General features: G+C 34.9%; 1 protein-coding gene across 2 annotated transcripts; it reads right to left on the bottom strand.

Moving 5' to 3' along the window:
- Nucleotides 1-18,160: 18,160 nt before the first annotated feature.
- On the bottom strand, nt 18,161-63,002 carry LOC143222954 (uncharacterized). Of its 2 annotated transcripts, XM_076450191.1 has the most exons (11): nt 62,746-63,002; nt 28,823-29,002; nt 28,289-28,588; nt 25,835-25,886; nt 23,922-24,179; nt 23,135-23,195; nt 22,260-22,390; nt 21,825-21,994; nt 20,685-20,898; nt 19,528-20,485; nt 18,161-18,841 (listed from the first exon to the last, which is right to left on the bottom strand). In XM_076450191.1, exons 2-11 carry the CDS (start codon nt 28,886-28,888, stop codon nt 18,736-18,738), a joined length of 2,316 nt encoding a protein of 771 aa, XP_076306306.1. In that variant the 5' UTR covers nt 28,889-29,002; nt 62,746-63,002; the 3' UTR covers nt 18,161-18,735. The 2 variants fall into 2 exon arrangements, with proteins under 2 accessions (XP_076306306.1, XP_076306305.1); XM_076450190.1 differs by lacking the exon at nt 62,746-63,002 and having other exon boundaries at nt 28,823-29,353.
- Between the last annotated feature and the right edge of the window lie 81,177 nt (nt 63,003-144,179).

The following is a 144,179-nucleotide window of genomic DNA, read 5'->3' on the forward strand; positions in this document are numbered from 1 at the left end:
AGCGGTTACCCATTTCTGATACTGAATTACTTTTTACATAAAGCTTATAGCCAAAATTCTTTGTTAAAGAACGAATTTGTACATATTTTAATTTTAGTTTTAACATTTTTATTCTGAAACGATCACTCGGATCCCTGGTGGAACTATAACAAAACACACATACTATCACCAGATAGTTAATTTTACAAAACGAAATCTTATGCTTCTAAACTTACTAATATCTGGTAATGTAAAATTGCTACCTAAAATTCCCGTTTCTAGTTTTTTAAATCCGGTCTTTAATATAAAGCCGTTGTTTTTGTTTGTTAAAACTAAATCTGACACAGTACTTACGATACTAACTATTAAACTACTGCGCATTATTGCTAATTCAATCAGTAGTACGCGTAAGGCGTGCGACTCGTAATCCGAGGGTCGTATGCTCGCCCTCCCAGCCTTTATAATCCCACTTTTGTTGGTAAAGAGTAGCACACGTATATGCCTTCCCTCTAGTCTTACACTGAGATAGCTTTGTGCAAAATTTCAAAACAAACAAACAAACAAGTTCCACGTATTGGCCTTTATATTTGCACACGTATATGTGAGAATTTATTACATTTGGTTCTCATATATCATATTAGCAGCATGTAATATGGAAATTTTTAAGCCTATACCAAACGTTGAATAATATACTGATAAACCTAACCTGGCCATTTGAGTTAGACGGTATACTTTGTATCTCCGATCTGCATGGAACTAATTTACCATTGTGAGTGGTCGCGCCCTCTCACGACTTTATTATGTTACCTTTAAACCGAATAAGAATCATACGTGTGATTAAAAAAAAAAAAAAAACAGATGGGTAAAGCAATACAAATCTTAGGGAGTCTAACGTATAATTAAAAGCAGTTTATGTATCATAATGTGGAACAATACGAGTCATCACTTTGCGTGTTGGTATATTAAAATACAGCGTTTACGTTAAATGTAATTAATGATATATATATATACTGTTAACATATTCAATTATTTGTTGGTTTTTAATTTCGCGCAAAGCTACACGAGGGTTATCTGCCTTAACCGTGGCGAAATTAGTAGTGTTAAGATTAGACGGAAGGCGCTGGTCATCACTATCCACTCGCTAACTTTTGGGCTACTCTTTTACTAATGAATAGTGGGATTGACTATTTTATTATAGCGCCCTTACAGCTGAAAGGGCGAGCATATTTTGTGTGAGAGGAATTCGAACCTGTGACCCTCAGATTGCGAGTCAAGTGCTCTGACCACTTAGCCATGTCGGGCTGAAATCTTGAATTACTATCGTAAGCTTGATATTCGTTTGATCTCTTGTCATTTTTGAATTTTATCTCTAGATCTTACGCTTTATTTGTGTTTAGCCTGAATACATTACCGTTTTTTATACACTACTTGCTTCAATGACATTTTAAACAAGACTAGAACAAGCAAAGTTTAAACTTTATTTTGAAATGAATACCCGATTAAGAATTCAGCTTTCATATTCTATATTCAGATATTTGTGCACACAATGTTAGCTTGAGGGTATAATACCTTATTCTCGCATTTTTTTTCTACTCTAATATGATTGTTTATGAAATCACCTTAGTTAATATTTATAAAAATAATATAACAGATATTGGGCTTAGTTAATTATATTTTCAGTTAAATATTTAATACCTTGTAGAAATGTTGTGAGAATCTCAAGAATGTATTACATAACGTAAGATAACGATTAAAACACCTAAAACTGTGCATGTGATTTTTTTAGCAAAACTCCATCGGGCTATCTGCTGAGTTCACTGAGGTAGCCCGGCATGGCCAGGTGATTAAGGCACTCGACTCGTAATCCGAGGGCCCGGGTTTGAATCCCCGTCGCACCAAACATTCTCGTCCTTTCAGCCGTGGTGGCGTTTTAATGTTACGATCAATCCCACTATTTGTTAGTAAAAGAGTAGCCCAAGAGTTGGCGGTGATGGCTAGCTGCCTTCCCTCTAGTGTTACACCACTGCATTAGGAACGGCTAGCTCAGATAGCCCGCGTGTAGTTTTGCGCGGATTTCAGAAGACAAACTACTGCGGGAAATCAAACCCCTGACTTTAGTGTCGTAAATCCGTGGATTAACCGCTGTACCAGCGGAGGACAAACGTAAAAAACCCTACTTTATTGTTTTCCTAGTCATGGGCTTCGTTTGTTTGTTTTTGAATTTCGCACAAAGCTACTGGAGGGCTATCTGTGCTAGCCGCCCCTAATTTAGCAGTGTAAGACTAGAGGGAAGGCAGCTAGTCATCACCGCCAACTCTTGGGCTACTCTTTTACCAACGAATAGTGGGATTGACCGTCACATTATAACGCCCCCACGGCTGAAAGGGCGAGCATGTTTGGTGCGACGGGGATGCGAACCCGCGACCCTCAGATTACGAATCGCACGCCTTAACACGGTTGGCCATGCCGGGCCTAACGGCTTCGTAATCTGTTTTTGTTTGTTTGTTTTGTTATCATGAAATAATGGTCGCAAAATATTTTTCACTATACATACTCGTAATTTGACTTTAAAAATTAGGTAAATATAACCCCCACAAGAACATAGTTAAGCAAAATAAAGCAAATTATTTTAAAAAATAAATTACTTGTGAAAATTAGAAATAAAACTTCATTTGCACTATACAGAATGCAGTATCACCGTGTAAGAAAGGTATCTGAAAGTCGAATGACATTTTTTCTTTGTTTCGATTTTTACCGCAAAGTTACACAAGGGTTATCTGTGTTAACCGTCCCTAATTTAGCAGTGTAAGTCTAGAGGAAAGGCGACTAGTCATCACCACCCAACGTCTACTCTTGAGCTACCCTTTTCTCAACGAATAATGGAATTGACCGTCACTTTATAACGCCCCCACGGGTGAAATGGCGAGCTTGTTTGTTGTGACGGGGATTCGAACCCGCAGATTGCGAATCAAGCGCTCTTAACCGCCTGGCCATGTCTGGTGAAAATTATTTGTTCTATGTCATTATTTTTATAACATTACTTTTCTCACACATGTCGATCTCCGAGTTTGTTTTCGTTTTTATAAATTGTTCTAACTATATAAAGATATTGTAGGGAAGTAGATCACCTTTCACACCCCCTTAATTTGAACTTTTATGTGACTAATTTCGTGTATATCCTCGCTGTCGTTAGATTTTCCCACGAATAACCTGTTCCATAGGGAGCGTAGATGTGGCTAGCTTGTTCTTAAACTCTGAAAGTCAAGTTCATTAAATGATCCAGATCTTGTTTTCTTGGAACAAATTGTATATTAGTTTGCAAATATCACCCCTGGCCTTTGATATTATTAGTTTATTTGTATATTAACTTGCCAGTTATTGTCTTCTTGCTTGTTATATATCTGACATTAAGCTAGCTGTTGCTTTTATCTGAAATGTTCGCATGTCTGATACCAGGCCTACTACAAGGTTTTTTGTTTTTTTGTCTTACTTGCGTTTGATATTAGGCAAACAATTTTCTTACGCGTCCTTAACTTTGAAAATATCGTTTATTATAATTTCAGACTTACATATATATTTGATTCCATCCCAGTTGTCGTTTTTTCATATTTATTTAATGAGCAGATTCAGGATTTTAGTTGGGGGCGCGCGTGTGGGATGCATGTTCTTCCATCAATTTCTAGGTTGTATAGAAACTTAATTTAACTTCAGAGTTGGTGACTTCATTTAAGACAATCAGAAACACTAAACTGTTAACCCAATGAACCCAAAGTACGTAGGTAATCCATTCTATTAACCGCTCCTCTGGAGTCGCCCCTGTGTAATATGTATGGTGCTCAGTCTTTAATACTGGTACAACAGTGGCAGAAAATACGACTTTTTCAAGAATAGTACGTATTTTTTCAACTCAGGTATGGCACTGCCAAGAGATCTAATCTTCAGTTAATTTGCCGGATGTTTTGGATATAAATTACGTACGAACCAAACACGAAAAGTTGATAAAGTCTGAAGTAACATAAATCATCGCATTGTATGATTTAGTAGCAGCATATTGTTTGTCTGAGGAAAGCGGCTTTACTATTTATGATTACACGTACTGAGAAATATGCTTTAAAGAGGGTTTGTTTTGGAAGAATGATAGCACCTAAGTCATTTTTGTTGTTTTTGACTGAGCTATCTGTTCTAACCCAGCTGTCGCCTTTTCAGATTTATTTAATGGGCATATCCAGGACTTTAACTGAGGGGGGGGGCATGTTTTTCACCAGCTCTAAAAACCTTTTTTGGAAAAAAAAATCAAGAATTTTAAGAATGTCTACAACGTAGGAATAGAATTGCGAAGAAAACTAACTTCTAGTTGATTTGGATATAGATTACATACAGATGAAAATTGAAAAGTTCGATGGGGAGGATTAAAGTTATTTACAAAATGTACACGATATTGTTATGATATATCTACCGAAATCTAAACTTTCTGTTTCCCCTTATCTTTGTCCCCTCTGTTTCAAATGTCATATCCAAGTTGAGAGCTTTTAACGACAGAAAGGAAATTCAAATTTGTTTTCTTTTTTTCTTTTTGTGAAACTAAAACTTCAAAAAAGTTAATTTTCGCAGATTATGTAATTTTCTAATTTTGAGAATAAGAAGAAACTGAATATTTTCACCGAATTTTAAATATTTTAATTTTTGAAAACTACATGATGATTGAAGTGATAAACGACACATGTGCCGTTTCGATACATGTGTGTTATTTGGTCCACGTGGAAGTTTACAGATCTTCAAAGCCTAATGATTCGGGCTTTCAACTTTAAAGAATAGACCAAGAATTGGCGGTGGGTGGTTTTGAATACCTGTCTTTCCTCTAATCAAAGGCCCGGTATGGCCAGGTGAATAAGGCATTCGACTCGTAATTCGAGAGTCGCAGACTCGAATCTCCATCACACCAAACATGTTCGTCCTTTCAACCATGGGGGCGTTATAATGTGACGGTCAGTCCTACTATTCGTTGGTAAAAGAGTTGGCGGTGGATGGTGATGACTAGCTGCCTTCCCTCTAGTATTACACTGCTAAATTAGGGACGGCTAGCGCAGATAGCCCTCGTGTAGCTTTGGGCAAAATTCAAAATAAACCAAACCTCTTGTCAATCACTTCAAAAATAGAAACGGCTAGCTCAGACAGCCCTTGAGTGGCTTTACGCAAAAATTGTAGAAACAAATCATTGTTATAATTAATTAATAATTTCAACTCTTTCTTTTTTAAGTATTAAAAATCTAAGTGCGTGATTTATAACATATTTACAGTCTGAAAATTTGTAACACTATTCATCACATATTTAGGTCTAAATGTGTATTAAGCGTGCTATATTTCTAAACTCTGCTTTTACAGTCTTCAAACGGGCATCGGACCACAAGCAGTAGATTACCATAGCTCTTTACAAAGGAATCGAAGTTCAAATTCTATGATGACAGTAGAGAACATCCTAGTTAATAAACAAAACATATGCATTGAAGTTTCATAGTGAAATGTCTCCGGCTGGTACAGCGGTAAGTCTACGAAGTTACAGCGCTAAAATCAGGGTTTCGATTCCTCTCGGTGGACTCAGCAGATACTCCGATGTGGCTTTGCTATAAGAAAATACACACAGTGAAATAGTGCAAGTTTGGGGCTTCATCTCAGCCAGTTGTATCGATGATCTGCACAGAACTGATGGCGTCCTGACTGCTTACACGCACAGCCTAATCCGTAACACTATTTTCACAGTAACACGCCTCATCAGGTGGAGATTTTCTAGAAAGATAGTGTCCCCAAGCACAAAGCCAATCTGAAGAAACGATGTCTTGGTAGCTGTTGTTGTTGTTTTGTGAAAATTTGCGCAGAGTTACCGGAGGGCTATTTGAGCTTGTCGTTCCTAATGTGGAGGTGGTACACTAGAGGTAAAACAACTAATTAACACTACCCACTGCTAACTTATGGGCTACGGCTACTCTAATTGAATGATTAGATTTGACAGTCATTCTTGTAACGCACACACAACACCAAAGTGTATTTATTGTTTATTTTTGAAATTCGCGCAAAGATACACGAGGGCTATCTGGGCAGGCCGCCCCTAATTTTGCAGTGGTACACTAAAGGGAAGGCAGCTAGTCATCACCGCCCGCCACCAACTCTAGGGTTACTCTTTTACCTACGAATAGTGGGATTGACGACACATTATAGCGCCCTCACGGCTGAAAGGGCAAGCATGTTTGGTGCGACGGGGATTCGAACCCGTGACCCTCAGATTACGAGTCGAATGCCTTAACCCACCTGGCCATGTGAGGCTCTATTTTGTTTTTTAGTAGTGATTTTGGCAATAAAGAGGCTGATGGCACACTTACAATGAATATTCTCAAGACTATGTAGATTTATCTGGAAACTAAGAAGATAAAAAGACGACCAAATAAATTAGCTGGATTAAGGGGAGTAATACAAGACATTTGGAAAATTATTTCACAATCGTTCATTGACAAATTACTTGACATCAAAATGAGGTGTAATGCTTTGTACAAAGCAAAGGATTTTCAACCAAATATATTATCCAGTCTAGTGTATATTTGACTCTAAGTCGTTGTCAGCTCTCTCAGTTTTTTGCACACTTGAAATTTACAATGCATTTTGCAAGATTTTGCTGTTTTTAGTAGAATATCATCATAATATCATTATTACATAAATTAAACACAATTATGTTTCGTATCGATATTTTAGGCACTTTTAATTCTAATCGTTGTAGCTTGAATGCGCCTTTTTGTAGTATTATCTTTTTATATTCTTCAAGTAGCAATTAATCTAATTGTGTGTTTTTTTCTTCTACAATATGCAAGTTTTTAAAATTTGTTTTTCAAAATTGTACATAATTTGTGATATTATAGCCATTTAAGAGTTAAATTTCAAAAGTCATTTTTAACTACTGATTTACTTTCCATACAACAAAAAGAAGACATACCCCATTTGTAGTAAGTTTCGGAATAAACTGTTAATATTCAATATATATCTTATTGTCGTTACATGCCGATTATTCCGGAAGTTAAGTTATCTTTTTTTTTTTTTTGCATTTTGCGCAAAGCTATACAAGGGCTATTTGAGCTAGCCGTCCCTAATTTAGCAGTGTAAGACTAGAGGGAAGGCAGCTAGTCATCACCATCCACGCCAACTCTTGGGCTACTCTTTTACCAACAGATAGTGAGATTGACCGTCACATTATAACGCCTTCACGGCTGAAAGGGAGAGCATGTTTGGTGCGACGGGGATTCGAACCCGCGACCCTCAGATTACTAGTCGAACTCCTTAACCCACCAAGCAGTTACTGTAGAACTGAATTGATGTACGAAGGAATCTTATTTTTTCTGCTCTCTTTCGGCATGGTTTTGATCTTTGTTTAAATTAAACAAAGCATTATTCAACTGATTCGTTGCTTGAAGACAGAGTCTTATTAAAACGATGAGACAAGAGCAAAACACAAAATGATATCTAATAATCTTCAGAGGTATCAATACAAGCTAATTTCATCATGAGTGATCTATAATAATATACATAAATAGATTATACAGCATAAAGGTAAACAGTATTGCACATATTTGAAAAGTTAACAAAAGAATATATATATATATCAAAAACTTAAGAATTTTTTCCAGAAAATGTAAGGAGTACCCATTGTTAATTAAGATTGTTTATTGTTTAAAAATAATATCAGAATATATGTGGAGATAATTTGAACAAATGCTGGTTCATGAGGTTTCGAACAAGATTACATTTGATAGAGGTTGGTTTAATGATCATTTTTACCAATAAATAGCATTGCAATGGGTTCATCTTTAGGTGCAACCCTTGTATACGTTATTATGCCTCTTTTTTGAGCAACTATGGCTGGACGGATTTCCCGCTGAGTCTGAACCAGGTTTTTATAAAAGGTTAGTCGATTACACTTTTCAGTTTTCATTGGTGTCGAACATTTAGCACATTTTCTGAAGTGTTTCAACTCACAACACCAAACTCTAAACTTCATTTCTCAAAATTAAAAACAGTATTAGCATATCGTTCCTCTACGTTCAAGATAATAAATTCATGATATCTGCCTGCAATAATGAGGTCTGCACTGGTTTATATACCAGATTTAATAGCTTGAAACACGATTTTTTTTCTATAGGTGTAGGTTAAGCAGCTGTTCACTTATCTGTCGGTTAAAGTAAAGGTAGTTGTTAAAGGGAAAAAATATTAGTATTTATCTAAATAGTCTTTTCTAGAATAACATTGGTAAATGGTAATCGGATATCAAAACTATACATTAAAAATTCGTTAACATCTGGAATGTTGAATCTTTCACCGAAAATTTATTAACAGCAGCAGGATCTAAAATAAGAACATTTTTTTTTAATTTTTTAAGAATACGTCCCGATATTAAATAAAATAGGTCTGGGGGAAAAATTATTTTAGTGTACCTTAAATACCACAAACAATAGAGTATTTTCGTATTTAATTGGGTATATCATATCACACTAAAAGTAATACGATTAAAATGTTACCAAATACTCAATCTCAAGCTTAGGTTCTCCAAGTCATATTTGGTCACGGTTGGCTAGCTTTAAGAGAAGGCTGTTAAGGCACTCGACTCGTAATCCAAGGGTCGCGGGTTAAAATCCCCGTCACACCAAACATGGTCGCTCTTTAAGCTATGGGGGCGTTATAATGTAACAGTCAATCCCACTATTCGTTGGTAAAAGAGTAGCCCAAGAGTTGGCGTTGGGTAGTGATTACTAGCCGCCTTCCCTCTAGTCTTACACTGCTAAATTAGGGACGGCTAGCACAGATAGCCCTCGTGTAGCTTTGCGCGAAATTCAAACCAAACCACATGGCGAACTGAGCGAGAAAACTTATGTCCCACAAGGTAAACAAAAATAACGACAAGAGGTGAAGAGCTGCAAATGTGTTTAGTGTTAACATGTCAGCCGAAGTAATGAGGGCTAGTGGTTGTATAATATTCCTTGGTATACAATTGTTTCAATAGTTTATGTAACATTCTTATAAAAGACTGTTTTACTATTTTTAATGTCATAAAAATAAGACAAAATTTATAGTCGTCAGTATGATAATATAGTAAATCTATAAGTACATTCTAATCAATATTTGTTTTTTGAAGTGATGAATCTGTATCTAGATGTAGATTTAATATCAGATGATGGACTCCCGATACTCTATTCTGCAAAATCTTTGATTTGTGTGCATATGATTAAATATACATTAGAACTAGAATATTAAACATAGTTGGAAAGATATTGCGATCATCTGTATTGTACATGTGAATGGGAGAGAAGTATTTAGGATTATCATCATCATATGTGAGATATTTAACAATGGAAATTTATTTTAAAACATTTTGTAGAAACGTTAAGGAGTCCTTCTGGCAAAGTCCGAATGTTTTCGTAACTGTGTAAAAATTCTGAGTAAGTTTTGTTTTGTACACGGAAAGGTACAGTTAGTAATAAGTTTTGTGTGGTTTTTTGGTGTCTCTTTATAGTGCTATACTTATTCATGCTAGCCATGCATATTCTATTATTGTTCATATGTGTTAATGGGCTTCTCTTCGTATTAGTCAGACTTCGGATGTAGTTGACACAACGCCAGAGTTTAGATTTTACTGACAGAACGTGTTTTGACCATGTTATTTTGGAATAGTATATAAAACTTAAGAGTTTGGCCGATTTGGCTGAATGGAGAAGAGTTCCATCCAAATACGTTTTTGAGAGGATTAATTACTTATTTTTAAAGATTTCATAAGTAAGATTACTTTTGTTTTGGCGATATTAGTTCTTATATGCCATTTATTGCACCATTCTGATACTGTGTTTAATACAACTTGTAGGCTGGCTGGTTGCAACTATAGAGGGGGTATGGTAGCTCTTCCAATCAGTTAAGTCGTCTGCAAACTAAGAAATGAAGCTAAAATTTCTATTTTAATAGCGTGCATCATGAAAAAGATTAGAGTGACTACTTTTACCTGAAGGGCACTGCTTCTGAAATGAAATACCCAGGGTGAATTCCCTCAATATTAACTCGTACTTTTCTATTTTCCAGAAAGTTGGATAGCTAGCGAATAATATTATACGGTAGTTCCATTTCAGACATTCGGCTTTAGATCATTGTGCCAGATGCTGTGAAGCTTTCTCGATATGAAGGAGGCAAACAACAGTGATTTATTTATTATTAAGCTATGGTTTCAGTCAGTCGAAAATAGTTCTCTCTTTGTTGTATAGGATTTTAGGACTTTGTAGACCTGAAAACTCAAGTACTTTTGACCTCTTCCTTTCCTTTGGTGCATTATGGATGATTTCAGAATAATATTAATTTAAGTACTACAAGGATATTGGAGTTTAATCCGCGCATTTACTTTGATCCACTTCAAGGTCGTGTCCATGTAGGTAATTATAGTAATGTTATATGTTGAATACACTATCTCTTTAACTCGTTAGTGAAAACTTCTACACGTTACAATTGTTCTAGTTCTCTTGTTCACATTTTTACGATAATTTAAAATCTCTTTGAGAACATTTTACATAAATATCCTTTATCGTAGTAACTTAAAACTAATGGCAAGTTAGAAGTTTAGTATAAGGTAGCTTAACTTATGCTTATATCTAGTGTAAGTATTAACTGGAGAGAGTTGCTTAGGACTATCTTTATCAGGTCTGTAGTAGCGATAAAGTTCACAGAGTTATTCGTTCCTGCGCTAAATTTTCACGAAATAATTTATTGTGTTATGTAAGAGTCTATTGGTTAGCGTTTCTACGTTGACATAAATGTGAATGAATTTTAAAGATGTTGGCTTTGGTAATTTGTATGGTGATGTAATTAAGGTATTCTGTACTGTTTTTCTCTCTCTTTTTTCAATACTTTTAGGCGCCATGTTTTTCTCTGCGGGGCATGCGTATTTGATAATAAGATATATGTTTGTTTTATATATTCTGATTATATTATCAGCTATTGGTCCACTATTTCTGCCCGTTCTAGCATAACTTTGGTTTTAATTATATTTATGTGTTTGGTCCTCGTTAATTTTGAATCACAGATCAATACTAAGAGTTTTGCTGATGTAGTCTGGAGAAGTACTCCGTTCGTACATAGTTCCGATGGGTCTTTTATGTGCTTTGTTAATTATGTGAAAACAATTCATTTATGTTCAGGGATATTTATTGTAATGCGATATTTTTGGTAGTATTCGACTGTTCTATTTAATTGAAGTTGTAGACTTGTATTTGTTATTGATAAAGTTTGAAAATAGCCTATTCTGCTCTGTGTCGGATATTATAGAGTTTTTCGTTGGGATCTAGGTGAGTCAGGAGCTTTGATGAAACTCGGTACCGGCTTTATGTGTGTCTAGACCTAGGCGGGTGAGGTTCAACTAGACCAATTTCTCCCTCCTTGAGTGTCGTTATTGTAAATACTTGATGAGGTTCTTTTTTTTTTTTTTGTAATTTCTATTATCCTAGCATGAGTTCTTCAATATTACCCTTAAGTTTCCCGCCCACCCCTCTACACCTCTCCTGGTCTTTGTGAACCGGCTTCCTTGAGGCTTTTGTACGACTGTTTGCTGCGCTGCCGTAGGATACTATAACATGTCATTCAGATAATTAACACTTCTGACCTTGTTCCTGGCCCCGATAGTCCATCTTTTACTATATCAGTTCAAACGGACGTCCAGAATTTAGTACATCCCAATGTATTGGTAGTCGCCATTAATCACAAAATCAAGTTGATAAGACATCAATACCATAGGAAAGACCTGATGATTATTACAGATGAAGATACCATTAAAATCTTGCTGGGAATTATTAACTGGTCAAGCACCAGAAATTTCCTACTTTCATTCTATGATCTCTGTCACTTTACAGTTAATGCTCTTGTAAGGGAGAGTGAACAAAGGCCGAGTGGTTTTATTAATGTCAACAGGAAAACATTCGGTACCTTGTTTGATCATTTCTAAATGTCGTCGTGGCTCCGCCTTGCACAGCCAGCGTTCTCTAAAGCCTGACAAGGAGCACATGCGAAGAACTTTAATCCACTCAATTCCCGTCTCCTACCTGAGAAACATTACCAACAACAACCAGATTCTGGCAGGAAAAAGAGGCCACTTAACAGTTTATGGTGGTTTTCGACCAAGGACGAAATCTCTGCTAATAATGTCGTGCAGACAAAGCCGTTGATTTACAACTACTGAACGGTAAGAGCTCATTAGAGATAATTATCATTCCTTTACCTACTTAATTAAAAGAATCACGCGCTTCGGTTTAGCTTAATTATACAGATAACCCAGGAGGATATATCATTAATTATAACATTACTCCATTTTCGAAATTCTTTGACCTTAATAGCACTAACTCGAACACCTTCAGAAAACGCCGTAGGTTTACAGATCCCTCTCTTTATCAAAACATTAATGTTTTACTTTCACAATTTTTTGTATAGCCTTCCTGATGGAAAAAAATAGCAATATATTGTGTAGAATAAATTGTCATTTCAAAAAATGTCCTCCATTGTGAGTGCAATCGGTGCTTTGATAATTTTGTTTTTAGTAATTGAAGATTTGTTATTAGTGAAAATTCCTTTGGCCATTCTCCATCACAACTTGAAGAAATTCGCTTTGGAAGCAAAACAAAATAACTCGTTTAATTTTAGTTGAGTGATTTTAATAGCGACATTTAGAACTTATCGACTCGCAACTCTGCACATTATGATGTGTAAGAAAATAAAGTAAGTTTGCAAAACTCTTGGAAATGTCTTATTAATAAGAAATGCTTTCTTCTTTATTGCTCAAATGATATATTGCAATTTGAGAGATAAATATTAAACTGATAATGGTTGCTTTGTTTGTTGAATTTTCCCCAAAGCTACTAGAGGGCCATCTACTTTAGAATTGATAGAATAGAGATGATATAGTTACCTAACACTACACACTGTAATTTCTTGGGCTACTCTTTCCCAAAGAAAAGTGAAAATAACAGTCGCATTATAACGCCCGAAAGGCGAGCATATGTTCAGTGATGGGATTTAAACCCGTGATCTGCTGTTTGCAGGTCGATCGTTCTCATTTCCTACCCTTAGTTTTGGAAACCAGTTCGTATCATGTTGGTTTTTAATTAATTAATTGTGTTAATTTTCGCGTTATTAAAATATTTCGTTGATTTTCTTTCAGTGAGAATGACTCGGTGGAGTCACTCGTATGTCCTCATATCGTTATGTGTGCGAAATTCAAAAACAAGTGATTGGTGGAATATTTTTTGTGGTGTAAATTTTATTCAAACTCAGTTATTTACCATAGCAACGACAATAACGATATATAGGTTTTCCTATAAAATACTTTTATCTTTCAATATGTGGGAAATTTTAATACGAATTTGGTTTAGTTTTAGGCTACTAAATTAGTATACCAAGTCTGGTCTGGATTGATCAACTCGTTTAGGAACAAATGCGTCCGTACAGAGACAGCAAGTTTTCCTTGATAGTGAATACTTACCTCATCGGTACGGTTTAATTATGTATGGCAGTTCGTCAAGAACTCCTGTACCTCAGTTTTTATACTAAAGTCTGCCTCGCTTCGTTCACCAGAACTGGATCAAAATGATTTAGCACTAGGATATCAAAGACAACCGCTACGTAACAATCATTTATAATATATTTTAAGCGCAATACGATAATATGTGTTGTTGTAACTTGCATTTTGTTGCCTTTATTATCACACAGGGTTTTAGAATAGCAATGCACTTTTAATACTGTCAACAACTTGGCATTATTCTGCAGAATAGAAAGACCAATCAACAACTTGGCATTATTCTGCAGAATAGAAAGACCAATCAACAACTTGGCATTATTCTGCAGAATAGAAAGAGCAATCGCTTTTTCACTAAAAGAAAAGAGTGTACAGCTGAAGGCAGACAGAAATCATTATTTGCGCTCTTTGTGTTCAGTAAAAACGTTACTTAAGTAATATCGATAACAATTTATTAATCATATTTCACTTTGAGAATAAATCCTAAAAAAGCACGACTTACGTAAGTTCATTAGAACTGGTTTCAGTGGACAGGAAGAAAATTATTAAAACTAACTCGCGATGGAATTTTGGAAATAATAAACACTTCTGTGCATTTGTAACATCAAAGTTCGGTTTCTTATCGAGATTTGATCGTCAGTATTTCACTTCTAATTTAAAAAAAAACATATCGAGTTATTGTTGTATTTGTAAAAACGTACACGAAATAAAATGTAACCCATTCTTTTCTTTAGACGCACTGCACTTTCATATTGATTTTTAGAGCAGTCATAATGGACTATCCGCTATATCCAGCACGCGAAATTGAATCCCTTGTCCTAGCGTTATAAGTCTATGAATTTACTCCTGACCCATTGGGAGACTTCTCGCTAATACTGTACTAATATCAAGTCAGAACTGTAATTTGTAAAGATTTTCACTTGTATCTCCGATATAGAACTCCCATAAATCTATAAACAATTCGAATGTTTGTTAATTCAAAGCGTAATCTCCTCCTCGTATTCAAGTAGTAGAGTTTGGGGGAGGGGGACGAAGTGCAATGCTTTGATATAGTTAGATATTTATTGAGAACCAACTATAGGTCTCACATGTCTAATATTGTTTGTGGAAGACCAAAGGACAGGATAGAGTAACCTAACTACAAAAACTCTGAGCTGGAGAAATACGTAAGCATTATATGTGAACTGGTAGTGCCATGAACTTCTTGTATCTAATTTTGAGCTACTACTTCCCCTTGTGGCCACCGCTGGTGGTAGTGTTTTTATCCTAAAAAGAAAGTGTATTTCTTTTTCCTGTTGGTAAGTGCAAAACTACGTAATAGGCTATCTGCTCTACGACCTCCGTATGGATCGAACTCCGAATCTCAGTGTTACAAGGCTTCAAGCCTGTTGTTGAGCTACAGGAAAGACAGGAAAATACCTTATTATCTAAATATCAAACAAAATCCTTTCAATTCAGTTGTTAATTAAGTACCACTTGACTTTCTATACTAGTTTTAGCAAGATATAGAATAAATATTTATCAGTGTTATCCTGAACAAATTTGAGGAATGTCAGTTATAAGGAATGATGACACTGTCTGATTATAAATTTTCTAGGTTTGTCGATTGTTTACAAGAAACTTGGTAGTTTCGACTAAAATGTTTTTGCATTACAGACAATACAGCTGTGATTAAAAGAAAAATTGTGACCGAGTTTTGTATGTGTGCCCTTGGCTGTGATGTTTTCATAAGACTTATTGCTACTAATTTCTGAATGCGTAAATGTTTTTCACATAAAAGCCATGATTGACAATTTACTTGTTTTGGACAGCAAGAATAAATCATGAACATGGTGTCTAACGTGTTTGTGGAAAAAATTATTTACATACTTGACTGATACGTTATGTACATGAAATAATAAAAATACGACCAAATTTCAGGAAGCAAGTTTAAATTATTATTAATTAAACTCTTATGAGTGATTTGTTTTACATTTCCCAATTTACGCTGACGTTGCGTTTTGTTTTTTGTGGGTATGGGGTCATGTCCCCCCGAAAAGTTTTGAACATTTAATGCCATAAGTTTGGATGTTGAGCCGTTTTAACTACATCTAGTGCATACACACAACGTAATGTATTGAACTAAAACAAGCAAGTTTCAATAGACAAGGTGTAGCTATACACGCCATGGCAGACTGGTCAGGTTGATCAACTTTATATGGCCTGGCATGGCTAGGTTGTTTGGGCGCTCGACTCGCAATCTTAGGATCACAGGATCGAATTCCCCTCGCACCAAACACGTTCGCCCCTTGAGCTGCGGGGTCGTTATTATATAACGGTCAATTCCACTGTTCGTTGATAAAAGAATAGCCCAAAAGTGGGCAGTGGGTGGTAATGACTAGCCGCATACCCTTTAGTCTTACACTGCTAAATTAATGCAGATAGACCTTGCGTAGCTTTGAGTGAAATTAAAGAAACAAACAATTAACTTTACCACTTCTTACAGCCCTGCATCAGAGAGTTGTTACATTTATTGTATCAGATACTGTTTTCATGTTCATATAGCGTATCTAAAGCTAAACACACAGAAAGGAAAAACAAATTAAAACTCATAAAAAAGTTCTGCCTCTTAATGGGTTAAATCTATTTTCTGCTCTTAACTGTAAATTTTTAGAATAACTTTTTTGGAGTGATGGTCATTGGCACAGTAATGAGGAAGACCACTCGTTGTAAAAAAAATCTACTTTTGAATCTCTTAAAAACTTTGTTAGGATGTCACCTGTGTGGCATTGAGAGACAATACATGTGTGTGTGTGTGTGTGTGTACACATATATAGTATTCAGATAATTTGTTAAGAAATCTTGTGAATGATAATATTTTGTTGAGTTAAAAATATAGATTTTATGTGCGTGATTTCACCTCTCTTTCCCTTTTTCCTTTATTGTTCAAAGCTGTAGTTGTATTTAGCTCAGTAAGAATACTACTTTGTCACGAAATAATGTTAATTTCTACACTATTACGCATGCGTGATTGTTTTGGAATGTGACCTATAGATTAAAGGGTTTACTGCTTCTGACATGACCATTAACTCATAATGCACGACGAGAACAGTCTTGCTGCCCCCAACTGATCATAAACTTCGAATAAATCACACTCATTAAAGGAAAAGAAAAACATAATCTCATAACTTGGAGTGGTCGAGCTCTCTCACGCTTTTGAGGTGCCATCTTTTCATGCGCAATTTGAACGTTTGGAAGAAAAAAAAAATCCAACCCTATACGTGTAAGTCAAAATGTCAGAGGTTATCCACTTAAGGAAAAAAAAAAAAGACCAATTTTGTCAGGCATACTGTATGAAATTATACCTCGTGGTTTTACTTTCTTTCCTACCAAAGCCTTGAACGGTCATGCACCTCAAATATCACAGTGCCATGACCAAAATCACCGGAAGCTGCCTTTTACAGAATGGCAACAAGCGACCGGTTCCACATGCTCGCGCATGCGTATGGAACGTAAGCATGCTTACTCAGTAGTAGCATAAACAATGTTATTAATTACAGAAAACTGGGAGAAGCAATGCTAACTTTCCTTGCACAACTCGGCTCGTCAAGAACAACCACCTTCGTGTAGTTGAGTGTAATGTTCTGCCTGAGAAAGTATCGTGAGAAAATGCGAGTTAAAAGGAGAGGGAGAGGACTTACCCCTCGAAACGAAATTATAGTATTCCAGTTGCCCCTCTTAAAGTGGACCATCACCCCTGTAAAGTGGCTAAGACGAATTCTAGGCTGACATCGATATGGAATATATCGTTACTTACTTTGAATGAATTTTATATGCCTATCAATGTCACATTGATTATACTAGCCTAATGACGCATGGTTAAACCCAAGTACCTCGAGTTAATATCATACAGTATTATTGAGACTGAGAAATAAAATTAGAAGAGGAAAAAAATAGCAAGTTATCGTTCAAATCAATTGGTCCCCCGCTAGTACAGCGGTAAGTCTATGGAGTTACAAAGCTAAAATCAGGAGTTCGATTCTCCTCGGTGGACACAGCCCGATGTGGCTTTGCTATAAAACACACACACACTCGTTAGAAAACAATTGCAGGGAATGGTTGCCTTTCTTATTCAGTCACTGTAGAGACTACTGAACCCTTACGAGACGTAGTAATCTGATACAAGGTAAACACAAACGTGATTTTCTTTTTTTGAGAACAGAATATAAAAGACAGGAATACAACGAAAGAAAATTGACGAGGAGATGGAGGAGAGAACGAATAAACCTGGAGAGACGATGAAGTAATATGCTCTCAGTAAAAAATAAAATCTAGTTTCACATCTACAGTTTATTGATTATAACATATAGCAGTTATTTTTATATCCATAGGTGTCAATTCGTGATAGAAATAAGTACAACCAAAATAAATTGACGGACATATAACAAGGGAAAGCGTTGTGCATGCATTGCACACTGTTAGCAAAGGTGTTAAACAATCCACAACGCTCCCTATTTTCAGGTTTCTATTTCACGTGTTGATAACCAAAACGTACAAAACTGTGATCACATGAAGGTGCTGTTAACAGATCTGCAAATAATTTGCAGAATAATGACACAGAAATCTGGGTACAAAAATAAACGTTCATGACTTTTATTGGCCGTAGGGCATTAACACAGGTTTTTGTACAACATAACCTATAAATATACAAATTGGCAGCAAATGATCTTTAAATTAATCTAGATATCAATACAGAAACTATTAACAATTATTTACACTTTGTCTCACAATTATATTTCATTTTGAGTACATCATGACAAGAACATTATTTAGGAGAAACAAAAATTCCATTTTGCAAAAGGCAAACAAGGCAACGTGACTGAAAACATATACTATTTATTATTTTTTTACAGTCTCTGCCTAGATATTATTTATTTCTAAAAATCACAACATTGAACTAGACCACAGTACGTCTCCACTGTGTCATTATAAGAGCGAAAAAAATTATACGAAATATAAATAAAACATAAAAAGTTTGACTTTGAAGTTCTTATATAAACACTTCTGTGACTATGTACAAGCTACGTAACACACAAGGCACTTTCTCTGACACTGTACAGAATGACATATATATATAAATAAATAAAGTTGACTGAACCAGTCTATCTTTGGATTGTAGGGTGGTACGATTTGGTAGGGTGAAGCTATACTTCAGTTGCCAACGTTCCCTTATGACCTTGAGAAACATAATGGTCTTCTATAACATATATACTACTGTGAGGACATGTGCCCGTATGTGGCGACACTTCACTGTGGGGAAAAAACAAAACACAGTTAGTAGAATATGATATTCTATTTTACAAATGTGTGTGTGTGTGTGTGTGTGTGTTTATAAATTAATAAATACTCGTTAATCTTGGTAATGTGGTTACAAAACCCATTGAGAATTTCAAACAAATGTGTTTAATTTCTATAACAATTAACCTCTGTAGCTCACAAGACCTTCACAATATCATCTTTCCAACTTAATCATTGTGATTAAAACAAACTACATGTATAAACTATAGTTATCCGTGCAGTATTGAAGCAAATAACTTAGATTTTGTTACAATACGGGTCACTTTTCACACTAAAAATATAATTAAATTGCAATAATTAGGTTCCACACATCTTTCTAATTAAAATATTTTTTCTTTTAAATATCGGTAAAATGTAAACAAATTATTATATAACGTTCGTAACTGATTCCCTACTAATCTAATTACAACAAATAATAAAATTATTACTATTAGTGTAGTACTTTCCGAAACGACCACACAAGTTTAGTAAATTAATTTGTTGAAGCAGCAGCAGGAGAGTAAAACATTTTTGTTTATTCTTATCAAGTGCTATTTGCTAACATGATTTATTAGAAAGCATCCGTTTATCAGTCACTCAGCTACAAAGAATATTATATTAATTAGCTGTTACGTAATTAACCAAACAACAATAAATACCTTTGATTCGCCGAGGACGGCTCCGCTTGCTGTACAGACTGTTTCTTTTCTGGAGTCTTCTGTGAATTTATCAAATGTTTCTCAGAATCTATTGTATCCAGAACTCTACTACTAAACCAGTCTGTATTATGAAGCTTCGTGGACTTTGTGCACGGCAAAGAATGTTCTTTGGCAAACACCGCAGAAGTTTCGTCATCAGTGCTTTTGTTTAAAAGTTTCGAGCTCGGTCGCTCAAAAGTATTAATTATTTGATTGTCTAAACATTTCTTGTTTGCACTGTGCATAGAATTAAGTTCGTTTTGCTTCCTCATTGCTTCTTCATCTCGCTTTTCCCTCTCTCGATGTTTTCTTTGTCGAAGTAACAAAGTAGTCACTACAGCAATGATCGCTAGTAAAGGTACTATCACTGAAAATGTGCCAATCAGTGCCACATGCTTGTCTTCGTCTGAAACACCAGAAACAGCTGTACTTGGCGAAGTGTAAACCTTCTGCCCCTCAGTAATTATATTTCCGACTCTTTGAGCACTGCTGCCCATAGCTCGCTCACACAACCGTCCACCAAATCCCGACGGACAAACGCACACAAAATCATTGACACGATCCACACAAGTTCCGCCCCCCTGACAAGGATTTGAGGTGCACTCGTCCACTTCCACAGAACAATCCTTTGATGTAAATCCTGGTTGACACAGACACTGGAAGTCATTTACCAGATCCTGGCACGTGCCACCATTTGCACATGGCTTGGTGAGACAATCATCCACGTTTGTTTGACACAAGGAACCAATAAAACCAGGTACGCAAGAACAATGAAAATAATTTACATCATCCACGCATGTGCCACCGTTTAAACAAGGGTTATCAGCACAGTCGTTGATATCCATTTCGCAATTTAACCCCGTGAATCCCGTGCGACAGATACACGTGTATCCATCTGACTGGTCTACACAGCTCCCGCCTAAAGAATAGTAGAACAAGAATTGTTTAATTTCATACTATTAATACATTTATTTCAAATTACAACTTCAGAAATAATAGTTCTTTCATGTTTTGTATCAACACGTGCACAATAATACGTTAAGAAGACATGATTTTTTTTTAGAAAACTTATGACTTATAAAGCAAAAACTATTATTTTTACACCGTCTTTAACATACCGTTCTGGCACTGGTTTGGTTCACACTTATTTTTCTGAATTTCACATTTTTCTCCAGAAAATCCTTTAGCACAGAAGCACCGATATCCACTAGGTTGGTCCACACACGAGCCTCCATTATGGCATGGATTTTCTGTACAAGTACTGGCCGAAGTCTCACAGTTTCTTCCATAGTAACCAAGGGGGCAGTGGCACGTATAATTCTTGCCATTACCCTAGAGGACAAGAGTTAGATAGTCAGAAGATTTACACAAATTAAGTACAACACGTTTCTTACTGCAATAAAAACAAACCACCTTCACTGGTAACTATCTTTTTTTTTTCGGGAGTTATTAATACGATTAGTTTGTAACAAGCTTTAGGCTTAACATTTGAGCTATTCTAATAGGAGTATTTAAGTTTGTTTGTTTGCTTTGAATTTCGCGCAAAGCTACTCGAGGGCTATCTGCTCTAGCCGTCCCTAATGTAGCAGTGTAAGACTAGAGGGAAGGCAGCTAGTCATCACCACCCACCGCCAACGAATAGTGGAATTGACCGTCACATTATAACGCCCCCACGACTGAAATGGCGAGCATGTTTGGTGCGACCGGGATTTGAACCCGTGACCCTCGGATTACGAGTCGAACGCCTTAACACGCTTGGCCATGCCGGGCCAGTATTAAAGATCTCACAGTATACCTTAGAATCAACATAGTCAAGTCAGTGTTTGCTAACTGATGCATGCACTGTATTTTTAACCTTAAAATATTTGCTTGCAAGGGATAAAAAAATAAAGGTTTTAGATATATAAAGCAAGAAGTAACCAATGCAAGCTTTAACACTAAACTTGTTTGTGGCAACAAGTAAAAACAAAAAGAAAACGAAGCTAACTCTAATGTATTTACTGCATGCAAGCTTTCGAACGTGTTTACAATCTACTTGTTAGGCTAGAGACAATACATTATTGTGCTAGTCTCGAAGTTCATTTTCTTAGAGAGGTTTTAGGATTAGACTTACTTAGTTAATTTATTAGGTTAAAAAAAAGCTCTTACACTACTCTCAAACAAAAAAATCGAATTATATAGTTAACTTGTTTTGAAATACATCACCTAAAACAAATTACCACACATTATTTTTATAATCCAAAAGTAAAACAACGTACCTTGCACGTTCCGCCATTTAAACAAGGCTCGTGAGTACAATCATCGACGTGTGCTTCACAGGCCGGTCCAGTGAATCCTTCAGGGCAGGTGCAGGTGTAGGACCCGTGACCAGTGTTTGTACACGTTCCACCATTTTTACAAGGCTTATGGTTGGTGCAGTAGTTGAGATCTGGAAAAATAAGAAGTTTGGGTTAGTGACTGTTTAGAATTAAGCACGAAGCTAAACAATGGGCTAACTGTGTTGTACCCACCACGGGTATCGAAACTCGGTTTCTAGCGTCCGCAGACATACCGCTGCGCAACTGAGGAGTAGTTGGGCTTAGATCAAAGTTTTCTGTTCGGAAGTGTGAATGGGTTATATTCCTTACACAGTTTTAACTTTACTTTTCCAATTTGTAATAAAATACGTATGTTTTCAAATACATTTACCGTACCTTGATTGCAGAAAAGTCCGCCCCATCCTTCCTCACAAGTACATTGCCAGGGTTCAGTGCATGTGCCATGAACACAGCCAGGGTAACGGGTACACTCTTGACAAGTGGGGCCTTGCCAACCTTGGCGACATCTAGACAAAACAGTAAAAACAGATTCAACAAAAAGTAACAAATAAGTAATACGTAAAATAGGTCGTTTAGAAAGTTGTAAATGATTTACTTTGTTGAGAAATTAAAGTAAAATAAGTATTAACTTTGGAATGCTATTGTTAATCTAGAAAGGAAAATAGAAGAACAAAACTTACATAAAAAAATCTGTAAAATTAACTTCTAAAATTATCATTTTTTTTTCACGAAGCTTGAAATAACAACAACAGCTTGTTTATTTGTTCTTCTCCCCTTAAAAGACTTTGTTTTAGATGAGAAGATTGCCCTATATTTTTCTATTTCATCTCAAACCGACCTTCATTGGCAATGTCAAAGTTTGTACCAAACCATAGTCTGAAATGTCAAATGAATGGTTTTTAAATTTTTTCAAGCAAATAATATATTCATGCCTGACGAAAAGTCAGATTCATAAGTATTTTAATTATGATGTTTACTAATAGAAGTCACTAGCGCCATCTACACGCATTTGGTTTAGATTTAAATTTTTACAGTTAATTGTGTGTTGAGTAAGGAAGCACATTATGGTAATATAATAATAGATTGAGAAACAACGATTTATAACTTTAAGGGAGAGTTTTGCTGATGGTGGAACAAACAACATATTTCGATAGAATATTGGTTTGTCTAATAGTAGAAGACGGACCAAAAACCATAACGGTTTTCATACGCGTTGAAAGAATTAAAGCTTGAAATAAAACATGACTTACAAGCATTCGTTGGGCTGGGTACAGTATCCGTGGGTCTTGTGGCATCCCAGGCTACATACAGCTGAAGAAAAAATATATAAACAGTTTTAAAAATAATCAACAGCAGTTGTATCTTAAGAAGTGTCATAAACATTCACATCAATTTCCTGATATATATTTATTCTCTGCGAAAATGCAATTACATTAAGTTCAAGTGAAAATATTAATCTACAGAATTAAATGTTTCATTAGAACTTGCAAGTGCAAAAACTGCATTTTTGTTTAAAATAACTAAAGGTTATTGCAGTAAATGACTATGCTGTTATTTTCTTGTAAAAGTATCTACATTTTAAAACTGGTCAAGTTAAGTATATAATACTTAAAAATGAGTGGAGAAGACTGTTTAAATTATCATTCTTGAGCTTTACATTAGGTGACCACCCTCTTAAGCTGGTAACGTTTATTATTATAAGCCAGCTACCGAGGTAAAAAGCAGCGTGTTTTCGTGCTACAGCTGGCCTCAGGGAAGAAAGGAAAGGGAAGCAGTTCGGGCATTAGATTCGCCACCTAACGGACTCGGCCTATACTAAAAATAATAGGTAAATTTTGGTTATCCTATCAGCTTTACAGGATAACTTCTCCTGAAAAACTGAGTAAAGTTACATAATCTATTTCCATACCAAAATCACCTTAGCCACGTGCACTGTAGACATACTTATTGTCTAAGATGTGAAACAGATACACAGTTGAATTATCAGGGTATGGTTTTCTCCCAAGAGCTACGTAAGGTTAAAGTAATTAAGCTCACCTTCGGAGCAGTAGTCGCCTGTCCAGCCCGATAGACAAATCTTCTCACCAGTGGGGCTGCAGGTGTAGTGGCCAAACTTGTCATCTCTGGGTCGGCAGAGTTTGGTGCACGTTTCACCGTAGTAAGTGTAGTCACATACAACTCGATACGAGTATTCCATCATTGTGTGGTTTGTTCGGTGGACATCCTGTGTCCACTCGGGAGTGACTTGTAGATAGCGCTGGGTGGCCAAACGGATGATCAGTGTTCTTCTACCCTCTGGAAAAGTTAACACTCGTTGTTACGATAAATATTTAACATCTAATGCAACTCACCTAATTCAATTTACTTACAAATAACTGCCAATTTCACACGCTTTCATGCTTATCAAGGAATTTCGATAAGTGGCGAAATGTTTTAATTTAAATTGCTTACCTAAACGAAATATTTATTGAACTAGGTTTTAAAATAATTTGTGAGGGTCAAACAGTATTTTCCAAGTTACGTCTCTATGAAGATAGCAAAAATCAAATGGTAATACACATTAAAGTTCAATGCCACTTTCCAAAGAAAGAGAGATAGAGACAGAAAGAAAAACGTTTACAGCATCTACAAAGATGTTTTATATTAAATCTCTAAAGTTTAGTCACTACTTTGATAATTATTGCCATAGCATTAGTTTCAGCATATATTTGACTACATTGCAAATGAAGGTAAGACTTGCCAGTCAAGTACGACTTATCGTAGTTAGATTCTTGAGCGAGTAGTTTCAAAATCGGTTGCCATTATTTCAGTAAAAGTTTCACTTACTCAAAACTTTATTTCAAAATTATTTGTTATAAAAATTTAACGTTATTACGGTTAGGATTTTCGAAACGCATGTTGTATCAGTGTTTTAAATACAACGAACGTTTATTTTTAATTTTATCCTGTCATTTTGAGCCGAATCGTTTGCGTGATATATGCTTTCACATACACTTTCCACTAGATGGCACCTTGAAGCTTACCCCGCCATACAACAAACCGTTCCCAGGTCTATGCGCGAAGTTTCCCACGGTCGGTGAATTAGGGCCTTGAAAGTTGTAGAATAATAGGCCAGAGGGGGGTGGAAGGGAAGAGAATTAGCGAGCAAGAGCATCGCCAGATGGCCAGCTGACCGCTTCCGACAACGTCGCTGGCCAGTCAGGAAACTCAGCGAAATAAGAAACTCGGTTACTGGCGTGGGAAGGTTCTTCCCATTGACCTGAAACTGACAGATGACGTTATAAAACAAATCGTCCCTTCTAAAAATCTATGTAATGACACTAAAAAGCACCAAGCAACACAGTGGCAACCTCTGGCTAACTAGCTGTACTTTCAGTTGGTTCATTGATACTTGAAAAACAAGCATACGTGAAGGAAACGGATAAGTAATCACAATTACAGAATTCCGATAAGACCAACCTTTTATTCTGTTTCCAGGATGAACTAGCAATTATTTATTTGTTTTTTTTTGGGGGGAGGGTTAAGTATTTTTGTGAAAAGCTTCCTCCCATAGCCTGATCTCAGCAGGAAAGTTTATTTAGTATATAACGCTATTTGAAATGTATCTCCAATCTTCCTTAAAAGAGTGTTGCAGGCAATCACAATGAAAATAATACATAAATAATCTGATTATAGAAACGATAAACATAAATAAATGTTAAAACAAAATTTTTAGTTTTTTTTTAACCTGCTATGGAAGTCCATGTTTAACAATTTTATGACTGTGACTGTAATGAACATACTCTGTAAAAATATGTGTGAAATCGAGTAACAAATATTAATCCAAAATCTCGCGGACTTAAATAAAAACAACAAAAAATTGAGAGCCATCTGACGTGAATATTCTACAACAAATTAACAAAGATAAGTAATGACAAACAACTAAATCTTTCTGTCACTGTATAACTTACCTCCTCCAGCTAAACTATCGTGCCAAGCTTCTACGATGAGCGAGAAAGTCCCCTGTGAATAAGAAATATTTTATTATTATAATCCTTTATCACTAAAAACTTTTGTACTCAAAAGTATTTTATATTTATAGGGCACAGAAAAAAAAGACGTTTGTTAAACCACAAAGAACAATTCAAGTACAATGGTACTTTTACTTTTTTGAACATATAAAACTCAGGCAATGCTTTTTACTAAGTAAAATCTGAATATCGAATATGTTATAATAACACTCTTAGTCAGTAGGCCTACAAATACCATGATGTTCAATACTTTTAAGAAAAATTATAATTTCTGATTCAACCCTTGTCGAGTGCGCAGATATAGGTTGCTGACCGGTCTGCCAACCGTGGACAACTTCTATGCTTCACTGGCTCATAATGTGTGTGTAAAAAAAACAAAAAAGGGTTAAAGAAATGAACGGCTGGGCTAATTTAATAAACGACTTAGTGCGCCACAGAAATGTATTGTTTAGGAACAGTTAAAACATAGTTTTCTAGTTTTCTAAGAAAACAACAATACCGTATATGTATACATTGGTATACCATTGGAAAAACCAATGAGTGTATTTCTATTGATGCTAATTTATTTTGTAAGTTATCAATAGATGGCGCCAAATTTTAACTATAATTTACAAGTTCAAATTTCAGCTGCAAAAAATTCAGGTACTCTTTATATTTGTCTCCATCTTTAATTTTTTTAAGAACTAATAAAAAAAAGGAAACAAATGAAATAACTGTATACACAATCTGAACAAAACCTACACAATAAACTAATGTTAGAGGGTAAACGTCGTACACAAATAAAGTTACGAAAGTTCTTTAACTATAACTCACGAAAATAAAGATGTTAAAATTATAAAATTTATAAAATATTAAGGAAATTTCATAATCAATTATTTTATACGCAAAGTCTGAATTTTTTTTCAGTGGTTAAAAAGTTCAAATTTCCAGGAGAAATGTCTGCTATTTTTTATATTATTTTTAAAAAAATATTTTGCACTTTTAATTTTCAAATTTCTTAGCTATTTCATTTTAAAACGCCAGGAAGGAATTTATCTTTCAAAACACATACATCAGATTTATTTTAGTGATTATTTCAGTTCAAGTTTAATAATTAAGCAGCCGTCTAATCTAATTTCAATAGCATAACAAGAGAAGTGTAATTGCATATTAAGCTCTTATATTTCTTATTACTTTGTACTTTCACATCATAATGTAATCTTAGAGGTTGAGAAACGTTGTACTGAAAACGATTTCGGAATCTCACCACGTCGCTATATTACATACCGTCACGTATGCTGTATCTGATAGGAGCCCTTACAACGTAATTCTTATTACAAAAGTCACCGTTGTGAGGCTCTTCTTTCCGAGCACATTCTCCTTATTTCAGCTTTCTACAATCAGTACCGTGTACTAAAACAACGGTTTCATAGCGTTTGCTTCAAAAGTCTGATCGCGCGGAAATTCGTAGGCATTGCATCCGGTAACTTGACCGGCAGTATGGTGTACCTTGATTACCAGCTGCTTGAGGTTACAGCGGTTGAACGGATATATCAGAAAGCAGTCATTGTAAATGTGACTTGTCGCAGCTCTCTTTATGGATGGGCCTGGTGCCCCAAGTTGATCTATATTTCTTTGTTTTTCAACGCCGTTAAGTACAAAGGATATCCCCATCTTGGAAATTCAAAATATCTGATCTAAACTAGGCCCGGCATGGCCAAGCGCGTTAAGGTGTGTGCTTCGTAATCCGAGGGTCGCGGGTTCGCGCCCGAGTTGCGCCAAACATGCTCGCCCTCCCAGCCGTGGGGGCGTTATAGGTGATGGTCAATCCCACCATTCGTTGGTAAAAGAGTAGCCCAAGAGTTGGCGGGGGGTGGTGATGACTAGCTGCCTTCCCTCTAATCTTACACTGCTAAATTAGGGACGGCTAGCACAGATAGCCCTCGAGTAGCTTTGTGCGAAATTCCAAATAACCCAAACCCAACTGATCTTAGCAAACCTTTACAGTCTGAGTGTATGAATATTCTCCGTTGGAAAGGGCCGTTATATACCATTCCCAAAGAATGGTTTTGGTGGCATAACAATAACTACGAATACCAAACAACGTTAAGATGAAGTTTTGTTTGATTTAGTTTCACTGTGAGTTTATATCAACTGTGGTTTCACAGACTTTTTTTAATTTGCATATTGAAAATAGTTTTAATATATTATATTCAACACTTCTTCAGCTCTAGCTATGTCAACTTGCTTAAAGTAAGTTTTTAAGATATTGCAAAATGTAAAATGCTATTCACTATATTACAGTATTTGTTTTCGTTTAGACATAAATAATTAATATTGTATTCAGAATTGCAACATTGTAGCTTTCCATAGTGCCAGGTAAAAATAGCATAAGTGAAAAGGAAAATTACTTACTGGCCATGAAAAACTGAAAGCAAACCGAATAGGGTTATTAAATCCATGTATTTTCTTATCCAAAAGATGCACAGAATTATTGCCAAGTACAGGCGTTACGACTTCTCCAAACGTACACGGTGGGTTGGGGTCAATTGTTGCTTGGTAATGTTTCAAACATACACGAAAGTAAGTCCGGCAAACACTGCTGCACGACCCCTGTGTTGAACGGTATCCACTACAACAATTTCCCTCAAAATCTCGTCCGTAGTTGTTAGTAAAGGAAGAAAGACGAAGCTCAAAAACTCCAGAGCCGCGAGTCTAGAAACAGAAAAAATAGTGAAGTCAGAAAACATCAACAGTTGTAACCACAACATTACAGAGTTCATTACGAGTAACCGTTTAAGTATGAACGAGTTATTTATATATAAATAAGTTTAACATATTTAACTGTCACGAAAGTATTTGAAATTAACAAGAAAAACACGAATTTCACCAAAACTCTGACTAATCAGTAAGTGTAATCGTTCCGACACAAGGTAGACGGGAACGTACCTGGTATACGAGAGTAAACATCAACAAAGCAGCATCGACCAAATACAGTAATATTTGCCTCCCCATCGCGCCAGTCCGCCGTTCTCTTGTAAGCTGCTGAAAGTCTCTAGTGATCTGAGCCGACGTCAGCCTCGTTATCAGCGAGCTTAGGCTCCGCCCTTAATTGTGACTGACAGCACTCTGAAACAACACAGGTAGAATATACGGGTAGGTAAATATTGTAGATACGTAAAATTCACACAGTTATTCACACTTTAGAAATCCACAATGAACAGGGAGTGTTGGTCATCATTCGAATCTTCACACATTTAGAGAGCAATGCCAACATGATAGAGCAAAGTTATGAATATATACAAAACAAGGTGATATATATATGTTGAAACATCATCATCACATATATATATATACATATACCCAAGGTATATCCAGGTAGTTATTACAGTTTGGACTAGTACGAAAGCCCACGCCTGAAGCTTACAGGGCAATACATCACAACACACTTGACTAGCAAACGCAGAGCAACAAACCGATACTAGCAGCGGGCGCGTGGCACGAAGCTTATATAGGGTGCGTCGGCTGCATATATTATTGGCTGGCGTAATAAGGGGTTCCATTCATACGAACAACTAGCTGACGACTTTTCCACGCATGAGCAATAATGGCACGGTAAGATGCTTTTTTAAACGTAGCTTTCCTTTTGGGCTTATGAGGCAAAATAAAGACTACAGATGTTAAAAACTTAAATCGAGCAATTTCTGTAAACTTCCGAGACATCGAATATTCTTTATTCATGAGATTAACTGTAAATTACTCTTAATTAGAAGAACCAATACGAATACACCTGTAGAATATACATACATTAAATCCCTTTCAAATGTTTAAAAACCGAATATGAATTCTGTATGATTGAATTCCACTAATGTAATTTTTCATTTACTACAAAACAACTCATCATTAGTTATAAAGGCACTCAACAGATGGCAGAAGAGGATATGTTTGTAATTAAGCTACACAAAGGGCGATTTGTGCTCTGCCCACCACAGGTATCGAAACCTGAATTTTAGCATTAGAAGTCTGCAGACATACCACTGTTCCCCTGGGAGGGGCTGGTAGAAGATAAAAAATAAAATAAATCAACTATTTAGAATAAAAGGGTGTTCAATAAGTAAGTTTTACCACAGAATGAATAACTTAAAAATTAATAATGTATTGATATTTCTATATTTCTTTCATATGAAACATTATATTTGGTGCCACAAAGTTTATGTTTGAAACTTAATTAAACTAAGAACGCTCAAATGTTTCTCAGCTACCAGACAACATTTCACAAGTTTTCTTGGACTCTAACCTTCAATTTGAATTACGTACTAAAGTTTGTTTGTTTTGAATTTCGCGCAAAGCTACACGAGGGCTATCTGCCATAGCCTTTTCTAATTTAGCAGTGTAAGACTAGAGGGAAGGCAGCTAGTCATCACTACCCACCACCAACTCTTGGGCTACTCTTTTACCAACCAGTAGTGAGATTGACCGTCAAATCATAACGCTCCCACGGCTTAAAGGGCGACCATGTTTGGTGTTACGAACCCGCGACTCTCTGATTACGAGTCGAGTGCCTTAACCACCGGGCCATACCGGGTCCGTTACTGTAAGTTGTAAAAGAACTTTAGTTATGTTAGGAAAATAACTTTATGGCATAGATATATATATATATATTTATAAACACTTCATAATTCAAGTTTGAAATATTTCTACCAATGAATTTCATAGATATTATCCAGTTGTCAGTAAACCAGATAGCATGTTATAAAGCCATGAGTAAACATTATAATTTTTACCATTTGTGACTAAAATTTATATAAATTACAACATGTATAATTTCAGACTTTACAGAATAAATAAATATTCCTTTCGTATACATTTCTGAAATAAGTGTTTTGTTTGTTTTTAAAACAATATATTGTTAAAGCGATGTCATAATAATCAGATAAAGTTATACACTTTATGATTTTTAAATGCTACTGCAGTGGCGTGCCACCGTACTTGCCAGCGTGTGGCCACGGGCGGCAAGTGTAGTACTTTGGTGCTTATATAACTAGTTTAGACAAACTCCTCATCATTCAACCATGCAACGTCGCCACGAATACGTTTATGATTGAAGGGATACTTTGCGTCTTTTCTGAAGAAGGACATTCGTATAGCAATATTGTAAAAGGAAATAATATTTTGAAGAGAAGTGGCATCGCTATTCTCCCTAGAAACAGAAAATGTTCGAATGTTTCTAGTACTGCTAACATCGTAAGGAAAATAGTTTTTAAATTTGACAAAGGCACTAAACATAAAAATACACAGTTTCGAACCACACTTCAAAATCAACAGTTGTTTCCATGAAAACTGTCGTCTACGATGGGTTGGTTTTGAATTTCGCGCAAAGCTACTCGAGGGCTATCTGCACTAGCCGTCCCTAATTTAGCAGTGTAAGACTATAGGGAAGGCAGTTAGTCATCACCACCCACCGCCAACTCTTGGGCTACTCTTTTTTCCAATGAATGGTGAGATGGACCATCAAATTATAATTCCCCTATGGCTAAAATGATGAGCATGTTTGGTGTGACGGGGATTCGAACACGCGACCATCAAATTACGAGTCGAGTGCCTTAACCACCTGGCCTACCTACGATGGGAATTACAGCATTCCCATTTCACTGTAAGGTACGTCCCTCAAATCTCATGATTCAGATTCAACGGATTTTTGTACCTTAACTTGTTTTGGAAATCAAGATCCTCATATTGTGGAAGGAAAGTCTGTCGAGATCGAGAAACAGTGCAAAATCTCATGATGAAGAAACAGCTACAGAGGAAACTTGAGTGTGTTTTCTTACAGCAAAGTCACATCAGGCTGTCTGTAATGTCCACCGAGGGTAATGGAACTCCTGATTTTAGTGTTGTAAATCCGAAGACTTACTTGAGTATCATTCTTGTCAAGCACGACTAACTTGAATAATTTTTAGAATCATTGTATAGTTTATACATCGAATAATTTCAAATAAATTACTCAAGAACTTTATATTAAGTTTTCATCTCGTAGCACAATCGTCACAATAAAACTCTAACTTACAACAATACCTTTAAAAAACACTCAGAGGTACATCTTTCATCTCAAAACTTACATGAAAATATAATTTCTTAAGGATTTAGTTTATAGTAAGGAACTTTACAAGTTGAATGTTAGTAACATTGTTTTCGTAAAACATCAGTCAATTTACGTGATAACTATTAAGTAAATCTCTACCTTTGCGGAAGATAAACACTATAAACTGAGATTACAATCCAACCTCGTTTGCTTTAAGCCACATGGTTGCCATGAGGCATTGAGTCCGAAACCAGCTGCTCGCGCGAGCGCGAGCGCGCGCGCGGAGGCACACCTGTCGAAGCATTCGTCACGAGACTCAAATCAAATTAATTAGGAAACGCTCATCTGCCGTCTGACACTTTTTTTTTTTTGTTATTGTTGTAAAAGTAAACATAAGTTAATATTTTTATTTAAATCTTGTTAAAATAGTATTATAACTAACAGACTAAAATCTGTTAACAGACTGAATTACTTGGTATACTTTAAGTCTCTGTCTACATCAAATATAATACTTCGAGAGCATGTATCCAAATAAACATTACTCTTATAAATGACACTTAATAACAATTTGAAGAAATATCATAGTGTTGTATCGAAATGTCAAACTTCTGAGTTTATTTTACTTAAGCCACGAGGTTTTGGATTAATATTTATTATTCGATTTCACACACACTTTTACAGGGTACGTTCATTACAGTCACAGTCATAAAAATGTTAAACATTGACTTCCAGAGCCGGATAAAAACTAAATATTTTGTTTTATCTTGTATTTGTGTTTATTATTAATAACATCTTCAGTGTCACAGCGATATGTTCTCTGACTTACAACACTAGAAACTGGGTTTCGGTTCCCGTGGTGGGCAGAGCACAGGTAGCTTGTTGTGTACCTTTGTGCTTAGTAACAAACAAACACCTGATTATTTCTATATTAGTTTCCCAGTGGTAGCCTGCAGCACTGTATTAAGGGAGATCGAAAGTACAACCGAATGGTATTATATAATAAATAAACTTTCTCTCAGAGATCAGGCTTTGGGATAAAACTATTCACAAAAATACTCATACCCTTAAAAATATACAATATAATGTGACTTTATCTTCTATCCATACATAGTTTCTACTTGTCACAAATACTTAAAACTGACATTCGGCAAACCGTCAGTAGAAAGGATGACTTTATGAGATAACTTTATCTGAGATACTTACTTTGTGGATCGTTATTCAGACCAGCCGATGTATTTGGATAACTTAAAATTTACTGCGGGTACAACTCCTATAGTAACCTTTGTATTGAATATTAAAACACATTTTAGTGTGTTTTTGTAACAGATGTTATTATTATGCTAATATTTTTAGATGCCGATAAATCCTTATGTTTAACAATTTATGTAATAGGTCAAATCCTCTCCGTTTATTTGTTAAATTTTGCACTAAGTAACTCGAGAACTATCTGCGCTAGTCGTCTCTAATTTTGAAATGATAGACAGTGGCGACGCCAGAATATTTTCGTTGGGGAAAGGGGTGGGGGCTGAGGTAAACTGTGGAGGGGCTTCCCAAAATGCTATCAATATAAAGTATAGATAGTAAATTATAATAATGTAAATACCAAGGTACATTTCAGAAATGTGTGCTATTTTGAACTGCGTTTTCAATGCAGTTTTCATTGGAAATTCATACTCTGATTAAAAATTCATTATTACAAATTAGAAATAATATCTGTTTATGAAAATATGCGTATATGTAAAAGAGAAAGCTCACCTAAATTCCACCCAAGGTAATACATAATAATAAAGAAAATCAAGATTAGCTTAGATTGAACATTTAATATACCATTAACAGTAAAACTACAAATCAAAAGAAATATAACATAAAGACATAGTTTACATAGCAGAAACGAATTATCCCATGTGAAGTTAATACACCCTGAGGAAAAGTAAGGTCATTATCAGGCTAACTATCTTTCATCTTAATGAAGACGTTGAATTCTACAGATCTATGTCTCTTTGATGTTAATTGTTAAGCAACACCGACGATTGTGTTTTCCATATTTTATGAATATATGTAGGTAACAATATTGGGGGGACTGAGCCCCCAAGCCCCCCTTTGGCGCCGCCACTGGTGATAGACTGGGGAGAAGGCCGCTAATCAATGCCATCCACTGTCAATTCATTTACCAACGAAGTGAAGGTTGACCGTCACATTATAATGCCCATAAAGCTGAAAAGACGAGCATAATCGGTAATGGGAATTGAATCCGCAACCGCAAAATTCTCTTATTATTACAAAGTAGAAGCTATAAGCTCAACTGTATATACTGTAGTGTTTTGGTAAACGGGCAAAGTACAGAAAGGGGAGAATTACAATGTGTATGTTTAACGTTTAGTTTATTTATTGATTGATTGGAATTAAGAAAAAGCTCTACAATAGGCTATGGGTGTTCTGCCCATCAAGGGTATCGCAATCTGGTTTGTCACGGCGTTAGTTCGCAGATATACCGCTTTGCCACTGAGAGGGGGCCCATCTTACCTAAAATTCCACTATAACACTACAAACTTGTAACCATATAGAAGGCCAAGTGGGCTATGCTACTGTGAGAGGGAACTTCCTTATTAAAACTTCTGTTGAAAATAGCAATAATGTGTGCACTTTATTACAGAACTTGCCGCAGAGTTTTTGTTTTTCCTGGTGAAATCCAGTATTTGGTTGGAAGTTTACAAACTTTGCCCGACAAATCGAAGCTGTTGTTTCGAATGCGACCGAGAGCGAACTATTTCCTGTAACAGTGTACGTCAATTATGTCGCAAACAGTGCTCTGTATCGGTATTTTCGCCGTTCGGGAAACGACGCTGGACTTCCTGCTGAGTACCAAATGCCAGCATCTTATACTATTAGTATGCATACACGCAGCTGCACGCGCACATGGCACGAGGGATTAATGAAAAAGTCCCCATGGCTTTATGCATTAAGAAATCTGAGGAACCTTAGGTGAAGCCTGTGGTCGAACATTTGCAGCAATCTACACCTCTTCTCGAGGTTCCAACACAATGAGGAACGCGTGGTCGGTCGCGTGCAGCCGGCCGTCTCCACCAATCAGAGAAGCGCACTAATTGATTGTAACAAGTGGCGCGTGGCTCCGACACAGCCAACAAAGGAAGTCTAGATGCAAGAGTTTTGTTGAATCTTCAGTGATATAAAGAAAGGTCCTTTTCTATCATACTTACACATTAGTATACACCGTTGATAGGTGACACGCACCTCTGCATTGGGTGCGACATCTGTTGGTGAAGTAAGAAAATCTGTTAGCCATCTTGTTTATTCACTTTCTTGCAGGGATAAACACTGACTATATTCTTCCCTTCCTGCCACTTGGAGACCATCTTTACTAGGGTTTCTTGTTCACTTGTACTCGGGATGTCCGTCTAGTCGCTATACATCTGCTTAGCTGTTGCCAGTAGTAGTCGCTACTAGAGTCAGATGTTTGCTCTAAACAGTAGAGACTTGCTGGCACGTGGGACGAGAGAAGACAAAGGCGAGAACATATGTTGAAAGATTACATTGGCATGCTCTTAAAACAACTACGACAGTTTTGAAAACTTGTTGCTTTTTTACATATAAAACCTTTAAAGACACAGTTACATAGCTACACCATTTGAGGGAGGGTTGATTTATCTTGTATGGAGAAGCACTGTTTCAGTATAAGACAGCAGTCTGTTTTCTACTTTTAAGTCTGTACGTAACAAAAAATATCGTGCTTTTTATATTCAGTACTCGAATCAGTTAAGAATTTCCAAAGTTTTTAAACATTCTAAACAAACTCAGGATTAATAAAGGTGTCATTTTGGAAGTTTGGTAAATGTTCCAACAAGGTCTCTGCTGTCTGTGGAAAAACTCATATATTTGTGTTTAAAGTTAAGTAAAGAGCTACACTCTGTGTTCTGCTCACAAAGACTATCGGTTTCTAACGTTGTAAGTACGCAGATATATCACTGTGCCGCTGGTGGGGGCGGCAGATTCATACATATATAATTACAAAATTAGTTATTCTACAATGAGATTCTCTATTTAAGAAATCTAATAATGACGTAAAACAGGCTCGTTGGAAACAAAACTCTATCCAGTTTCAGCATTTGGTGTATTTTTAAATATGGAAACGATTCTTTGTACAAAACATGCAGAAATCTCAAGCACATAGTCAGTCATTCAAATAATATTTAAAGTTGTTCGGGCATGAAACACTTTGTAAATTCATAATGAAAGAACAAGAAATTTGTATGTGTGTAATTTTTATTATCTACTGGCAGAGATAAAACTAAGGATTTACAACGCCAAATTCAGGGGTTCGAATCCTCTTGGTGGACACAGCAGATAGATCGATGTGGCTGTATTATAAGAAAAAAACCCACGTACAAGCACCATCTAATGGTACATTCACCACACAGATATGGTTAAATATCCAATGCACTTATTATACAAATAAGGACCTTGCTATAGGTAAGAACATCTTGGTTATATATTCGTGGCATTGAAAAAGTAGACAGTAAAAAAACAGTTAAGTCACAATTCAAGAAATGAAACAACTTGGGCGATCTTACAAATTCCAGAGATGAATTATAGTCGAACAACAGAGTCTTCCCACATGATAAACTTCCCTTCTTCACTAACAAAATAAATGAAAAGTTTTCAGAAGTTTGGCCTTCCTCCTTCACTAGGAAAATAAATCTCTTAAACGAAAAGCTTTCTGCAGTTTGATATTTCTTGCTCATTGGTGAAATAAATAAACCAGAATATTTCGGATGTTTAATCTTCGAAAAAGAAGAAGAAAAAAAAGACCCCCTTGAACATTCGAGTTATCCAGTGTCTTCAACTGTGGTTTAAAGTTAATGTAGCCAAAAATCATCATTACTTACATATATAGCAGCAACGACCTCAAAATTTGCCCCCACTACAATATGACATAGTGCTATAATAATCATTATAACCTGTACCTCAACGTCACAGTATCACGTATTTTCATGACTAATTTCTGATGCTGGCCTTGCAAAAAGTTAATTTTTGGGACAAGTGACAAGTGTCACACTTTCTTCCATTGAGAGAGGCCACTTGAAGGGAGTCTAATACCGGAAACGACGTATGTTCGTCACAGCTACCTGCTTACATCAGCTATACGCTATTTTATTACGATTAAAAAATGTACAACGTTTCGACAGTTTATGGTACTGATGATGACAAAAGACTGTCGAAACGTTGTATATTTTTCACTTGTAATAAATATATTCAAACTTTATTTTTTCAAAGTTCACCGATGTAAATGCTACTTCAAACCCACTCTTCGTTGTTTCTAAATCCATAAATTTTTACTTTTGCTATAACAGGTCGACCTTTGATTTATCTTTCATGGACCTTATTTTGTGAAAAAAAGGTGTTCTTTAATTATTTATATCACATGCCGAATAGTTTACAGTCAATCACCCCCAAGGAAATGTTTTATTACAAACCTCAAATTATTTAGATCTTAACCCCAGAAGAATAATTTAAATCTGGAGGCTATGGTCTTACATTAGGCATGTAGACACAGCAACTAGGGTTTTCTAATACAATTTAGAATTTGCTGGATACTTAAAACCTTATTTTCATTTCCAAGTTTTTCATACCACCTCTAAAAAGAACAAGAATTATAGGTTTTAGGCTTAATACGGTTAAATTAAAATTTGAAATCTTCGCTTTCGCTTTCTATACAGCCTGTTTGTATAAATATATACTATTCTTTAGTTGTTTATAAAAGTATATTTAATATTTTTTTTATCTGTTCATAATAGACGAAAGCCCCAACACACCATTTGCTATGTCCACTGCTGAACCACCAAAGGAAAATGTAAATATAATGTGTAATAAATAAATTCAAACGATCCATGAAAATAACTGTTTTGAAGCTTTTATAAGGAACTACTTTAAGCTGCAACGAGTTAAGTGGTTTGTCCTGCGCAGAGTCATGACGCACTCATAAAAACCACACACAAAACGTGTTTTTCACGTGTCGGATAAAAATATATACAACTGTTTTTCACTATAATGAGCCCTCGGAGGAAGGTCTCAGCAGTAAGCCTGAGGGGCTATAACGCTAAAAAGCGGGTTTAATAAATTCTGTGGGCACAGCAATGATAGCCCATTGAATATGTAGCTTAACAACCAAACAAGTTATGATGAATAAGTAATTTTATTGTTTACACCTACTTTATAATAGCTATATAAACAGTTACGTTAACAGCATTATGAATGTTTAACGGAAGAAATATTCGTATTTCTAGGTCGTCATAGGCTCAGTTAAGATTAAGCAAATTCCTATTTGCAGTTTAAACTTATGACAAAGCTACTAATGTTGGTTATCACCATCCCTCATTTTGAACCAGTAACCAGAAGGAAGGCAGTGAGCCACATCCATGTTAATCCATTATGGATTAATTGACAATCTTACATAACACCCGGAATATGCTGCAATATACAAAATCAAGAGCTTTATTACAGAGCCAATCCGCACCACATTAGCTAATGATAAATTTAGCCGAGAATTAAATCTGCATTCGAGAGTAAATTACACAAATTTTGTTCCTGGATAGTATGTGTTATTTCTTAATTGCTTATGCTGTAAAAGTACAGAAAATGACCATTGTTCCCTTCAAACTTTGCTTTTGTGACCTGGATAATGAAATCCAGAAATTAACCTATTTTCTATGTAAAAACGGGCAAAGTTGCACATTTTCATTTACATAAGGTGTGAATAAAACAACATATGAATCAAGATTTACATGTATTTATACTAAAGTTATACAAAATGTTTAGAAGTGAGTAGTTTTTCGAGATTTGCGACTGTAATGTAAATCAGTTTCACGTATCAGCCCTCAAATATAGTCTCCCATCATGTTTTCGTTATACGCTCTTTGGTAGCGGCGTTCAAAGTCCAGTATATCTTGGTGGAAGCGCTCGCCTTGCTCCTCTGAGTATGCTCTCATGTTCTCCTTGAATTTATCAAGATGAGCATCAAGGATATGGACTTTCAAGACATTCTGCAGCCAATTTAGCCGTAGTTCTTCACCAGAGCCTCAACCAATTCCACATAATGTTCGGCCTTGTGATTGCCCAAGAAGCCCCAAACCACTGCGACAAAGCTGCCCCAAGATTTTTTTCCTCCATACTGAGCTTCTTGGGGAATTCTGTGCACTCCAGGATCTTCTTTATTTGTGGTCCAACGAAGACACCAGCCTTAACTTTTTCCTTAGACAGCTTAGAGAATAAGTTTCGAACGTACTTGAAGGCTGCAGATTCCTTATCAAGAATAGTATATTTTATATGTAATGGTGGTAACAACACCTTCTGGAGGTCCACTAGTGGCTCACATTTGACATTGTGCCTCACCACAGAGAACTCGGTCCGTTGTGGCCAGTGCTTCCTATTGTAGTGCGCTGCGGTGTCCTCGGTGTCCAAAAGGCAAAAAATAACAGGGAAACTTGGTAAAACCTCCTTGGATACCCATCAGGAATGCCACCATTTTGAAGTCTCCAATAATCTCACAGCCATACTCATTATACTTCAAGGCTTCTAACAAGATATTGGCGCTGTTGTATTCCTCTTTGAGGTGCACCGAATGAGGGGAAGAGACGGATACTTATTCCAGTAATGGAGCAGCACAGCTTTGAGGCTTCTGGATGAGCTATCAATGAAGAGGCACCACTCATTCTGGTTACAGGCAATTCCAATTGCCTTCCACAAATTGGATATATTGGGGCAAAAGCAAGGCCCATCTTGACGAGTGAAGAAGCTTGAAAAATGTCGGTGACGTTTCCTGTGACTTGCGACTTGCACAGTTTCATTTAACAAATCCCAATCCTTGAGCCTAGATATCAAAAGCTCGGTAGGGGAATGAGGGGAAGAGACGGATACTTATTCCAGTAATGGAGCAGCACAGCTTTGAGGCTTCTGGATGAACTATCAATGAAGAGGCACCACTCATTCTGGTTACAGGCAATTCCAATTGCCTTCCACAAATTGGATATATTGGGGCAAAAGCAAGGCCCATCTTGACGAGTGAAGAAGCTTGAAAAATGTCGGTGACGTTTCCTGTGACTTGCGACTTGCACAGTTTCATTTAACAAATCCCAATCCTTGAGCCTAGATGTCAAAAGCTCGGTAGTCGACTTTGTTAGACCAAGATCTCTGATCAAGTCATTGAGATCTCTTTGGCTGGGGTAGTATGGGTTTCTCTCACTAGCTGCACCTCTGAAATTGTAATCTGAATCTTCAACGTCTACCTCCTCTTCTGATTTGTTGTTCCCTTCTGAGGATGGCTGCTTTCTCTCTGGCGGAGTGTGTACAGGGAGCTCAGGGCAGTGTGGCACTGGGGTGATGGATGATGGAAGGTTCGGATACATGATAACAGATGCATTCTTGCCAGCCCGACGTTTAAAAGGGTCCACCATGCAGAAGTAGCAATTGCTTGAGTGGTCAGTGGGTTCACGCCAAATTCTTGGAAGAGCGAACTTCATGGCTCTCTACCATCCTGCAAAAGAGCAAAATAAAATTGTTATTATGAAGAATAAATTTATTTCATTCACAACTAATGTGTAAAAGGTTCATGGAAAATATTTTATATGTGATATTTTTTCTATACTATTGGAAATTTAAAAAATAAATTAAATGTATTTAAATTTTAAAAGGTCTAAAATTTGTATAATATAAAATCATACTATTCAAGCAAGCAAAATTGTCCGTCTTACCTTCTACAGTTTTTTGCAGTGCTCGCAGGTAAGTTGAGGTGCCCAAGGTTTGTCTCGATACCCGACAGGCATACCGAAATATGTCTTGTAGACTTTTCACACATTTCAGTAGATGCTGTCACAGAGTACTTTTTCACTCTTGTTTTGATAAATTGGCCACATACATAGCAGAATGCGTCTGGAGAATGCTTGCAGCTTCTTCATGCCATCTCTGATAAAATCAGATAAGTCTATGTGTTCACTTAAGCAGCTAGAATTAAACTGAAGTGGTAAGTGGTGAGCCCCTGTATATATATATCACTATGGAAAGTTCTTGAAAATTCTAAAAGGTTCTTGAAAATTCTCATAAGTTCCACGACATTCTAGAAAATTTAAAAAAATTATTCTAAGTTCGAGAAAATTCTCTATCAGCTACTCAGCACTGAATCTACCTGAATTGTTCTGGAAAATGGATAAATTTGAAAATTTCATTAACCAGGTCACAAAAACAAAGTTTGAAGAGAAAAATAGGTCTTTTCCACTTATTTTGGCATAAGTAATTGGGAAATAATACTTTCTGCCCAGGAACAAGAAAAAGTAAAAATTTTGTTACATAGTCACATTCTGCATAATATTTCTCCAGTTACACACTTGTAAATAACTACCTATGAAACTTTCTTAGTAATAAAGTATCAATTTAACAAAAAAGTCGATGTTTAAAAACATTATTTTAAGTATACATTCTATTAACATAAAATCGAATATAGCAATCGTGACCTTTAATGGTTTGAATTACGCGTAAAGCTACACAAGGGCTATCTCCGCTAGCCGTCCCTAATTTAGCAGTGTAAGACTAGAGGGAAGGCAGCTAGTCATCACCACCCACCGCCAACTCTTGAACTACTCTTTTATCAAAGAATAGTGGGATTAATCGTAACATTATAACGACTCCACGGCTGAAAGGGGGAGTATGTTTGGTGTGATGGGGATTCGAACCCGCGACCTTCGGATTAGGAGTCGAGTGCCTTAGCCACCTGGCTATGCCGGGCCGACCATTAATGAAATATATTTGTATACACACATAAACTCACACGTTGCATTACCAAAGGAAACGTGTAAGATAAGAACAGAGCTGTAGCCGACATAGAGGGCTGCAAGGTTTATTTTGTTATCAATATTGTTTCCTTTATCGACAGCAATAGTTCATCTTAAGAACCGTACTGCTTCATGTCTGAATACTTTTATATTGGTCACTCTCTGAAACGTTACTTAAAGTTTTCTATTTGTGGCCAGAGCAGTGCTACGAACTCCACAAAGCAGTAAGTCAGTCTCCACAGAGACATTGAAAAGTCATTGGACATCGCTATTTGGACATTTTAAAAGTGTCGAAAATGTCACTAAACAGACACCTCCGTTGACTTGAATAGCGAGTAAAACCTGCTAACGTGACTCTGTAGGAATCCTTTCCCTATTTATATATAGGTATAGAAAGGATGTAAAACGTTTGTGAATGATAAAACACTTCTATATTCACTGAAAATGTAATGCATCATCACTGATAAATTGCACGTTAGTGATTACGTGACTTTAGTTGTAACATTTTTATATAGTCTTGCTTTATTTCTTTGTGGTACATTTAACTAACATTAATATTGCTGCTAAAAATAGTTTCAATGGTATCATATATTTATAGTAGAGCTTCACTGGTTATTTGTTCACCCTATTCAGTATATGAGACAGACATTATTATAAAAGTTTTGTATTTTTGATTGTAATAAAAATGTAACAAATGTGTATTTACTGTTTTATATGCTAGTTTCTTGACTGCAATTTGTAATGTAAATTTTTTCTAGAATATCAGAGACTGCACCAATCACGTTAGATTTCGAAGACGAATATTTGTATGCAGAATAGAGCAATCAAATGTTCAAATATCTACAATATACTTCATTTAATATTGAAATTCTCTGTTCTGTATTTTCTTACGCTAATACTTGTTATGTTTACTTCCCTCATGTTACCTATATTATAAGACATCAGTCTATCTCACAACACATCACCCAATCCTTCTTCAAATACCAAGCTAACAATATTAAATAAAATGCACGTATCTAATCCTGTCAGGCAAACTTAAATAATTAGATCACTGCCACTGTCGTGCATTGCAGTTGTGACAGACATGCCTAAAACATGTGACTCTCTATCTAATAATTAATAATATAAATGCCTACGAAACTGCAAAATTTCCAGTTTCCGTTTGTTTCCTGCAAACATACTCGTTGTAAATGCGTATACAGTTTTCCTAAGACTATAGCTTTTATGGCGATTATTTTCGTATCACTGGAGTCATCTGCCTGAAATCAACTGCTCAATTAGTTTATACTACTTGAGTCATCTCCTTGCTGTCAACTCCTCAACTATTGTACTAACAGCTGAGTCATCTAGTTGATGTCAACTCCTCGTCAGGGACATAGTGTGATTGCCAGATTTTTAGAACTAATTAGTCATGTGATAAGCCGATAGGTTTTTCTGTGATTAATTTTTTGTAATTTTAGATCCTATTGTTTTGGTATTTATTCATTACAGTTCACGTTCTGTGGAATTCTTTATGTTAGAGGCCATTTGATTAGCAGTTTTAAGTTTTCTTTATATCTTTTTTACTTAGATTCAGTTTCAGTTATATTTATGTAAAATAAAAAATTGAAGGCTAAAAACCTGTTGTTCATTTGATGTATCACGGAAGTGATATGAAATACTTCCTTGAAGGTTTGTGCATTATTTTGCAAGGTAAGCATAAATTACTGCAGAAGTAGGATCACTAAGCATTATCTAATTTATTTAACCATTCAGTAGACCTCCATCCATGGTTTTACTTTTACTTTATTTTAAACTACAGAATTTAGTTTCAGCCTGTATTATGTTTCAACATAATTTGCATTTGCAGTGTCAATAAATATTTTGCGTATGTGTTATATGCCATGTGTTTGTCCTTTATTTTGTCACGTGTATTCCTTTTTATTATTTATTGAAACTATTCTCGATTAACTAAAGATTCGAAACGTCTGTTGCCTAATTATGTTCTTATCAAGAATATTACATTGTTAACAAATTACATCTCTTTTCATGCAATGACCAAAAATCAGTCTATATAATTGTATCTCAAATAATTTCCTTGGTTTGTTTTTCGCACATTTTCCGTCCAGCTTCCAGCTGAGAGATCTACTCTAAACCCAGATCTTTACAAGTTGCTTACAATGCCGATTGACCAAACTGCTGTCCTTGGTTTAGGATCTGCGGTGATTAATTTCTCATTATTACTATGCTAAGGCATCAGAGGTACAACCAGTAGATACACCTTACTACCTGTGGCAATTCTATCATAAGCCCAAATATAAGATGAATTAGCACAACATGAACACACCAGTACGAGCTGGTACCTTTTTTCAGAATTAAAAGGCTAAAAGGTAATTGTAGGTTTTCTTATGATGTTCAGAGAAGTGATGGTTGATTATGTTAAAGTTTCAGCTGTGGGATGTCCAAGTAAATATTCTGTTTACTTGATCGTAGATGTGAATTATCATAGGAATATAGTTTATTTTGTCTCAGCCAGACTTATCTAACAAGATCTTACTGAAATTTATTCTAATTTGTTGATACCTTGAAGAGAAATCATCCACCTACTCCAGACATTGCTGAATGTTTACAGGAATGTTAAGAGATTCTATGAGCCACTAATCTGGATGACTGAGCTTAAATATGCATGATTATAAATAGGAAGATATTGGGATGTTTATGGTACACATTAGTGACAAGCACACATCAGTCTCTTACATATCCGTGTAGCCTGAATCATATCTTATTAACTGACCACTGAGTCCACTGAATTACGAGCTTCAGTAGTTACGTAATGTATGGAGGTGAGTTGATAACATAATAAGAAAACAAACATCAAGAGCATTGGATTCACAATAACACAGCACCCAAAAGAAATCGTTCCTTATAAAGGCTGCAAAAAAGAACCATATCGACTCCCAGTGATCACGTAGTGGTGGATGGGGTGTGCACAAATTACCAACAAATTTAAATGAAGGTTGACACGCCATGGGTCAGAGCACCACTTTAATCGTCCCAGTGATGGTTTCCAAGGACCAAACCGTGCTATTTACCCACTTAGACAGCAAGAAAGTCCACTGTAAAGTCGTTGTGTGAATTATACTAAATACTACCACTACCATTACCTCAAAGCAGAACATTATTAACACTCTGCAACAGCTCAGTTGAAAATGGTCTGTTATCAACACCATTATTATTACTGTTGCAGGCATTATCCAAATTAAACTAACTTCAAGTTAGTAACATTACACTTTAGTGCAAACAATAACATAGACAAATCACTGTATTTTCCAGGATTTCGTCACTTAGTCATTGTAAGAAATGTAGTCTGAGAAGTTATGGTAAGTAGAGCAGTAACTGGTCTAAATCAAGAAAAATCTAGAGGGAGTCCATCTAATCCACGTCATCACTTATATTACATGCAAGGTCACCATTACTATGAAGACCAAAATTCAGTGTATATTTCGCCTCACAGGTGTATGATAAAGTTATAGCATTTAATAGACGAACGAATGGGAAACACGATTCCAAACACTGTCATCCCAAGGAGCAGCTGGCCTCGAAATGCAAACAACTATCACATTAACAGTGTTTAATTGACCACTGTTTGTGTCAAATATTACTTTCATTCAAGTGTAAACATGTTACACTGCTGGTTGATACTGTCCGACTTCCACCATCTGCATTTTAGTTAGCGTCCTATGATATCGTGTATACTGAAAAATCAACAAGAACGATATCTGGAGACCACGCTTGTTACACGTGTGCAAAATATCTACTGGTTACTCGATCCCTTAAATTACACTCGAGCAGAAACTATACAAACCATACAATGTGTGAAGAATGTTTGGATCCTATCAGCATGTTTTATAACAAAATTCGAACACGCAGAGCGCCCCAGTAATCAAGCCATGCCAGGTCTCAGTTTTGGTTGGAATTCTGCAATGAAAGACTTACAACAGTTACTGTATTTTTAAGCTTTAACTACTCGTACATTTCCATTAAATTGTCAAGTTACTTCGTAATGATTTGTCACTCGGACCTGAAGAATTAATACCATGAAATACTGACACCTTACTATCATAGAATTATAAGATAATGCTTCTGTTTTCGTCTGTGTTAATTAATTGTAGTAAAAATTTCTTTATTAACACATTTATTAAACTATGAATTTCATTATCATCAACAAAGCCTCGTGCTGTTTGCAAATGTGTAGAAATGTTTTTTCACTTTAACCTGTTACCCTTGAAAAAAAAACTGCTCATCACTTAATTTATTCATTTGTAAAATAGACACACGCAAGACTAGAGTATTGGTATAATTTTTCTGAAAATAACAGAAATAGTAAGTTGTTTGTAGTTACGCACACAGCTAAACTACGGATATCAAAATCCGGTTTCTGGCTGCATAAGTCCGCAGACTAACCAGTGTGTCACAGAATTAGTTAGAAAACAACATTTGTACAAACATTTTCATTTGAAACTATTGGATGAACCTATATTACATAAAGGTTACGCACCAGATGCATAATTTTAAATTTGTTCCAAAGCAATCATACTAATCTTGTCTAATGTAACAAAAAAAACCTGTTTGATGTGTTAAAACAGACCCCGAATAACATCTTAACCTTTTCATACAATAACCAACGTCAACAATAAAATAATTAATACGTTTTTATTGCAACACTAACTTACCTATTCTTTCTAAACATAAGAGTTCTATGCCTAACACACACCAAAATTTCTGTCTGATTTAGCACACAAAATACCGATACGCATAATTTACGAGACTTTCTTTATGATTCTCCAATCGATTTTCGAGAAGAAGGATAAACTAGTGGGATTTCCGCTCCCCTATGGCTAGTAGACGATAACGAAGCGTTCATATGACTTTTTAAAGCTTCATTATAGTTGTTAGGTTAAGGCTATTCGTTGCTGTTCCTTTGCCAGTCATTGACAACGATACTGTACAGAAATTCGTCTGCTTTGATAAGCAAGTTTTTCGTCTGAGCAGCACGGAAGTGCATCATTACAATATTTTTGGTTAAAGAAATGAATGAATAAAATATCATTAAATGTAATAATATTTTTTGAACGAAATAGTCACCAAAACCTAACAATAAGCTATTAATTGGTATGAAATGAACGTTTTTAATTCGACCTTGGTTATCAAAATTAATCAGGATAAACAAATTGAAATCACACTATGGATTATCTTCAACCTTTCAGAAACACTTCATCACCAGCATCTTAGTAATGCTGTATGACAGTGTTTTCAAAACTTTCTCGAGTAGCTTTGTGCAAAATTCAAAAACAAAGTAAAACTTTTTATTAGCGTCTCCTTTAATAAATATGGTTTCTTGCGCGATCCCCTCTTTTTTTTTTTAAGTGAGTAAAGGAACATTTGTTTTGAATTTCGCACAAAGCTAAACAAGAGCTATTTGCGCTAGCTGTCCCTAATTTAGAAGTGTAAGAGAAGAGAGAAGGCAGCTAGTCATCAGTACCAACCGCCAACTCTTGGGTTACTCTCTTACCGACGAATAGTGATCGTAACATTACAGCGCCCCACGGTTTGAAAGGGCTAACATGTTTGGTGTGACGGAAATTTGAACCTGTGACCCTCAGATTGCCAGTCGAGAGACTTGGCCATGCCGAGCCAGTGAAAGAGTGAGTTAAGTAACGAGATGTAAGACAGAGATACACATTAAAATACTGTATGTACTGTATGTATGCTCGCCCTCCCAGCCGTGGGGGCGTATAATGTGACGGTCAATCCCACTATTCGTTGGTAAAAGAGTAGCCCAAGAGTTGGCGGTGGGTGGTGATGACTAGCTGCCTTCCATCTAGTCTTACATTGCTAAATTAGGGACGGCTAGCACATATAGCCCTCGAGTAGCTTTGTGCGAAATTCCAAAACAAACAAACACATGAAAATGAAGTAATGAGGGAGCAAAATTTGTGATCTGCTTTCGTTTAGGTGGCTTGATTTACAATAAAATAATGTATTGAAAGAAACTAGATGGCGATAGCAGTGAGCCGACAAACTTTGAATACGAATGGTATAGCATCAAATTTCAAGTTACTGGGATATAACTCTTAGAAACCTAATATCGCCATGCTGAATTATCTGTATATTCAATAAACGTGTCACCCGCTTTGTTAACACGGAAAACAAGTAAGCTTTCTTTATTTTAATAAATACGTTCTAGTTTGTCCTAGGCCTACTGTACTGATTTACAACTGTATTGTATTGTGCGAAATATAAAATATTATATTGAGAGAAAAGTGTTTTATTGCAGCAACATACGCTTCTTGTAATTAGAAATAAAAAAGGAATTCTGTCGTTCGTGGTATCTACCACCTGTTGAGGTTTGATACCAGGAGTACAAAGTACCTGCTGATTGTGAGCTATCGAGAAAACCTACTCAAAAACAGCCCTCGTATCGGTATATGTAAACAAAGGTACCAAGACATCCAACTGTAAACAGACGTGATAAACAACACTTTTTGGCGGGAAAGTAGGTTCTTTTTTTTTTAATTCTTTTGCAGAACAACAATTCATAAGATACGCGCCAGGACTCGTGTGGCTCGTGACAGTAGACACGTGCCACTATTTATTCGCTCAACAACCGAATCTTGTACACTAGAGAGAGAACGCAGCTGTTGTTAAGCGACAGATGCCACGATAATACACAACATTGAAATAACCTTCCTCGTCCCTAGGTACAAACCTGAACCCCCATTTTCTTCCTAATACTCAGAAGCCAATTCTAAAACGAACCTTCAAAAATACCTCAATAAGTACAATAAGTGTAACTAAGATGGGCGATTCCTCTCAGAAAATAATTTTTTTTTGGTAGAGAGTGCTTTTTGCTTTTTTTTAAAATTTAGTTATAGTTTTAGTATTTATGATGTATAAGATGAGTTTTAATATTTGCTTGGAAAATAAAAGGTACAAAACAATAAAAACGTTTTTAGGGATTTAAAAGCACGCACTTTTGAATCACGAGGCCCACAGTGGCACAGCGGCATGTCTGCGGACTCACTACACTAAAAACTGGGTTTCGATACCCGTGGAGGGCAAAGCACAGATAGCTCAGTGTGTAGCTTTGTGCTTAATTCAAAACAACACGATTTGAATCATGTGACCCTGGACAAATTTCTTTAATTTCCGAGCACAGGAATACTGGAAATAAGCGAGCGAGCTCTACTCGTGTGGTTTCGATATATATATAGACAGTTATCATAGCTACTCAGTCAACATGATATTCTGGGGCCTGCATATGGTAATATTTGATTAAAATACTGTTAAAAAATTAATGCCCACTGACTTTGTTTTTTAGTTGTGACGGCATTATTAGGTGATGGTCATTCCCATTATTCATTGGTAAAGAGTAGCCTGAGATTTGGCGGTAGGTGGTGTTGCCCAACTGTCCTTCCTCTAGTCTGTTAATTTAAAATTAGGAATAGCTGACGTAGATAGCCTTCGAATAGCTTTGTGCGAAATTCTACACAAAAAGTAGGGTTTAAAACCAAATGAAAACTACTCTTAATATTCTGAAATATCTCTAACTTCTGTATTCACCAATGAAGTTAATAGGACAAAGCCACAAACAAAACTTTTCTGTAAGTAGAAAATAATTTACGTTCTTTCGGTTTTGTACTCTTTGTACGCTTATTTACAGAATATACAAAGATGATTTTCGATATTTTGTTTCGTGTTACAATTTAGCAAATGGAGGTGACAATACAACAACTTTATTATAACTACTTGCTGCTATTTCTGTTCATCTTTCAGGTAATTCAATATTATATAGCTTGATCTCTAAATGTTGTATGTATGTACACGTTGATTGTGTTAATATCAAGCCACGAGTCGTTTACAAGAGGTCCAACTCTGCACGAATGCACGCTGTCTTGACCTAGAGACGCGAGACCAGGTGTTGATTCTAAGCGTGTGATACACATCTGCTCACATCAGACAGCTGGGCTCATCTGGAGTAAGGACTGGCCTTTCTCTAACTGAAGACAGAAAAACTGTAACACTAGTGACGTTAAGTGATTACAAGAGAAAAACTTAATGTTTCTTGTATCACGACAGTTTTACAGCACAAATCTCCACATAATGTATGTGTGTGTGTGTTTTTATTTGTTTATGGCAAAGCCACATTGGGCTATCTGCTGAGCCCACCGAAAGTAATCGAACCCGTGATTTTAGCATTGTAAATTCGTAGACTTACCGTTGTACTAGCGGGAGACCCACATAATATAAGGAAAACAACAACAAATAATGTCGTGTGAAAAGAACAGCAAAAAGAACCAATAATGATATGCAAGTCTAACTCTGAATACGTTGTATTTCACACACATTTGTGAACTAATCTTGACTATTTCGAAATTAAAACAGTTTTAATAGACGTATTATTACGAACATAGCAGGACTGAAAACAACTGGCTTCATTTAGGAGGTGACAAAACCAGACTATGCTAGTCTCAGAAGAAAACCATGGAACGAGGTAAAATATATGATTCTGACGGGCCTAAAGACATGAAACAGGTTATGGGTATGCAAGAGACGCGTTCCGCTTTGGAGCAACAAACAATTTAATACAACGTTTTTATGAAAAAACTAAAACCCTGCTCTCAACATATTATTCATTTATTAAGTTCACTCACCATGTTGTTTTGTATTGTTTTATGATAAATCTGCCATATCAATCAAAATAGTTGTTTAAAAGCTTTTTCAATGACTCATAGAGAACAAAATCTACACGTAATAACTAATGAAGGAAAGGGGATATTCTTCTTAAAACAAATATATATATATATGTATGTGTGTGTATATATCTATATATGTGTATAAGACAAAATGGTGATTATTCACAGTCTTAAGATCATTGTACATAAACAGTACACCACTGAGCACAAGCTAACACTCAAGTGAACTTTTGAAACTGGCAGTTGAGTTTTCTTATTTATTAAAAAGCCTGTTTCAGGTTATGTGAATTTAATGTTAGTTTTAGCTTCACACACTGTTACTCTCCAACACGATACACACTTCATGTTAATTAACTTGTTTTTTATCTTTGTAGGCGTCGCTAGCTAGAACTACTCAAGCGAAAAATTACTTTTCCTGCAAATCTAGTTTTCGTAGACCACCAGATAAGCTATTTTACTGCAAAATGAATACATATAACTTACGATGTCTGTATTAGCAATGCTAATAAACCGTATACAAAATGAAGATGAGTAAAATCCAAAGTAGAATGTTTTACCACATGCTCAGTTGACTTAAAATTAAGCTATAATGTTAAATTAAAAAGCTGCGTAATAAATAGTACACACATCAAGTCAGGTTATATCGAGGCGTTTTATAAACAGCGAGAAGGCATATTGTCGCTCTAGAATAAAACAAAGTTTTAAAAGTAATCATATTGTAGAGCTAGAATAAAAGTAAATTATAAAAATATTCATACTGTTGCTCTAGAATAAAACTAAATTCTGAAAGTGTTCATATTGTTGCTCTAAAATAAAACTAAATTGTAAAGATATTCATATTATTGCTCTAGAATAAAACTAAATTGTAAAAATATTCATACTGTTGCTCTAGAATAAAACTAAATTCTGAAAGTGTTCATATTGTTGCTCTAAAATAAAACTAAATTGTAAAGATATTCATATTATTGCTCTAGAATAAAACTAAATTGTAAAAATATTCATACTGTTGCTCTAGAATAAAACTAAATTCTGAAAGTGTTCATATTGTTGCTCTAGAATAAAACCAAATTCTGAAAGTGTTCATATTGTTGCTCTAGAATAAAACTAAATTGTAAAGATATTCATATTATTGCTCTAGAATAAAACTAAATTGTAAAAATATTCATATTGTTACTCTAGAATAAAACTAAATTATAAAATGATTGATATTGTTGCTCTAGAATAAAATTATTTTTAAAATATTCATATTGTTGCTCTAGAATAAAAATAACTTATAAAAATATTGATATTATTGTTCTAGAATAAAAATAAATTATAAAAATATTGATATTATTGTTCTAGAATAAAAATAAATTATAAAAATATTGATATTATTGTTCTGGAATAAAAATAAATTATAAAAATATTGATATTATTGTTCTAGAATAAAAATAAATTATAAAAGTATTTATTAAAGAGAGCGTAGTTTGTTTCATCCGGCCTTGAGTCCTATTTTCAGGTGATCATTTTCAACAGAAATGAAGTAGCAACAAAACGTGAAGTATTTCTGTAATAACAAACACATAGACATAGTAATAATATACCCCTCAACAACTACATCCTTGACCCACTAATTCTAAAATGATGCAGACATTTTATATTTATTTCCTGACGTACACACTGCAGCTGTCTTTGGGTTCTCTAAATGGTCCAAAGAAAGTTTATTCACAAACAAATATCATTTTATATTATAGGCCACTTAGAAACGGCAAAGAGCCAGACAAATAGCAGCTGTCAGAAACACTATCTTCTTTCAGTAGATTTGTTTGATATTAAGCACAAAGCTACACAACGGGCTATTTGAGCTTTGCTGATCACGGGTATCGAAACCTGGTTTTTAACCTGGTATGAGTCATGCCGCTGTGCCAATGGGGGCTCTTTCGGTAGGGGACAACAGCTACAAAAGCGTTTTAATACACATCAAGCTCATGCCGTTTCCCTAATGCATGCTTATTTAAAAGATTAATTTTAAAGATAGAAATAACAACACTATTACTAAATCAGGAAGATGAACTGAATATATACGACAGCTACTACATATGGAAGTTCAGTCATATAATAACTGTTACAATATTTGGCCTAGAAAGATAAAAACGCGATATTTACATTATACACTGTACAAGTAATTTAAGGTCAATTAAAACTTTTAACGTCCAAGCTACCAGAATGCAAAATGCTGTTACAAAATAAAGCAAATCGCCTAGTTCATCTTTATGCAAATCAGGTATCTGATAATCAGTTATATGATTTAAAATACAAAAGATTGGTTATTTAATTTACGCTTGTACGAGATAATTTAGTAGAGATGGCTTTACATGTTACCAATTTATTAAATCTCAATTAAGAATGGGGTCACTTGAACAACAAGGACATTTTAAAAGAGATGCTTTCGAACGCCATTAATTTCTCGTGTCACTTGGCAACAACCCCACCCCCAGTAGCACAGTGGTATGTCTGCGAACTTATAACGCTAGAACCCGGGTTTGAAAACCAGTGGCGGGCAGAGCACAGGTGGTCTACTGTAAAGCGTTGTGCTTAACTTCAACAACAAGACTCGGCAGGATACGATACATGTGCCAAGACTGTTCCATGTTTTATCGCTGTATCTAAAGCTCGGTAAACTAGTGCCCCCCCCCTTGTGGTTAATCTTATTTTATTTCAAGAAACATGTGATGATGACTGGGGCGACCATTAGGTTGAAGTCCTTGTAATGTGTGGCATTAATGGTACTAATGCAGGTTGTTTTATAGGTTCACACGCCCATCAATGCTCATTCTTGTGTTTTCCCTACTTCTTCTGTGAGAAGAGCTGAGTGAAATAGTTCTATAGACTCTACTAGTTGTGGTTCCAAATATCCATTTCAATCTTTGGTTAGGTTGGTATCATACGATTTCATCGCTATTAATTTCAAAACTGTTCCATTTCTGGCTAATTCACAACAGTCACTTCATGTTTCTTGTATTCAGTCAATGGCTCGTCCATTTATAATACTTTGAATGCTGTGGTTTACTGCACAGTGCTAGTTAAAATCAAATTGTATGAGACCACTCAACATAATATTAACTGACTCATTTGCACTTCAGACCATATGTCTAATTATAAAATGTTTGAACAGTTGAACAGAGGGAGTTGGCAGATAGTGTTTTATGACTGTGAGTTTCTCCCTTTTTACAGCGGTATAAAATTGTAAATTCTAATAAATCATTGTATGCACTGCAGATATACGTTTTCAAAACCCAAAACCAACGGATTTTAGCAACAACAGTGGATGTAATTATGGTTGTACTTTGGAATTACATTTCTAGGCGGGATTCATGTTACATAAGCCCTAATTGTTAGCTTTATTTCATCATGAATGTATAATGAATTACACCGCTAGAAAACGAAATTATCTGATAAAAAGAAAAGAAAACTAAAGTAGCCAACTTTCCAACATAAGTACCGTTTGTGTTAAATTTCAAGTTAATTAATAGACAAATGTGTCGCCCACTTTCTGCGGTTTAACGTAAAATACTTTGAAGCTAATCGTTATTTTAGACTTCATGATAATGAATAATTAAAAGAATGTGCACAACAGTAAATTTCAGTCGAATACTCTAAACGCCCAATACAACTACGATATAGCTTTAGCTACAACCATAAATTTAGACTTATGTCCACGTCAGTTTAAATTATAAGTATAGCATCGACCATTATTTCTTCTATGACGGCAGACACAGACGAAAAGATTTTGAATATTTTGTAAGTAACTCTGCAATTGACGATTACGAGCATCATTAAACATCAACTGTGTAACAGTGTCGTTACCTTTTACATATCGCTGAATATCTGTCTGTAACTTACCAAAAACCTAATCCTCTCGATGAGATAGCGGCAAATTCACGGACTTGCAACTCTTAAATCTTGGATTCGGTTCCCCGAACTGGAATACAAGAGATAGCCCAAAGTGGCTTTGCTCTAAAACAAACAGGCAAAAATCCATTCCATAACTAGTGGCATGTTTCACATTATGTATATGCTACGACAACCTGCGGTGCTTTTTTTAAGCGGTTCTGCACAGCCAGGTGGCAGGGCACTTGACTCGTTGTTTGAGGGTCGCAGGTTCAAATCACCGTCACACCAAACATGGTCGTCCTTTCAGTCGTGAGAGCGCTATAGAGTGACAGTCAATCCCACTATTCGTTGGTAAAAGAATAGTCAAAGAGTTGGCAGTGGGTGATGATGACTAGCTGCATCTTCCTTACACTGCTAAATTAAGGACGGCTAGCACAGATAGCCCTCGTGCAGCTTTGCGTAAAATTCAAAAACAAACTTTATAAAGATTTGGTTTGGTTATTGCTAAGCGCAAACCTATACAATGAGCTATCTGTGCTCTGTCTACCATTGGTATCTAAACCCGATGTTTAGTGTTGTAAGCCTACCGCTAAGAAGTCACTGAGGGGTACTTGTCTAAAACATATTCATCAAGTTGGACACGTAGTATATGATCTGAATCAAACGTTGATGCAAGCAAAATTAAATCAGTACTAAACGTAACTAAACTTATCAGAAAAAAAAATGTAATTCAACTAACTGAATAACATAAATGATCTGTAAATATAGTTGAATAAAATAACAGTGAAGTTCTTAAATACACTTCAACATAGGGCATCACCGGTTCGAACAAAAATATGCATTTTGTTTCTTTTAATATTCGAGTAAAGTTACACAAAGGTTACTTGTTTTAGCCATCCCTAATTTTGAATTATTAAACTAAAATGAATGCAGCTAGTCAACAGCATATACCATCAACCTTTGGTTTACTGTAAAAGAACAGTGGGATTTGACCACCACTGTTCTAACGCACCCAGAGGTCCTAAGCGAGAAAGGTCGATTTTATTTGAAACAAACACGAACCATGGATCTTACAGTAGAGGCTGGTGTATTTTTAGTGCAATATCATTGTAATAAACGAGTTAGATGCGTACCATGCAAAGTGAAAGAAGAAAGTATGTCAATCTTACTGGTAAAGAAGGATTACACGTGCTTTTCTACTACACAAAGAGATCGTAAGTCACATGGATCAAACAATCTCTGAATATTAATTTAAACCACCTTAAAATTTATATTATAAAATTTAATTGAAACAGTTTTTTATAATATGGAAATGAAATGCAGTATAGCTTAGAGGGATAATATTCCAGGTATTTAAATTAATGTGAATAATTGGAGGATAATGTGATTAAAACTATTTAACAACTCTAGTTATCATAGCTGAGACGTTTTATTATTAAAAAGTATGATAAACATTCGGAAATGACACCTAAAGATAGAAATGTGTCTAGGCCTAATATTACATACGAATGCTGACTTACTCATATTCTTTCTTCTTCCTGTTTCTGTATGCACTTCATGAGTTATTTCTGAATAAACGTTTTACGAATGTGTTTTGCACATCGATTACGTGACTTAGAAACTAGACTAAATATACAGAATATGTAAAAATATATATATCGTTAGTTTCAAATTGCTTCTATGTTTAAGTCTAAAACACATATTGTTATAAAATATTATAAATACGAAGTTCAGTGAAGCATAAAAGAAGATGAAATCTATAACCGTAATTAGATCTGAAACCGGTCAATAAATGGAGCTACGTGCTGAAAGTGTTTACTAAAAAACAAACAAACAAACTCAGAGCCAATCTATGAGCCACCCTGTCGCAGCTACAAATAGTGACTCAGTCAGAGAATGTTTCTATTGCAGCTAGCGGTGAAGAATTTAGTTTTAGTAATTCAGTGTTAACTATAGCAAATATTTAGGTATTTGATTATTCAGGTAAGGCTATTTTTACGCTTTTATGGCTGTAAACATGACCTACAAACACCATAGTGTTTAAGCTTGAATAAATATTAATGGATGAAATAAATTAATTTATTATTGTTGCATGGACTGAATGTTGTATTCTTTTCATCGGATAGTTCAAAAGAAACCGTCAATGAAAGAATACTGTAACAAAAATATAGAATTTTATTATATTTAATATAGGTATAAAGGCATTCCTTTATATTGGTTTATTTTGGGTTTAAGTTGTTGTATAAGTAAGGCTTCTTTAATTTTGCGTTTGTTTCATTATATATTCAAACATCTAACACCGCCCTCTACATTCCGACACTCAGTTACAGAATGTAACAAAAACTGATATATATATAATGTCTTACTACTGTAGTTGTACTGTAGCGTTGTGAAAGGCTGGGCTTAACTTATTCTTACAAAATGTTTATATATCTGTATGATATATGGGATCAAATAATCCATTTCAATCCTCTTTGTTGATATGTGGTGTTTAAAAACTTCTGATTAATGGATATTTTATGTTCAATATTAATTGTTTCTTACAGGACCAAAAAGATACACAACCCAAGCTGAAGATCATCTATTGTGATTATCATTGGAAGTACGTTGATTAGAGAATGGCCACTGTGTAACATCATAGAAGAGTTCACCAACAGAAACTTAACCAGCTGAGGAGCCCAGACTTTGTGGCGAGATTATTTCCAGAGTATGGTCAAAGATGATACAAACAGCAAATTCACTAGACTACCAACACAAAAATAGTCTCCCTGTGACAAGATGACAATTGACAATATGGAGAAAGCACCAAAATGACTTGGTGAATGGACAGTTTAGTTGAGTATTTTATTGTTTGTATTAGAATTGTCCAAAAGAGTTCAAAATCCTGGAAGCGAGACAGTGTTATAAGCTATTATTTTATGTTGTAACTTAGATGCTGATGACGCTAAAATTGAAAAGTTTTATAAAGTTCCAAAAATGGTTATTTCAGGTTTTCTTGTAAATTCAAGGATAATATTATATATATATGTGTGTGTGTAATGTTTAAAAACTTCTATATAGTGAAATATATATATTTAGTATGAAAAGTTAGTTAAGGGAACCAATAAATTCCTTTTGCTCTATTTATTCATGAAACTGGATCAATCAGCGAGGGCATCACATGAACTCCCTATCAAAAATGGTTACTGTAACATACTGCATGCTATATAGAAAGTGACAATGATATTTTTTTCTTGTAACTCAGTGAAAGTGATCGTAAATCATGTGGAGGGTTCCTTTGCTCTGAGAACAATAGAATTGTGTTTTTTTCATATGTAATACCGTGCTTCCTTAGTCTGAAACAAAATGACTGAGAATAAAGCAATTCACAGAAAACTACCTTCATATATAGCATACTTCAGTAAATTTGCCACAAAATAATTCCTCTTGCAAAGCCCTAATTGTGCTGTTAAATAAAGCTTTTCCGATACATTGCGTTAAGTTTCTTTCGAGTTTCAGATTCTGTCGAAGTTACTATCAGTTTGATAAATTTTCGGGCGCACGTCCTTCATCAGGCTTAAAAACAGTACAACGAAATCGCAAATTATGTTTATAAAATTAACCGAAAAGAAAAACAAAATAGTACTGTGGTATGATTAAATCGAAAAGAGGGAAACTTATACCACAATGCATTTCCGAATCCGATTTTAACCAGAAGGCTGATGAGCTGTCAAGTTTGTTTGTTTGTTGTTTTCAAATTAAAGAATTATTCCATAGATATAATCAGTTACGTTCGTAGATATGTTGTAAACATCAACTACAACATTTCACTACAGCATAAGACAAAAAAAATAATTACATAAATCAAGTTTCTTTTATATCACAATTCTCGAGTAGTTTAAAACAACAAAACTTGTGGAGACAATTTCCACAATTTAATTTATGTGATACACGTTGCTGAACGTGTTCACGATGTAACACTTCCCGTTATATCAACACCAGTACTTTGGGTCTTGGTTGGTTTGGCGTTTTATGGCGCAAAGCAACTCGGCTATCCGCGCCAAATATCCGTTAAAAAGTTAAAAGTAAAGTAAAATTATTAAATTTCATGAAAGGAAATTAAGGTAAAACAAAACAAAGCTTAATTTTTGAATTAAAAATTAAATAGTGTTAAAAAGGTTAATGGCCCTTAAAAACTAAAAATATTTGTAAGGTGGACAGTATCGCTATCGCCAATAACACTGTCCAACGTTATGAATAAACCTTGGGTCAAAACATGTCTAAAATGGTGCTGTCGTTGATAGTTGTAACGACAGCAAGACAGTAAAATGTGGGTTATTGTGACCTGAGTATCACACAGACAAGACATTGGTGCATCAGTCCCAGATAAAAGAAAACGATGAGTTAAAAAATTGTGATCAATGCATAGTCGAGTTAGGACAACTTCCTCTTTCCGATCCTTACGGAAACAAGATGGTTCGAAAGATGTTCAGAAAATAGAAGGCAATACTTCCAATCACGAGTATCTGCCTCCTCACATAACTCAAGGAAATGCCACATTTGGGGATAGTAATTACTCATGGTGCGATAGGCTGATCTGTGAATACCGCTATGTTATCCAAAGATAGACCCAGTTCATCCAACTGCACCTGGATATGAAGGCTAAAAGGAATAATGGCAGACTGTCTATTATGGAAAAAGTGTGGTCCACTGAGAAAGAAAAACATAATCCCATGTGAAATGTTATGGTAAAGATCGAAGTTTTGAAGCATACATTAAAGACAATTTCTAACGACGAAGGCATAGAAGGGGTTCATGAAACTCCGTGTACAAACTCTGAAACCGTTTCCTATAGTCCACTTCAGTAAACAACTGAGGGCAGTTTGTAGCTGCCGTTCAACATACCTCATATTTGACGACTGACACGAGATGTGGAAGTCGTCGACAAAGAGACCGTTTGCAACAGTAGCGGGTAGTTGTCCACTGATGGCATTAATCTTTATAATGAAAAGTGTGACACTCAAGACACAGCCTTGAGGGACTCCAAATGCCTGTGGGGAAGAATGAGAAAGTGTCGAACTCACACGAATCTGGAATCGCCGATTCATTAAAAAAAATGTTTAATAAAAACCGGTAAATTGTCACGCAACCCATACCTCCACGTTGTATCATGAGCTTTTTCAAGGTCAAGAAGTACAAAAAGAAGATGCTGCCGCTTGAGAAAGGCTTCCCTGATTGATGTTTCAAGTCGAATCAGGTGGTACATGGTGGAGCGCTGTCTTCGGAACCAAAAGTGAGTGGGTGAGGGGGGTTTGTTTGATTCGAGGAACCAAACAAGACGACCATTAACTATCCTTTCTAAGATCTTACAAAGACAGCTCGTCAAAGCAGTTGGACTGTAGTTCAAAGGAAACTTGGGATTCTTCACAGGTTTAGAAAAAAGGAGTGCAATACCATGACGCCGAACATTGGGAAAAACATTCTCCTGCCAGATCCGGTTAAAAACAACCAGAAGAATAGCAATAGAGACAGGAGAGAGATGGTGCAACATCTCGTAATGAATATCATTAGGTTGGGCCGATGTACTGCCTGACCGATGAAGAACAAGTTTAAGTTCCACCAGTATAAGAGAGCGATTATAGTCACAGAGACGATCAGCTCAAAAAGAAAGAGGCGATCGTTCTGCCCGCATCTTGGTAGCTAAGAAGATGGGGAATGAAGCATAAGTGCTAGATGCAAGAGAGAAGCTTTTGCCGAGAATATTGGCGATGCTCCAGGCATCAGGAACTTTCTGGCCATCAGAGAACAAGATCGAAAGGGGGGCAGAAGTACATTGGCCACTAACCTTTCGAATTTTGTTCTATATGACTTTGGAACTGGTGGTAGAAAAATGCTAGAGGTGTATTTAATCAAAGATTCCTTCTGGCTTTGACGTCTGACCTGCTGAGCATGTGCACGGTTCTGATGAAATGCAGTACGGTTAAAAAATATGGGATACCTACGAAAGGTATCTCAAGTCCGTTTTTGAGCTTTTCTTGTCATGTGGCAGGCAGGATCTACCAAGGACGAGGATACTGTGGGAAACGTGTCGAGGTTTTAGGAATACACTGAGAAGCTGCCTGGAGAATACAATCAGTTACTGCTGCCACACAGTTATCTATCGAAGGCTTACATACAATGGCAGAATCAAGTTCTGAGAAAGTGGTGAAAGAAGGCCAGTTAGCCTGGTTCAACGCGGGTCGGATGGCATTGTTCATGGCCAGTTTCTCTCAGAATGATAGGAAAACAATCACCGTCCCGTGGATTACTGTCGACTCTCCAAGAAAAGTAAGTGAAAAGTAAAGGAGAACAAATAGAAAGATCTATAGCATTAAAAGACTGACTAGATGCATGAAAATAAGTATAAGAACCAGTACTGAAGAGAGACAGGTTGTGGTCCAAGAGCATGTGCTCTATAGCACGATCCCTCTCATCAATACTAGCACCACTCCAGAAGGGATTATGTTCGTTAAAGTTCCCCAATAGTAAAAAAGGGAATGTAAATGCTCAGTGAGGGCATCAAGGTTTGACTGATTATAGATCTCTTTAGGAGGCAGGTAGAGAGAACAAATAGTGATGGTACAAGCCAAGAAAACACGGGCGGCTACAGCCTCCAAGGGTGTATCAAATGACAAACACAGATTGGGCACATGCTGATCAACCAGCAATGCCAACCTGCTATGCATTTGTCCATCACACGACCTGTCGTTCCTGTACAAGGAATACTGCCGAAGGGTGACTTTATCAGCAAGTTTCAGAAACGTTTTTTGTAAGGAGAGGCACACGTGATGGTAAGAATCAATTAAATATTTAATGTAATCAATATCTGACCGAAAACCTCGTAAGGTAACTGGATCAGGATGATCATTGTTATTTATGTAGATGAGAGTGTGGCGGAGAGATCTTCTGTTTGCGACTACGTTTTTGATCTTTATTGGACGAAGGTCTATCAACCTCCATGGATCCTGCCCTGGGTCAGGTTGACAGGTCCCTGTCTGTGGACAAAGATTCCAATGGCTGAGGGCATGAAAAAATGGTCGATTTACAGTAGCCCATGAGTTGGCGATGGATGGTGATGACTAGTTGCCTCTTCTCTAGTCCTACACTGCTAAATTAGGGACGGCTAGTGCAGATAACCCTCGTGTAGCAGATAGCCGTCTCTAATTTAGTAGTGTAAGACTAGAGGGAAGGCAGCTAGCCAATCATCACCACTCATCGTCAACTCTTGAGATACTCTATTCACAACGAATAGTGGGATTGACTGTCCCGTATTAACGCCCCCACGGCTGAAAGGGCAAGTATGTTTGGTGTGACGGGGATTCAAACCCGCGACCCTCAGATTGCGAGTCGTGTGCTCTAACCACCTAACCCCTCTGGTATCAATTCTTTTTACTTTTCAGTTAAAGTTTAAAAATGAACAAAAGAAGTGCGTCTCGACCTGAAAAGTTGCCAACATTAAAACATATATTTATCATTAACTATTTTACATACAGTTTTCCTCATTTTTTTGTTTTTTTAAAAAATATAGAACAGATGAAAAGAATGCGAAGCTCGTATACAAAAAACAAACTTTGGAATAAAAAAAATGTTGCATTAAATTTTGCTTGGAACACAATAACATAATAATGTTTTAGTTTAAACAGCTCATTTCTGTAGTAGCGTCCATTCATTTCATGTATTACATCGTTTTCAAAATAAAAAATTGAAAAATCTTATATTATATATATATATATATATATGTGAAATCATTATAAATTTTAACCAGCTGCAGTTAGTGTTTAGAACGTTTCTGGTAGGGATATCTTCAATCCGAAGAATAATGTGACGGTCAATCCCACTATTCGTTGGTAAAGGAAAGAGTTGGCGGTGGGTGGTGAACATTTCCCTCTAGTCTTACACTGCTAAATTAGGGACGGCTAGCACAGATAGCCCTTCATTACATTTCAGGGATATCCTCAAGAAGAACAACCCAGCACGAAACGTTGTGAACATTTAAATAAACTGTTCATCATTCACTATGTTTTTGGTAAACATCAGTTTCAGTAACTACGTTACACAATAAGCTGCATTCGTTTTTGTTTTTTTAGCAGTATAAGTGTATCCAAATAACACAACTTCTCACCCATTCCTTAGATTATACGAATCAACGTAAATAACTCATTTTTCATTCTTCGTAAAATTAATCAAATCATATTATAATAAAATAAGCTTTCATCTCCAAATCATACCATACGAAGTAAGGAATTTAATGCATTTATTCAAATTGACTTCACGTTTTTTTCTTCATGAAATTTGATATTTACTAATGGAAAATAAATACCGACTTACCGTGGTGTAATTAAACGTTTAAACCATTACAGGTGAGCCAGCACGTGTTCTCTGATCTAAATCTGCTAGTATTTCTACAACCCACAACAAACTTATTGCATGTAAGACTTCGCGAAAGTAGTAGGTTCTTCAAATGAGGCTTAGTGCGGCCACGAGGCTACGTGGTAGGCGGAGCTGTTACTAGACTTGCTGTAGAACTGACATTATACAATTCAAATTTATCCTTTAAGCAGGTGGGCAGGTTCCCAGAAAGTGTTGACTATTCAGAACATTTAGGTCTAGTTGAACAGCCTACTTCATTCTACAAATTCTGCAAAAGGCTCATTGTCATAGCAACACCATCGACAATTAAACGGTAGGTTGTTAGTGCAGACAGATGAAAGTACCTTCTAAAGTCGGAGATATAAGTGTGACATCATGATTAACGTCTTAGAACAGAAAAAGGTTCAGTGAACGTCAGGTAGAAAACGCTCAATGATTAAGTATCTGATCTAATATGTTAACTTTCACACCACTGCTAAATATGAGCTAACTTCATCAACTCAATTACTAAGACGTTTCACTCTGTGATACTCAAGCTTCAACAAAACATGAACGTAATATAAGTCTGGTTCCTGCAGATTTTGTAATAAACCACTGCTATGTTTGGACCGTTTTTAATGACAAATTCGAAACCTCCGCAAACCGTACTGTAGTCTTATCATTAAATGCTGATAAGAACTTGGTTCTTTTAATATTCAACTGTTTCGGAACCTGATTTATCTTTATTAACACATATTTAATCATTGGAAACTATTTTGTTCTTAACAATATTCTAGATGTTATAAAGATAAATACTCAGTGTTGAGAAACCTGACATTGCATTTAACATAAATGGTTTAAAAATTGGGTTTTAACTCAGTATTACTTATGGAGGCTCGAAGTTTGATATATCAGATGTCGCAAATGCTCTTGACTTAACATAATTCATTCAAAGGTGGTTTAATATAAATAGTTATTAACTTTAGTGAGTTTCTAACAATTTTGCTTTATTTCTGACGGTTTTACAGGTGATTTAGTTAATTGGAAACATCTTTATAAACTATAATATAACACGCATAAGTAATCACAAGTATAATGAGCAAATAGGTTTATTTTTTGAGTAAGTATTAAAGTCAAACATATTTCCTTCAGATTAAAAATTAGAAGGCTAACCCGTGAATGACTTATGTCTTACTTAATTTTTGTTATTATGATTTTACGGCACACTTTACATTAATCTCTGCCTGACAGTGGTACTTTAGGGATTTACAACGCTAAAATTCGGGGCTCAATTCCACGTGATAAACACAATAGATAGCCTAATATGACTTTGCTCTCAAAAACAAATGATCACTAGCCTTAACAATTTTCTCAGGAATAAAACATCAACTATAAGACGTGGCAATCATTTAAATTAACAAGGATCAATTTTTTATCTTTAAAATAGAAATGGAAACTTTCCAAGAACCATTATGAACAAAACAACGACGACAACAAAGTAACTCTCCGCCAGAAAAGAAGGAACGCTCGCGATGTATTTGTTGTCACTTAGGTGAATCAAACTTATTGAAAAACTTTCACTGTACTGTGTAATCACTTCAGACACACTAATTTCTATTAGAGAATTTTAAATCTGCAGTGTATACAGATTTATGGCATTCTATAATTTGTGATGAACCAGACATTTACCCGAGGAATTTTTCGACGAGAAAGTCTCATATTTGGACGGACTAACTCTGGGCTATTTACTCTTTATATTTAGTGGGGTATATACGCTAATTCCATATTTTTAAAAATGTCGTTAAGTGTAAGGACGTGCTTATTTTCTCTCCCACGGTGGGACAGCGGTGAGTCTTGGAACTTACAACACTAAAATTAGGGGTTCTATATCCTCAGTGGACACAGCAGATAGCCTGATGTCATTTTGCTATAAAAAACATATACACACACATGCTTATTTTCTAATCTCTCCTATTTTAAAACAGTTAGGGTTTTATATATATATGTATCCACCCTCTTATGTAATGAGTTGGGTATTTAAAACCCACATATCTAAACATTTATGGATTGCATCACTTCAAGGTTAGTTATTTTGGTTTAAACATATTTTAGTTAGAGACACTTTAAAACAGTATTTCTAACGTTAAAAACGGCTACAATTGATAACATAAAAATTATAATAAGAATGCTGTTAATTTAATAATTATTTATGATATAACTAGTCAAAGAACAAGAGATAATCCTGAAATTATATTAATATCAGTAAAGCTGCTCTTTGCACACAAGCAATAAAATAGAGATTTTAAAATTTAAAATGATACTGCGTAAACACTACGAAATTATCATATGTGTATAAGTCTTGTTCTGTGTTCAAGTAATATTGAAAAGTTTTCAATTGAAGGTGATGGTTCGTCAGTCTCTTTCTAAAGATTTATACGGCATTTTACACTCAAGTTTAACCCATAAAAACACCCATTTCCCGAGGAATTTGGAACTCACACTGTTCTGAGAGGACTAAGTGATTTACAGTGGAGTTCTGCTCATACAGTGTTGTTCAAAATATAATCACACCTCCTGGTTCTCGAAAATTTCTAAGCCTCTTCAGGGAGTGTGATATATTTAAGAAATAAATACTCCAACATACAATATTAGTGAAGTCCCTCAAAGAACTAGTACTGTAAGCAACTTATTAGCTATCCTAAAGTTTGGGATTTAAAGTAATTTATTTTAGATTAATAAAAATAGTGAAATATGATTAAAAAATCCAAGTTAAAATAATGGAGTCAGCCACTGTGGCATTCTCAGGATTACCTAAGGGTGTGGTGGGTCAGTATTGGAGGTTGAATCTGTTTGACTTTGGTAGCAAAGTAGATATTTCAGAAAGCACATATGAACCGATCAAACATTACTGAATTTGTCACTGAACTGTTGGTTATATATTTTGATCTAACTCAAAGTACAAAAACTCTATGTGACGCCAGGTATAGTGAATGCGATGTATTATCAAATCATTAAATGTACATTTAAAATTACCAGCAAACAACCTGAGCAGCACAGAGATTTTAGTAGAAAGCCCACCTACGTGCCTGAGCCAGCTTAGCCTGCTGATTAGCCTGTAAAGACTTTGAAGCGGATGATTCATGGTTCGTGGCCCTTCACCGGAAAGAACGCTCCATACTTTCAGGATGTCGGGCTATAAGGTTTGTTTGTTTTTGAATTTTGCACAAAGCTACTCGAGGGCTATCTGTGCTAGCCGTCCCTAATTTAGCAGTGTAAGACTAGAGGGAAGGCAGCTAGTCATCACCACCCACTGCCAAATTTGGGGTACTCTTTTACCAACGAATAGTGGGATTGACCGTCAGATTATAACGCACCCACGGCTGAAAGGGCGAGCATGTTTGGCGCGACGGGGATGCGAACCTACGACCCTCAGATTACGAGACGCACGCCTTAACACGCTTGGCCATGCCGGGTCCAGGCTATAAGACTAACATGCAAACTTCATTAGTCGATCAAATACAAGTAGCTCAAGTGTTCTCGGTTGGCAATCTGTCTTCCCTCAACTGTATCGCTTCTAAATTGGGGAAGGTATACATAGTCCTCGTGAAGTTTTGCGCACAGTTCTGAAAACAAAAACAACAATAAACAAGCAAATTAAATATATCTACCTGTTTAGCTGCTTAATTTGGTTTGTTTTGAATTTCGTGCAAAGCTACACGAGGGCTATCTGCGCTAGCCGTCCATAATTTAGCAGTGTAAGATTAGAGGGAAGGCAGCTAGTCACCACCACCTACCGCCAACTCTTGGGCTACTCTTTTGCCAACGAATAGTGGAATTGATCGTCACGTTATAACGCCCACACGGCTGAAAGGGCGAGCACGTTTGGTGTGACGGAGATTCAAACCCGCGACCCTCGGAGTACGAATCGAGTGCCTTGACCACCTGGCCATGCCGAGCCTAGCTGCTTAGAATAAAAACTAAATTTGATTGGTAGAATACGTAACAAGCGTATTTACAGTCCTATCGACACACCTGTGCACATACTAAATTGTGTAATTGTAGGAATGTCTAAACAACTTGTGTAAGATGTACTCCAATCAAATTTTTGTTCTATAAAATATATAATTTTTACAACTTAATCCTATGAGGATAATATTTATTAATAACGAAATATCAATTTTAATACAGTTTTTTTTTAGATTTTTCAGAGCCTTGTTTTTGTACTTTCTGCTTTACTCTGCCATCGACTCTGGTTTATTTTCTTAATACATGCTTAAAAATTATCAGCTGCTGGAAATGCGAATGTTCAAAAAATAATTATTAATGAAACTACGAGTTGGTTCTTTTATAAATGAATTTTTCTGTTGGATCTTATTTTGCAACACAGACGTAAGACACATTTTCCCTAGCGCATTTTACATATACGAAAGTAAAGATATACTTTCACAATTCTAGTTTGTTACTGTTAGAGGCGCGAGCGTGACACAATACCCACCCGTTCCCATCTGCCTTCCCTGGTAACAGTGCATGAATGTAGGCCCAGCAACAGCCTCCACCTCTTGCTTGACCACACCTTAAAGTTTCCGGCCGACAGTGGATGGCTATATAAAAGCAAAAGAGCTTGGATCTTTTGTTGGTTTCATCGGGAACTGTAATGCTGTCATATGCAGTCCAGTCTACAGTGAATAACTAGAGACGCGCACTTCTGGTTCTGAAAAAAAAAGGAAGAGAGGCTCATAAAAAGTTCGATTTTTTTTACAATTGTGAAAAGGAACAAAGCAGAGAAAGACATTTAAACCTCACGTTTGCTGAAAACACTTAGGTATTTCTTCAATTTTTTCAAAGATGTTCACATACTGTGATAATCTTCAGAACTAAATATCACAGTTCATGCGTTTAGGTGTTTCTTATACCGTAATATCCCTTCACGCGATTAAACACACAGCTTCTCTAGGCTATACGACAATACCAGTTTAAATATAAGGCTTTTCTTTTTCTGTCAAATTAATTATAATATAAAGTAAGATATTTTTTACCTCACATGTAAAATATTGATAATAATGAAAACGTCAAAAGAACCTTTACCTTTATCAAATTCGTCGGATTTACAACTCTAAATCAGGGGTTCGATACCTCTCGGTAGGCACAGCAGATAGCCCGACGTGAATTTGCTACAACAAAGATACACACACACACACACACACACCTATATCATTCCATTTACATAATTTCATTTTACTTTGTGTTTGGTTGTTGGCTCATGATTAAACAAATTTAATGGTTGGTTGGTGTGATTTTTATGGTGCAAAGCAACTAGGCTATCTGTGCCAACTTATTAACAGACACACAAACAGCCACACAAAACTCATACATAATACTTCAGAAAGTTTCTACCAGCGTTTTGGCTTTCACTCGTTACATTAAGAGAATCATGAATATATGAGTTATGTATATGTTTGAGCATGATAGGAACACGTTTTTCTTATTTCAAGTTTGTCCGAGATTAAGTGTGTAGTGAAAAACAGAACTATTTTATTAAACATATTTGAAACCAATTTATATAAAATATGATGACAAGCATTAATAAAAAACAAATAAACAATAACAACTTATATATCTGTATTCATTATTACTTTTTAATGTTCTAAAATGATGATATCTTAGTGGTACGTTTGTTTAATGCGTGAATACTTTCAACAACAAAATTAAAACGAGCGACATTTTCTAATCAAGTGCTATTAAGAGAGGGATTATCAGGTGTTGCACATGCCCAGCAGGTGTATTGGTGCCCATGTGCACTTTACCCAACAATATAACAGAATATACTTAAGTTATAATTGTCGGCGGTTTCAAGGTATTTAAGTAGTGAAAAGTAAACTCACCCGTGACGAGTTAGGCTTAACTGCTAAGCCTATTATAAACACAGATGTTTATAATCTCCCCTTACTTAAACGAAACAGAAGTGTTTATTCGTAGGTAATAGTAATGAAGAAAACACATACATAGATTACGTGCACTAATATGTTCGTTTTGCGAGCAGTATTTTTTTCAGTTAATCGAATTTTATGGAAGCGCTACATTTATCAAGTATGGGTTTACAAACATTTTCAGTCCAGAAACCTTTTTTGTGAGGGCGAACACTCAAGACCATTTATATTTACAGTGACTAAAAATCAACAGAGAAAACAAAACAAGAATCTAGAAAAATAATACACTTGTATACATAAAGCTAATGTTTCAATTATATCATAATCTTAAAACACTTAATGACAAAATATGTAGAATTTTGAAACTTGCTCGATCTGAGAAAAATGTGTTCCGAAATCTGGGGCTTCAGAGTGACGGTCAAATACATTTGGTCACATAAGAGTAGCACAAGAGTTGGGTGCTCTTGACAAGGTGTTTTCTGTCATTCCTATAAGTTCCAGTCATATGCTAGTATCTAGTATTTAAATTAGTAATAATTAAATAAATTTGTTGCATATTTCCTCCCCCCCTTCGTGAAATCGCAAACTACATTGTGAGAAATTGTGAATTTTTGTACTGATATCACATATACGTTATAAGAAATTCTAATCTTTGCAACACGTAATTACCGTTGACAAGTTTTAATTGTTACTTTGTTAAGGATAACATTGATCTGCATTTGTCAGATATTAACAAACGAACTAACATACAAGCAAAAAGAACACATATTACGATTTTCGTACATATTATAATTAATGGAGCATCGTATATAAAATAGAAGATATAGAGTTTTGAAAAGAGAACAACTAAGCCATGTTAGGCTACCCACGTAATGTTTTTATCACCCCTATTCATGCGTTTTAGTAGTAATATTGTGCAGAAAGTAGGCCTAAATACACATCAAAACTCGTCAATACAGTTCCACTATCTTAAAGAAAGAAAAATTAAGTAATGTACGAATTGTGTTTTTCTCAAAACTTGAGGTTGTCTATCAATCACTTATTTTGTATTCTTACACTTGAAGTCTGTGTTAGAGTGTGGGTGAATAAAAATAATTATATTTACACTCAAAATAAATAAAATATGACCAAAAGCATTGTTAAACACAAAGACAAGTAAAACATAGATGAAGATAAGATCAAGTGCATGAGTGCTATCTGTATTAGAGTGTGGGTGAATAAAAATAATTATATTTACACTCAAAATAAATAAAATATGACGACAAGTAAAACATAGATAAAGATAAGATCAAGTGCATGAGTGCTATCATTTTATAAAACATTTGTAGATTACAACAAAACTGCTTGAGATGCATGTGCAGGTATCGTCTTTTTGAAATTAAGAAGTATGCATGTTATTTTACGATACTGATAATTACCTGTGACACAATCTCGTATAGCTAGTAGTGTGTCAGATTATTCGATTTAAAATCGTATGTTTATTGCACCAGCAGGTAACAGATCACTGCTATAACAAGCTCTAGTTTAGAAACCGGAAATAAATTGTGCAAAGACAAAGCATATTTTCAAACTAGATATTGACAGCTTTTATGGTAGAACCTATGGATTTTTCAATCATAATAGAAAAGACAAGAAGAACGTGAAAGAAAAAATGCACTTTTTATAATTAATGCTGAGATCTCTAAAGACATATTTATTCAAAAAGGTTTGGTTTGGTTTAAATTTCGCGCAAAGCTACTCGAGGGCTATCTGCGCTAGCCGTCCCTAATTTAGTAGTATAAGACTAGAGGGAAGGCAAATAGTCATTACCAACCCCCGCCAACTCTTGGGTTACTCTTTTACCAACGAATAGTGGGATTGACCGTAACGTTATAATGCCCCCACGGCTGAAATAGTGAGCATAATTGGTGCGACGTAGATTCGAACCCGCGACCCTCAGATTACCAGTCGAGTGCCTGAACCACCTGGTCATGCCGGGCCCATTCCCAAAGGACAGAGCATACAATACACGTCAGCTATCAGAGTTTTCGGAAGTTACAAAGAATGGGTTTCCTTAACAATGACAGGAGCAAGTGGAAGCAGCGGGCAGCTTCCTGGCTTGTTAATCTTATACGTACAACGTGTTTATTAGAATATACAAAAAGAATCTTCTCATTCAAAGAGCAATGAACGTAAGTTAAATAAATAACAAATTAAAGATTTTATTCCACTAATTCACCAAATAAATAAATGTGAAACGTCGTTAGGAAATTACTGTTAAATATTTTTAATTCGTACGGATTTATCGCTTCCGGAAATACGATAACGCTTAGCTGCAGATAGTCTTAAACATACAAGAACTTCTACGGATGTCAGTGGAACCCCCGATTTTTCTTTTGCAATGTTTTACCACAAGGAAAACCATGCGTGCTTTTATCTGACCACCTGGTGCCCAGCTGGTCAACACTTCCTTTTAACTCACCCTTATAATTTCTTTCTTTCTTCTACAGTAAAAGAAGGGTTAAGGTTAGAAAACTGAAAAAACAGAAGACGTCATGTTCGGACATCTGGTAACCTAAAGGTGATTAGTCACATGATCTGTCAATATCTCATACACTATTTCATTTACTATTGTTTTTCACACATTTCAGGTTTTACCGACAAAATGATAACTAACTGTGCATGTATAAATATATTAGAACATGTGATTGGATTAAATGTTTTACTAAAACATGTTGAGACCTCAATTGCGTTATGTTTACAGCGTGACTTTTGTACCGTGGTAGAACTGCGTTTTTAAAAAAAACAAACCCACCACTGAAGGGTTTCCCACTAAGCTTCAGCTGCAACATGTTACAAACAACCACAATGATATTAGCAGCTTCGCTCTAAATTTGAATATTTCCAACATCGTGATTGTTTTGTGTGTTATAGAACACATGTTTTCCACTTGATTAAGAAGCTCTAAGGAGAACGTCAATTTGCCAATATTCTATGGATTTAACTTATAGATTATCAAGTTTAAAGTTGTATTTGTTTGTTTGTTTTGGTTTTTCGTGCAAAGCTACTCGAGGGCTATCTGCGCTAGCCGTCCCTAATTTAGCAGTGCAAGACTAGAGGGAAGGCAGCTAGTCATCACCACCCACCGCCAACTCTTGGGCTACTCTTTTACCAACGAATTGTGGAATTGACCGTAACATTATAACGCCCCCACGGCTGAAAGGGTGAGCTTGTTTGGTGCGACCGGGATTCGAACCCGCGACCCTCGGATTACGAGTCGAACGCCTTAACATGCTTAGCCATGCCAGGTCCTTTAAAGTTGTATTTGAAAATCCTAAACCATTCAAAGTATCCATACTGTGATCATACAAACGTATACGACCAAATATGGCACATAATCCAAAAAACATCCTGTTGTTAATTGAAGACCAAACAAATTCTGTTTGACTGCCCTACAGATTTTCAAACACAGTTTACTTTCAATTCCTAAAACTTCGTAAAATAAAATAATAATAAAGGTGAATAAAGCGATTAATGAAAAGATTTAACATTTCTGAAGGAATTTATAATTCTCTACCAATAATTATTAATAAATATACGCGTCCCAGTGGGCCATATGTAAGTTTATTAATTTAAAACCCTAAGAACCGGCGTTCGATATCTCGTGGTGGACAGAACACATATAATTTATTACTTGGTTTTACACTTAAACAAATATTCTATGGTACACGCATACAAAACAACTTAAATGAGATATTTAGAAACGAGGGGGATATTAATTATGCATTTTCAGGTCTTAAATTTCTGTGATTTGTTTGTTTTAAATTAGCATATAAATTTTTAAGGTGAAACTTATTTTGATAATTTCTGCCAATATTGTAACCGAGTTTAGATCCCAAACATTTTTATGTGCAGTAAATGATTTTGTTGCTGAATTATAAAATATCTGTAATTTTTTTTCACAAGACTTGTATTGTGTAGTACATAGAATATAAAGTTATTATAACAGTAGAAAATCATTAGGCGAATAAGTTAGATTGTTGATTTTTGTTGTTTTGAACTAAGCACAAAGCTACTCAATAGGCTATCTGTGCTCTGCCCACCACGGGTATCGAAACCCAATTTTTAGTGTTGTAAGTCTGCAAACATACTGCTGAGCCACTGGGGGGCAAGTTAGATTGAATTTTTCTGTCTTTGTAGAATGTATATTTTTAGTGCTTTTATTATTTTTTAAAATGAACATAGAAAACGTTAAATAGACACATTTAGCTTTCTAATTAAATTTGGACAACAAGAATAGCTTTAAGTCATGTATTCATAAAGTACTATAAACTGAAAAAAAACAAAAAACAGGAAACAACATGCGTATCGATAGCTCATATTATCATTTTTCCGTGTTGCTCATTTTTACCTTTGCGACATCTAGGAACAGAAATAAAAAGAATAAGTGTGCCTCTAGTGTTCCTTTTGAATAGCCCTTTCACTGGGACAGGGCTAAGTCTACAGCTTTACAACGCTAAAATCCAGGGTTCAGTTTCCTGCTGAGGACACAACAGCTAACCCAAATTTGTTATAGAATAACGTACAAGCAAATATTTACGAAAAATAGCTTAAATAACATAAAAAGATACTTAGGATTCACGAAACATAAGATGTGAAACAAAATACAGTAAATTTCTATCTTTTCTGTTCCTTTGAAGATATGACTGCTGAGAAATGTTCTATATTTAAACTGAGATACTACTTTTGGAACTAAACATATTTACAAGTAACCGTCGAGGAAGTTCAATTAAAGGACAGTTATGTAAAAAAAAAAGTCACGTAAACTAAAATAAGCAGGATAATAAGAAATGCGCATGTGAGAGGTGGTCAAAAACAAACAAGATACTGAAATGCAAAAGATCATTAAAAAAAAACAAGGCCAGTTAAGCTTTACAAATGATGAAAGGTTTTCCGCAAGAACTGAAACAACTGTAACTGCCTCCCCAATATCCCAAGAGTAAGTTTGAAGGTTTGTAACTCTAAAAACTAGGCTTCGATACCCCTGGTAGGCCCAGCACAAATAGTTCATTGTATAGCTTTATGCTTTATTCCAGACAGACAAATGTTTATAGGTAATAATTCAACAGATGATATCTGGGTAAGTTATAGCCTATCTTTTGTTTCTTACATGTACACTACATGGAACATAGCTACTTAGGCACAATCGATAGGTTAAAGCCTTACCATCCAGCTAGCCCACTTTATGTTGATGTATGTCTCACTAAAATAAAGTATTTCTTAATAATCGGTCCGACATAGTCAGATGATTAGGGTACTCAACTCGTAATCTGCGGGTTGCGGGTTGGAATCCCAGTCACACCAAACATGCTCGCCCTTTCAGTCATATGAGGTGTTATATGTGGCGGTCAATAACACTATTCATTAATGAAATATTAGCCCAAGAGTTGGCGGTGTGTGGTGATGATTAGCTGCCTCCATCTAGCTTCTCATTGCTAAATTAGGGACGGCTAGCGCAGATAGCCCTCATTTAACTCCACGCGAAATTCATAACAAACTAAATCTCTATGGCAGGAGTTCCCAAACTTTGCCAACAAGGGAACCCTCTTCAAGTTGTTTACTGTATTGGCGGACCACCTCCCTTAAAAATAGTTTTTATCATGTGTAACTGTTGTATCATATGCATGCTTTATTGCCCTTACAGTTTTATTCTAATTTTAAGAAAAGAACAATGAAAAAGAGATTTAAATACAGAAAATTAAAAAAAATAATACGATTTAGATTAATGTTAAGAATGGAACTGGTTTACTGAAACAATACTGCAAATTTCTGGGTCAATGACTGACAGTTTGAACCAAGATCCGACACCACATTTATATTATTTCTATACTACGATTTTATATGCATCAATACAACATAATCTTCTCGTTTGTTTAGAAACAATTCTTTAATATATGCACAATTGTCCTCAATTTTGCACAACTGTGTTGTTCGCTGGTTTATATTTGTTTTAAGCGAACTTTTAATTTTAAAAATATAAACACTGAACACACAAGTACCTCTTTCTGACTATTATACGTCTGAAGGAAAAACAACAACTTGGAAGGAGATACGATTTTACAAATATGCGTTTAAAGTTCTGCTCCTTACCTGAATATTTTTAAATCGTTGAACAATTTTAACCTCCTTAGATGCAAAAGTATACCTTGGTGTCTTGATGGCCTAGGAACATACCGCACTAGCATATCTCATACTTAGTTTTACAATCTATAAGAAAATCATGAGCGAAAATTATAGAAGCTAAAGAAAGAAGATGAGGTAAGGTGCGATGCATGTGAATCGAGGGAAGACAAGGATGTTATTGCTCGGTCTACTCATACATTCCTGTTTATATAGATGAATTACGCATTAATCTTACTTTTCTACGTAGATATACAAACATGACATCAAAAAGAAAATATAAATTAACCCCGATAAGTATAGACCCAATGAAATAATATTCGATATTCTAATTAAACACATCGAGAGAATTGTTCAAGATTAGTATTTCATTGCCTTATGCAAAAAAGATTTACTAAATAAATTATGCATTTAATACAGAATTCCAAAACGATTTACGTGATTTTCAGTCACCGTTCGACCAGAGACAACAAAATGCGATTAGCCTAATTCAATCATTTATTGCTAGAATTTTGAAACATTACTTACTACAGAGTTTTCCTTTTTTAATTAGTGTTTCGTTTTCAAAGAACCAAACCTTCAATCATGCCTGTTTAATATATTCTAATCAAATCAAATGACATGTATATCATTAAACCATAGGAAGTACACCACACACAGTTTGGTGTTATTCTCATGTTGATCCTATTATCTTACCTAGTTTGGGTAGAATGCTTTAGCTCTTCTACCGGCATAGCGTTATGCCTACAGGCTTATACGGCTAGAAACTGGGTTTCGATAGCCGTGGTTGGCAGAGCACAGATAGCCTATTGTGCAGCTTTGTGTTTACCTTAAAAACACATAAACAATAGAATGCTTTAGTTTTGTTTTTAGATAGAATTCTTATTACTCGCGCCCCGCTAGTACAGCAGTATGTCTCTAGATTTACAATGCTAAAATTAGGGGTTCGATTCCCCTCGGTGGACTCAGCAGATTGCCCGATGTGGCTTTGCTATAAGAAAATACACACACACATTATTACTCGTCCGTCCTGGGCAGAGATTGTCAGAAACTTGTAACTAGGTTTCATTACTCTAGTCTGACAACTCGTCACACTGCCTCAGGGACATAAATTACAAACTTATACCCCATTCTATCTTCCTGTAGTCGATGTATTAGTAACAGTCAGTCAGTATCGGTGGTTTGTTATTTCATTCAAGTACCATTTTTTAGGACTATGATAGATTCAGGATGTGTTTTATTCTTAGACATTATTCTTAGACTATCACTCCTAAAACACTCGATCTCCTGACTTTCATACAAATATACGTACGTCTAAAATAACGGACATACTTCATATTAATTCTAGAATCATGGCAGTAAAAATGATTTAAAAAGTAAATATGAAAAAAACAACCTAGGAAATTGCTTAACATGAAATAATACCTTGTATTATCTATTATTTTTATTTCATGTGCTTAAAATTTAAAACACACTTTTAACTATAAATAAAAGTCTAAAGATAGCGCATATGGAGTTCTGGGTTATCAGGCCTTTGAAATGGCCGTCGGAAAAACATTTTCGTTGCACACTAAAATTATTATGAAACATGTGCATGAAGAAATTATGTCTCCTTGACATGAAAGCTTTACTACGGAGCATTTTAGAATGAAAACCATGCTCCATAACTATTATCATAATGTATGGTCGTCAGAAAGATAATGGCCAGAAATGATGACATGGACTGTAACGACGTGTTGAACTCAGAAAACATTTTCATATAACACACTTATCTTCTGCATAGTATAATAACCTTACTAAAGATTAATTAACCATCAGGCAATTGGACCGCTTCCTAAATAACAAGAGAATAGAAGGAACACAATGAAGGAATACACATCAAAACATAACACTTGGTGACTTTAACCACGAATACCGAGGTTAAAATACAATGAGTTACTCTCAAATTAAGATAGCAGTAAACTGAACTTCAATAGAATATAATGAAAGATCTTGAACCAGACACAGTACTAATTTGGTTTGAAACAAGAAGCTGATAGCCAGAGGTCTTTTCTCAAAGACAATACTTTCCTGTCAGAAAGTTGAGGCAAGACTGATGTAAAACTTACATAGAATTAACGATGCACATTGATAGCTAAACCAATCAGCTCAAGACCATCTGGTTATTGCACCACCTCCATACCCACCTGTGACACTTGTACGAAAGGCAACATCAAAGACGCATTGTATCATTCGTCCAGGTGATGACTAAAATAGCGCTTGATTGGCGTGACAAAAAAAAATTTTAAATTCTAGAAAAGCTTTTATTCTTCTCTAACAGATGACCATGTTCCCAGGAAGTGAAAGGTGGAACTTTTTGTTTCACTTCTTATCTGTTAATTATAAGATGAAGTTACGAGGCTAACACACTACAGTCTTTGCATATTTGTTATAAAAAACGTAAGGAGTGGTTTTTAAGAACATTTGAAAACGAAGATATGTAACTGAAAATACTATTTAGCCTTCTAACGTAACCTAGGTTACAGTATAACATATACCACTGATAATTATTTCTTAAAAGTTTTCAAGTTGAGAACGTAAGTTTGTCAGTTTAATTGCCCTTTTGGAGGAGTAAACCAACTTTGACAAATAAATACTTTAATAAAACTGATAGTAAGTTGCCTTTGGATGATTTGAGACTTCTATTAAAAACTTCAGTGTTTAAGCAATTAAATCGAACTATTAGTTCTTGAGTTAAGCTCAATCACAGCAGTAACTAAAATTATCGAAACAAATGTTAATAATTTGAGTCTGTTAATACTTTAGGTTGTGATTTAATAGAAAGTAATGTTGTAAAGGAATATAAATTAGACGTGAGATCGTCTTCTAAACATTTATCTTTCAGCTAATTTAATTTTAAACAAAACGTGAAAAATACTGAAAGTAATTATGATTGGTTAGTATCACTTCTTTGATGCTTGATTCATATGTTCCATGATGAATAATAGTTTTGTATCAACAGAACTTTTATCAGCCGTTCTTTAAAACACTTTCTGAAAAAAAGCAGAATTGTGTTTACTCTTTTTGATTGACCAGCTTAAGGTGTGTAATGACATCATCAATCCATGGTCTTCTGATACCAAAGCTTCACATCTTAAAAGTATTATACCTCCACAACCCAATGATAAAGGTATATGTTAATATTAAACATCCTTCATAAACGATGAAAACTATTGATGGCTGAAATCGTATAAAAAATTACACTTTAATCAAGTAGTAATATTTTTATTTATTTTTTTTAAATTGAGCACAAAGTTACACAATGGACTATCTGTGCTTTGCTTACCAAATATTGAAATCTACTTTCTAACGGTGTGAGTCCGCAAACATACCGCTGTGCCACTGGGGGCGCCAAGAAGTTGGAATACAAAAGGGTAATCAGATAACATAGTGTAACTGACTATCCCTCAGTGACTAAGAAACTAAAATAACCCCATTTTTCTTAAGCCACCTCAAGAGTACTGAAAACAATAATAATAATGATTGTGGTGGAGATTCTTCACCCCATATCTAATGTCTGCGACAAAAACGATTTCTTTTTTTATTTAAGCGAAGATTGGTACAGATTCCACAATCTAACCTGAAATCACTGTAGTATGGAACAGGAGAGAAATCACACCTTGCATAGGGCCTGAACCTTCAGCTTATGCCAGTGTTCTGAAGCTGGTGTCCTATCGACTGAGATTTCAGAGATTCAAGCCCCTTGCAGTTTCTATCCTCTTTGGTATTTTTTTATACGCTTCTCTGTATCTTGCTAATGAAAAGGACAAATTTATGTATCTTAGTGTAAATAATATTTTTCATGAAATTAGAATGTTTCGTTTTCAAGATTATCTATTTATGATATGATATAATATAATTATGGATCTCACAGACTATTGGATTCAAAATTACATGACTCTAAGCCTGACCAAATTTTCGTGACAAATTAAAGAAATTATTAATTATTTATAGAAATGTGTGAATTCAATTCCATTTCTATATTTAAAAAAAACTAATTTTATAACGAGGCTGGCTCCGACGTAAAGACAGCATTATTATCCTTCATGACGATAACTGGCCAGGGATGGCCAGGTGGTCAAGGCACTCAAATCGTAATCCGAGGGTCGCGGGTTCGAATCCTCGTCACACCAAACTTGTCCACCCTTTCAGCCGTGGGGACATTATAATGTGACGATCAATCCCGCTATTCATTGGTAAAAGAGTAGTCCAAGAGTTGGCGGTGGGTAGTGATTACTAGCTGCCTTCCATCTAGTCTTACACTGCTAATTTAAGGACGGCTAGCGCAGATAGCCCTCGTGTAGTTTTGCGCGAAATTCAGAACAAAAAAACTAACGATAAATAACTTAGAATATTTTCAGCAACGTTGTAGAAACGTCATCTGTTTATCACAGATACATTATTTCAAATACAAAAAATGAAATTATTAAATCTACAATGAAACCTTTCTGGTTTTATAAGAATAATGCTACATATTTATGTTATATTAATTCAGGATTTCTACATGTCAAAAATAATCAAGAAATCGTTTATTAAAAAAAAATCAACAAATTTTATATTCATTGTTGATTGGTTTTTCAAACAAAACCACACTACCTTATCTGCTGTGTTCACAACGGGGATTCGAATCCCAGATTTTAGTGCGTTGGTATGCCTATATTTTATTATTTCATATCAATTGAATAATACACTGATTTTTGGGTAACTTATAACTTAAAGTAACAACAAAACTGAATGAATATGGTGACCCTGTTTTTGAATTTCGCGCTAAGCTACACGAGGGTTATCTGCAATAGCTGTCCATAATTTAACAGTGTAAGACTAGAGGAAGGCAGTTAGCTAGTCATCACCACTCACCGCCAACACTTGGGCTACTTTTTTACCAACGAATAGTGGGATTGAACGTCACATTATAACGCCCCCATGGCTGAAAGGGCGAGCATGTTTGGTGTGACGGGGATTCGAACCCGCGAGCCTCGGATTACGAGTCGAGTGCTTTAACCACCTGGCCATGCCAGGCCTAAATTAATTTCTAGATAACATGAAAATTAAGCCTTCTGAACTACGCGTTTTCAGCTTTCTCTTTGTACAACCTATATCCTATACAAATACCTTTGTTTAAAAAAAAAACACTGCTCTTTGTATATTAAACAGACAGACCAATGGTGAAAACGTTTCCGCTTGAAGGAGCTGTGCGAGAATGATGAAAAATCTCAATTGTATTATTAGACGGTTTACTTCACGGTTTTACAGTTCATTAGGGTTAATTTCAAGGCACACCTGCTTGGAAGAACTGTCAATTATGGACAATTGAAAACATGCTCCATAGGGAAATTACAGATGGTTTAGTTTATCGTATGTTGTTTGTTTTTTTCACTCCTTTTTTTACGTTTTACGTGAGTTCATTCTGATGAAACATCGTAATAATATAACAATGAGGTTAGAAGTCCTAAGCGATTAGATATTGGCAAAGGAAAAATGACCCACATTACAAAGCACACATACACTGAGGACGACTGATTTACAGCAAGAAGTTTTGTTGACCAAGTGGGCGTGGTTTACTGAGAGAGGACGCAAGTGGTTCCAGTTTTAAATATTCACTTAAAAAAGAAAGGATATCTTAACTGTGTACTTCGAAATAATTTATCTATTTTGCCTGGTTACTCAGCTTAAACTTCTACTAATTAACATAAGTTTTTATGTTTGTAGGTGTGCATGACACTTAAATGTAGAACACTAAATGAGCAGTGTGACTGTTTGCAAAGGACAGTGTAAACCGTCCAAATAATAATGGATACAGATATATATGTAAACCATTGAAAAAGTACTGTGCGTAAAAACATACGAAAATTAATGACTCATTAATATCCAAAAACAAATGTAATGTCAGACAAAAGGGAGTCTTCAATAGCCACGGCATTTAAAATTCTTTTAAGCAGGATTAGAATAAATTCATCTATGAGATTTTTTTTCCTTTTTATTAGATATATTTTTTGTGCTCTAGCAAAACCAAAAGTGGGGCGCGCGTTTACCCGATCAGTTTTATGACACATCAATTAAAACTCATACGTATATTATCAGTTTTGTATACGAGCACTTTCGTACAACAGCGATGGATATTAATATCAATGATGCATTAAAACTTAGCTATATATTGTTAGTCTCGTGAAAGATGACCTTTTTACAAAGTAGCGGATACTGACAGCAAATATGCAATTTAGTGACATCACAATAGTGGCAGATATTGATAGAAAGTTAACCTAATAGCAAAACAGTAGTGGTAGATACTTTTTTAGTAATCTAGTAGTACCGCATTAGTGGCAGATACTAATAAAGAGTTAATCTAGTAGCACCACAATAGTGGCAGATAATAAAAAAAGAGTTAACCTAATAGCACCGCAATAGTAGCAGATACTAGTAAAGAGTTAACCTAATAGCACCACAATAGTGGCAGATACTAAAAAAGAGTTAATCTAGTAGTACCACAATAACAATATTTCATTTTTTTGGAATTGCAATAATTACGTCTTGATGGAAAATTTCAGTTAACCTTTGTATCAGATAATAATTCATATGAAAATATCGCCCTTACCATATTAAAACGATAGTTAATATGTAAATCAGCAAAACACAAGACAACTATAGATGATATAAAGACACAAATATGTATTGATTCTATTTGACAATTCGTATGACAACTCACTATGAAACTACTGAAAATTGGTCATTTTTGAAAATGATATATGACAACCACTTTTTCCAATGGAGAATATTTATACATTAAAATTATTAAGACGTCCTCAGATCGGAAATTTAGAATTTCCAATGTAGGGATATCCTTTGTATTTAACAGGAATTAATCTGGTACAAGGACTATTCAGAAAGCCCTGCAACTAAACGTACTCTAGCATTAATAAACAAATTTCTTCTCTTGTAACAGGCGGAAGTTACAAAATACTTACAACGTTAAAATTCGAGGCTCAAAACAACTTCCTCCTTCTGTTGCAAACGACCTTTATGTCGACAATTCCACATTTCTTGACGATTGCCAAACATGAGATTTATCGAACAGCAGCCTCAGACTTCCCTCATTCGCTTGTTCAAGTGGACCAAAGCAAACGGTTTTAGAAAAACAGAATGAGATGAAAGAGAGGGCAGTTTCTCTGTACACTTGACATGAAGCTGATAGATGTTCCATGCTCAAGATCTATTATGCTCTTATACGATCCAAGCTGGATTTCAGCAGTCCAGAGCCTGTATATTGAATTACTTGACCTCCTCTTCATATCTCTCTCTCTCTCTGTCTCTCTTTTACTTTTCTTTTTTTTACAGTATGCTACCAACCTTTCATTCTTACCACAACATTCCATTTAGGGTTGTGTATTGCTTTCTTTTTGGGCTGTGTTATTTTAGAATAAACCGTCCACCATTCTTTCTTTTAGCCTACATATCGAGGCACATCTAGTTGAATTGGGTCTATTATTATTCCCACCTATGATCTTTCTTTGAGTCATCCGAGAAAGGCGGATAGTCCTGATTGGAAGTACCGTCTTCTCTTTGTTAAATATTTTTTTAAAAAATCTTTTGCTCCCGTTTTTATGGAAGGTTCGAAATCAGGTGATTCTGTGGACTCTCCATGGTTCTTTGTGACTCGGCTGTTGTTCACAGAATCCTCTCTATAGTTTCTGTGTCTAATGCAAAATTGTATGCCATTTTTCTTACCCTGGATAACGTACGAGGGTTGTTCAAAAATACGCGGACTGTTTGAATTGCGCGGCTCCAGTTAGTTCCAGGAGAATCCGCTTGGTGTCGCTAGGTTCGCGCAGATCAGCTGATTACGACGCCATTTTCCGATTGCAGATATCTTCATTTGTGTATTAGCTACGCGGTTTTAAGTGAAGTGCGATTTTTTTGTTTGGCGGATTTCAGAATGAATGACCTGAAGAAGCAACGACTTGCTGTGAACTTTTGTGTTAAGATTGAAAAATCTGCGACTGAAACTTTTGCTATGCTTAACATGGCTTACGGTGATGTTGCTATGAAGCGTACGGCATGTTTCAAGTGGCGTGAACGTTTTAAGGATGATCGACAGTCCATTGAATATTATGAGCGTCCTGGACGTCCTTCCATGTCAACTGACGACCCACACGTCGCCAAAATCAACACCCTGGTGCGGGCAAATCGACGTCTGCCTGTCAGGGAGCTTGCTGAAGAGTGTGGGATATCAGTTGGATCTTGTTACGAGATTTTGACCGAAAAATTGAAGATGCACCTTGTTGCCGCGAAATTCAGCCCTCAGAACTCGTGAGTTTTTGGCCAAACACTCGATCACTGTTCTTCCCCACCCCCCCTACTCACCTGTCCTTGCTCCTTGCGATTTGTTCTTGTTCCCCAAACTCAAAAGACCCTTGAAAGGAAGAAGATTTGAGACGATTCTCGAGATTAAGGCAAATGCGACGAAGGAGCTGGAGAACATTACATAAGAAGCGTACTAGGACTGTTTCAACAAGTGGAAACACCGTTGGGATAATTGTGTGCGTTGGGGAGGAGAGTACTTTGAAGAGGTCCCAGACCTGTAACTTCTAAATAAAGTACATTTTGTTTTATGACGTCAGTCCGCGTATTTTTTGAACAGACCTCGTAGAAGCAAAGCAGTACATCAACTGTACAACTTACACAGATCCTTTTAGCTACCTTCAGGCCTTGGAATCGCTTCATATGAGTTCCCACCTTGTTCTCCTAGACATTCGGAAATAACTGATTAGTTTCATCTATCAGCCTTTAATTATTTAGTTTTTCTGGATATTTGGCCATGTCGGCATTCTAGAAAACGAGATTGCTGGCATCGCAAGTACGTTTGTTTGCTTTGGTGCTGTCACAGCCGTGCTCCCATATATAGACTATACTCCTGTGATAAAGGTACGGCTTCGTGCCAGTTGGCAGTCGATTTGGAGTGATCAACCTGATAAGCTTTTCAAGATCAATTTTGTCGTTCGGCCGTCCAGTTTCTGTCAGGATCGGCAGGAAGAAGTTGTCTTGTGTAGACTACGCATTGGTCACAGTTTTTAATTTATCGTTTTCTTACACGTGGGACTGATCCACCAATAGGTAGTCTTTGTGACACTCGAGCCACAAGTGTCTACGTTTTATGCTCGTGCCGTTGTTACGAATATGAGCGGCGACATCATTTTAGATGTATTTTCTAAGGGTTTACCTCTAACGTTGGACGGTGTCATTAGCGATGTTGACACTGTCCAACTAGATTGTGTTGTTGTTTTTTCGCGGTCCATTGGTCTTTTTACTTCTATTTAGTTTTATCTTATTGTTAATCATTCTTCAGCTTTTAATTTGTTTTCAGTCTGGTTGCTTTGCACATAAAACACAACTAACAACCATTTTCACTGTGCTATCTTTCTTACAAGATTTTTTTGTGTTGTATTTTTTCATTCCTTACAAATAGTTTAAATTTTCTTTCAGGTGGATAAAGTAAATCATTTTTTACATACTCTACACATTAAAATGATATTATGAATACAATAAAAATATTATCTTCAATAAACAACACAGATAATATTCACAACATCATCGTAAGGACCAAATAATAGTTTATGAATGAAGATGAGTACATGCAATGAGATTTAAGGTATATAAGTAGCTGTGAAGATAAGAAATAAGCCATTGACTGATGGATAAAAAATCGAATTAGTTATTGTGTGCTTCTTTATACAAGGTCGGTTAAAAAAATACGCGGACTGACGTCATAAAACAAAATGTACTTTATTTAGAAGTTACAGGTCTGGGACCCCTTCAAAGTACTCTCCTCCCCAACGCACACACTTATCCCAACGGTGTTGCCACTTGTTGAAACAGTCCTGGTACGCTTCTTTTGTAATGTCCTCCAGCTCCTTCGTCGCATTTGCCTTAATCTCGGGAATCGTCTCAAATCTTCTTCCTTTCAAGGGTCTTTTGAGTTTGGGGAACAAGAACAAATCGCAAGGAGCAAGGACAGGTGAGTAGGGGGGGTGGGGAAGAACAGTGATCGAGTGTTTGGCCAAAAACTCACGAGTTCTGAGGGCTGAATTTTGCGGCAACGCGGTGCATGTTCAATTTTTCGGTCAAAATCTCGTAACAAGATCCAACTGATATCCCACACTCTTAAGCTAGCTCCCTGACAGTCAGACGTCGATTTGCCCGCACCAGGGTGTTGATTTTGTCGACGTGTGGGTCGTCAGTTGACGTGGAAGGACGTCCAGGACGCTCATCATCTTCAATGGACTGTCGACCATCCTTAAAACGTTCATGCCACTTGAAACATGCCGTACGCTTCATAGCAACATCACCGTAAGCCATGTTAAGCATAGCAAAAGTTTCAGTCGCAGATTTTCCAAGTTTAACACAAAATTTCACAGCAAGTCGTTGCTCCTTCAGGTCATTCATTCTGAAATCCGCCAAACGAAAAAATCGCACTTCACTTAAAACCGCGTAGCTAATACACAAATGAAGATATCTGCAATCGGGAAATGGCGTCGTAATCAGCTGATCTGTGCGAACCTAGCGACACCAAGCGGATTACACTGGAACCAACTGGAGCCGCGCAATTCAAACAGTCCGCGTAGTTTTTTGAACAGCCCTCGTACGTCAACACAACAGAACAAGAATAATAATGCTCATAAATAGACCGCAAATAACTCGCAATGTTTATTTTAAAAAAAAAGATACCTTTTCGTGAATGTGACTTTGAAGTTCGTGTTAATCGTTTTAGTTAACTTAAAGCTTGGATCTTGAACATATGGTCAACAGCTGAAAAAACTCTAATAGAGATTATAAAACTAATTAGAACTGTGGAAACATAAGTTTTCAGGAAAGTAATTTTAACATGTTTGTTTTGTTTTGAATTTCGCACAAAGCTACTCGAGGGCTATCTGTGCTAGCCGTCCCTAATTTAGCAGTGTAAGACTAGAGGGAAGGCAGATAGTCATCACCATCCACCGCCAACTCTTGGGCTACTCTTTTATCAAAGAAGAGTGGGATTGATCGTAACATTATAACGCCTTCACGGCTGAAAGGGCGAGCATGTTTGGTGTGATGGGGATTCGAACCCGCGCCCCTCAGATTACGAGTCGCACGCCTTAACACGTTTGGCTATGCCGGGCCTTAATTTTAATATGAGTTAAATTATGAAATAATGATAAGAAATTTAATGTAAGAATATGACATCGTAAAAATAAAATAAAAGGGTTGAATATAAAGTATGTAGTATGAGGTGATCACACTATCGGTCTAATATATGACAAACAAATGAATGACATACCATTCATTGGGGCAGTGTGAAATTACTTGAACAGGTAAAGTTATAAAACGGAATAAATATAAGAGACATTGTTAAAAACAAAATAATGAGATTTAATAGAGATTTAAGTCTAGTTGTTACGGGTTCAGTTTCTGGAATTCAATATTGTAATTGACATCATTAATCCGTGATGACGAGAACATTTTATATTTTAAATATATAATTGACATCATTGCTCATTTTACATTCACTCCAGAACTTGTTTCCTTATACACGGCAATTTTATACAAATAAAATTATCTTGCACCTGGAAACATCATTGTCGTCATTTTAAATTTTATTTTAATTGGAGGTATACTCAAAGGCTATCTGTCTTTTATCGTTTTTCTTACTGGTTTATGAACTTACTTAAGCAAAATTATTTAATTAATCAATGGTCCAATATTCTTATCCTAAATGTTTTGGATAAACGTTATTTTCATCTCTGTTTTCCCTTAAAAATTTATGTATGATTATTTCCAGAAACACAGATGTGTTTGTGACTACAAGTTGCACATTACGAAATTTAAGTTTCTTCTACAGTCTATAATTAAACATGTTCTTAATTTTTCGAAATTTAGCAGGACTTTAATAATGAATAACCGAAAAAAACCAACAGAAATCTGTTCTGAAAATGATGAATTTTGAAAAAAGGAAAGACAGATTCTTGTTAAAGCTATTAATAAACCAATTAAATTAGATATACTGCAGATATTTTTTATCCTATGTTATTTCGTATTTTAGCTTAAAATATGTGAGATAATATGCATTTGCCGTTTAACTAAACTAAAAAAAGAAAGAAACGATTCTAAGTATGTGATCTTAACATCCAGGAGACCAATCCTGTTTTAGAGTAAAGATTATTTTTGTTTGTTTTTAAGCACAAACCTATACAATGGGTCATCTGTATTTTGCCTACAACGCGTATCGAAATCTTGTTTTCAGCGTTACAAGCTTTCTGATTTACTACTGAGCCACCAGGGGTTTCCGTAAAGATAAAAAAGAAGACATTTCACTAGAAAACGTTTTGAAATCAATGCAATGTCACACAAGGCTATTCAAAGTGTTTAAAGTAAAGTAGTCCTCGTTTGATGTCAACACTTGTTAATGACCTTTCAATAACCTCTAGTGACACGAATAGGTGTATCGCGATGAGTTCCGCTTCGGTTTATTTTCTTTAAATGCAACATGTTGAAACAATATTTTTCTATCGGTTCAGTTTACACATGCAACGTTACTGGATACATTAGAAAATCATTTATACTTGACTGGGATAACTATTATAATGTGCTTACGGAAGTTGTCGGTAGGTGACGCTGCCTATCAACTGATAATTGTATTAGATAAGGATGCATAAAAATTATGAAAAGCTCTTTGTTTATTATGCACAGTTATAAATACATTTTTTCCAGCTTACGGAAGGGCATTTTTCAAATGATCTTTTAAATTAAGATAAATCTATATAATGTTATTATCTGTAATATATTTAAAGCAAATTTAAAAAGTTTACGGCCGAGGACAACCGAATATTTACCTTACCGGATTGTGGAGCTCAAATTCAATGATTAGTGATAAATTCACTAAACAACATCGTGTTTCTCAATTTGGGACCATATTCAGTTATTAAAGTGACCTTCATATCCTAATATTCGATCTGAAAAGAGTAGTTCAAGGGCTAATAGTGGATGATATTAATTATCTGCTTTCTTTCTAATATACCACTTCGAAATTAGGGACAGCTAGCACACATAGTCCTCTTGTAGCTTTGGGTAAAATTTAACAAAGAAACCAACAATCTATTTGTTTTGATTAAACCAAATTATTTTTTGAACTTCGTTAACAAACTGTTGTAAGGAACTATAGTAGAAAGTCGACACAATTTTACCTCACCTTGTGAACTGGTTTCACTACGAAGTTCTTCGGTTTCTGTAGTTTTTACTACATTTTGAAACATACACTTTTGAACTATTTTATACTAGGAATGTATGAAATATACACTTCAAATTAACCGATTAATAAAACAGTTTTAAACCATTACAAATATAACTAATTTGCACGGACTTAATATAGTACATAAATTTGTCACTGAATATAAAAACATTTTTATTATGAAATAATAAAATACAGATTTTATTATAGTTTTGTTTGAATTAATAACACTGCTAAATCATCGAATGTTTTTTTAAAAGAAACTTAGGTTCTTTGCGTGCTTAGCGTTTCTTACTGTTGTATATATGAATACTTGTATATTAGTGCGTGTTTGGTATAAAGAGTTTCCAGTGTTTCACTATTCTTGCTAAAATCGTATCTACGTATACATTATATGTGCGTAAGTAAAAAAGGTAGTGAAAGATATATCAGTTAGCAGAATGTTTGATAATAACGATAGCGATATCTTCAACACGTAAGTAGATAGAATTAAATTAATATTCGCTGGAGAATGAATAGCACAAGAATGAATGGTGATGACTAGTAGCCTTTCCTTTAGTATTTCGCTGCTAAGATAAGGAAGACTAGAGCAGATAACCCTTGTGTATCGTCAAGTGAAATTCACAACATCGATTGTTACACGTACTTCTACTTGATATTTGCAATTATATTTACTAGTTTGTAAAGAAAACGAGTAATGGATAACAAGTAAAGAAGCAACAACAAGACAAAACACAAAGAATTCGTTAAATGTTGGTGGTAACGAAGAACAACAAGCTGACTGCTCTGCAACTTGATCAAATGCTCTGCTTTCCTCTGTGACCTGAATATCAAACCAAAAACTAAAATACGAGGAAGTTTATTTAAACTTTAGTTTCAGTTTCATTTTTCTAATAACGAGAAACAACTGCGGTGTGTTGTTTGTTGGCAGATCTTAGCTTATGACAGCGCAAAGCAAAATACTTAAAAAGTATTTGGAAATTAAACATCCTGAGGATGTGGGTAAAACCATCAAGTTTGTCATGAGACAAATAAAACAACTCAGAAGACAAAGCAACTTGCTTGTAAAACAGGCCACTGTTCCATGACAATACTTGTAAACTTCTTCAGAACCATCTTACTTGATTGAAAAATCACGATGTAGAAGGGACATTAGATCCTCTTGTTACCATAAAGATTTTGTGACATCATGCATGCAAAGAAGTATGGCGAGGCTTTCATATCTATAACATGTTTATACTACTCATGTCTTTAACACATGGTACTCGTTTAACGTATAGACGCAATCTCTGCTAACATGAGAAAGCAAGCGATCATACGCATCTAGAACGGTTTAAAATTCACATGCCACTTGATGAAACCACAGATGTTGTATATGTAGCCCAGCTTCTGGTATTTGTATGATACTGATAAAAGGAGGAAATGTGTGAAAAGTTTCTGTTTTACCAAGCGGTAGAAGAGAGAACTATAGGGAAAGCCATCTTTTTTGTTGTTGATGAGTTTTTCAACACAAACAATATTTCTTGGATTCATTTTGTTTGGGTATAGACTGATGGGGCAGTTGCATCAATGAGAGATTGAAAAAAAGATTCAAAATCAAAGTAAGTACTCTTGCTCCAGGTGTAACACATACAAATTGCATCACACAGTAGGAAGTACTAGCTTCAAGGAAATTTTACCCTGAGGCAGGAATAATGATATAAGATGCTACGAGTAATGTGAAGTTTTTAAATCAACAGCTTTGAACAGCAGGCTGTTTCCAGTTTTTTGTGCAGAGATGAGATCCGTGTATGATAAGTTCCTGTTGTATATAAAGGTACACTGGTTGCCTAATGGGAAGAAACTCAGTCGAATTGTAAAGCTGAAAGCGCTTCTTTATGGATCAAAATTACACTTCCAGTGATACAGCGGCATGTCTGCGAACTTACAACCATAAACACGGGATTTCGGTACTCGTGGTGAGCAGAGCACATATAGCCCACTGTGTAGCTTTGTGTTCATTACAATCAAACGAAAATTAAAAGTACTTGATTGATATTTTAGATAAACCCAGCTTATCACTGAAACGTCGTATTAGCAGCTGAGTAATAATCTATCTGCATTTCGCAAACAAACCTATGGTGTTTGAAAATGAAAACTGCGAGATACTGCTTTACCTCAGTGAATTCTTTGAAGAAAATGAGTTAAAACATAGTCTTATTCGTTATGTCATTAACGTTCACCCTGGAAAATCTTCAGTGTCAATTCGATCAATTCTGACAATCAACAGCAGAATGTGATTGGATCCGAAATTCATTTAATGGCAACATCACTTTTAATCTGCCAATGACAGCTCCAGAAAAGCTAGTAGAACTATCTAGTTATAATGTTTTAGGCAGATTTCATACCTAATCTCTTGGAAACTTTTTGATATTAGTTTCTAAACAACATTCTTACCTGCCAAGGAAAGCGATGAACGTGTTTTAGCCTTTCGCATCGACTTTACTAGTATTAATAAACGTTAGTATTAACAAACGTTTCCTGCTTTAACACTAATTAAAACAAAACAGTGATCTTATTTGCAGGTGAAGGGAGACCTCTAAGTTGCTACGTCATCACCAATTCAGGCAAGAATGGCTGTATTCGTATTCCAAGCTCAAGCTTCATAGTAAACTGATACAAACTTAAACTGTTTGCCTTATGCTATGCGCCATTTTAAAACTTGCTTCGTATTTATAGGGGAAAGAATACAAAAAATGCAGGGATAGAAAGAGGAGACGCCATAGAAAAGCTTGGTGGTGGTAAATGATTTATTTTGAAACTGTACCAGCTTTTCAGAACATCATCTCCACCCCATCATCAGTGTTTAAAGCTTGTTACATCGTCGAAAATAAACAAAATTACATATATTATCATTTATTACACATAAAGATAGACGTAATATAATTTAATTATAATCGATACATTACTTGCACAGTCATAGTTAAACGCATAGCTACGATACAATACATGTAATAAAATCATAATTGTATCTTGGAAAGATAATTCTTTGTAACGCACAGTAATAATGTTTCGATTACAGTTCGTGAGATACGTCAATAGAAACTCAACCATCCTTACTTCTGGTAACGATCACTCGTCGTATACGATATTTATTTACGCATAATCGAAATAAACACGTGGATATTTCCCATACATTTCTATTTCAATATTAAACTGGCAACATTGATTTGCGACTCTCGAGGTACATTAGCGTGAAATGACTGGTAACTAAATGAAGAGGTAGTAGTACCTCCTGTATTGTGATATGATTTCAATATTTTTGTGACGTCACAAGCGCTCGTGAGAAAAGTCCAGGTGAATTATTTGCGTGCTGTTACCTTGGTTACAACACGAACCGCAGAGTTGATTATACAACATTCTGCCAGTTCTTCGCTGAAACTCCCCTGCAGTTAGTATAGAGTCTTAGTGACTTTGGGATATAATCACTGCTTGAGTAACGTTAACATTATACCATAGACTATAATCAGAAATAGCTTACGTGATTTAATACCGTAGCTGTAGCTACTTCTAGAATGGGAACAGAGACTGTTTACAGAGATATCGAACACATCTACAATTTAGTACATATATTTATATATGTGTATAATTTTGTAGTTATCACAGAATATTATACATCGCACCTACAAAATCTATGTTAGAAACATAAAATGGAGACACTAATCTTTTAGCAGGTTTCTTAGTTTAAAATCAAGTTAGAATCTACTAGAAAACAAAAGTTACTACTGAAAGAAGTATTAACACTTTACCTTATCTTACCTGCCCTGCATGGCCAGGTGGCTTTCGACTGGTAATCTGACGGTCGCGGGTTCGAATTCGGTCTTAACACACTTGGTCATGCCTAGCCCTAAATTCAGGAATAGGCCTAGTTAACACAGCAAGGTGTGATAAGCCAGAGGTGATATGAATATCATAAACCTTCGAGCTTTCCCAGGTCACACATAAGAGATGTAGCAAGTTATCTAATTTAGTCTGGACTTATTAGGTTTCCAATAGATATTTAATCTCTCACACATACCCTTTTGAAACAGTCTTTAAAACAATTACATCAATACACTCTCTAACAATGCTTCTTTTTAGATATTATATTTTCAAAATACAAATTAGCAAATTAAAATTAAAATACGAAATACGTTATTTTAATAACGAATTTATTCATTATATTTCAAATACACTCAATTCAAGAACAGAAGGCCCGGCATGGCCAGGTGGCACTCGACTCGTAATCCGAGGGTGGCGAGTTCGAATCCCAAACATGTTCACCCTTTCAGCCGTGGGAGCGTTATAAAGAGACGGTCAGTCCCACTATTCGTTGGTAAAAGAGTAGCTCAAGAGTTGGCGGTAAATGGTAGTGACTAGCTGCCTTCCCTCTAGTCTTACACTGCTAAATTAGGGACGGCTAGCACAGACAGCCCTCGAGTAGCTTTGTGCGAAATTCAAAAACAAACAAACAAACCTTATCTTACCCATTATTACATTTGCTACTTTTTGTTTGTTTGGAATAAAAAAAACGACAGAAATGTAACTTTATCATAATTATACAGTTTTCACATTTAATATTATTTGAACTTAAGAATCTTTATAAGAAGCAAGCATGCAGTAAACTAGTAAATGCTTACCGATCTAAAACGACTCATTTTGGCTAATAGAGATTTTAAAATATGATAAACATAACTATAGTTTGTTAATATGATGGTTAAAGCTGCTCTTCGAGCTCGTGAAGTGTTTGAGCGTCGGAAGCAAAATGTGTATGACAGGGTGTGGCCGAAACTGAAGCATACTGAGTTAGCAAAGGTGTACCGAGGGAGAGCATGTTCCTTCAGGTTGTTTGTTGTGAAGCGCAAAGCTACACAGTGGGCTGTCTCTTATTTACCCACAATGGGTATTGAAACTCTATTTTTAACGTTATAAGCTTTCAGAAATGAGGATCAAATTCTAGTGGAAAATGGGGAAGAAAACGTAACTGGAAATAAGTAGTGTAATGTAAAAACTTACATGATCTTATGTTTTCGACTCTTTATTTCCAGCTATTTAATTTATCGTTAGTTCATTATTTTGGGCCAAAATCTAATGCTTGTTAAGCAGATCGCAAACCTATGGGAGAGACGAAGTGGGCGCTGTCCTCTCTGTATTGAAGACGAGGCCCAAGCTCTTAAAAATGCTCCGACGTCTAAGATGTGTGCGTTACTTCTGTAGTAAGATTTAAATATGAGTGGATTTCTGTTTAGTTTTCAAGTACCCGATCAATATACTGAACTTAGCGATGTTGTATCATGCTCGATTCACGAATGAGTGACGTAAGCACTTCATTAATGATTGTTATTTTAAATATAAATTTCTTAGTTATTCGCCCATAATGAACATTCTTACCCAAGCAACAGTTCTGTTTGTTTTGAATTTTCGCGCAAAGATACAAAGGTTTATTTGCGCTAGCCGTCTTTAATTTAGCAGTGAAATACTAGAGGGAAGAGAGCTAATCATCACCCACCGCTAACTATTGGGCTACTTCTATACCAACTAAAAGTGGAATATCCTGTCACCTTATAATGCGCCATCTACTGAATGGGCGAACATGTTCGAATCCGCGACCTTTAGATTGGGAGTCATGTGTGCTAATCACCAGGTTATAATAAGCCACTAAGAAACAGAAGACAATATTACTTTTTATGACGTTTTCTTTACGTAAAGCATTCTATATTGTGTGATTGATTCTTGAAACCGTCAGTACTTGGTGAAACACCATAATTACAGAATTGAGGACAAACAAGACAATTGTACGTTTCACAAATACGTACTTTATTACGACGTATTTGTGAAACGTACAGTTGTCTTGTTTTCCTCAAACCTTATAACATTAGTTTTCATTAATTGTTCCATACATGATGTATTTTAAGTACGGATTGGTATTTACGTTTAGGAAGTTCAAAAAAATCGAGATACAATCAACAGTCAGTTTAGAACTGTGTCTGTCATTAAGACTTTCAAAAATATACATTGTCCAGCAGTGGCTTAGTGGTAAGTATAAGGGCTCGCACTTCTAAAATTCTGGTATCGATACTCGTTGTTGGTACAGTACAGGTAGTCCGTTGCTTAGTTTTGTGCTTTACAGCAAACATACATGAACAAGCAAACAGATGAATGGAACTACACATTAGTAATTGAATAAACGTAACAATGATTTTTGTTACTTTGATTTCTTTTTTCTGTTTATGGGTAGAAAATTACTGAATTAGATAAATATTGTTTTAACATAATGCTAGGGTTTATAATGGTAGCTCAGATACCTTGTAAGTTTGTATTAGCATCATGGCCCTGTCTCTTCAAATTCTTGTGATGCTGCATCTATTATAGCTTAGTGCTCTTAACAAGCACAGCTTTGACATTTCCGTAGCCCGGCTGTTTTGTATTTTGCCTTTCAAGTTGCCTCGTGTGACTTACCGCTAATCTTATGAAACTTCCTTTGACGTAACGTCCGGCTATGCGAATCCTGCCGTGTGAAGTTAAAAGGTCAGCCACATGTATACTAACTAGTTATGGAAAATGTGTAATGGGACGGCGGCACCGAACAGGACACCTTCTTCCGCTACATCTGCTCGTGAGTAACACGCGCCAATGACCATTTCAGCTTCAAGACGAATCGCACTGCACATACACTAGGACTAGAGGAACTCATCAGTACTTCCACAACACCTGGACCATGTGGAACGTGCCACGTGCTCCTAATTCACTACACACCTGGAACAAAACACACGGCATCACTTAAAATAAGCAATTAAATTTAGGTATTTGTTGCTTAGAAGACAGATACCAATAAAAAGGAATAAATTTTGCTTGTTTGAAGATACAAGCAAGCCATCTTTATTAAAATTAAGTAAAAAGCCACGTGTTAAATATGTATAAATTCAACAGAAACGAATGACATTGATACTGCTGGTTGGCAAAATATCAAACCTTTCCGGTAAGTTGGTTCAGTTTCCGGGTTGTTGTTATAATCTAATGGGCCGTTCCTTGGTTACGGTGTCGTATCCCTGCTTTGGGTGCAAAATTCATGAAACATAGAAACAAAACAATGACGTGTTCGTTTGGTCTTAAGCAGAACTGGCTGTGACAACTACAGGGATCGAATCCCAAAGTTTGTCATTATAGCTAATGATAATAGGCTATACCTTTTATCATACTTATGGTTTATTAATCCACAGATCACATTGTTAGCTTGAAAGAAGCCTTAGTATTTTTGTCATTCTGACGTCACCATGTGACTGGTTATTCTTTCTCGATATTTATTGACAAATTTCATCCAATGTTCAAGATAATACAGAAAAAAAGAATCCAACGATATATTTTCATTCTATATAAGAAGGTAGCTTGGTTTGATCAGAAGTTAATATTAATTTGTCAAAGATAGCGACTGTTTTGATTGTGATGAGACACTTCGTAGGTGCGTTGATGTCCTGTTATCACTGTTATACATACTATGTTAAGTGAGTTTTCTTACAACATCTTTTCCATTCCGCCATATAAATATCCTCTTTTGGAAAACGTTGTGATGAATAAGTCAGTCTTGATGGAATTACGCAATAGAATGGTTGGGAATTTACACCGTGAACCAAAATGATGCTAGCACGTGCAGCGACACATCTTTATATGAATATAAAAAAAAAATCAATGGCGTGTCCATAGTTTGTTATAACGTTAACATCTTAGCTCATTAACAGAAATATTAGTACCCGTCACCATAATTTCCATAAATTCAGCAAAGATATCGTTATCAGGACAATCGCTTTACTTCACAACTTTAGACCTGTCAAAATCTTCAGTGGAGAATCTTCATTTCCTTCTCTTTCAACAGGTAGTTGTAATTCATTAAAGTACTTTGACCTATTGGTGTTATTCTGCCTAAAGTTGCACAGAAACAAAATTCACTCATTTTGCGAACAATTAAGTATGTATATTTCTAGTGACTAGCTCCTGTACAAATTTAACTATCAGCTGATGCTATAGTTAAACGGCTTCAACGCTCTATTTGCATCCCAAAAAAAATACGTTATTAGATGTTACATAACATTAAAATTCTTCTAATTTAGATTGGAATACCTAGAAGACAAGATCCATAAAAGCGAGGTACATAGTTTCATATATGAATTTCCATAAATCGTAATATTTATTAATTTCTTTAAGTTATCAACTTAAGTTAAAATCAATAAAACCTACGGATTACGCTAAAAATACGCCTACTATTTAACGTTGTTTCAAAGATAATTTACTCCTAGTAAATTTAGCTGGTAGGGACCTGTAATTTGAAATTACTGTATAAAGGTATTATTTCCTACAGTTAAGAGGTAATTTTGATAGTGTTTTTGTACCCTGTTATGAAATGTATAATTGTGACTCACTTTATCCACGTCCAATTTTTCTTGTCCCTATCACCGTAACGGGTAATTCTTTCAGGATATGGCGATTACGGCAAGCTATAATTTTTCCAACCTTTCGTAGCTAGTTATTTACGTATTTATAAAATCATATTTTGAAATTTCTAACATTAACATTTTTACGTGTACAATAATGTATCTATACATATATTTGAGCAACCTCAAAAACGCATTATTAAATATATCACTGCTTTACATTAATTTCTATAGTCTCACTTGGCAAAAGAATAAAACTGAAAATAATATGGTTATACGAAATCCCAGTAAAACGTTAGACATCATTAAAATATAAGGAAAGAATCAGTTGCCTAACACAATATGAAATGAAATTTAAATATTATTATTTCTAAGTGGATCCGACATGGGTTTGACTCGTAATCTGAGGGTTGCGGGTTCGAATCCCGGTCACACTAAACATGCTCGCCCTTTCAGCCGTGGGGCGTTATAATGTGACGGTCAATCCCACTATTCGTTGGTAAAAGAATAGCCCAAGAGTTGGCGGTGGGTGGTGATGACTAGCTGCCTTCCCTCTAGTCTTACACTGCTATATTAGGGACGGCTAGCGCAGATAGCCCTCATGTAGCTTTTCGCAAACATTAAAAAAAAATCAAATCAAACTTTCCAAGTGTTACACATTAATAAGATGTACCCGAGGTTTACCTGAATGCACGAGTTGTATTGTGTTATCAAAACAACCTGTTGCAGGACGCACAGTGTGTTATTAATAGGACTGCTAGTTTAACGAATTCCACCTTCTCTATCTCGGACTATGATAATCCAAACTCTCACATATTTTAAGTGGATGTGTAATACTGGACTCTTACTTCACATACCAAATTTCAAAGCAATCCATTAAGAAACACCTGAGGTGTAACATCTCCAATTTTGTCTAGTTTCTTCAGATTTGTTTTAGACACCAAAAGTACGGAAACTTTATTTAATAGAAGAACATATTTAACTTTCATGGATTTTTTTCCCAAATTTGGACCACTAATAGATTTTTCGACCTACAATTAGGTGTCCGATTTGATGTAAATATAAGCCACATTATTCAACAAAAACTTATTCAACAAAAATCGCCCAAATATAACGAAATATTTTGCGCTCGCCTATGCAAAAATTCACGAGAGCTATTAATCTATCATTTTTTACTACATTTTCACCTAAGGGTAAAAGTGAACATTTTAGGCTTTTACATTCGGAGTAAAGAAAGACTGCTGATTTAGAGCAGCAAAGCTAACCAAGTAAACTAGATTAGCAGTTTTTAGCTTGTTTTTTTTTAATCGTAGGAGTAGACTCTTATTATTGATTATTTATTTCAGCAAAAATTGACTAAATTTTATGAAGTTTTCCTAAGTAAAGAGCGTTTAGCGTCACGTGATACTAGCTTAAGCAACTAACGTAAATAATGATGCTTGATACAGCTGTATAGATTCCACATGTGGAAGTGACAAGAAACTGCTATCCTAAATTCCATGGTGTTACTATGAAGGAAGCTATTAACACTGGAAAAGTCTGCGTCATATCTTTCGAAGAATCTGGTTGGATATGTAAAATAAAAGCCTGTTCCGAATAACAGGGTTGCGATCCTAAAACTAATATAGGCTATTATCAAGCACCCCTTCCTTACTTTCTGTGGTTTGTTGGTATGTAATGACAACATGTCATGATATCTAATCAAAACACCTTAGATGTGAGAAAAATATGCGGACAAAAAAGTTTGATCGTGCGACTTAAAAGAATAAACTCAAAACTGGCGACCAAACGTGTAGCTACACTTATAGCATTGTTACAGTAAATATTAATTCATTAGTTAGCCAGGATGCGTACTTTGTTTTACCCACTATGTGGGTGCTTGTGAATAGATCTGTGCCTCCTTCACCTATTGTATTGGTTAAGTTTGGATTATTCGTCTTATAAATGTATATGCGCCCACATCGCTGTACGTTATCTGCTGGTTTACAATACAGACGTGTAAAAAGCACTGTTCAGAATGAGTTGTGTTAAACATTATTGAACGACTCCAATGGCCACAAGATCCTCCTTATGTTTTAATAATAAATAAAAAAAAGCTATATGCTACACATTAATGTTGTTCCAATAAGAGGAACTGACCATTTTATTACTAAATAAATAACACCTACTCTCTTTATATGAGCAATTTAAAATCTCCTATTGGTTCAATGGTAAGTCAGAAAGTACACAGTATTAAAAATCGGGTTTCGATACTCATGGGGACCACTACACAAATATCACAGTTTGTAGTTTTGTGCTTTACAGCGAACAAATAAAGTGATTTAAAAAGTCTGGTGTGCAAAAATAAGTTTACATTCCATTAAAACACAAAAACATAGCCTGCTGTCATAGCTTGAAGATATCGCTATTTGATGCAAACTGTTCGTGTTCTTGTAATAAGTTATTATTTTTAGAAGAATAAGGGATTCAAGTTGACCCATAAATGGTTGCAGGTTACCCGCCTATTTCACAAAAACTGTAGCGTCTTCGGTAATAATGGCTTCAAGGGCAAAGTGAGACTTTTTTTTCTGTCATTAATGGGACGGGAACATTGAGCCTACATATCCATAATGTGGAAAGCTATCGCCTCACCATACTTTGCCATATGCCCGTTTAAGAAAACTTAATATATCAAGTTATTTGTAATTACATGCAATTAGTATATTTAAATTAATCGAACGTTTCATATCAAAGGTGTTTTTGTTTTTATTATGACCTTGTTTTAACAGGACTTTACGATAGTGGAATTCGGAATAGAGTTATAGATGAACGTTGTTATGCTGCCATCTGGGTGAACGGCTACTCGTTATTCTGCTTTACTGTCAGATTGAAGTAAAGAACCAAAGAAGCTGAAACAATTAGAATACAATTACCTGTTGTTGTTTTTTTGTATTTATCCTTGACAAGATGTTTTAAACTGGACATGTTTGTTAGCATTAAAAGTGAGCTTGGGAAAAGGAATATCTGAAATCTTCATCAAAAAAGAACATTAATGGGTTATATAGAGCAGATATGGTCTTTAATTAAAAATGTTAATAAAAATATGTTTTACCTATTAAAGAAAGGAATAAGTTAAATCAAGAGTCTTCGCTTTGCAAATTCCAGAAATTAGGAAGTTTTTAAACAATAATCACCGCCAGGCATGGCTAGGTATTCAAGGCACTCGACTCGTAATCCGAGGGTTGGGGGTTCGAATACCCGTCACACCAAACATGTTCACCCTTTCAGCCGTGAGGGCGTTATAAAATTACGGCCAATCACACTATTTGTTAGTAAAAGAGTAGCCCAAGAGTGGACGGTGATGACTCGCTGCCTTCCCTCTAGTCTTATACTGCTAAATTAGGGACGGCTACTGTAGATAACCCTCGTGTAGCTTTGAGCGAAATTCAAGCTACAACTACTTTAATTTTGGAATAAAAGAGGATGAAATTACCGTTATTTGTTTTTTCCTAAACGTCTTAGAAACAAAGATTTGATTTCTTTGCAAACCTACAACTTTGTATTGCACGTGTGAGATATTTTGATAGTTAAAAGCTGATTAAATATTAATATAACTCAATTCATCTTGAAGTTCAAGTTTTTCTTAGTGGAAAAACCATACAGCTCAGTTGGTGATGCTGGCGTCATCTAGTGAACATAAGTTCTGTTTAATTTTTTTTACTAAAACAATGAGTTCATCTATTAATCATCCTAAATGTCATTATGATAAAGATAAGCATATTGAACTTTCTCGTTGGTAAATGCAGAATAAGTGCAGACTTATGCAGTTTAATTTGTTTATGTGTACCATCTACCAAACTAGATATTCTAAAGTATGTTTTAGTTTTTTTCAAAATATATTTCGATTGATAAATAAGACGGATCCGAACATTAACACTTTCTGTTAATCATTAATAGTTGTTTGTCAAAATAAATATACCAGAATATACCTAATACAAACGTGAGCTAAACTGCCAGTTCAAAGTTAGTCGTCCCTAACTTCGAGCTACTGACGAGATGGAAGGCCGACAGGCAACAACGCCCGCCATCACAACGTTTTGTCTCAGCGTAATCAGCAGCATTACATCTTGAACCTCGGACCTCTTGATTCACAATCCGACATGCACACCCGGATGTTGGTAGTCATAAGAAACACATTTGTTAATATTCGTCCTTTATGTTCTGTATACGTCTTTCTCAGAATACTTGAAGTACATATTTCTTAATTCGCAAAAACCTTATAAAATCGAAACACTTCTTAAACCTAACAAGAGGGTAAAAAAGAATGGTACAAATTAAAGAAAATTAAACCATAAAGTCTTAGCTAAGTTTGTTTTTAATATGTGTTTAATTAATTACAATCCTCAAACTATAACACCAATTAGGATTCCTGACTGTTTTTGCATATTTATGTCTTTTCTATTTCACTATAAATCACGTAAGCCAACAATCTAATAAACGTACAGAATCGTGCTTTATAAATTCCAACATGGCTTCTTACTTCTTAAGTTAACTTAAATTGGCAGCTGATGTAAGGAATGACGACTCATATTTGTTTATACTGGTTTGGAGCGCGCGTTTATAACCTTGAATTGCTTCGTGCACGTGCGCTGGCATGGCATTAGAGTACAAAACTATCAAGAACACTCGTTTTTCTTTCTTTCTAATGTGAGAACTGAAAACGAGAGATGAAACTATACGTAACAGCGGTGACTGTTTTACTCAACAGTTCTCTAAAAGAAAAGAAAACTTACACTTGCATGGATTCGTGGTATGTAGTTTCTTTGCTTGCAACCACATGGTTGTTTTTATAAACCAAACTTTACTCTGACTTTAAGTAGCATTTCTAGAGCATGGGCTATCTTTTTCTTTTACTTGAGCCTGGCATGGCCAGGTGGTTAAGGCACTCGAATGGTAATCTAAGGGTCGCGGGTTCGAATCCTCGTCATACAAAACATGCTTGCTCTTTCAGCCGTGGGGGTATTATAATTTTACGGTCAATGCCACTATTCGTTGGTAAAAGAGTGGCCCAGGAGTTGGCGGTGGGTGGTGATGACTATCTGCCTTCCCTCTAGTTTTACACTGCTAAATTAGAAACGACTAGCGCAGATAGCTCTCGTATAGTTTTGCGCGAAATTCAAACCAGTCTTTCACTTTTGCATAGATAATTAATAGCTATTTCCTATTGCACTTCTGTCACACATGTTGCTGTTTTACATTGCGGTAAAAATACTAGTCATTCATTAGAGTTACATACATGTTACTGACGGTAATATTTGTTTTTCAGTCATTTTTAACACATAAAATTCCTAAGGCTGTTCATCGGAAAGAGCGAGATCCTATGACACTTAAATTCGTAGTCTCAAAAGGTAAAACTCTTTCCATTGATGTAGTTGTTCACACCGAAGGTATCATAGATTAATTTACTCTAATTCTGCCTGAAAGAATTTCAATTTAAGGGTAGACTTGTAGCGATTCTCTGTTTCACAAACCAATCAAACCCCAATTGTTTTGCTGTTTCGTATAAGTTACTAATTTACTCGTTGGTGCGTCACACGCTGAAGCCAAGTTAATTTGGTGAAACATTGGACTGTGTAAACAGTATCCCGTGTATTCGATAACAAGCAAGTTTTCTTTTTTATTTTAAAATATAACTTAATTTAATTAGCTTCTTAAACCACACAAAGCTTTCTTTTAAGTGTTTTATATAATAGCGTAACTTTAGTTTCAAAAGTTGGGGAAGGGGAGTTTCTGTATATTGGGTATACATAAGAGTATGATATCAAACAAAGGTAATCTGTCTTTGAAAAGTGTTACTCGCGTCTTCTGTGAAAATTACGTTTTACGATCATATCTTTGAAACACACAAAATAACTTGGTGTTCGAGCTTGAAAAGTAAGTTCGTTGCCACAATTAGTGAACATTTTTGATTTATTTCCAACAAACCTTCTCGTTAAATATAACTTATATAGATAGTATGAACTTATACATTACTTAGATATCAAAACAGTAAATTTCTTTCAAAGTCACTTTTGCTAAGACTACTTTCATGTTAAATAATGTTGTTGTTTTTTTGAAAACGTAGTAAAATGAAACTTTGAAGTAAAAACTCTACTGGCTGTTTCTCTCTTTTACTAAATATTTTTACATTTCAATGTGCACTATATTCTCTTTATATCTTGAAAGCTTCGATATATAATTGGACGATAATGTCTCGCATTTTTAGTTTTATCGGCAAAACGTACTGATTACATTCCATATTTATACGTTCTGTTTTAACAAAATCACAAAATTAAAATTAGAATTATCTTACTAAAAAAAAACAGCTTTCCGTTTAAAGTTGTCAAGTGTGCAGCGAAGTACAGTGATAAAAAAAGACATTACCAAAGCTGTCATTGATAACGTGCCAGGCTGTTCGCTGATCCCTCGTTCTATATCTAGCCAGACGCACTGGAATGCTAAGTAAACGGGTAGAAAAAATTATGAAAAAAATATGTTGTCTACAGGTTGATGTGAGGAATGTTTTCAAACTACAGCTTTAGGAATCCGTAGTTTTATGTAGAATTAGGGACAAAATTTCTGCTCAAAACGATCTGTATGTATAATTGTTTTAAATGTGAATGAGCCTATATCATTTTACCAATTAGAATATCTGAGAAACACATTAAAGAACGTATATGTATAATTGTCCTTAATGTGAAGGGGGTTACACAGCTTTAACAATTAGAGCTTTTGAAAAACATATTAAACAACGTACAAGTACAAGAAATGAAACAAAGTTCTCTGTTCAACTACGTGCTCGGAATCTGGCCGGTAGAAAATCAACGTATTAAAGAGTAAAAAACACAAAAATCGACATTTTTGGCACAACAAAAAGTAAAATATTTATCATTAGTTACAGATGACTAGCTTAGGTAACACAGTTACCAATCATCATGGCTAGTGTACAAAAATGATGATGGAAACTATGTTACAGCAGCTAGTCGGCTGTAGCTAATAATAAATATTTTAAGGTCATTGTGCCAAAAAACATCGGTTTTTGTGTTTTTATTCTTAACATAGTAGCACAACGTGTCTGAAAAGAAATTGGGATAACTACCGAGTAAGGAAACAGTTACTTCAACAGAGCTTGAACATGAACAGTGACCAACTTCATGATAAATTTAAACGTCAGTCATTCAGCATCGAAAATAGGAAATGGTTATCAACACATTGGTCACAAAAAGTGCGTGGTAATTTTTGAGAGCGTATATTTACAATCAACATCAATTAACAGCTGAAGAATTGAGTGACTTCAAAAACTAAAGACAGGAGTGAGATAAGAATGTATTTTGTTATTTAATTTATTTAACAGCTGCAGTTAAATACCCTAAGAAGAACTGAACGCATAAGAGGCGTAAATAGGGGTTGTTATAATTTCAACAACCGCCAATATGTTGATAACAAAGTTGAGATAGCAGAATAAGAATACCATATGCAACATGTTTTGGACATAGTTTTCTGGAAAATGAGATAAAAATATTTCCTTAATGTGAAAAAGTCTGAATACATGGTTTGTTTTAAATTTCGCGCAAAGCTGCACGAGGGTCATTTGCACTAGCCATCCCTAATTTAGCATTGTAAGGCTAGTGGGAGGTAGCTAGTCACCACCACCTACCGTCAACTCTCGGGCTACTCTTTTACTAACAAATAGGGGGATTAGCTGTCACATTATAACGCCCCCACGGCTGAAAGAGCGAGCATGTTTGGTGTGACGGGGATTCGAACCCGCGACCCTAAGATTACGATTGAGTGCCTTAACCACCTGGCCATATGCATGCTCATATCATTATTAAATATAACAATCATATCACCCTGTAATGTACAAAGCAAATGAGACAAAATAAAACGAGCCAATAAATTTAAATATCCAGGCTTTACCATAAAAAAAAATAACGATGTGAAGAAATGAAGAAAGGAACAGGAACAGCCAAAGATATTTTCCGAAAAATAACTAAGTACTGAAGAACTCAAACGTTTCTATAATAACTCAAACTCAGGTTCTCAAATATTATGTTTGTTTTATTTTACTCTGAGAGTGATGAACGGTAATGAGTTAGAATACACTGAAATACGAAATTGGAGAAAAATGACCGGGACATCAAGGACTGAAAAATTACAAATAAAAAAGTGCTAGAAACAGCAAAAGTAAGGAAATACCTTATAAGAATCACCAGAAAAAAAATTCTAGGACATGTCATCCGCAAAGAAAGCACAGAATATCAAATACTAAAAGAAAGAGTCAAGAAGGAAAAAAAAGGAGAAAAATGCATTACTAATCTTTAGAAGTGGATTAACAATTCAGCACTGAAAGACAATGAATTCATGCAGTTAGCTCGAACGTCATCTTATAGACAAGGCATAGAAATAACAAGCGCCGTTATAAAACGCAACAAATGTACACATGGAAACTATGTATATTAATTAGTTCCAAGTTAATTGGGGTAAGCCATGTATAGAGAAACAGTAATTTTCTATTTACGAACACATTTAAAGATTTTATTCTCGCTCCACGAATATCAGAAGCTTGGACCAACAATTTAGAAACAAATATAAATCAAATTTACCTCTTCTTCAGAATGTCTGCTAAAGTTTCCGTTACCTCATCAGAAAGATGTATAACAAGAAAATATCATGTTTTTTGCTCCCTCTTTATAAAACAATATTCTGATAGTTTTCATTATTTTTTTTTCCAGTATTCTTTCACTTAGTTTCCAGTAACTCAGCTTTAAGGATAAGGACTTATAACACTAGAAATCCGGCTTGGCATGGCTAGTTGGTTAGGATGCTCGTCTCGCAATCTGAGGGTCACTGGTTCGAATCCATATCCTACCAAACATGCTCATCCTTTCAGCCATGAGAGGCGCTATAACGTTCAGGCAATCCCACTATTTGTTGGTAAAAGAATAGCCCAAGAGTTGGCAGTGGTGATGATAACTAGCTGTCTTCCCTTTAGTCTTACACTGTTAAATTAGGGACAGCTAGCGCAAATAACCCTCGTGTAGCTTTGCATGAAATTAAAAAATAAACAGTCACTAGAAATAAGGTTTGTTTTTTTGGCGATGGACAAAGCACAGATAGCCCATTGTATATATTTTCGCTTAAAAATAAACAAACAAACCTCTCTGTTAAATCATTTAACAGTGAAGCATAACGTTCTCTAGATTTATTTCAATAATAAAGAGTTGAAAAGACGAAATTAGCGTTAAGGTTAAAAATCAACAGTGAAGTATTACATCGAAATGCTAATTAAACTCAAAAACTGTAATCTCAATTTGAAACTATGGAAGCGAATTGCTACAAAGTATAAGTTACATAAACACGTGATAAGTAATGCATCATGTTAATGCTTTTTATTAATTCGAATGATACCTAATGTTCTAAGACTGAAACAGATTCTGTCCATGAGTGGTGTATATTATTACACTATTTATACGTACCTTCTTACAGTATTAATATATTAGTTTCGAATTTATTCTTTGTTCTATCCCAATGTAGGTTTCGCATAACATATGATAAAAAATAGTTGTTGGACTGGTTTCATTTGAATTATATTTGTGACCAGAAAAATACGTGTCATGCTGGAAGAAAGGGAGGATACTGTTTCATTACTGCACGTTATTCAAGGATGTTTATAGCAATGTTCTGAAATAGTAATTTAGACTATATTTATAGCTAATGGATTCAGTTATGTTGGAATATGAAGGACCAGTCACATATATTCACTCTGGATGAATGTGACAATCATTGTGTACTAGCTTCTAATAACATCTTAAAGGAGAAACAGTTGGGAGAATCAAGTTTAAGAGACAGTATGTTGTACCATGAAACAAGTACGTTCACTACAGTTCTGTTCAGTATAGTAATAAATACTGTTCAGTTTGCTTTACACTTTGTACTCAGCCGTTTTATTCCATTCAACATCATGACTCAGTTAGTAAGAGACTTAATATTACTTCACGATTGATATTTTGAATAAATCTATGAACAAGTGGACCTACTTGACTGCTTGATGGATAATTCATCTTTACCTGAAAATGTCCTAGAACAAACGGATAGAAGAACATTTTAGTGCTTTGATCACAGAATATCTTCTAGCTTATTTTGCTATACTTGCTGAAGTGTGTACCATCTTTTATTTCTACTTTTATGTGATGTGAGTGTTAAAACATTTCATAGTTAAAAACGATATTTTCTACAACTGGAAGGGCTTACAACTATGAGGAAGAGATGGGAATAATGAAAATGGTTGTCAGGTCTAAGAGAATTTCTGTCCTAAAATTATGACTTTTACTGATGCTGTAAAGGTCGATGGCTCCCATCTTGCTAAAACCAGTGACACCGTTAGAGCAGACATCAATATCTGGCTCTCCTAGAATGGTCGTATGTTCTCTTCTCCTCATGACTGGCCTCATTAAGAGGGATATATGGAAGAGTGAGGATTGTTATGATGATGTCTGGTGGATAGTAACGAGTATTATCAACTCTCGTGAATAACAAGAGAACAAAGATAACTCAAAACAAGGTTAACACAGATTATACGTGCAATGCCAAAACAAAAAAATTTATTCAGAATAAATATTATATTGCTACAAGAAGATAGAAACACGTGTTTTGTTCATATTTTCTTTTCTTCTCTACTTAAATTCTGTCCTAGAGCCGATAATTAACTATAATTTCAATTATGAATAAAATTAAAATTTGTATTTGTCAGCGATTAGGATAACTTTTTTTCCTCCCCAAAACATTTACAAATAAACCCTTTTAACATAGATGTGCATACACATTAAATAGTATACACACACATATTCTCACCAGACAACCTTTTAATATATAAACGTTACAGTATAGCATAAGCTATAACCTCATAACATTTATAAAATAATTACAATACAAATCGTAAACTTCAATTAATGATAATAAACACATCAATTTATTCAATATCGATATAAAATTAATCGAAATATAAAGTACCAGTCATAAGAAATAGAAAATAGACCCTTTAACAAAAGAAAAAATGTTCAACCACTGTTACATCAAAATACTACTATAATCAAGATTCTGACTTACACTGAGACACCAAAAACAAATGCTAAATAAAGCTTTTATGCAGGCTAAAGTGCAGACTGACACCCTTTGTCACATGATACCAGCAAATTCACTGATGTAACTTAAAAGTTCAATATTATAAAAGACAAGGTACATAATAAATATAAAAAATACGGTAATACCAAAAACATCTTTAATATGGACATTTCATTATTTCCCTAAATTTCATCATCAGTGTTGATATCTCAAAGTTTAATATTTATTAGTATTGTACAGCTGCAGAGTTAATACATATATTTAAACCTTTCTCTATAATAGTTTATGTTAACAATATTATTTATTAAACATGTTTATGTCACACGTTTTATCGTAAATTCTATTATATTGTTTCCGTTTAAAATCTATTTTTATAAACTTCAGGTTAAATACGAACACTAGCTCAATGTTAATGTTGTTTTTATAGTTCGAATATTATGACCGATATTGAAACACTTACGATATTTATTGGATTGGCTTCGAACCATATACGGTAATAAACGTTTTTACAGGTTCAAAGTGTAATCTCATTGTTCTGGGTAATTCTCATTGTAAACACTGTAAGATACACAGACTCATAAATTCCACATTTTAGATACTGAATCACTTGTGGATCGATTCCAACACCACCAGTGTGTATGTGACAAACAATCATCTTTTAAAAGAATTTTTCGCAAAACAAACACATAATCGATGACATAAAGAATAAGATTATAAGTCTGCTATACACGTGTTTGTGCTATTTACCTAATGTGTGTTATGTACAAATGCATAATAATTTGTTACAGGTACAGGTACTTTAATACCTGTGGAATGGAAGTAAATAAAAAAAAAACGTCTACATGTATTTCTTTGTTCCATTTATTTAATGTTTTGAAAGTATACACAAAAACACTGCTTACATGCAGGTGACAAAAATGGCTTTAAATGCATATATGAAACAAGTCTGGGCCTTAAAATTCAGAAATTAGAATTCAGCTCTGCGTAACTCATTTAGGATATTAAGGACACCTTGCTATAGAGGGTATTTAGATGCCGTCAGAAGGGTGCTATAAATCTCGTGGTTCTGCTGTGCATACTCACACAACAGCAACCAGGACATCCAACACTCAACATCTCAATCCCATCAACAGATCTTTTAATGTGGCAGCTGATGTACTACTAACCATCAAGGTTGTACTGACGACTTCTTTGGGTAAACCTCTTCTTCTTATCCAGAGGATAGTGTATGTCTTTCTCCAATTCAAATAGTCTTCCTCACAGTTGTACAAGGTTTAGATATTCACCTATTTTGCAGTTATTAACAATGTTGCTTTAATATCGGAATTTACTGCAAGATCATTTGGATGTTAATGGTGGTTATTGGGATCACTGGTATGTCAGTCCTTGTTTGACATTTTTGGGTCACAAAAGTTTTCTTGGTCAGTTGTAGCTCAAATGGCACTGTCGTGGAGGCTGACTCTTCATTCAACTCATATTTTGGTTAACTGTCTTCATTAGTGCAGAGACTGATGATGACTTCTATGGCACGAATATGAATCAGGTGGATGAACTATCAGTGCTGATGGTTGACTGCATCAGCATTTACTTTGTTGCAGTTTGGCTCTGGTCCTTCAGCGTTTTCTCAAAACCCAGCAAAACCTCAAATCGACTTTAGTTCCAAAAACATATACCTTAGTTTTTTGATATAATTGTCCAAGAAAAGGTAGGTTAATATTTTGTAATGCTTTTCCAGGTGGTCATTGGATCTTGAACAGTAGGGAAGTGTCATTGTCTCTATAACCATTGGGACTCCTTCACACAAACTGGTGGGGGTGACACGACATCTTCAGTCGTTGTGCTACATGCAAAGTTGGTTCCATATGCATTGCTGCATCAAACGTTAGGCCAAATTCTTAAGTATTGGGGTCAGTCTCGAAAGTGAGTAAAGAAAAACCCTTGTATCATTGTTCATCAATTAAACTACGCACATCCATGAATGTTCAAAGTAATGGAGGCTTTAGCACACAAAAATTAAATATCACCATTGGTAAATTAAAAACAGAATAACTAATTAGGTCCAGAACTTTACATTAAATAGAAAAAGCCTGGTGGATGAACTCTGATTGTTCAAAAGACTAGATACGTATGTCCGTATATTGAAATGGGTTTATAACTTCCCTACAAAACTACATTTAGAAATTCAATAACATAAAGCGCCATGTCTATGGGTTTTACACTGTTTAAGTTCTAAGCACGTGGAAAACAAGTTCTCCACGTGCCCATTCTCGATCCACAGACTTTAGTGGGTATGCATTTGACCAATACGTTTTTAACTATGTTGTATTTTTTTGCTATTCCAGTGACAATGAACAAACATTCAGTCTAAAAGTGAACCCTTGGATGCTGACCCAGAATAGACAATGTTAACTTTCGACCATTAGGATCCATCAATACTTTCATTCAGTTCGAGTTTAGTACTAGACAGGATGTAATTTACATTTTTTTCTTCACAGGGCTGTTATTTTATAACTTGTAGTTCACTTAAATCATAGATTTTCATGCACTTTATATTGTTCTTTGTCCTGAAATATTTTGTGTCTTTTTTAATATTCCAATCTTCTTGATTGAACATATTTTAACACAATAAAATAAAACATTGGGTTCACAAAATTTATATTTGTTATAATATTTTAGTTACCAGTTATGAACTTCACATATTACTAATTTCCCTTACTGAAATGTTTTGATTCAAAACAATCGAAATATCTTGCACCACGCTCACGAGAAAAACAACAGGTAAATCTGTGATTTCTATCATTCAATGAAAATTCATTACCTATCAAATATTTCATTTTCAAAATTGAAAAAAAACTCTGATATGTCTGTCTAATATATTATTTGTGTTTTAAAATGTATAGTTGAAAACTATATGAATTATTTGTTGGAGAACTAACAAAAAAAAAGAAGAGTCATTTGATTGTTTGAAATTAAACACAACGTTACGCAAAGATATATTATGTTGACAAAAGTAGCTAAAATATAACAACTTGTATTTTGTGAAGCTAGAGAAGAAAATTTAAATAACACTTTTATATGCTTTGAGTTCACGTGGGCTGCCATGTGATGTTTTTCAGTAACTTAATTTTACTGGTTTGTTTGCCTGAAGCTTCTCGACGGGTAATGCACTACTTTGGTATAGTAACAAGACATGGTTCAAAGAACAATAAAACAATAAATTAAATTAATGTAGTTGTGAAAAGGACAAAGGCCTCAATTTATTATAATCCAAAAATTTATTTGTCTGTTATAATCTGCAGTCATTCTAGAAAAACAACAACAAATATATATTTAACTTTATTTCACGTTTTTAATCTTTTCGTTCTAATGACTTCACTAGGTTAGGTCTGTTTGTTTTTGAATTTCGCGCAAAGCTGTACGAGGGCTATCTGCGCTAGTCGTCACTAATTTACCAGTATAAGACTAGAGGGAAAGCAGCTAGTCATCACCACCCACCGCCAACTCTTGGGCTACTCTTTTACCAACAAATACTGGGATTGACCGTCACATTATAACGCCCCCACAGCTGAAAGAGCGAGCATGTTTGGTGTGACGGGGATTCGAACCCGCGACCCTCAGATTACGAGTCGAGTACGTTCACCACCTGGCCATGTCGGACCCACTAGGTTAGGTATAATCGCTGATAAAGAATGAAGTTTGGCCTTAGAACAAACTTTTAATATTTATTTAGAAAATTACAAACGTTATATAAGTGAAATATGCAGACTGTAAAACAAAAAATAAATATTTTATTATTCAATGAAAACTTACCTCTCACTCATATTTACCCAGTAAAGGCTTCTTAAATTTACAAATAAAAATATAAAAATAAATATTAACAACATTTTATTAACAATGTCCTTTTTGTGAGTACTACGTACTTGTAATGTTTACTAAAACCTTGCCAAATATTGTGGTTTCGTTTAGTTCTTTATAAACACAAAGCTACACAACGTGCTATTTGTAGTCCGTCCACCACAGTTCTCGAAAGTCGAACTTTTGTGTTGTGCCTGTAGACTAACTGCTGAGCACAATATGGGTCCAAATTTTGTGAAGATAAATCTAGTAAATTCAGAGTTATGGTGTGTATAGTTTCATGTTTACCTGGTCGTTAGAAGGGTAGAGATATTGCTCCTGCTTGAACAAATAGTGTTAATCAATTACATTCAAGTAATAAATTAGTATACAGTGTTCCTCAATGAGACTACAAGAAAAAGTTGGCAACAGGTGCTGCCTGCCAGTTTTTTTTTACTCTAGCCATTAGTTCAAAAAAGAAGTAAGAAGAAAAAGACTGGTGGCAGATGTTTGACAGTTGCCTTCCTTCTGTCAGGAGTTCGAGAATGAAAATACAATAAAAACAAAGAATTAGGGATTGTTGATATCAGACAGTTGCCTTTCCTCTAGTTATCAGCATTTCAAAAACAGTAGCAGGTAGCCAGGATGAATAGGTTTGATAACAATTGAAATAGAATCCGGATCACGAACAGATCCTTTCAAATCACCAAAGGTGAACAAATATAAAGTAATAAACTTATAAGTTTAGAATCGTGTATAACAAATATATCCCATTATGTAGGTTTGGGCATCAAACAAACATATTAGTAATATTTCGAGTACTTGGGTAGTAGGAGTTGTCATAAATAGTAATAACCAGGAACCCTAAATTTGATAAGTTGATTATTTCTGTAACAATTGACTTCGCAATTTCAATTAAGTAAGAATCAGAAAGACTAGTTTCGATTAAACAATTTAATTACGAATTTGCTTTATCAACTAATTTACATAATACTAATTATTGTAATTGCCGCTCATAGGTAATCAATCATACAAGTTAATAACTGAGTCATCCAGCTTTGCTACTATCAGAATCACATTCTAAGAACTGGAATGCTTACTCACATTCCTTGTTCTATCTGAAGTTCATCCTAGTAAGAGTCAATAATGGTGAAGCAATCTTGGATTTAGTTAGCGACAAATAGTCGATAAAAAGACACAAAACCCAGTAATTTGTGGATTCCTCATCTGATCACATTTTGAAAACAATTTTACACTGCTGGGCCAATTTAAAGTCGCTGATCTTTTCAAAATGGGTTCTCTATCACATCAATACACTTTTATGCAGAAACTAAAAAATATTTCTAAGCTTAACGCACTAATATGACTTATAACGTTTAACAGAAAGCTCCTTGCATCCACACAGAATCTTAGCTTTAACCAAGCTTAGTAAATTTCTAGATTCTAGGCCTATTGTGAAATTTCTCTATTTTAATGTCATACACACTACTGCAAATATTTAAATTTGGAAAAGAAAATACAGCACATAACAATCTCAAGTATCGTGAAACTTTTCATGTGAGTACGTAATGGCTATTAAAGAAACGTGATAATTTTTATGCTTGTTTGTTTGCTGAAAATGTTATGAACAAAATGTTATAAATACAGTCTTACTGTTGAGCTACTACTGAAATATTTTACGTCTGATATCAATTCTATAAGGCATTTCAAAATGTCTTTATGAAAAAATTGAAGCAATGCAAATACTGTACAATTATGATTATTGCGTGAATATTTTTGAGTATTTAACTTTCAGTAAATACAAGGTGTTCGGAAAGTCACTGTGCAGTTTTGTTATCATATGTCTATTCAGTCTATTTCAAGTCAGCAACTGATAGCGGTGTTTAGAAACAAAATAAGAAGGATCCAAGCCTGTATTGATGCCAACGGAGGTCACTTTCAACATTGTTTATAATTGTCATTCATATTTGCCTCCTGTATTCTGTATTGAAACGTGTCTGTTAATAAATATATAAGTGCACAGTAACTTTCCGAACACTCTGTACTATGAACTTTTTTCATTTGAAGCAAATCGGTTGGATTACATTTTACGTACTCTGTATAAGCCTGTTGTCTTAATGGACTGGTTAATTTGTGCTGTTGTGTTACGTAGATTCTATATTCAGTATCAACTGTTTTCTTCTTTTTTTTCTTAATGTATTGAAGTCACTTATATTATAATTGGCTTACAAAACTTCCGACAGATGGCAATATTGTCGATTAAAAAGTTTACTGGTTGAAAAAAAATATATGTAGGATTTGGTATTTGTGAATGATTGTATGGAGCTTTCTGAACTGGGTTGTTATATCCTAATATAATGGATATTCAGTAATAACGGCTGATAATAAACAGAAATTGAAAGCAATGCAGATTGTTGCTAATGCAGAAGATCTAACTAGAGAAACTTGTCACTGTTAAACTTTATTTTTTGTTAGTACTGCAAATTATTGTTAGTTGTACTAGTTTACTCATCTCAATCCTACAATGTATAATGTTAATTTTTATAGATTCGCCATTGCAGTAATTTGCCACCACGATATCTCATAAACTACGTACACAATACATTTTATTTGAATATTTGTATTTCCATGAGCCAGAAAGATGAGGTTTCTTCAAACTAAATTCGAGATAAATATTATTATTTTTAAATTGAGTTTGTGTTTTCTTAAAGCAAAGTCACATCGAGCTATCTGCTGAGTCCATCGAGAGGAATCGAACTCCTGATTTTAACGTTGTAAATCCGAAGGTTTTCCGCTGTACCAACGGGGGTCATTTAAAATTTACTCGCAGTTTACAATTTCATCCGAGACGTACTCTTGCCCCCTGCATGGCCAGGTGGTTAAGGCAGTCGACTCGTAATCCGAGGGTCGTGGGTTCGAATCCCCGTCACACCAAACATGCTCTTCCTTTCAGCCGTGGGGGCGTTCTGATGTTACGATCAATCCCAACTATTTATTGGTAAAAGAGTAGCTCAAGAGTTGGCGGTGGATGGTGATGACTAGCTGCCTTACTTCTAGTTTTACACTGCTAAATTAGGGACGGCTAGCGCAGATAGCCTTGAGTAGCTTTGCGCAAAATTCAAAAACAGGCAAAGAATCAAAACAAACAAACTAATACGTACTCTTAGGCGGAGATTAACCGTCACAATAGCAGGAATATATTGCTTATCCACAAAACAAATAAACTTAAATTTACTTAACAACACATTTTCCCACAATCAAAACACTATTTTAATAGGAGATTTAAACAGTAAACATAACAACTGTAAGTGCAAATACTAGAATTCATAAAAGGAAATAGTTGTCTTCTCCCCTCCTTCCAAGTCGCTGAGCACATCATTCAGGATCTTCTACACGAAGAAGCTAAAAGTATGTCAACAGTTCCCTCTCTCTCAAGGGTTTTTATTCTTATTTGTTTATAGTACCAAAAAACGCAGGCAACGGATGGTCTGCAGTTGACCTTTCTCCTTCCAATAATTTCTTTCAGTCTCTTTGGTGTGCTATAGAGTTGTTTCTTACCTTCCAGTGGCACTTTACACTTCCTATATGGATGACAAAGTTCAATGTTGCTTATGCTTATCTTCTTATCCTTACTATGGAATGTTAAGATCACTATTTCCATTTTATGAAAGGCAGACAGGTTTTTCAGTTGTATGCTCTACCTTTGGCCTTGCATCTGACCCATGATTTTTGCCAGATAGTCAGATCCATTTCACATCACTACATTCATTGGGCATTCATATTCACTATTACATGAATGATTGGATTCTTGTCATTCCTTCTCATCACTTGGCAGAGCTTCACACTTAAAACAGGTTTTTTCATAAAAAAAAAAGTATATTCTTACACCTATATAGTACCTCATCCATGTAGAGGCACTTTTCAATTCATGTTTTGGTTTGGCTCAACCTTATCCTCTACACCTTTGGTCCATGAAACAGGCTGTTCTTCTGATACAGTTGTCTCCTTCACCACCAGCATGTGTGGTTCTATTTCTTTTGGGATGTGGACATCATTGAAATACCATATTCCTTTAGTAAGACCCACATGCATATCCTTCAGTGGTTGTTTCAAGACTAATGGAACATTTGCATGGATGCACTAGATTGTTTGGTGATCCTGTCAGCTTCTAGCTAGCAAAGATTTGGTTGATGGTTGAACATGGACAACACAGAAATAGGTGTTCCTCTCCTGCCTCAATGTACTCTGGTACTTTCTTTTCACAGATGCTTCTCTCCAGAGACGGGAGTTTGTAAAGATAGATGAAATCTAATGGCTTCTGGACAGAAAAGGAAACTTCTTTTCATATCAGTCTTTTAGAGCTTCTACCAATTCAATGAGCTATGTGTCAGACTCTCAAATTGTTACCAGGGAAGCAAAGGGGCACTCTCTTCAGGTTTCTTTGGTTTCAGACATTGGATCTTCTAGTTTGGGCCCATATTCATGAGATTGTTCTTCTTGCTTGTCATGTCCCAGATGTCATGAATTTAGTGGCTGATCAGTTATCTCAACCAAACAGAGTTTTCCTCATTGAAAGAATGCTTCATTTAAGTTTTTTTGCGATCTGTTCTCCTCTTGGGATACCTCAGACCAAATCTTTTGCCACTCACTGGAATACTCAGTTTCCATCCTTCTGGTCTCCTGTCCCTTACTCTTAGGCAGAAATGCTCTCAGCCAGGATAGATGGGTCTGTATCTTTACGTTTTTCTCCAATCTGTCTGTTATCCAAGGTTTTTGCCCTGATTCACAGCTTGTTTCATCAAGTTCTTTTTTATGGTGCCATATTGGCTGTGTCACTCTTGGTTTCTAGTCCTTTGGTATCTTCAGGAATACTAATCTCTTCTACTTTCTCTCTGGCCATCCCTCTTATATCAGCCTTGGTCAGACATTTTTTACCCATCAATCACTATCCTTTGGCTTCACACAAGTTTTTATGTGATCTATTGCACAACATCAGGGATTAACCTCTTTGGTGGAATCTCTATTAACAGTCAATTTGCCTTTGTTTGTTGGATTTTTATCAGCAAAAGTGGTTTAATTATCTTCAGTAGTTTCTCAGACATGATTTAAATTCCTTTCATTCCACTGTTCTGCCTAGCAAACAATTATGTCACAATTACGTATCAATAACATTGTAATTTGGTAGTGATTATGTAGTTAATATACACAACATTTATGTAAAAGTGTGGACTACCAGAGATGAAGTTAGTATGTAGTAATATTATGTAGTGGAACTGCCAATGTACAACCAGTTTGTTGTGTTAAAATATCAATGTAGTACTTTCAGCATAATAACTTGCAAAAATATGTGAAAAGTAATATCATTTATTCATTATTATTGCCACAACATTAAAAATTATAAAAACAAACCTTTTTTTCATCTGTTAATTTACAATAAGGTTTCTATTCATCTGATTCAGACTGTATTGGTGTGGGTGTCCTGAGAGATTTCAAAGCAGCTCATGCCTGGAAAAGACCAATTCAGTTTGACAGTCCAATACAGCTATCAATAAAATCACAAATCAAAGGGTCTGAGATTTGTATTTTCAACTCTCTGTTAAACACTAATATTATTATATGTTAAAACAATGTTGGTTAATCATTATACACACCTTTTATATAAATAAAGTTACACCTAAGCTCATGCCAAAAATGAATATTTAGTTTTAATGCAAAATAAAGTTTGGACAAAGTTCATACATGGCTTAGGAGTGATGTTATTTTTTTCCTTATTATACTTTTGTTTTGCAAGCATTACAAATTTAGCTACATTATATTCAGTATGCTTTAATTGCTATATTTACCAGGACAGGTTTCCCCAACACTTGCTCAGTGCATGCTTAAGAGTTTCTACTATCTGCAGCTTAATGTCAATATCTTGGCATTTGGAGTAAATTTGTCTACATGCCTCCATTGAATCATTAAAAAGTTAATTTTTTTCAATTTACAATAACATTGTCAGATTTAATAAAGTTAGTATTTTACCTCTGTATTATTGGAAAATTAATAAAGTTTAGAAAATGTTTTACAGGACTTATAAATGTGGTGATGAGGTAAAGTATGAGGTATTAGAGTACATCACATGATACACACTTTGTATATCATTGATATCTTATAAATAATCTTGTTCATGGTTACTTACCTGATTCTTTATAAATACTGTTGTTTTCATTGCACACTCAACCTACTGACTGGGCTTATTTTCACAAAGGAATGTAAAATAGATATATTTTTTGAATAATTACACAGGTAGTTTTTACCATATTTAATGTACCAAAACAATAATCAATTAGAACTAAAATATCCAGATGTACATACTGATAATTATTATGAACAGTGGAATGTTTGCATGTTTTTCCTGTTCTTCATGTTGAAGCTGTACCACAATTAGAAAATCACCAACTTCTTAAACATTCTTCTTGGAGAATCCATAACATTGTACCCTTACAAGGCACTCAAAACAGCAACCTGAAAAATTATGCTACACCATTTGATCAGAGGAATGCTTGATTAGATCTACTAATTGGCACACATTTGATATGTTATGTTACACCATTTGATCAGAGGAATGCTTGATTAGATCTACTAATTGGCACACATTTGATATGTTATGTTACACCATTTGATCAGAGGAATGCTTGATTAGATCTACTAACACATTTGATATGTTATGCACACCATTTGATATGTTATTAGATTACTAATTGGCACACATTTGATATGTTATGTTACACCATTTGATCAGAGGAATGCTTGATTAGATCTTTGATCACACCATTTGAGAGGAATGCTTGATTAGATCTACTAATTGGCACACATTTGATATGTTATGATCAGAGGAATATTAGATCACTAATTGGCATTTGATATGTTATGTTACAGAGGAATGCTTGATTAGATCTACTAATTGGCACACATTTGATATGTTATGTTACACCATTTGATCAGAGGAATGCTTGATTAGATCTACTAATTGGCACACATTTGATATGTTATGTTACACCATTTGATCAGAGGAATGCTTGATTAGATCTACTAATTGGCACACATTTGATATGTTATGCTACACCATTTGATCAGAGGAATGCTTGATTAGATCTACTAATTGGCACACATTTGATACGTCTAAACTATTTACATGCATGATAATAAGTATCAATGAAAAACATAGCTACTAATTACAGATCTTTCCAGTTTTTCTCTAGCATGGGTTTTCTAATAGATTAGTGTAGATTGGTCCAGGTCTTCCCATGTATCTACTGGTTCATCCATCATGTCTTCCACAATTCACTGTTTTCATCTCTTGTGCCTGGGCTTGCAAAACCACCAATCCCTTTACCAGCATCTTATTGTAGAAAATAACGATATAATGTACACATAAAAGCAGTGCAGCCTTTAATTAGTGATCTGGTCATCCTAGACCACAGAAAATTGAAATGGGCTACTAAATCTGACAACCTGGTGCCACAACTTTCAATTGCATTATATAGAGAGTTATTTTATTAAGAATGGTAATCTGAATATCAGGTGACTATATGTAAGTATTGGAATCTTATAAATGCCAATGTAAAGCAATGATCATTTTATATTGGTGTTTAATTATTTTTCGTAAGGCTTTGAAATTTTTTCTTAAATTTTGTTTGGTAAATGGTTTATTTATCTTAACTTTATCAGTAGTAAATGGTTTATTTATCTTAACTTTATCAGTAGTAAATGGTCTATTTATCTTAACTTTATTATTTTACTTACTAATTGCTCTTTCCATCTTCATTATCCCTCATTGGTGTGGCTATTAGCTGTATCACAGGTTTTAACTAAAATAGGGTCATTCCATGTCAAATCATCCAGGGGGCTGCAGGTGACCCCACAGAATGCCTTGAAAAAATTCACATGTGCTCATCTACCAATATAATGAACTTTGCCAAAGATTAGATCAATATCTCTAATAGTTTCTGATTTACAGCCCTGTAAAATTTAGTTAATTTTTGTTTACTTTTCATTTTCAGGCAACTTTGGCTGCTTAAAGCTGCAAGAGTTATGGTGGTATAAGGCTGAAATTTGCTACACTGACTGAATTAATCTCATAGAATTCAAATAAGATCTCAAACCAAGTTTATCTCTCTTAGGAATTTCATAGTAAGGCTGTAAAATCACCTGAAAACCCAAAATTATAAAAAAACATTGGTTTATGTAATAAGCCATAGTTCTAAGACTTAATATGATACAAAGTGAAATATTTTTTTCTAATTTCCTATAACATATCAGTTGATAAATCAGCAATTGTTGTAATTAAAAGTCTGTTAGTTCACCTTAAAAATATTTAGCTGCATGAAACTTTTTATGATTTAGCTAAAAATAGCCCTACTTCAGACCATAGTTTTACCATGTCACCAGTTATTCAGCCTATTGAGATGTTTACCATATATTATTACATCTCTGAATATGATCTAAAAAAAAATCAGGATGTGTTCAACCTACCTTTTGAGTTATAATTTTTTAAAATATCCTCTGATCATATGTTTCTTATTAAAAAAAATTCAGTTCAGGTGGATTACTTTGTGCAAATATATCCATACAATTTTGAAAAATACCTGTCAGAATTTTATGCATCCCACCAAAATATTGTAACCAGCCTTTCACAATGTTAAATAATGAAGTTGTAAGAAACAAGAAAGAATTAATTCATTTCTGAACAAGTTTATTGGCATAACTAGTTAGGTCACATGGCAATGCAAATATATTGTGTATGCATCACAGTTATGCAGATATGGCTGAGTTCAAGATTCATAATACAATAAATACAAAGGTAACTCAGACACAAAAAGCACAGTGCTACAACAGGGGATAACAGAGAAAGATTACAGTCATACCAAACTGCAATAATCGTGACAATGAAATGTTTCAAAAACTGCTTTGGCGATAAATTAGCCTTAACAACATCAAATAAACAATGATTTGTACAGACAGCTTGAATAAATTTCTGAAATTCGAGTTTGATTATGTTAAGATCACTTTGATTAGAACATAGTGGCGAGCACTACTACCTTGCACGGTAGGTGCACTTATCAGATAAAGAATATGTTGGAAAGGAATCCAGCTTTCATCTTTACGTGACCTTGCAGGCCATGAGAACAATTCGTTTCTTGATTTCTTCATAAATGACACCAACATATCGGAATATTCATCTGATCTATCTTTTATGTTTCCCACATACCATTCATGATCGTATATGCATGCCACATATTTCCCTGGCTGATAATTGTCATTGCTATCATTAGACCCTATTTGAGCTGCTGTTACAACTGTGTATACATCATCATCTGATAGCCTTCTAATATAGAATTTGTTGGTAGAGTGGGGAATAAAGCTATGATGTGACCTAATACCTGCCACAGTTTTGCATTTTTAATAGTGCTCAAGTAGATCAAACTTTACATAATTCTGCAGGACTGATTCCTGATTAACAAGAAAGAACTGAATGCCCTGAATGTGGTCCTTTGCCCAATGGTACATATAAGAAACATTAAAAACTTGATAATTTATTATTTTTCACAACTTTGATTTTTTTGAAGATCATGTTCAGAGATGTAAGAATATATGGCAAAGGCTGATTAGAATATTTCAATGGGATTCATAAATTATTTCAAAACTGTATGGATATATTTGCACATAGTAACACACCTGAATTAAAGTTTTTTTGTCAAGTAAACAACGTATGGTCAGAGAATACTTTAAAAAATTATAATTCAAAAAATAGGTTGAACACTATCCTGATTTTTTTTATAGATTTAAGAATATATTATAAAAATCTGAAAAGGCTGAATAATTGTTGACGTGGTCAAACTGTGGCCTGAAGTAGGACTATTTTTAGCCAAATCATAAAAAGTTGCATGCAACTAAATTTTTTTACAGGAGATCTAAGAAACTTTTAATTACAACAATTGCTGATTTATCAACTAATAAATGAATAGGAAATGTGAAAACAAAATTCAGCTTTGTATCCTATTAAGTCTTAGAGCTATGGCTTATTAAATAAACCAATGTTTTGTACGATTTTGGGTTTTCAGGTGATTTTACAGCCTTACTATGAAAATTCTAAGAAAGATAAACTTGGTTTGAGACCATTTTGAATTCTGTGAGATTAATTCAGTCAGTTTAGCAACTTTCAGCCTTCTACCACCATTACTCTTGCAGCTTTAAGCAGCCAAAGTTGCCCAAAAATGAATTCACCAAAAATAAACAAAAATTAATTAAATTTTACAGGGCTGTAAATCAGAAATTATTAGAGATATTGATCTAATCTTTGGTAATTTTTCATTATATGGGTAGATGAGCACATGTGAATTTTTTCAAGGCATTCTGTGGGGGTCACCTGCAGCCCCCTGGATGATTTGACATGGAATGACCCAATATATATATATATAAACAATCACATTATAGATCAATACAATATCATTAGTACTGAGAGAAATATATACAAATGTTGTTTACTGTAAAAACTAGATTCTTGTGGAAAATGAATTATTCAAATGATGGTAGGTCTATTTGTGGAGTAAGCATTAGGCGTAACTGATGAATGCAACATAAAACTTAGCTGTAACTACATGATAAATTTTTCACTTCTCAGTACAACTCAGTGCCATAAAACTTCTGAATTAAACTATTTTGATGTTAAATCCCAAATGTTATCAAAAATAAGTAATAAAACCTTTCTAATAAATAAACGTGAATACTGAGCATTTAACATAAACATTGCTAACTATAAAAGGCTTACTGAGTTATTCCATCTGACACTGTTGAGAACACTTTCACACTCCTTTTTAAATGGTTTTTGGAGTTAAGGATTTTGAACTTTCTACAAACACTATATGGATGATGGGAAGCATATCTTGTTATTATATACCTTTGGGTGAAGTGTTTCTGAGACTTATAGTTACTGACTCAAGAATGGTGGATACTTGAGATCTTATTTAAACTTAGTGTAAATGTAATTAAGGTGTATGTGTCATTTCTGAAGTTTTGCACTTAAGCAAATTCAAACAAATATATCATATATATATGGGCAAATAAATTTGAATTAATTTTCCTTTGATATTTTTAAATGGAAAATAATATTTTAAAACATCAGAAAGAAATACTATTTGTGGAATACGTAATAGCTATGAGTTTCATTGCCAGGTGGCATACTCTTTTGCTTTTTGTATGCAGTGTAATATTCTCATGTTATTTCTATTTAACAGCACTAGCTATATGTTGCAAAGTTACATTATGACTAAGTATACAAAACATAAGGTTATTACATAGTGACACAATGCTATGATCTTACATTACTACTATGTATATGGTATGTATTATTGAGACATTACCAAACCACTACCATGTCACTACTTAGTAAGTGTGTAGTATGTTTGCTGGGTGCACTTTTGATATGTTTATTTGATAAAGGCTTGGCACTTTTCTTCATTTTTTTTGTAGAAAACACTTTTGTCAGCTACTTTTCATTTTTATGGAAGGTGTAATATATTTGACTTCCTATTTATGTCCTTTCTTTTGAAATCAATGGCTCAAGTTGCAATATTCTTTAACTTTTAGGTTGGGTTCCAATACATAACACAACATATTGCTTTGGAACAGCATGGGACGTACTGGTTCATCTCAGCTGTTACATCATCTAGAGTAAATTAAAGTAATTTAAAAAAAATATAAAGCCAGCCCCTATCTTTCATATACTTATTAAACTTTTTCTTACTTTAATTTACTTCCTGTATAACATCCATACGCAACCCATTCCGAAGGCCAACCACCCTGTTAGAAAAACAGAAACTGAAGATACAAATTTGTATTTGTGTTCTCTAGCCCTACTATTCTCACTGTTAAATATGAAAAAAAAGATGATGCATCAACATAATTAATTTTCTTTAGACTTGTCAATCCCTTACTCCTTTTCTTCAAGAGAAAACAATTTGAGAGATTTCAGTCTCTACTAATATAATAACCTTTCTAACTTGGGCACCATTCTAGTAACTCTTTCCTGACCCCTTTCTGACAGTTCAATATCCTTTGTATTGTAAGGATCCCTTGACTGGACACGATATTCCAAAGGTGACCTAACCAGTGATCTATACAATGAAATTAAAACCTCTTTATGCTTGTATTCATTCTTTCTGTTGATATAACCTAAAATCCTATTTGTCATACCACTAGCAACAGCACACTGTTTGGATGACTTTAGAAATTGACCAACTATTACACTAAGGTTCCTTTCCTTTATAACACTGTTAAGGTCATTCCCATCCAAATTATGATAACTTGCATGCATTATGTTACATTTATTATAATTAAAACTATTTATATGCTATTTATATGCCCAACTTGTTAAATGAGTAAATCAGCAGCATCCTCTTCAAAGCCAGCAACACCCAAGATCTTAATATCATCTGCAAATTTAAGTAATTTATTGTCTGCTCCTTCATCTGTCATTGATGTAAATAAAAAAGAGCAAAGGTCCTAAGACTGAACCCTGAGGTACCCCACTTGTGACGTTAATCCATTTTCACTGATTTTATTTGTTACAACCTTCTGCTTTCTTTCATCCAGCCACTCTTCTGTCCAAGTTGCTAATTCATCTCACACACTTATAGAGAATTTTTAGAAGCCTTTTCAGTGATGTGTTCTCAGATGCTTTTGAAAATCCAAATATAGCCTTACACTCATTTACATAAGCAGTAACATTTTCAAAGAATGTCAAAAAATTTGTAAGGCAAGATTTTGCCTTTGTAAAATCATGTTGACTATCCAGTAAAATTCTAAGTTTTGTGATATGACTTTACATTACCACATTATTAACCAAATATAAAGCAATCCCAATCCTCATGCCCTAGCCACTATGCCTTGGATCTCAGTGTGTGTCTATAGCCATATAATTATGATGATTTGCCCAGTTGGAGCCTGGGAAAGTTTACATTTTTGTAATGAAGTTTGGATTTTGCTTCTGTAACCAGTCAGCTGTTATCTCCCAGAAATTAGATTTTGTGTTGTCTAGGTAAAGATTATACCTCTTCTAGAAGTAGTGGCAAACCTCACTAATGTGATATTATTATATCTTATTTTTACACACTTCTTTTTTCTACAGATACTTTCTGTGTGGATCTTTCCACCTTGTTAATATTGGAGGTAAGCGTGTTTTGGAAATTAACATTTTCCTGTACCAAAAAAATATTTTTGATAAAACCTTCTTTCACACTCTTTTGTCCTTCCTCCCAATGATATGACTAGTTTTGGGTATGCTAATTGTGACTGTCTTGAAAAGTGAATAGGAAGTAATAACAGGGAGCTAATATATGGATCTGGTATAGGGGATCAGTTGATGTAGGTAGAGAGAATTACAAGATTTAAATTGCTGTGGGCAATATAATGGGATATAAACACTGAAGCAAGTCAGGTAATATTCATACCAGTGCTTAGATGGGTATAGATAAGAGGTAACTATTAAAAGTTTGAAGATGACTTGACTGGGTAATGTAGAAAACTTTATTCCAAATGTAAAATATTTTGACAATATTGTTAAACGTCATACATGTACAATCAAGTTTCTTCATTACCTAGTCAAACCATCTTCAAAGTTTTATTTTTGAAAAGTGGGTTCCTTACCATAAAATTCAACTCCCTTATGGAGGTAAGTTGTATCAGAAATACATTTTCAGTATAAGAAAAGGTTAACATTAAATTATTCATACGAAATTATCTTTTTGGACATGATATTTAAACAAACCTTTAAAGTCATCATCTTAAAACTAATTTAGCAAGTTCAAACAAGTGACATCTCCATATTGACTGTTAATATTTGTTATCTATTGCCATCTTAATTCCTGTTATAGTGTTGTTAGCACAATTCTACCACCAACCTCTATAAGCACAAGTCATACACTGATACATATCTGAAACATCTCTAATATTTAAAAAAAAAACATTAATGTTAGTTTTTCATGAAAAATTTAAAGATAGCATATATTTGTAAAAAAAGCTTAATATTTAATTGCTGTATCTAAAGAATCTACTTGTGAAATATGTTACATCATAAATAAAACCTATACTAGTGACTTCTCAGGCAAATCATTTACTTTCTCACCAATACAAGAAAGATGGTACCACTCTTGTCTTAAACAAGATGAGTGGACCATTTATGTATATTACAATCATTAAGACAGTATCCATTTGAGACACTTCAGGTATTTCTTTTAACATGAGACTTCCACATTTCAGGTAGTACCATCCTTTAGGGCACTATGAATCAGATCATAAGGAACCTATACCTGTGTGAAAGTCATTAAGATATATAAATACTTAAATTCATAGCTTCAGCTCTGCTTTTATGTAATGATACTTTTCTGCATACATAACTCTGAAAAATTTAATAGCAATGTCAAGAACAATGTTAGTGCAATAAAGGAAATCAGGATAAACATGTTTTTTTTATTAATACATTAAAAAAATGTTGATAACATCATTTATACCAATTTGTTTTGCAAAAAAATAAAATTGTGTACATTTAATTCCCTTATCCTGTTTTCCAGTAGGAAGTTTTGCTGCTATTTCTAAAGTATGTTTACATTCCAATAGTTTCAATGCTAAAAAGAATTACCATTCCTTTGACTAGAAACTGTTAGGAGAGATTTTTGTGCAAATTATATGTTTTTAGGAAAATTGTACATGGGTTATTTATTGTTGAAATACTTGTATAAAATATAAAATACTGCTGGAAATTTTCAATAATGTTCCATAAAATATTTTTTTTGGTTAAACCATTCATTAATGCATTACAAAGTCTTCTTTGGTGCAGTTTTTTTTTTAAATATAAGTTGTTTATTTTTTCCTGTATAAGATGATTCTATATATATTTATTATTTTACATTCCTATAAGGTACTTCCCCACTCTCACAAGACTAGCTATTCCTGTTTGGTGTTGCTCTCTATCCACAATGTTTTATTAAGCATGTCACAAGCCCTCTGCACCTCTTTTTTGGAATCAAAATGATTCTGACATGTCTGTAAATCATCATGTTTACCCCTCCAGGATAATTCCTGTATGTGGTGATGGGACATCCCAGGAAAGGTCCTCTATTTTCAGTTTACTTCCTTTGGGATCTGAATATCTGCCCACATGTTTGCTGTGCATGGTTACCCATGAAATATTGGAGAGAATCCTGGTGGTTGAGGGGTCCAACTCCAATACACCATTTTGGCTATAAATGCCTGTAGACTGTTGGGCTTTTGGTGGCTCCCCAAGGGTCAGTTGGTTGGTCCTGTTGGGCTAAGGTCAAGGAAGTAATAGCATTTGACATTCTCAATGGGAGTTGTAAGCATTGTATCTGGTGTTGGATTTTGGGTATAGTGCTCATGAAACCCTGGAATTGCTTCAGTTCCCTTGTTTAGCATTGTAATGTGTTCTCCTGTTGGACTCCATAGTGGGTGGGGTCAGTGTGCACCGAATCTTTCTCCTTATATCACGGATACCCGAAGTTTAAATAAAAATAAGATAAAAACAACTCTTTAGTAAATGACTATATCTAGATGACTCTGGACAGCAATCTTTGTTCCATTCTGCACCTGTACCTCATTTTCTTATACTACATTCTTTGTCTGACAAACCTTTAGGGCAAATTTCTCTCTCTTTTAAACAGAAAGGATTAGAGGAACTTACTGGCTCTCTAAAGTCAGTGAAGAAACTACATTCTGGGAATATCTTGGTGGAAACATCTACACCAGAATACAGAGAACTCCTCTTGAATTCAAATTTGGGGCTCTACCTATTGAGATTATTCCCCATGCTACTTTGAAATCATGCTAAAGAGTTATTGTTAAACAGGATTTGAAAAACATCCTTATTTCAGAGGTGTTTACTACCTTCTCCAACCAAGGAGTTTATGAAGTGTGACATATTTCCAATCATATGGAAGGAAATATGCTGCCTACCAATGTTCTTATTTTAACACTGACATTGCCACATCCACCTGCATCTGGTAAGACAGGTTATCTGAACTGCAAGGTACAGCTATATATTTCCAACCCTCTCAGATGCTTCCAGTGGCAGCAGTTTGGTCATTTGAAAGAACATTTTCATGGTTCTGTGATCTGTGCTCATTGCTGTGGCAAAGGCCACGATGCCTACAAGTGCAAACTGGACACTCACTGTGTTAATTGTAGTGGTTCCCACCCCTCTTACTTTCATTTTTGCCCTAAGTGGGTGGAGTAGAAAGGGATTCAGCATTTAAAAACCTTTAATAACATTTCTTATCTGGAGGCTTGAAAGTTGTTGTCCCCTACTCCATCTCAGACATATTCTGCTGCACTAAATTCCACTGCAACAATAGGAGTGCAAACAGATCTTTCAGTGCCTCAAACAGAGCCATTTTTCAAACAATGTACAGAAGTTTTTGCCCTCTATGGATTGGCATTTTCTTTTCCATGGCTTTGCATGCTCACCTTTGAGATGAAGTGTTTCACAAGATCACCTGTAAGCGAATAACTTAACAATACTTTGCATCATAAAGATATGTTCCTGACCATACCACCCACAGATTTCATAGGTAAAGAAGAAGGGGACATCTGCCCATCCTTGCCATGCCTTGATGGAATAAATTGGAATGAGCTGCTTTTCAAAATATGATTCTATGATCACCCATTGCATTGTACCAGGTAATGACATTTCTGTGAACTCTCCAACACCTTTTCTTCTAGTGGAGTATGGGAATTTTTACCACTGTTCAGTACCAAGCTCTTGGACTGGCTAACCACAGAGGCACCTTCTCAAATGGGTTGCAAAAAAAGATGGCTATAACCATTTAGTCGAGAATAGGGCAGTGGTGTTCTACTGATGTAGATGAGACATGGCCTCCAGAATAGTTCAGTTGTAACTTTGCTGGATGGCATAGCTTCTTGATACCATTTACAGAAACACTGGAGTAGAGCCATCAAAAATGCAGTTCTCTCCTTCAATTGGGAGTCCTCATCCTAGTGTCACGTCAATGTCAGTACCCTATGTCCTGGTTTTGGATTTAGATGAATCTGTCAACATTAGTCTTCTTGCAGGTTTTGGGTTGCCTATCTTCCTTTGATTTCTTCCATCTGTGGTAAATGGGAATTTTTCACATCTGTCCTTGGCTATCCCTTGTTTTCTTTTCCCATGGGGAAGTTATTGACATTTGGATGGTTTTGGTTTGTTTCATGGTTGGGGGAGTTGATTGCAGGACATAAACATCCTCTTGGTACTGGATGTCATATTCCAGTACTGACAGCTCAGAGCTCATCATCTGTCATACACAAGAATTGGGGTAGTTTTATTTAAATTTCCAAGTTCTTGTTTTTAGATGAAGATGGTATGATTCCCAGTATGCAGATGTTGGTACTCCATGGAGGTGTGGATGTAGTTGACTTACTAAGTGTGGTCTGCCATGGCCCAGCCACTCTACATCATAGGACACATCCTTATTTACTCACTTCCTTATTGTGGGATTGAGTTGCTACATCTTCCTCCAGTTAGGATCACATTCCTACCACATTCTCTCCCACTCTGATGTGCTCCTTTCATTTTTAGCCATGTTTTTTAACACATTGCACATTTGGGTGAATAATATACCTGGTTCACAAGTGGTGCAATTTCCCTCTTCAGATCTGACTCTTATATATGGAGATATCCTTCAAATGCATTTGGGGGGTACATCTGTTCATTTCTTGCACTGATTCCTTCTCATTCCTAATCAATGTGGGATTCTAGGTAACCTTCTGAGAAGAAAGAAGTACTATATTAGAAGTTATAATCTTCCTATAGGTACTTGCCTTTTCTTGCACTTCCCATCCTTCCTCCCTACTCTTCTTTTAATGCTTCTGTTATTTGCATTAACTTTGAAGTGATAATTTGTTAGAAATGCGAAGAAGGAGTCCCATGCATTCTGTGAGGGTACTGTGCTCCTATTTGTTGAGAGGTAATCCATGATGATTTACTTGAGAGACATGTTGGAATCACTTGATTCCAAAAGGGGATTGCAGAAGACTTGCAGCGTAATAGAAAAAAAGTATCTAATGAAAATACATTTTCAGTATTGGAAAAACTATAACTTTACAGCAAAATTTGCAAAGAAAATAAAAATACACACTGACAATGAACATGTAAAGTAATATTTATCACTTAATATATTTTATTATATTTTCTAATTCTATTTATGTGCACAAAAAACTCTGAAATAAAAACTACACAGTGGTTCAAAATTATCAGGAAGTTATTTTGTCATGGGCACAATCAAAGGGACAGTTACTTAGTACTGATCATTTTCGTTTAAAATTACCTGGAATGAAATTAGGGGCATTTTCATACAGATTACCAAATCAAGGAAGCTTATATATATGAAAATTTTGAAAGATGTTGAGTAGGTTGTTGGTGTGAAAAAAAAACAACAAACATTTTTGTAACTCAGATAGCAAGTCAAATAAATTAAAGTGGTTTTATGTGTACCAGTACAGTAATTTGATAATCTTTTGGGGCTTTTTTTGCAACATGTTTTAAAATCTACAAAAATTAGTGTGCTTGTCCCTTCCACTTGAGAATAAATGGGGTTTATGAGAAAGTTTAAAAGTACAACGTGTAAGTACAAATCATATTTTCTAACATTACAAGTGCTAGAAACCATTGTTTTTCTCTATATTTTTTATTTATTGTTAAATTTTAAGAAAGATTGCAACACACTAAGCTCTTATGAGTAAATAGGAAAAATATAAATATATGTTTATAAAAAGTTACACATTTTGTACACCTATACAGCTAAATTCTGATAACCATAGGAGAATAATTAATATCCAAATACCTATCATGTTTATTGGATTTGCCTGAATTTTGTACATAGTCATATCATAAACATTTTCTTGCACTTTCATTACTTTAGACAATTTGTGTTCCAACCACTGTAGTATAAACAAGATAAATTCTCTCTTAGCATGTTCTGAAAGCTGAGAGTACAATAAACTCTGTGGGAAGATTCTGATAATTGCACCTTACAAGTTTATTTGGTACCAATGGTGTCACATTATGATTTTACATAAATAGTCTAATAACAACAGCTAAGATTCATTGTTTTATAATCAGCAAGTTTACACTTCAGCCATTAACCATAAAATAAACATAAAATTGATATGGAAAGGTTGAAAAATGTTTGTAAAGATACACAATACTTGTTAAAATATACAGTATGAAAACTCTCTTATTTACTTTGGAGTCACGTACTCAGTGCAAGCTACCGAGACAGTAGTGAAAGAGTTAAGGTCAAAAGTGTTGCACTAGAGCTATTGTTCTCATGATTCAGTAGCTTTAGATGCTTACAGTTCCTAGATGGTCTTGAAAGGAATTTGTTTTTTTCCATGCATTCAGGGATGTTGTTACTATGATCTTATATTACAAATTCTCTTATATTCACTTTGGTCTCGTTAATAAACGTATTAATAACCACAAATTAATAGCCTATCATTAATGTTACCAACAGTCGGGTATAATCACTTTTCAAAGTGATTTTATATTCTCTAAATGGGAAGTCACACCTTGAATTATACATGTTTCTTTGGTTATGCAGCAGAGTGTCATCCTCAAGATAAAAGCAAAATGTATTTATACACATATGTGTTTGGTTAACGGATGTTATAACTTTGTTTTTTTATAACATTTACATTGCTGTAAATAGGATATTGCAAGAAAACTACACTGAGGTGTTCTGGATTTTGCACTGTGGTAATTCACAAGAATAATGACTGATAGTATGCACATCTCTACATTTTATAAAAAAAGTTTAGGATTCCAGAACAATGAATGATGGTATATACAACATTGTTGTAAGAGGTTTGACTCTATCATAATCCAGGTGGGTACATCATATTTTGAGGGCAAAATTGCACCACTGAATTAAAAAAATTAAAGAAAATAACTTTTTCACTGATTCTTTTGCCCAATCATAAACTTCACAGCTGAAATATATTTAATAATAGAAGCAATATTTATTTAATTCACACATAATATTTTATCACTAATTTTAATAATTAGTTGATTACAGCACAGCAAACAAAAATATTAATGTTTATTAATCTATGGAATATTCTCTGAACAAGTTACAGCACTTATAGCTTCTACTCAAAGTAGAAAAGTCAAAATATTTTTGAAAAAATTTGGATCTTGTTCTTTCACTATAAAGTTTATCTTTATGAATATTACTTAGTTACCCCCTTCCCACAACAACTTATACAAATAAATATAAAAATAAGATATTTCCAGAAGCTACAGAATTTATAGAAAGATTATTTCAAATCTGAGTATTGTGTTTCATTCTAGGCTAAAGTTTTTAAAACAACAAAAGAATATATGAAGTTTGAGGTGTCAGTTGATTTGGTTACCTTGTATATATCTATTTTAGTTAAAAAAAAAAAGTATGAGTAATAACATCTTGTTTCATGTATAAACTCATATGATTTGTATTATTGTGTTGTATTGAGTTTGATAATTCATTTTCTGTCTTAGTGTCAGATTGATCCAGATTTATTTTAAAACAAATATGTACTTTATATTGTTCCTGGTAGTTTTAATTCAATATAAGGAAGATTATTTTTTATATTGTATTATGTTGTGAGCAGCTCTAAGAACATTTCTTGCTGTGTGTATATGTTATCTATTGTTATAGTGTGCTAATAAAGAATATTTACCTTTGTCACTTAAAATCTACCCTTATTTCATTTTCCTAAAGAAATATTGGTCAGTCCTGAAGTAGAGCACTGTATTTTGTAGCTAGTAAGCCTGATTCAAATCTGTGTGATACTGTAAATTATCCTCTGTACCTTAAGTTGTTGATATATTACAAAGTATATTGTCAATCCTTTAGAGTGAATGGCAGCCAGCAAGGTGCTGCTGATTGGTTTCCTTCCATCTGGTCATTAGTTTAAAATAGAAATAGATTACATGAAGAAGTACTTGAACACTTCTATCTATCAACAGAATATAATTCTTACGTTTGCATGACTTGGAATTTTGTTTCATGTAACAGGTTTGGATACCATACAGTTATTGTGAACAGCAGACAAGTTTATTTCTTCAACTCTGTTGCTGATATAAAAATGTTACTTCATTTTATATCACTATAGTACTTGTTTTAATCTCGGTGGAAATACACTGTGTAATTTTGATATGTTGAATTCTTAGTGTATGTTGGGATGTTAAAATCAAGAAAAACATTAAATACATATATCAACATGTGATGTCTATTAGGCTTGTTTGAGAATGTTGAGACCAGAACATATTGTGTTAGTTTTAGGAGTTTGATAGTTTGTTATAATGTAGATAAAGACAATAGGTGACGTGTATCACACGCAATCCGTTCTTTAAGCATATTTCGCACTGTTAAGTAGTCGTATCTTTCGAGAAAGACTTGCCTATGTGTGGTATTGCATTCGATGAAATCCAAAGAAATATTTGAACATCAACACATTCCAAAAGAATCCTATAATCCCAGTTTTGCTGAAGATTCATGCTGTAACCTTCCCTTCAAGCAGCAACAGTTTGAGATTTTATCGACAATTGAGATAATGTTTCTTCTGACTACTTACTTGTGTATTAGGTAAATAATAATGAAAGGACAACTTGCACTCTAGGAAACTCGTGACGTGGGTCGAACCAGCAAATAAACACACTTGATATCAGTCTCAGTGATTAAACGTGTAATGTAATGGTCTGCAAACACGCGCTTCTTGATCTCCGTGGGGTTTCCTTTCATCAAGGACTGTTGAACATTTAAGTTGTTTTGACTGTGAACTTGGGGGCGTAGCTCTTTATTAGCAGCGATATCAGTCGTAATTTCATTAACGATAACAAGCTAGTAATTAAACTCACGGCGGTTTTAATTAGTATATATTGGATTCTTGATTCCATTACTTCTCATTTCTACTTAAGATTATAAAGCGCATAGAACGACGATTTATTTTTCATTATATATCTCTTAATAATTTTCAGATAGATTACATGTCCTTCGATTTGCAGCTCTTGCATCTAAATATGGCGTATTGAGTACTTGCATCTAAAACAAGTTGTGGCCTGCAACTACAATTACTTTGTGGAAATTATCATTATTTGCAACTATATGTTACGAACTAACTCTTAAATTCTGCACAATTTTCAGCACAAAACGTAACTTGCTGTATCATTGTACAGTTACTTCGAGGTGATGTTTAACGGCTCAGCATGGTCAGGTGGTTAAGGCACTTGACTCCTACTCCGAGGGTTATGGGTTCGAATTCCCATCACACCAAACACGCTTCCCCGTTCGACCGCGGGGGCGTTATAAATTCAAAACAAAGAGACATACTGTTTATTATTCTTTCTGCAGTGTATATTATGTTCAGATGGATTTATGTACAAGTATGAAACCTATAAATGCTGTGATTTTCATGATCACGTTTTCATTTTGCAATAAACAAGTACCCCAACGAATTTTACTTTCAATCTATATATACTAACGTGTTCCAAATTTTGTTGAGAGATATTTTGCTTGCCTTCTGGTATCTGTGCATAATATATATCCATATCAGTCTACATTTTTTTAAATTTTGACTTCAAATATATGTATATTCTTAAACCAGGTAATGTAATACACGAGCATTGATATCTTTATTATTTTTATATGGATGAGCCAGAGTGTAAACAATAGGTTTCATCTGTGTGACTTGTTGACATCACAAAACTAGCTGGTTTTGGTTTGGTTTTGAATTTCGCACAAAGCTACTCGAGGGCTATCTGTGCTAGCCGTCCCTAATTTTGCATTGTAAGACTAGAGGGAAGGCAGCTAGTCATCACCACCCACCGCCAACTCTTGGGCTACTCTTTTACCAACGAATAGTGGGATTCACCGTCACATTATAACGCTCCCACGGCTGAAAGGGCGAGCATGTTTGGCGCGATGGGGATGTGAACCCGCGACCCTCGGATTACGAGTCGCACGCCTTAACGCGCTTGGCCATGCCGGGCCACAAAACTGGCTAATGTGTTGGGAAGTAATGTTCGCAAAGATATGATAGACCTTCATTCCCGTACTGAGCATGACACGGTTAGTTCGTTTGCTTTAAAAAGGTAACTGGAAACATTGAGACTAACGATACAGGTTCCAAAGTTCTTCTGAGCATTTACCTCACTCGACAAGGTTTGAACTCTTGTGAATGAAATATTCATTACAGACAATTAATAATTCTCTGTTAAGAGGCTTATTGATTTTGAACTACGTCCGAAGTTCATAAAAAAATGTGAGGTGGCTATTTTGGATTTTCTTTTCATTGCAGATAGTCCAGAGTGCCTTAATCAACCATTATGACAATTAGTATGGAAAGTTTGTCTGTAAGAAAAATCCTATTGATTTTGAGCCCAGTCAGTATAGGCTAAATAAATATATTGAATTAAATGTCATATAGAGCATTGTCTCAAAGAATCTATGAACAGTTTAGATATGAATTACATACTTTCACAAGTTTTATGTGTGTTTGGAAACGATCAATGGTTATTTAGAAAATAAGCGGATACAGTAAGTCAATCATTTATTATTTTTATTACAAATGATGTATTTTAACATGACTAAATCTGGATGTTGATGACTTGTATAATTACTACACAGTCTATTTATTAAAATCCTACGGCAATAATAATGATTAAGTGTATGTGAAAGTCTGTCTTTGTAAAACGTGTAAATTTTGTGTCGTATAAAATCAAATTAGTAAAAGTGTTATTACGTAATAAACGTTTTCTTGATGATTTAAATTGTTGTATAAAGTCAAGGTTTTAAATATTGTATGATATTTCTCGTTTAGGGCGATTTGAATTTATAGTTTTTTATTTTATAAATCAGATTGAGTAAGGTATAGTTCTTATAATAGGAAATTAGGAAAATTAGAAAAGGAAATGTAGTAATTTTGTACTGAAAATATTTAATCACTTGATTAAATAAGTTTTAATCATCGTGTTGTCCTTGTAGGACTAAATAGTGATAAGGAAATGTAATGTCTTTATTAGAATGAATTAATTATAAATTAATTAGTGTTAAGTGTCCTTTTTAAGGCGATTTCATTAATTGATGATTAAGTATTGATATGATGAGGCATGCACTGTATGGGTCATGACTGCCTAGAAACACATTCTCGATTTAGTGACATAATCATCCTTCATGGCCACCTACGCGTCCTCTGATAGTAACGTTTGGAACTATGATATAATCATTTTTGATGCCATCATCCCTCTTCTTCCTTCTCTCTCCCACGCTGTGATGGCCTTCTTTTGATGCCAAAGTGCCTTCCTCTCTGCTACTTATATCCTGTCTGGAAGATTTGGACTATGTTGACGCTCTTATTTCCAGTGGTTTTTGATTGATCTGAAAGTTAATACCGAGAAGAAAAAGTTGACGAAGATTAATGTGAAGTTAAAGACACAGCTACAAGTAAATAGGCAATAACTAAAAGTTGTTAGCCAGTTTACATACCTGAAAAGCATAACTGATTATTAGGGAGGAAAAAATAGTAATGTTTAAGCTAGTATCAACACAGTTAGATTGCATTTAAATAACTAAAATCACTATGGAGATCCAATACGATTTCTCTGATGGGGCTCTCAAATACTAACGTATTGTTCTATGGATAAGATTCCTTGAAAACAACAAAAGTAAATGCTAGGAAGTTATATACATATATATATATATTTTTTCACATAATCCTCAGAATACAATGACCAACAAAGATCTCGGACAAATAAGTAAGTTTCTATAGGACAGTTAGATGTAACAATATAAATTATTAGAAGGAAATGGATGTAAATAGATCACGTACAAAAGAAAGAACAGGATTACATCACAAAAGAGCTTCTGCCTTGACTCCTCAGGATAAAAGTAGAAGGGGAAGACAAAAAAAAAACATGGAGAAGAAAAACTAAACCCCAGTTGAAATCAAAGACAAAGTTTACCCAGGGAGAGGACCAAGATTTGGTCCAAGACAGAAAACTGGCGATACCTTTGGCACTTGGTACAAAAAGAAATAAGTAATTACTGTTTTTATTTTTTTACATAGGTTTAGTAATACCTACAATCATTTGGGGTAAAGATCCTGGGGCTCTATTTCCTGTTTTCTCTATGTGTGATTAGCTCTCACTTCACCCAGAAGTCACAATACAGTATTTACGTCACACCTGTACATCCTGTTGTGAAAGTGGTCAGTAAAAGTATTTCTGAGGATTGTTGACAGCAGATGATATTCCTTGTTATCTGCATATCCTTATGCCATAAAAGATTCAGATATGTTATTGCCTGAAAGACCCAAGAATCCAATACATTGCTGACCAGTATGTATGGGCTGCCACCCTTCTCCTGGTATTAGGCAGCTGTAGCTACTTTTAATCAGGAAGAACAACAGCTGTTGAACAATCTTACTTCCAAAATGCAAGACAGTCAATAAAATACTGAAACAAAATGCAATGTAATATCATTTTAGAGTTACTTTTACTTGGCTACACATGTGACATAGGCAGATATTAACTGAATGACATCAAAAGCTGGCATAGCAAATTATTTCATCATAGGAAATATAAAATATGTCTCCCCTGTAAGTCAACATATAATTTTGTATTAGATAATGTATTCGACGTGTATCATTTATTAAATACAGTAATGTTAAGATGAATATGATTTTGATTTTGTGTTACTTAATGTCTTCACTTTCCTTATTGAATAATTTAAATATACAGTCATTTAAAATGTCATCATTTTGATATTCTCTGATTTATTAGTTGCGTATTATTCAGATACTTATTGTAGTGTGCTGAACCAAGATATCCTCTTTATATATTCAAACATTCGTCTGTGTATGTGCGGGAATAGAAATACATTGATACATATTATTGCATTATCTTCCCCAAATGAAGACAACTTTGGTATCGCCGTTACAGATAACCAAGTATTCTAAGATGGCTGTACGACTTTTTCACACAATATTTAACTCATGCTTGCGCTGACTGTTCCTTAGTAGCTCCCAGAAATTGTTGAAATAGTTGCGTAATTGACACATATCACAAGGTTTCATCATAATTAGTTTTGATAAATCTGATGAATTGGTTGGTAGGCTGTCTTAAATGGCCAAAATTAAGAATTATTTCTCTCTATTTTTGACCAGACTTTGAGGGTTTGGTGGCGTGCCCAAAAATAGAAGTTAAAGACCTTTGGCCTATACTTTATCCGAGGATGTAGCTCATCTACACAATATACACAGATTGTGCTGATTGAAGCAGATATGATTTCAGATGTTAGAAAGAATTGAAAAGAATTATGAAAACTATGAAAGCCCCGATGATCCACACAAATAAAAAATGGTTATAGTGACAAAAATATGAATAATTATATTCGGCATATATTGTGGAATAAATGTTACACAGGTAAGTAGACCTACTAAAAATAGATCTAAAAATTATTTAATAGCTAGTGTGGTGACTCATTAAGAAGGAAGAGGTAGAAACGGATGTATTGGTAAATAGCAGTAATCCTTACTGATTGTTAGACTCATCAGCTTTAGCCATAAGAAGAAAAATAGCCCATGATAAATATATAAATAACGAAAGTGAATAACACAGGGTATAATTACATTAAAATAAGTATCATTGCATGTTCAAATAAAATAGAAAACATTTGTTTTGTTTGTTGTTAGGCGCAAAGCTATACAATAGGCTATCTGAGCGGTATCTCTCATGGATATCGAAATACGAGCATTATTATTCTTTAGACTTATCGCTGAGCTAAGGGAAGTCAAATAGAAAGTATTTGTGTCCTCTGAACAAACTTGTACTATGAATCATTCAAGCACCACTCTATAGTTGGCATTGTGATATCAAAAAAAGAACTAATTCAAAAACGAAAACCGACCTGCAAAATGGCGTCAACTTTACCAGTTAGAAAATCACAAGTAAGTGAACTTAGTTAGGTCTTTCTTTCCAATATTTGTTTATGTGGCCGGTTAGCCTCACAAGGCTAACTGATGATCATTAAGATGTAACATTTATCCATGTTAAAGTTAGAAAATTTAGAAAAAAAATTATAAAAATATAAAACGTACTAGAACAGACAAAAAGTAATCACTATACATCACGTAATATGTAGAAGATTTTAAGACAGAAAATAAATATTATTTTATTATAAACGTGAAATAGGCTGCAGAAAATAAAATTATTCCTTTCTTCAGACCAACAAACACGTAAAGGTGGTATACACTGGAAGACATATATGAGTATTCAAGTATGCTTAACTTAGAAACGATTTTTAGTTAGTATAGAAATGAAGGTCTATCGTGAAAAGCCTTTATTTTTTTATAAAAGCAGTGGCTTATTTATTAAATATAAATATATATTTTTTCAAATAATGATAAAGCAAGAATAAAATAATACAAAATACGCACACAAACCTTTCCATAGACGCTTAGCTCTTCTATTGGTGGTTGATTATATTGTTCGGAACAAGTGAAACTGTTGATCAACGTTTTCTTGATGAATTTCCTCAGTGCGAAACATTCATTAAAAGTTCTACCTTGCCTTTTATTAATTGTATTACATTTCATATTTTATTAACATTTTGAACTAAACTAAAAATACTCAAATATCATAGACAGTCATTACATGCTCAAAAGAGGTAACTATTTCTCGGATGGTCCACCTTTGTTCCTAATTTGTAACACTTAATTTTTTGTAAAGTTCATAGATTGTCATATCGGCTTTACCATTAAAATGAGGAAAGGCCGAGCATCACAGCGAGCAACCCAGAAACATAAATAGAACAAATGAGCCAACTACAATTACCTTGTCGACAATATACTTAACAGATATTATATAAAAAGTTTATTTTGAGATCTAGGAGTGCTTAGAAGTTGTTTCTTCGAAGTCAACTCCTGAAGGACTTCTTAATAATATCGGCTAATTTTAGTTTTGTTTGTTTTGAATTTCGCGCAAAGCCACACGAGGGCTATCTGCGCTAGCCGTCCCAAATTTAGCAGTGTAAGACTAGAGGGAATGCAGCTAGTCATCACCACTCACTGCCAACTCTTGAGCTACTCTTTTACCAAAGAATCGTGGGATTGTCCGTCACATTATAACGTGCCCACAGCTGAAAGGACGAGTATGTTTGGGGTGAGTGGAATTCGAACCCGTGACCCTCAGATTACGTGTCGAGCGCTCTAACCAACTGGCCATTCCGGGCCCTACGGGATCGTAAACATACTATCGAGTTTTCTTTTAATTTGCCTTTAACATTTAACAAATAACGTAACAATGTTCAGACAAGAATAGAATGATGACTTAAAGCATGCGAAGATTCATTGTGAAGTGAATGAAGAAAATCTGATGAGATGTTGAAGATTATGTTGCAGCGAATACTTCTTGTGATATGTTGCATAACAGCTTAACTGTTTGTCAATTTACTCCTTGTATTAAGTCTTATAATTATTGATGTGCATTTTATGTTTCAAAACTTTTACATCTCCTTTAACATTATTATTTCTTGTGCAACCGTAAAAAAATACCAATAATTCCACCCATTTTTAATTGATGTATATATAACCGTTGTACTCAGAAATACACAGCAAAGAATTAAGTAATTTTTATATTATTGCAGACTGTAATATCCGAGTTTTCATAACGTTTTACTCTTTCAGTACTTTTAGACCGTTTCAATTTTTATTCTCAATAAATAAATTAGAAATTTTGTCGTCACGAGAAAATATTTTTCTTCACAATATAATTTATTATTTTGTATTACATTTCGATATTTCGAAAACAAGTTTCTACTGTAATAACTTCTACTATGAAACTAAAAAGAAATTGCAACAGCTCTTCACAGACACCTAGCTCGTTTAACAGCTTTGCTAAAACGTAGAAAATAGATTTTTAATCTGAAGAGTTTATGTTCTCAATTCTGTTGATATTATGTTTTGTCTTAAGTATAATCTTAAATCAATGTCCTGTTTGTTTTGTTTGTTTGTTTTTGAATTTCGCACAAAGCTACTCGAGGGCTATCTGTGCTAGCCGTCCCTAATTTAGCAGTGTAAGACTAGAGTGAAGGCAGCTAGTCATCACCACCCACCGCCAACTCTTTGGCTACTCTTTTACCAATGAATTGTGGGATTGACCGTTACTTTATAACGCCCCCACGACTGGGAGGGCGAGCATGTTTGGTGCGACGGGGATGCGAACCCGCGACCCTCAGATTACGAGTCGCACGCCTTAACACGCTTGGCCATGCCAGGCCCAATGTCCTGTTATTGTTACATAAATTAAATACATCTGAATTGGAATCTTGGATGTCATTTGTTCATTGCTATTCGGGAAACATTTTCTTACAATAATTAACAGCTAACTTGTAATGCGTTATATGGAAGTAATTTTAGTTCTACATTTGAATTCACGTAAAAACGTCCAAAATAAACAGTTTGCAATAACATTACTTAATTCACGTATTTCATGAAAACTGTATGATACTTTTTACTGTGTTTATATGTTTTACAGGAACATTCAGTGTTTTGAACACTCAATCATATTTATAAGAACCCCGGCATGGCCAGGTGGTTAAGGCACTCGACTCGTAATCTGAGGGTCGCGGGTTTGAATTCTCGTCGCACTAAACATGCTCGCCCCTTTTAGCCGTGGAGTGTTATAATGTGACGGAAAAAGAGCATCCCAAGAGTTGGCGGTGGGTTGTGATTACTAGCTGCCTTCCCTCTAGCCTTACATTGCTAAATTAGGGACGGCTGGCGCAGATAGCCCTCGTGTATCTTTGCGGAGAATTCAAAATAAACCAAACAAACACATTTGTAAGTTATTCGATGTAGTCAACTAAGATTTCTTTCAAAATAAACACCTTGAATTATTATAACATTTTACGGCCCCACCAGTAGCTCAGCGGTATGTCTGCGGACTTACAACGCTAAAAACTGGGTTTCGATACTCGTGGTGGGCAGAGCACAGATAGCCCATTGTGTAGCTTTGTGCTTAATTCAAAACAACTATAACATTTAATATTGACGTTCTCTTCGTGAGTTAAGAGCTATATAACAAATACGATCTTTTACAGTAATAGGATCCTTTCATTATACTGCACTAACATGGCTTAAAAGCGAACAGATCTATTAAACAGTAAGTGAAAATTATTAGTTACTGTTTTTTGTCAAGCAAAAAAGTACCGAATTGGTTACTTGTGCTGCGCTCATCGCTTCTATCGAAACCCGATTTTTAGTACTGTTGGTCCCTAAACATTCCGGTGAGCCACTGAAGGGGCGATACAAATAGTAATTCAGAATATAGTTACAAATTAGTTTATGGAAAAGGTTTACCTGTATCTTTAAAAAAAATTTAAGTTATAGCATTCTACAAAACGAAAAACGTTAATTCAGTTACATTAGTTATTTCATGTTAATTCGATAAAGATAAACATTCTTCCTGAAATTAATGTTCTGTTATCATGTTTTTTGAAGAAAGTGAAAATAAAAACCTAATATTTGTTGGTCAAAGAGTAGCTCGAGAGTTGGCGGTGGGTGGTAATGACTAACTGCCTTCCCTCTAGTCTTATAAATTATGGACGGCTAGCGCAGATAGCCCTCATGTAGCTTTGTGCGAAATTCAAACTAAACCAAATCAGAGAGATGACGGCACAGAAATAATTACTGAGTTGTCTTTATACTGTCTGGATTTTATGTAATTATGAAAGGTATTTTAAATACACCTTGGTCTTAGCCATTAGTAATCTATATTTGTACAATGTAGCAACACGAACAGGAGAGAAAACAAATCTATTTTGAGATACAAGGAAGAAAGATGATGCACGTGATTTCTTGTACACAAGTTTTGTGTTTTATTCTCTTCGGTTGCTATTTGACCCGATGTTCGGTTTTAAACTATTTTTGTACTAACTCTTTTAACTGTGTCTGATATTTATTCAGGTTCAACCAAATGACAAAACATGCGGTGATATATGCGTGTGTGTTCTTATATTTACATAAACATATCTAACGGCAAATGGCTCAACAATTAATAATATTGACACGAAATGTATCGTGCGTGTTTGGACAAAAATGCTTAGGTTAAAATTTTGTGGACATGTGCTAATGGTTGACAAATTGTCTCTCTTAGACGGCTAGTGTCACGCATATACAGTCGCAGATAATTAAACGTGCCATATATCACCACAAGGAATGACTGAGTTTGTTGTACAGAATCCTAAAATATCAGCTCCGCCTGATGGTTGATAGCCTGGACTCATTATTTCCTCAAACATCGTTTACACATGAAAAAAAGCTCACTTAACAAGGCCAGCAATCTTATAGTTTTCAACGGTGTTCGTACTTTTATAGCTGCACAAGCGTCTGGTTTAGGGATAGCATTTGTAAAGCGAAAGTTATATTCAGCATGGTGAAAGGTTTTTTTTGGTAACAATACGTTGTAGCTTATACATAATATTACAGTTTTTCTATTAAAGAATGATTTTTTTTTACGTTTTAAATACGACTTTTGTCTAGTAGTTTTCCGAAATGTCGTAAAGGAAAAGAAAAATAGACTTTCGATCACACCATTCCATTTAAGCATGAGTTTAGTTCGTAAACAAAATATAATTGAAGTATAAGAGAATAAGGTCGATACCACTTTCATATGTAACACTATAAATTCATTCTCTGTTTAATGTTTGTTTGCAGTACTTCTAGGAACAATTATCGAAACCATCGCTACACTGCCTGTATAAAATAATATAAACAGTAGTTTAAAATACAATAACAAATTATTTTCTACGGAAATTTTCGTCTGTAACTCTGATGAACATAAAGTGGTAGTATGCTAAAACTGATAGATTTAAGGTGCTGGTATTGATTCTTACATGTTTACTTGGTAGAGAAAAACATTTTTCGTAATGTATGAAGACTTATTCCGTTATCACGCTGGGGAGGGGAAGAAGGCTAAATAAAAAAAAAAAAGCTGAAATCGAGGCTTTGAAGCATATAAGTTGTCACAAAATGCCAAGACAGATTTAATTCTACTTGATGTTTTATGAGGTGCCTTAAAATCAGTCTGTGCTGTGAATACGATGTAATGTTTTTTGATTAACTAGAAATATTGTTTTCTCTTTTAAATTTTAATGCGGTTTTCTAAGGTGTTTTTTTTTTTTATGCATAACTTAAAGAATTAGTTGTTTAAATTATTTGTTAAACAAGATGTCAGAAATAAAATTTGCATAGATAGAACTAATTCTAAAATTTTTCTTAGTGTTTGCTTTTGTCAGTAAAATACTCTGGACTTTTCACCTACTTAAACAATCTTAAAGAATATGCCCAATAATAAAATATGAACTTAAGTAATTTTGAAAATAATATAGTTTTCAAAAGCAACACATGCAAAAACCAACTGAAGTTTACTCAAGGAAACTCCATTAATTGTGTTTTAATCAAAACTAAAAATGTATCTAAAAAGAATGGAGGCTCTCGTAATTCAGCAGAGTTCTATAA

The sequence above is a fragment of the Tachypleus tridentatus genome, chromosome 8, assembly GCF_004210375.1.
Source record: "Tachypleus tridentatus isolate NWPU-2018 chromosome 8, ASM421037v1, whole genome shotgun sequence".
Taxonomy (NCBI): Eukaryota; Metazoa; Arthropoda; class Merostomata; order Xiphosura; family Limulidae; genus Tachypleus; species Tachypleus tridentatus.

Excerpts from the sequence above, each read along its gene's own strand:
- LOC143222954 (XM_076450191.1), bottom strand. The coding sequence starts at position 28,888 with ATGGGGAGGCAAATATTACTGTATTTGGTCGATGCTGCTTTGTTGATG. Across the intron at positions 23,196-23,921 it reads AGGCGACTACTGCTCCGAAG|CTGTATGTAGCCTGGGATGC; the intron begins GTGAGCTTAATT and ends TTTTTTCTTCAG. Across the intron at positions 20,899-21,824 it reads TAAATGGCGGAACGTGCAAG|GGTAATGGCAAGAATTATAC; the intron begins GTACGTTGTTTT and ends CTTGTCCTCTAG.